The sequence below is a fragment of the Zophobas morio genome, unplaced genomic scaffold (genome assembly GCF_036711695.1).
Source record: "Zophobas morio isolate AGI-343-1 ecotype UQ-CSIRO unplaced genomic scaffold, CSIRO_AGI_Zmor_V1 ptg000031l, whole genome shotgun sequence".
NCBI classification, from domain to species: domain Eukaryota; kingdom Metazoa; phylum Arthropoda; class Insecta; order Coleoptera; family Tenebrionidae; genus Zophobas; species Zophobas morio.
This window is the reverse complement of record NW_026972136.1, coordinates 2,537,635-2,646,572: the sequence shown is the minus strand read 5'-3', so window position 1 is coordinate 2,646,572 and position 108,938 is coordinate 2,537,635. Positions and strand designations below refer to the sequence as shown.

The 108,938-nt window shown below is 30.9% G+C and overlaps 3 protein-coding genes and 1 long non-coding RNA gene across 7 annotated transcripts; 1 reads left to right on the top strand and 3 right to left on the bottom strand.

Annotated features, from left to right (window-relative positions):
• Positions 1-6,970: 6,970 nt before the first annotated feature.
• LOC135139513 (uncharacterized) lies at positions 6,971-7,816 on the bottom strand. The gene is made up of 2 exons (XM_064069773.1): positions 7,564-7,816; positions 6,971-7,517 (listed from the first exon to the last, which is right to left on the bottom strand). The coding sequence occupies exons 1-2, from the start codon at positions 7,718-7,720 to the stop codon at positions 7,027-7,029; spliced, it is 648 nt and encodes a 215-aa protein (XP_063925843.1). The 5' UTR covers positions 7,721-7,816; the 3' UTR covers positions 6,971-7,026.
• Positions 7,817-13,511: 5,695 nt separating this feature from the next.
• LOC135139562 (uncharacterized) lies at positions 13,512-15,889 on the top strand. The gene is made up of 3 exons (XR_010282177.1): positions 13,512-13,753; positions 15,101-15,325; positions 15,383-15,889. It is a non-coding gene; the product is annotated as an uncharacterized LOC135139562 (long non-coding RNA).
• LOC135139561 (uncharacterized) lies at positions 13,896-15,114 on the bottom strand. The gene is made up of 2 exons (XM_064069854.1): positions 14,958-15,114; positions 13,896-14,899 (listed from the first exon to the last, which is right to left on the bottom strand). Exons 1-2 carry the CDS (start codon positions 15,112-15,114, stop codon positions 14,328-14,330), a joined length of 729 nt encoding a protein of 242 aa, XP_063925924.1. The 3' UTR covers positions 13,896-14,327.
• On the bottom strand, positions 15,444-94,841 carry LOC135139559 (uncharacterized). 4 transcript variants are annotated; one of them, XM_064069850.1, is made up of 8 exons: positions 45,963-46,071; positions 38,481-38,969; positions 22,747-23,830; positions 22,468-22,698; positions 22,260-22,421; positions 22,138-22,212; positions 16,247-16,444; positions 15,444-16,199 (listed from the first exon to the last, which is right to left on the bottom strand). In XM_064069850.1, the coding sequence occupies exons 2-8, from the start codon at positions 38,864-38,866 to the stop codon at positions 16,158-16,160; spliced, it is 2,178 nt and encodes a 725-aa protein (XP_063925920.1). In that variant the 5' UTR covers positions 38,867-38,969; positions 45,963-46,071; the 3' UTR covers positions 15,444-16,157. The 4 variants fall into 4 exon arrangements, with proteins under 4 accessions (XP_063925920.1, XP_063925919.1, XP_063925921.1 ...); XM_064069849.1 differs by lacking the exons at positions 38,481-38,969; positions 45,963-46,071 and adding an exon at positions 93,889-94,841; XM_064069851.1 differs by lacking the exon at positions 45,963-46,071 and having other exon boundaries at positions 38,481-40,970.
• Positions 94,842-108,938: the final 14,097 nt, after the last annotated feature.

The following is a 108,938-nucleotide window of genomic DNA, read 5'->3' as shown; positions in this document are numbered from 1 at the left end:
CAATGTTATAATAATTATTTAATTTTTTCAATGTTCTATTAGATTTTCCAATTTTTTAGTTTTTTATTTTCTCGATTCTTAATTTTTGAATTTTTCACTACTACAATTTTTCGTTTTTTCAATTTTCCTAGTTTTCAATTTTCCTAGTTTTCAATTTTTATTCTCCTTTTCTCAATTTCTCCATTCTTAATTTCCAATTTCCGATATTTCAATGCCTGAATTAAAAATTTCTCAGTTTTCCGATGTTTCAATATTTCTTTTTCGTTTTTTAATTTTTCGATTTCCCAATTTTTTCAATGTCTCGATTCTTAAGTATTTTATGTTCGATGTTTCAGTCAAACAATTTTTCATTTTTTTTTTAATTTTTAATTCTCTTCTTTACGACTGTTTCTATTTTTTACTGATTCTTTTTTTTTTCTATTTTAGATTTATAATTACTCGATCTTCGATTTCACGACAAATTCTTAAATTTTTGAATTATCAATTTCTGAAACTTTCGATTTTTCATTCTTATAATTTTGCATATTCCTATTTCTTAATTTTTGGATTTTTTACCTTTTTGCCTGGAAATGCAAATTTTCATTTTTTTTTATTTACTCCTATAATTCTTCAGTTTTTCGATCGTACAATTTTTGGGATTTTCAATTTACCAACTTTCCAATTTTTAGATCCTTTTATTGTTCGAATTTTCAATTTTTAACTTTTGAATTTCTCGATTTTTTATTTATCGGTTTCTTGTGTTCCAATATCACAAATTTTCGATTTTACAATTTTTCGGTTTTTCAATGTTTTGATTTCTCTGTTTTTTATTTTTCAATTTTTTTCAGTGTTTCGATATTTCAGTCGTAGAAATTTATGGCTTTTCAATTTAGGTTTTTCAATTATTGAATTTTTCTGTTTTTCTGTTTCAATTTTTCAGTGTTTCATTTTTCCAACTTTCAATTTTTGGATTTTACAATTTGACATGTTTTCCATTTTTCGCCAGATTTTTAAATTTTTGATTTTTCAAAATTTCAATATTTCGAATTTTTTATTTTACAATTTTACGGTGTTACTATTTAACAATTTTACAACTTTTTTTTTACATTTCCGGATTTTTTTTTTATTTTAAATTTTTGGTTTGTCAATTTCTCAATTTTTATTTTCAATTTCCCGATCTGGAATTTTTTAATTTCTCGATTTTGAACCATATTTTCTCCATTCATAATTTTTCAATCTTGGATGATTTAACGTTACAGTCTTTCGATTTCATAATGTTTAAATTTTAGATTTTTCAATTTTAGTATTATTTTTTTTTATTTTTCAATTCCTATCTTAGATTATTAATTTTTCATTGTCAGGATTCGATACTTAATATTTCAGTGTTTCCGTTTTTCAGTGCTTCATTTTTAAATTTTTGATTTTTAATTATTCGTTTTTTCGATTATTCAATTTTACAATTCTGCCAAATTTCGATCTGTCATCAACTTTTTTAATTTTTGATTTTTCAAATTCTCAAACTTTCGATTTTTCAGTCTTAAAATTTTGTAATTTTTCAATTTTTCAATTTCTTTTTATTTTTTGATATTTCAGAATTAAATTTTTCGGTTCTTCGAGATTCCAATTTTGTTTTTCCAATTTTTCAAGTTTTGGTGTTTCCATTGTTCAATGTTATAATAATTATTTAATTTTTTCAATTGTCTATTTTTAGATTTTAGATTTTCAAATTTTTTGATTTTTTAATGTCTTGATTTTTAGTCTTCAATTTTCCGATTTTTTCATTTTTAAATGCTTTAATTTTTCAATTTTTCAGTTTCTCATTTGATAATTTTCCAAAGTCTCGATTTTTAAGTACTTTGTTTCGATGTTAGAGTCGAGCAATTTTTCAATTTTTTTTTAATTTTTTAATTCTCTTCTTTTCCTGTGTTACGATTTTTCATTATTTCATATTTTTTTTTATTTTAGATTCATAATTATTTAATCTTCCGATTTTTCAGTTTTGTAATTTTGCAAATTTTCGATTACAAGTCAAATTATTAATTTTTTTAATTGTCGATATCTCATTCTTATTGTTTTGCATTTGTCTATTTATTAATTTCTTGAATTTTTACTAATTCAGTGCCTCCAGTAGCAATTTTTCAATTTTTTTTTTATTCATAATTTTCTAGTTTTTCGATTTTACAATTTTTTGTATTTTCAGTTTTCCGATTTTTCAATTTTTAGGTACTTTTATTTTTCGATTTCTGATATTTCAATATCACAATTTTTCGTTTTTCCAATTTTTCGATTTTTAATTTTTCAATTTTTTCAGTGTTTCGCTGTTTCAGTTGTATAAATTTATACTTTTTCAGTTATTTAATTTTTCTGTTTTTGGGTTTCGATTTTACAATGTTTAATTTTACATCTTCTAATTTTTAATGACTCCATTTTTCAATTTTTGAATTTTACAACTTTGTTTACGATTTTTTTTTTAAGTTTTGATTTTTCAAATTCTCAATCTTTGGATTTTTCAGTTTTACAATTTTGTAATTTTCCATTTTTACAATAATTTGATTTTATGCTTGATTTTCAATTTTTCAACTTTTTTTATTTTGATTTTCCAATTTTTCATTTTTCATTTCTTCGATGTTGCAATGTCTGCTTTTTCAAATTTTCCTATTTTGGTTGTTCCATTGTTCAATGTTATAATAATTATTTAATTTTTTCAATTTTCGATTTTTAGATTTTCGGATTTTTTGACTTTCCAATTTCTTGATTTTCAATCTTAAATTTTCCGATTTTTTCATTCTTAAATGCTTTAATTTTTCAGTTTCTCATTTGATAATTTTCAATTCCTCGATTTTTCGACGTTTCAGTCCTACAATGTTTCGTTTTTTCGATTTTCCCAGTTTTCAATTTTTATTTCCTTTTTTTCAATTTTTCATTTTGTCGATTTTTAATTATTCAATTTCCCGATTCTTATTTTTTCAATGTTCGATGTTTCAGTGCCCCAATCTTTCGTTTTTTCTATTTTCTGATATTTCAATTTTTCTTTTTCATTTTCCAACATTTTTTCGATTTCCCGATTTTTAGTTTTTCAATGTCTCAATTCTCAAGCACTTTATGTTTCCATGCTTCAATGGCACAATTTTTTCAATTATTCACTTTCAGAGTTTCAATTTTTCAGTTTCACAATTTTACAAATTTTCGATTTCACGTCAAATTCTTAAACTTTTGATTTCCAAATTTTCAAATTTTTATCAATTCTTATCATTTTGCACTTTTCAGTTTCATAATTTTTGGAATTTTTACCAATTCAGTTGCAATTCCTCAGTTTTTTTATTTATAATTTTCAAGTTTGTCGATTCTACAATTTTTCGTGTTTTCAGTTCTTCGATTTTCCAAATTTCAGAAACTTTTATTTTTCGAATATTCAATTTCTCAGTTTTTAACTTTCCAATTTCCCGATTTTTAATGTTTCAAACTTTTTCAGTTTCGATGTTTCAGCTGTACAAATTTTTGCTCTTTACAAATTTAAGTTTCTCAATTTTTGAATTTTTCTGTTTTTGTGTTTAATTTTTAATTTTTAAGTTTTTGATACAAATCTTATGAAAAATCGAAACTACGCAAATTTGTAAACCTCAAAAATCGAAAGATGAAGTTTCAAATTCTCAATGATTTGAATTTTTAATTTTACAATTTTACAATTTTTAGATTTCTCAGTCATTCGATTTTGCAACTTTTTCAACTATTATTTTTTTTTTTATTTTCAATTTAATATTTCAATTTTTCAATGTTTCAATCTGACAATTTTTTGATTTTTAACATTCCGAAAATTTAAGTTTTCGATTTTTCAATTTCTAATTTTTTTAATTTTTCAGTTTCTTCATTCATAATCCTGCAATGTTTCGATGTTTCCTTTTTTTAATTTTCGTTTTTTCAATTTTTCACTTTCTTCTTCTTAATTTATCAATGTTACGATATTACTGTCTTCCAATTTCCCAGTTTTTTAAATTTTTGGAAGTTTCGATTGCAAATTTTTCAGCTTTTCGATTTTTGATTTTTCAAAAAATTTCAGTTTGAAGAAATTAGATCTTTCTATTGATAAATAGAAAAACTTAAAAATTCAAAATCGAACAGTGGCATAATTTCAGTTTCGATTTTTCAATTTCTGATTGTTTTCAATTAATCCATTTTAAATTTTTCGATTCTCCATTCATCCATTTTTCACTTTCTTGAATCTTAATTTTTCAATGTTACGATGTTTCATTCTTCCAATTTTTCCATTTTCCGATATTCCAGTTTTTTCAATTTTTAAGTTTCCTCTGTTCCGATTTTTAAGTGTTCCATTTTTTCAATTTTTACTTCCCGAGCGTAAGCAAAGGAAGTATTGTAATCGAGTCCGTCGGCCGACTCTCTACTTTTACGTTTTCTCGATCTTTCATGACCCCTAGAAGACGAAGAAATAGGTCTCCCATTTCCGTCTGTCTGTCCGTCTGTCCGTCTGTCCGTCCGTCTGTCCGTCTGTCCGTCTGTCCGTCCGTCTGTCCGTCTGTCCGTCTGTCCGTCCGTCTGTCCGTCTGTCCGTCCGTCTGTCCGTCTGTTGTCCCGGATTTTTATTAGACAGATAATCTCCGAAAGTACTCGACCGATTGTTGTGAAATTTTGTACTTATATTAAGAATATCATGTAGATGGTAAAACGCTAACCAAAATTTGTCTAATCATCCCCACCACTAATGCGATGACGTCACTTCAAAATTGTACATAGTAAATGGGTTTTCAATTGTATAAAATAACATAGTCCTACACATGTAGTTTACAACTCCGAATCGACTTTTCACCCGAAACGTCCAGATTTTTGGAAAAAAAATCAAAATTATAAAACAACATTTTGAAATTTAATTTTTAATCTGCTAACCAGAATGCTTTGAAATGTTGCAGATGTTTTAAGGCTATAAAGAGCATCATAAATCTTTAGTCAAAAAATATTTGCTTACCCCCTCCAAAAACTTGATGACGTCAGCTCAAAAGTTTGTGGAATAAATCATATCTAAAATGTACAAAATATGATGAGTCTGTACTTGTGATCTATCACTCCATTCATATTTTTTGGATTTGCATATACAGGGTGACTCAAAAAAATTAATGAATGCGTAAATATATTTTATTGATTTAATCAGGAACTACAAAACCGAATGCTCTGAAATCTTGCAGATGTTTTAAGGTCATAAAGAGCATAATAAATGTTTAGTCAAAATATATTTGCTTATCCCCTCCAAACACTTGATGACGTCAGCTCGAAAGTTTGCCGAATAAATCTTATCTAAACTGTACAAAATATGATGAGTCTGTACTTGTAATTTATCACTCCATTCATATTTTTTGGATTTGCATATACAGGGTGACTCAAAAAAATTAATGAATGCGTAAATTTATTTTTTCGATTTAATCATGAACTGCAAAACCGAATGCTTTGAAATCTTGCAGATGTTTTAAGGTTATAAAGAGCATAATAAATGTTTAGTCAAAATACATTTGCTTATCCCCTCCAAAAAATTGATGACGTCAGCTCGAAAGTTTGCCGAATAAATCATATCTAAAATGTACAAAATATGATGAGTCTGTACTTGTGATCTATCACTCCATTCATATTTTTTGGATTTGCATATACAGGGTGACTCAAAAAAATTAATGAATGCGTAAATTTATTTTACTGATTTACTCAGAAACAACAAAACCGAATTCTTTGAAATCCACTGCGAAAAAAAAAACATAATAGGCATGCAGTCGTCACGTTTCCGACAGCGAGGGAAGTACTGTCGAAACTCTTTAGACCAATTTTTGATTTTGAATTAGTTTTGTTTCTTCAATTTTACAATTTTATTTTGCAAATTTTCGATTTCTCATCAATTTTTCGATTTTTCGATTGTGAACTTTTCAATTTTTCGATACTTAGGAATTTAGAAGATATTAGTTCTCAGTATTTACAGATCAATTGAAAACATTCAAAATCGAAACATTAGAAAATTGAAAAAACAAAAAATTCAAAATTCAAAAGTTAAAAATATCAAAAAATTAGAAAAATTAAAATAGAGAACTCTGAAAATTACAAATCAAAAAATTACAAATCGAAAACCTCAAATATCGAAAAACTGAATAACTCAATTTTAACTTTCACAATTCAAAAATCCCACAAATTTTTTTAGTAAAAATTCAGTGACCGATGTTTCAATTTAACAATTTTGTAATTACTCAATTTTTCGAAATGCGATTGTAAATTTTTCAATTTTTCGTTGTCTGATTTTTCAAAAAATTCGGTATGAAGAAATTAGTTCTTTTTATTGATAAACTGAAAAACTTAAACATAGGAAAATTGAAAAAACAAAAAAATTTAAAAATTCAAAGGTTAAAAAAATCCAAAAATCAAAAAGTTTAAAATAGAAAACTCGAAAAAATACAAATCAAAAAATTGATTTTATTTACCTCTGTCTATCTCGAAGAAACAACAAATTCTTAGTAAAAATGCAGTGACAGATTTTTCAAAACCAACTTGATGGTGATCGAAATGTCAAAAATTTCGTAAGGGGAGAGTATCGAAAATTTCGTAAGGGGAGAGTATCAAAAATTGGAGCTTTAAAAAAGTTATCTAAAAAGCCACAAAATATTATGGGATATTAATGTCGACATGTTTATGATCCTAGAGCAAGATTTTCCAAATATTCAATTTAAAAATCAAATTTTTGAAAAATCCAAAAATTGCAATTTTTCATATCAATTACAGAAAAATGGTACGAAATTTCTAGGACATAAAATCGAAAATTATATTATATTAAAAAAAATCATATTTATTGGTGTTACTCTCAAAGATGTTAATTTTGTGAGTAATAAATATAAAAATAAAACACAAGAATTTTTAATAGCATAAGTACCTCCACAATAAATCTTTGATTCTTTCGTGTTTTCTGGAGGTTATTAGGACGAGAATTACCCAACACACAAACACCCATCGCCTTAATCTACCAATTCCCCCATTTTCTTTATTATCTATACAGGTACAAAAATAAATTCAATTCTTCGCCGACAAATACTGAATCTCCGCAGTGCTAACGCACCGAAAAACTTCAGCTTTGACTTCCGCCTGCACCAAAAGCGGAAAACTCTTCACAGTCTCCGCCATACTCAAAAAAAATTGAGTAACTGTATCTTTTTCCACCCCACCACTCGCAAGTCTTCCACCATCCCCCTGCAAACACTTGACCAAATCCGCCACCGGGACAGAATCGCAAGAACTCGCCTTATCATCCTCCTGAACACCCTCCTCGAAATTCCCCTCCTCCGGCTCTATCTTCACATCGAAACCATCCTCATCTTCAGACAAATTACACTCAGTACTTTGCCTCTGCTCCTGCTGCCTCCTCCTCCTACTCTGTATACAATCCTGAAGAAAACTCATATTATCCTCAAAGCGCCATTTCTTCCGGACGTAGGCCCTCCGGGTGCGCAGAGCTTTTCTGTACCCGGAACGCAGGATCGTCCATTTCGCCCGACACAAGTCCGCTTAAAGTTGGCTTTAGTTGAAAGTGCTAAAATAGTTTTTTTTTACCTGATAGGTTGAGTTCTTTGCCTATTTGCTCCCAGATGAGGTCTCTTTTGTATTGATCAGCGTATTCCATGTTGTTGGAGTCGTATAATGCTGGGTGTTTGCTTACTAGGGTTATTAGTTCTTCTATTTGTGCTGTGTTTATGTTGATGGTCTTCATTGTAAGGGATTTATTCAAAGCACGAGTTACCGCACAAGCAGGTGGGAAGTATTTGGTTGTAGGAAGACGTGACAACCATGCGCGAGTTGTAGATAGGCCGCGAGAAATAAGGATAGATAAATTGCGTACGCGAAAGGTCGTCTCGACGATCGATACGTTTGGAGTTGGTAGTGGTTAAATGATGACAAAACCGGTGATACAGGAAAATTGTAATATTCCAAGCTGTTTTTTTAGAGGTGTCTGTTTAGATTTATGCTCAAATCAACAAATATGTGGCAACGCTGGAAGAATATATGTACCTATACATTTTTTTGATAAATCAAGTCTATTTCTCTATAAATCTGAGTCAAAAATACATCACTCCTAAGTCAAAGTGAAAAATTTGGGGACAAAATTTTTATGAGATAAAAATTTACGATGTCCTTTCTTCTAACAGCGTTCAACGTTTAAAGATTAGTTTAAATGCCATAAATTAACTATTTTCAACCTTGACTGAGAACTTATGAAGTCAAAGTTAATTTAAAACAAGTCGAGCCTGAATAAATGAATTTCTTCCACGTGTTTTTATATAAATATTTTCCATTGTTGTTGTAAAAATTGCATTAGAAACATGAATAGTTCAAAATCTTAAGGTAAATTGTGAATTTGCAAACAATAAAAAAAATTACACGTGTTGACGAATTCATGGGGGGGGGGACTGTGACGTCAAATGCAGTTCATTTTTATTTGAACAATCGCCTTTTGATTTGTGACTGATTTCTTATTTTTAATATTTAAAAGGCGGTTTTTCCAGTTGCTATTTTACAATTTTACATTTTTCGGATTCTTAGTTTTTCATTTACGGATTTTTCAATTGTCTCTCTAATTTCTTCTCCTCAATTTTTTAATTTTTCAATTTTACAGTTGTGCAATTTTTCGATTTTTCTATTATTCGATTTTTTTTAGTGTCTGTGTTATATTTTTTCGAATTTCCAATTTTTCAATGTTTAGATTTATTGATTTTTCAATTTCTGATTTTTCGGTTGTTGAATTTTCCAAGTTTTCCGATTTTTCAGTTATTCCGTTTTTGTTTATTCAATTTTTAGGATTTTGCAACTTTTCACTTTTTCGATTTTTCAATTGTAAACTTTTGTTGTTTTTAGTTTTTCAATTTTTGTTTTTCAATTATCCAATTTTTCAATTTCCCGATATTTTCAGTTTCTGTTATCGATTGTCAATTTTTCAATTTCACAATTTCTTCATTTTTCCATATTTCATGTTTGTGTTTTATTTTTTAATGTTTCAATTTCTCCGTTTTTCAGTTTATGTTTAATAATTTTTCATTTTTTCGATTTTTCAGTTTGTCGAATATTCTTTCAATTTCCCAGTTTCTCAGTTTTTGGCTCCTTCAAATGAATCATTGCTCAATTTTTTCCATTTTACTATTTAAATTGTTTTTTTTTACAATTTTCTTTGCAATTTTACTATTTTTGAAAACGTCAGTTTTTAAACTTTCTCGATTTTTTAATTATCCCATTTTTCGATTTTTCAATTTTTGATTTTTCGATTTGTCAATTTCTCAATTTTCCAATTACTCAATTTTTCCATTTGTCGTTTTGCAATTTTTAAGTTCATCAAATATTCGGTTGGTTTTTAATTTCTCGATTTTTTTTTATTTTTCGATTTTTTTAATTTTACAATTTCTCAAGTTTTTAATTTTTCTAATTTTTAATTTTTGCCCGTTGCAAGCGAATTCAATTCATTTTTATTTTTAAATAATTGCCTTTTGATTTGTGATTGATTTCTTATTTTTAATTTTTCAAACGCGCTTTTTTGAGTTTCTGTTTTTGATTTGTCGATTTCTGAATTTCCCGGATTTTTCCATTTTTCAGTTGTTTCAGTTTCTATTTCACAATTCCGCACTTTTTCAATTGTTCCGTTTTTGATTTTTCAATTTTATGATTTTGCAATTTTAGACTTTTCCCCTTTTGATTTCTGCGATTTTTAATTTTACAATTTTGTAGCTTTTAGTTTTACAATTTCCCGATATTTTGAGTTTCTGTTTAACAATGTTGCATTTTTTCGATTTTTCGGTTTTTGATTTTCCGATTTGTCGATTTTTCAATTTCCTAAATTTCGATTTTTCAATATGTAAATTTCTCATTTATTTTCGACTTTTCAAACTTGTCCGATTTTTCCAATTTTCTGTTGTTTCAGTTTCTGTTTTTCAATTTTCCACTTTTTCGATTTGTCGATTTTTTAATTGATAATTTCTCCTTACAATAATTGTCGAATTTTTCAATTATTCCACTTTTTAAGTTTCTGATTTGCAATTTTTCGAATTTTCAATTTTTCAATGTTTAGATTTATTGATTTCTCATTTTTTGATTTTTTAATTTTCGATTTTTCAATTTAGTTTTTATTGTTTTTGAGTTTGTTTTTTATAATTTTTTGGTTTATCGATTTATGAATTTTCAATTAATTAATATTAATATTTCAATTTTTCGATTTTTCAGTTTCTGTTTATCTTAATAATTTAGCATTTTTCCATTTTTCGATTTGGCGATTCTTCTTTCAATTTTCCAGTTTCTGAGTTTTTCGCTCCTTCAAATGTTTGAACGTTCAATTTTATCGATTTTTCAGTTTTATAATTTCAAATTTTGTTTGTTTATGTTGCAATTTTCCGATTTTTAAATACAATTTCCATTGCTAATATTTTAACTTTACCGGTTTTTTAATTATTCCACTTTTCTATTAACCGATTATGTTATTTAATTTTACCCAATTTTTCAATTTTTAATTTTTCAATTTTTAATTTTTCGATTTTCCAATTTTGCAATTTTTTCAGTTTCTCGATATTTTTATTGTTCAATTTATCAATTTCCTGATTTTAAGTTTCTACTTTTTTTTCAGTTTTAAGCAAATTAGTAGGTAAGTTTTTGATTTTTTGATTTTTTCCGATGCTTCGATTTTTCCTTTTTTAAGTTATTCAAATTGCCAAAAAAAATTAACAAACTTCAAAAAATTTAAAAATGAGAAATCGAACAACTGAAAACTGAAAATTTAAAAATTTTAAAAAACTAAAAATTCCAAACTTTGCAAAATTGTAAAATTCGCTAATCGAAACAATGAAAAAGAGGAAAATTAAAAATTAAAAAACTGAGAAAATGAAAAGTCGAGAATATGAAAAATTGAAAAAACGAAAAATTGAAACATTAAAACAAGGAAAAACTGGAAATTAAGAATGGAGAAATTGAAAAATTCAAAGTCGAAAAATTGAAAAATTAAAAATTAACAAATGGTAACATAAAAAAAATCGAAAAACCGAAAGATTGTAACATCGGGAAACTGAAAAGTTAAAAAGTGAGAAATTGAAAAGTTATAGCATTAAATTAAACAATAGATTTATTGATGCAATTTCTATTCCAATTTTTCCATTTTTCAAATATTCGATTTTTTTACTTTTATTGTTTCCATTTTTAGACTTAAAATTTTCAGTTTATCAAGTTTTATATTTATTTAATTTTCCAATTTTTCAATTTATGATTTTTCGATTTTTCAATTTATCAGTTTTAAAATTTCTTAATTTTTCAATTTTTAATTTTTCGATTTTCCAATTTTGCGATTTTTTTTAATTTCTCGATTTTTTTTATTTTTGGATTCGTCAATTTCCAATTTTTTTTCAGTTTTACGATTTTTCAAGTTTTCGAGTTTCTTATTTTTAATTTATCAATTTTCCAATTCTCAGATTTTTCATTTTTTAAATTTTTTAATTTGTCAGTAAAATGAACAATTTTATTCAAACTGAAATTCTGAAAAAATAAAAAATCGAACAACTGAAAAATTAAAAATTTTAAAAAGTAAAGAATCTAAAAACTCGAAAATTGTAAAATTGATTAACCGGAACATCGAAAAAGAAGAAAATCAAGAATTAAAATAAATTAGAAAACGAAAAATTGTAACATTGAAACAACGAAAAAACTTAAAAATTATTATGAATGGAGAAATTGCAAAATTCAAAATCGGGAAATTGAAAAATGAAAAATTAACAAATGCAAAAACCAAGAAAATCGAAAAATTGTAAGATAGGAACTTCGAAAAATTGTAACGTCGAGAAATAGTAAAAAAATCGATTAATTGAAAAGTTAAAAAATGATAAATAAAGGTATTTAAACATTGAAAAATGGGAAAACTGAAAAATAAAAATTGTAAAATTTCAAAATTGTAGCACTGAATTAAACAATCGATTTATTGATGCGATTTCCATTCCAATTTTTCCATTTTTCAAATATTCGATTTTTTTCACTTTTGCGAATTTTAATTATTTCATTTTTGGATTTTTTAATTTTTAAGTTCATCAAGTTTTAAATTTTTCTATTCACCGATTATTTAATTTTTCGATTTTTCAATTTTTCATTTTACGATTTGTCCATTTCTGAAATTTCCAATTTCTCGATTTTCCAATTTTTAATTTTTCGATTTTTCAGTTTTAAATTTTTTCAATTTCTCGATTTTTTTATTTTACGATTTGCCAATTTCCCGATTTTTTTCAGTTTTAGGAATTTTCAAGTTTTCGATTTTTATATTTTCAATTTTTCAATTTTCCAATGTTTTGATTTTTCGTTTTTAATTGTATCAATTTATCAACAACAAATTTATTCAAATTGAAATTCTAAATCTCAAAATTTTAACATTAAATTAACCAAAAACTGAAAATACGAAACAGTGAGAAACCGAAATATAGAAAAATTCAAAAATTAAAAAACTTGAGAAATTGAAAAATCTAAAAATTGTATGACTGAAAAGTGGAAACAAAAATTAAAGAATCGAGAAATTTGCAAAATTAAAAATGGGGTGATAAAAATTCAAAATGAAAAATTTAAAAACGAGAAACTGAAATACTTAAAATTGAGAAACTGAAACTAAAACTAGTAAAATTGAAAAATAGTTACATTATAACAACGAAAAATTGAAAATTTTAAAATCGAAAAATTGGAAAATCGAAAAATCTGAAAACTGAAAAAAACAAAAATTGTAAAATCGAAAAATCGTAACATTGAACCGCCGAAAAAATTTATAACATCTGTAAATCGAAAAGTAAAAAATCTAGAAATCAAAAAGTTAAAAATTGAGAAATTGAAAATTCGCAAAATTTTCAAAATCAGGAATTGAAAAACCAAAAAATCGGTGAATCTAAACGTGAATTTTCCGATTTTTCAATTTTACAATTGTGCAGTTTGTGGCGTTTTCAATTTTTCGTTTCTCCAATGTGTAAATTTTCCGACTTTTTCCATTTTTCAATTTTTCGAAATTTAGATTATCAATTTTTAATTTTTTTGTTTTTTCGACTTTTAGACTTTTTCAGTATTTTTTTGTCGTTTCGAAATTCAAATGTTAACTCAGTACACTATTAAATGGCCTTTATGCCAGTGATGACTGCCAAAATTTATTACAAACTTAGTATTTTCAAAAAATTAGTGTGTGATTGAATGATATATCAAAAATGCATTACATGAATTAAAAAGAGGTTACATGATAATAGAGCTATCTTTCAGATAGTAAACGAAAAAACAAAAAAAGTTTCAAAAAAATCGCAGCATGTACCTTTTTTCTTTTACTAACGGCTTACTGAATTTTTCTGAAGAAAAATGGTACTCTTGGTAAATTATAGTGTCAATATCAACTCATAAAAATTATATTATAACTATAAGAAAAAAAATCTGCTTTTCTGAGAAGTAGACAACCAACATTACACTCCTGTACAAAGAAAACCATAAATGTGTTTCTTTTCGTAACTTTCGTATCGTAGACCGTCACATGTAGTACCTACTAACGCCAACAATTTATATAAAACGAGTGGAGTACTCCAAGGCTCCATAAGTCGTCCAATTTAATAGAAGAAAATCGTTAGTGATTAAGAGTGTACCAACATTTAATGCTGTAATGAAGTCTTTTAATGCAGTCTCCTGAGTGTTCTAAGGTTAAGTACACAAAACTTGACAACACAATCAAGAAGTCCAATTCCTGATCTGACCCTCCAATATAATATAATAGGTAAGGTATACACCTTAAAACTTAAATGATGTCATCAATTTTTGATGGACACTCCAAGTAGAACACTTTTGGAGATTTTATTCTCTAACTCCTACTCTTATTTTTTGAAATAGTTGTGTAGGTAAAGGGTTATTTTCCAATATAAACACCAAGTTCTTTCAAAATAAACACTTTATTTCCAATAATAAGCCATCATTTTTGTGTATAAAAAAACCATAACACTTCGTGCAATTGTCATAAATAACACACTCTATTAACGTTCTTAAAATAGCTCTTGACCCAAAAAGTCTCCTTTCCGTTTCCTAAATACTCTTTTCAGTGCTACTTATAGGTATGTCCACACGTATTTATTTGAATTTATCTTCAAATAACATGTTTTGAAACTTTCTAACATTGATATGTACATTCCACAGTAGTAGAATAACTAGAATAGTAGAAAGTCATCTAAAGGGTCTGTTTTTAACGACAGGATGGATATATCTTCAAAATAGTACCTACATAGACCCTTAATAAATTTTACCCTCTAAAGTCTAAAAGTAACCCTAAAGCACTCCCAAACCCAAAACTCAAACTTTTAACTGTAAGTATGGTCTATATTCTTATCCCCTTTACACCTGCAACAACCCTTTTCCTGCAAATACTGCACCTCGGCCGCATTCACCGCCTTAAACACCTCCCCTTTAACCCGAGCCTGCATGATCAAGGGCAAACTCTTCACAGTCTCCGCCATGGAAAGAAAAAACTGGGTAACACAATCCACCTCCTTCACCACCTCCCTTACTCTTTCCACCCCAGAAACCCCCTGATTAGCCACCTTAAACCCGTCCCCTGTTTGCTCAGCCTCCCCAGCAACCCCCGTGCTGACCCACTCCTCATCAGGAATGTTATCACTCGAACCATCATACAAATTCTCCATTGGTTCCTCCTTAACAATCGTGATGAACTCCTCCTCGTTGTCCAGAGCGGCCCCTTCGGGATCCTCGGTGCCACGAGTGGTGTGGCGCCGCCTTTCCATGACGCAGTCCTTCAGGAAACTCATGTCGTCCTCGAAGCGCCACTTGCGGCCCCCGAAGGAGGTTTCCTTGTTGCGCAGGACCCGGCGGTAGCCTCCACGGAGGATGTTCCACTTGGCCTTGCATAGCTGGACTGTTGACAAAGTACCCAGAAATTTTTTTTCGTAGGACTTAATCCAGGGATACTTTACCGTTAACATTTAACTCCTTTGCTATTCGCTGCCAAGTGTTCTCCCTCCTATGCATGTCGCCATTGTCCTTGTGTCTGGTGTCGTACAATTCCGGGTATTTACTGACTAACTTTATCAATTTTTCTGTGTTTATGTGACTTAAGTGAGGATTCATCATTCTCTGGGACTAAGTAAAAGGGAAAACAATGTTTGGTTATGTGCACTATGGCGAAGACGCGTTCGATTCGATTGAACTGGTTTCGGGCGAACGACACCGAACGAACGATGACGAACACTGCACGAAGTTTGTTGACGGTCGTGTGATCGTGTTCGAAGGGGAACTAGCACAGGACCGGACCCAGGAAAGTCAGACCATTACCGCTGTTACGGTTTGTTGATTTTGCTACTGTTCGTCATCCGAACACTGTCTATTAATCCCTTTGTAGCAGTCTCATTCAGGTCTATTACTTATAGAGGATGAAGTGGCCAAGAAAAAACACGAATCTGTTTATGAAAGATACCGGCTTTAATTTAAATTAAGTATCGTTGATCCAATAGTGGATATCACAGTGTTGTATCTTACAGAAACCTAACCTAACGTAATGATAGAAACATAAAAAATTACACAACCCTTACATAAATGGCACTTACACAACACATAAAACGAACATTGCAAAACTCATTTGGGTAACTACAACTTAACTGACTAGTACAAATTCATAAATAGGAAGATAATCTACATTTATAGGTAACATAAATAGATTTCTGCACTGGCTATTGATTGTTTCTTACTCACAAACTAATCGACTCCCATAAAAATAACTCAGTTTGGATCATCAAAATTTTGGCATTTCTTGTAAATACGTATATAATTCTCTTGTACAAAATAACAACTTTTCAAATACGGCGTTTCCATTTGATTTAAATGCTGTTTGAATTTGGATCATAGCCTACTCGTAGCAAAAATGCATCAGAAATGAACTCGAAGCTTTGGATATCTTTGGTTCTACTATCAAACGAACTTAAGCCACATTGATGCAGTGACGATAATCATAGCTACAGCACTACAAAGTCAAGGCAAGAATTTCTCTCTCAAAGGAATGCTATAATCTCATTGCATCAATTTTAGTACAGGTACCAAATTTGTTTGGTGCAAATTTTAATTCTTAAAGAACGCATAACTTTGTTACCATGCAAGTATAAAAATAACGGATTTGAATTTTAACCAGAGCAAACTTCAGAGTGTTCGTCCCATGCGGACACCTGCAAAGAGAAGAGTTAGCGGAGGAACGAACGAGCGAGTCGCTTACTTGGCAATCCCGACTGCAGTACCACTGGTTGCCGCAACCCGCGCACACGAAGAGAGCTGACTTCTGGTTGCACCCCTGGCACTGGGGGACCTCGTCGCCGGCGTCGGAACTGTTGTCGCCGCGTCCTCTGCCGTCCAGGACCTCGCTGCTTTCGTCGATCACCAGCCGGTCGGCGCTGTCTTCGGCCTCGTCTTCCTCCTGAGCAGACACACTAAGTTGAGTTTTGGAGGTTCAACGGTTGCCCATTTGGGAATTTAGGGACCAGAAAATCGGCAACTCTTTAAAACTGGGACAGTCTAAGCTTGAAATTATAACTGTGGTGTGGAAGCCTTCCTTCCACCGAGTTTTCGACAGTTTCCATTTCGGAAATTTAGGGACCAGAATGAAAAGGTCAGGAATGACGATGTGAATCTCCCAGAAGACCCAGAAAGTGGGCAAAACTCTCTAAAACTGGCATGGTTCAAGACCAGAAAAGGTCTTTCTGTTATAATTCTGGCATGGAAGCCTTTCTTCCACCGGGTTTGGCAAAACACCCAGTTTTGGACAATTTCAACGATTTGTCCCTTCCGAAAATTTTGAGACCAAAACGAAAAGGTCAGGAATGAAGGTAAATATCTTCCAGAAGACCCAAAAAGTGGGCAAAATTCTCTAAGACCGGAAAAGGTCTTTCTGGCATGGAAGCTTTTCTTCCACCAGGTTTGGGGAACAACCAGTTTTGGACAGTTTCAACGGTTTGTGCACTTCGGGAATTTAGGGACCTGAACGAAAACGTCAGGGATGAACGTGAATCGCTCCCAGAAGAACCAGAAAGTGGGCAAAACTTTCTAAAACTGGCATGCTCCAAACCCGGAAAGGGTCTATCTGCTATAACGATCTGCGATATTGTTAATGGGATTACAAATATTTATTTTTTCGATTTTTTCAATTTCCCAATTTTGCAATGTGTCAATATTTGAAATTTCGTTTTTCATTTTTCAGCTTCATTTTTGAATTTTTAGATTTTTCAGATTTTAAATGTTCGATGGTCAACTTTTCCAATTTTTCATTTTTTTTCGGTGTTCCAATTTTTCGATTTTTTCAGTTTGTTTTTTTTAATTTATGAATTTTCAATTGGTTGCTACAATTTCAATTTCCCAATTTTTCGATTTTGCAAACGAGCAGTTTTTCAACTTTTCCTATTTTCTAATGATTCCATTTCTAGATTTTTCAATTTTTCAGTCTATCAATTTCTAAATTGTTTTAGAAGACGATTTTTTAATATTCCCATTTTTCAATTTTTGATTTTTTGGTCTGTCATTTTCTCAATTCTCCAGTTTTTCAATTTTTCGATTTTTCAGTTTTCATTTGTTGAGTTTTACTATTTTATTAATCGATCGATTTTTAAGATTTCGATTTGTATTTTTTTTCGTTTTTATAAAATCAAAAAAAAAAATTGAAAACTCTTTAAGTTTATAATTTTTTGATTTTACAATTTTCGATTTTTCGATTGGTTGATACTTCCCTGTTTTTCGATTTTGCAAACGTCCGATTTTTCACTTCTAGATGTTTCGTTTTTTGAGTTTAGAAATTGTATATTTTTTCATTAACCGATTCTCCAAGTTTTCGATGTTTTAATTTGACGATTTTTCAGTTTTTCGATTTTTAATTTCTTAATTTTACGATTTTGCAATTTTTCAATGTTTCAATAATTTCGTTTTTCAATTTTTGGATTTATCGATTGTTCGGTTTTTCAATTTCTTGTTTGATTTTTTTATTTTTCAATTTCCCGATTTTTTTCAATTGCTCAAATTTTTAATTCTTCGATTTTTCAGTTCAGCCCCAGTTTTACTATTTTTCAACTGATTTTTCAGATTTTCGTTTTTTTTTTCAATTTCCCAATTTTGCAATTTTGGAATTTTTCAATTTTTCGTTTTTCAATTTCCCGATTTTTTTCAACTTCTCAAAATTTTCAATTTTATGTTTCGCAAGTTTTTGATTTTTTTTGTTTAATTTTTCAAAATCTCAATGTTTCGATTTTTCATTTTCTAAATTTTTCGATTTATTGATAAAATGAAATTGAAAAAATTATAGCACTGAAACAACGAAAAACTGAAAAATTAGAACGGAGAAATTGAAAAATTCAGAATCCTAAATTGAAAAATTAAAAATTAAGAAATTGAAAAACTAAAAAGTCGGAAAACCGAAAAATGGAAAAAACGGAAAATTATAGAATCGAAAAATTGTAAGATCCAGAAATTAAAAACAATAAATCAGGAAATTGGAAATTCGAAAAATGAAAGTATCTAAAAATTGAAAAACCGAAAAGTTTGTGAATCCAAACATCAATTTTTGGGGTTTTCAACTTTTCTATTTTTTGTTTTCCATTTGTCGAGTTTTCAATTTTTCATTTTCTAAATTTTTCGATTTATCGATAAAATGAACAAATTTAAAATCAAAAAACTGTAAAAAAACAAAAACTGAACACTTGAAAAATTAAAATTCGAAAATAGAAATTGGAAAATTACAAAATTGTGAAACACAAGACACTGAAAGAGGAAAATTCAGAAATTGAAAAAACTGAGAAACTGAAAAATTAAAAGTCAAAAAATGGAAAAATTGAAAAATTAAAAAAATCAATAAATCGAAAACTTGCAAACCGTAAAATTGAAAAGTCTAGAAATTGAAAAAATTATAGCACTGAAACAAAGAAAAACTGAAAAATTAGAACGGAGAAATTGAAAAATTCAGAATCCTAAATTGAAAAATTAAAAATTAAGAAATTGAAAAACTAAAAAGTCGGAAAACCGAAAAATCGAAAAAACGGAAAATTATAGAATAGAAAAATTGTAAGAACCAGAAATTGAAAAACAATAAATCGGGAAATTGGAAATTTGAAAAATGAAAGTATCTAAAAATTGAAAAACCGAAAAATTTGTTAATCCAAACATCAATTTTTGGGGTTTTCAACTTCTCTATTTTTTGTTTTCCATTTGTCGAGTTTTCAATTTTTCATTTTCTAAATTTTTCGATTTATCGATAAAATGAACAAATTTATTCAAAGTAAACAGTTTGAAAAGTCAAAAAACTGTAAAAAAACAAAAACTGAACACTTGAAAAATTAAAATTCGAAAATAGAAATTGGAAAATTACAAAATTGTGAAACACAAGACACTGAAGGAGGAAAATTCAAAAATTGAAAAAACTGAGAAACTGAAAAATTAAAAGTCGAGAAATAATAATAATAATAATAATAATAATAATAGATATATATTTGCCAAACAGCATAAGCCACAAGTAGGCAAAAGAAAAAAATACAAAATACATATATAAAAAACAATAAACAAATAAAATGGAGAAATGGAAAAATTGAAAAATAAAAAAATCAATAAACCGAAAATTTGCAAACCCTAAAATCGAAAAGTCTAGAAATTGAAAAAATTGTAGCACTGAAACAACGAAAAACTGAAAAATTAGAACGGCGAAATTGAAAAATTCAGAATCGGAAATTGAAAAATTAAAAGTCAGGAAATTGAAAAACAAAAAAGTCGGAAAACCGAAAAATTGAAAAAACGGAAAATTATAGAATCGAAAAATTGTAAGATCCAGAAATTGAAAAACAATAAATCGGGAAATTCGATATTCGAAAAATCTGTGAAACCAAACATCAATTTTTGGGGTTTTCAATTACTCTATTTTTTGTTTTCGATTTGTCGAGTTGTCAATTTTTCATTTTTTTGATTTTTCAAATGTTCGATTTTTGAGTTTAGAAATTCTAAATTTTTCCATTTACCGATTTTTCAATTTTGATGTTCCGATCTGTCCACTTCTGAATTCTCCAATTTCTCTCTTTCGTTCTTCAATTTTCAGATTTATAAATTTATTAATTGTTCGGTTTTTCAGTTTCTCAACTTTTTGATTTTTCGATTTTTCAATTTCCCAATTTTTTCAATTTCTTACGGTTTGGAAGTGTGTTCAATTTTTTAATTTTTCAATTTTTCACTTCTTAATTTGTCAATTAACCCTAATTTATTCACACTGAAAATTTTGAAAAATCAAAAACTGAACAATTGGAAAATAAAAAATAGAAAATTGAAAAATCCAAAAATTAAAAAATTAGGAAATCGGCTAATCAAAACACTAAAAGAGGAAAGTTCAAAAATTGAAAAAATTGGGGAATTGAAATATTAAAAGTTGAAAAATCGAAAAGTTGAAACAACGAAAAATTGTAGCATTAAAACAACCAAGAACTGAAAAATTAATAAATTGAAAAACCAAAAAGTCGAAAGACCGAAAAATTGATAAAATGAAAAACTATAAAATCGAAAAAAAATAAACGGGAAATTCGAAAAATGAAAAAACATCTAAAAATTGAAAAACCGAAAAATGGATGAATCTAAACATCAACTTTTGGGGTTTTTAATTTGTCGATTATTTTCTTATTTTTCGATTTTTCAATTTCCCGATTTTTCAACTTCTAGAGCTTTTAATTTTATGTTTCGCAGTCGATTTTTTTTTTGTTTAATTTTCCAATTTCTCAATTTTTTGATTTTTCGTTCCTTAATTTGTCAATAAAATGAACAAATTTTGAAAAATAAAAAATTGGCAAATCAAAAATGGAAAAATTATGAAATTGGCTAATCAAAACAATGGAAGAGGAAAATTCAAAAATTGAAAAAAATTGAGAAATTGAAATATTAAATTGTAGCATGGAAACAACGAAGAACTGAAAAATTAAGAAAGGAGAAATAAAAAAACGGAACCGAGAAACTGAAAAATGAAAATTTATAAAATCGAGAAAAAAACGGGAAATTGAAAAAAAAAACATCCAAAAATTGAAAAACCGAAAAATGAATGAATCTAAATTTTCATATTCTCTGGTTTTTTTTTTTCGTTTTGTCGAGTTTTCAATTTCTCATTGTTTCTTTTTTTCAAATGTCCGATGTTTTGATTTTTCAATTTTACAACTATACAATTTTTCGATTTTTCCGTTTTGCAATTTTGTAGTTTCTGGGTTTTTCAATTTTTCTTTTCTTCAATTGCACATCCAATTTTTCTATTTCCGAATTTTTTCAGTTTCTGTTATACAATTTGTCGATTTTTCGATTATTAGAGATCAATTTTTCAGTTTTTATCAATTTTTCCATATTTTTTCGGTTTTCCAATTTTTTGAGTATCTGTTTTACAATTTTGCATTTTTAATTTTTTTTTTAAGCGCGAAATTCAAATTTCAATTTAGAACACCACATCCACAACAACTGAACATTATAAAAATCGCCTTTATGCCAATGATAGCTTCCAAAAATTATTACAAGCCTAAGATTTTCAAAAAATCAATGATATTAAAATTTATTAAAAAAAGATAGGTGATAAGAGAACAAAGAAATCAGAAAGTAAACGACAGAACGAAAAAAAGTTTCCAGAAAATTCGGGAAAGAAGAGCTGAATCTTTTCCAGAAGAACCAGAAGGTGGGCCAAATTCTCTAAAACTACGGTCCAAACCCGGAAAAGGTCTTTCTGTTGTAATTAATTGAGGTCTTTTTAATGGAATTAAAGGTATACAGCAATTGGTTCATGAACTCTTTGATAGACATATTTCCAAAAACAAAATTTAAGAAATTGGGGAAACAAGGATTACGAATCTTCCAAAAATTGTAAAAGATGTCAAAGCTTCTTACAAAATCTATATTGCTGATCTAAACAGTGATACTACAGTACTCTGGTGATCCTCACGGTTCCGCCTTGGATTCATTATTAAATAGGAATACAAATGGCTGCATAATTTTCACGAAAAAGTCGGATCTTTGACCGACCTAACTGTTTCCTAGTTATATTGACTTCTAATAATTGGCCTCAAGTAGGTTGCCAACTTTCAAAAACAATAATACCAATTTGTTCCACCGGCTTTAGCTCACCTGGGTCATCGACTTTCCCTTGTGAGGCGAGTCGTACTGGTTGCTCACTGGAGTTATCGTGATTTCGTTCCTGGCCTAAAACACACTATAGTACCTCGATTAACAAAAAAACCCACTGGTACCTTGCTGGTGGAAAGAATTTCCGAAATGGACATATTCGCGGAGCTGTTTAGATTATTCCCAATGGCTGTGGTTGTTGGAGAGGCGTTCCCTCGTTCTGGAGCTGTCAGAAGCCGGGCTAGCGTCGGACTGAACGAAGTCTTCGTGTTTGCCTTAGATGGACTCTACAACTTTTAGGTTAAAATCTGGACCACCAAGACGAATAAGTACCTTTGTTAAAATACCATGGAGCAAGGAGTTGGTGGGTGCTACGGTGGTGGTGGTGGGCACCGGGTGAACGGTGACTTCCGGGTACGGCGGCGGCGGCTTGATGGCGTTCTGGATGAGCTCGTGGCGCTCGCTTTGTGACAATTTGGCGAACTGCACCAGCATGTCTTTGAACGAGGGTTCGTGCGGGGTGGAAGACTCAGCACTTGAAGGTCTAGACGAGTCGACTCGGTTCTACAACAAACTATGTATTGACTACAAACATCAATATTGTCAACTCACCGAATCCATGGCGTTTAGAAGAATCCCGAGTTCGCTATTAACATCCAACCCTTGTAGATTCTGGTGGACTTGAGCTCCCGAGCCTAGTGCTAAAGACGAGAAGTTGAGAATGTGGTTATTTGAGTTCTTGCTGTCGTTATATGAGCTGCGAATTCTGCGTCCTCTTCGGGGGACGATCTCGGGATGTCTTTGTCTATAGTCGGCTATGATGGACTGCACGTCCAGAACCGGTCTCTTCTGACCCTGCCTGAAGTCCAGAGACCCGTTCAAGTCCTGAGAGTACTGCGGAGGCTTCGGGAGAATATTCCGGTGCCTGCTCTTGTCGAACCCCGCGCTCGGTATCTTCAACGTCTTGTTCGGGTTCGTGAGATTAGCCTTGAGGATGCTTTGGTTCGAAATCTTTAACCGTTCACCTACACTATCTGTCTGAGATTCACCGAACAGAACTTCACCGTTCTCGCCCTTGTCACTACTCAACAACATCACCTGCTTCTTCCGCTGCATCCTCAACAGCAGCTCCTCCTTCATCTTCTTCAAGTGGATTATGTTGTTCCACTCCCGCTCCTTCTCTTTCGCGAGTTCGTTCAGCGTCCGGATCTCCGCCAGGATCTGCTCGGTCTGCACCTGCAGCTGCTCCACGGTCCCGCAGTCCGCCATCTCGATGAACTCGTTCAAGATCTTATCCCTGGAGATGAAGTTCTCCTGGATGTCCATCCGCAGCCGCTTGTTCGCCGAGTCCTGGCTCTCCGTCGATTTCCGCTTCTGGGGCGCCTCCTCCGAGCTGGTGTTGCTCGAGCTCTCCTCGTTCACGTTGTTGGCTTCGAGCGCGTTGTCGGGTTTGGTGGAGTCGCCGTTCTCGGGCTCGCACTTGTCTTCCTTGGGTTCCGAGCCCTCGGGCTCTTTCTTTGGTATGTCGTCGATGTGGTTGTTCATGGAGGTGTCCTCTTCGAAGCCGTTCTCCTCGGGGTCTGCGGTCGCTTTGCTGGTTTCGTCATTGTTTAAGCGTTCTTCGGCGTGGCCGGGCGAGGAAGGCTGGACGCTGCAACCTTCGCGGACGTCCTCCATTATTTGCATTTTGGTCAGGCTGGAAAGAGGCATGAATGAGTGGTGACGTTAACGAGGTTGGGAAAGTGACGGAATTGATTGCATGCGATAGTGTTTGTTTACTGGAGATAAAGGTGAGTGTGTTTACCGGGTACGCGGGAGGCGAGAGCAGCGGTGGCGTAAACATTTTTTACGGGTGTCTGAACTTTCCAAAAAAGTTTGAAACAATGAAAATGTTTCAAACTCTCACAGCTACTATTACACAAGTTTTAAAAACTCAAAAGTGTAAATCTAATAGTTATTTGTGTATCAAGGCCATAAAGAAGAACTTTTTCGGCCGATCTTTTTTTCATCAAATTATGACAACAAAATTTTAGAAAAACAACACCAATTAACATTTGTTTGAAGAAAGAGTTATTCAAAAAAAAAATTTAATCTTTTATTTTTTCGTTGTCTCAAGAGCAGCCATCAGATTTCCTAAAATACTTGCACGACAGTAACGTCATGATTAATGTTAGGTTATGTATATCAAAGATAAGATATATATCCCCACCCCTAATTCTTTTTGAAACTTCAAGGTATTATTCTTTTCGTAGAAATAACGGCTTCCGAAAATAGAATCACGCACCCATTCTTGTGTGATATTTCGCTTAGATCAGGTCAAGTCAGATCAAATCAAGTCAACTCAGGTCAAGTCAGGACAAGTCAGCTTAGGCCAATTCAGGTCTGGTCAGGTCAGGCCAATTAAGGTCATATCCAACTTAGGTCAGGTCAGGTCAAACAAGATGCAAATTCAGATCAATTCCAGATCAAGTCAAATCAGGTATAGATCAAATATAGGTCAGGTCCAGGCCAAGTTCACGTCAAGTCAGGTTAGATCAGATTAGGTCAGGTCAGTTTAGAAATCTTGTACCCACAATTTGTTGGACACTTTTCAAATCATTTTCAGTTTTTTTTTTCAATTGGTCAATTTTTCCAATTTCTCAATTTTGCAATTTTTCAATTTTTAGATTCGTCACTTGTTCGGTTTTTCAATTTGTCGATTATTTTCTTATTATTCGATTTTTCAATTTCTAGATTTTTCAATTTTATGAACAAATTTACTCAAATTTTGAAAAGTCAGGAAACTGAAACATCAAAAATTGTACCATTGAAAAATAAAAAATCTAAAATTGAAACACGAAAAAATGTAAAATTGGCTAACAAAAACACCGAAAAACGGAAAATTCAAAATTTGGAAGAACTGAGAATCTGAAAAATTTAAAAAACGAAAAATTGTAGCATTGAAACAATGAAAAACTGAAAAATTATAAATTACGGAACCATTCGAAATATAGAAAAATTGATAAATCGAAAAGTTGACAAATTGAAAAATCGATTAATTGTAAAATAGAAACTGAAAAATCGGGAAACAGAAAAATTAGATACGTAATTGGAAAACAACGATTGAAAAACCAAACTACGAAAATTGAAAAATATAAAAAAATGAAAAACTGAAAACTCGACAATTCCAAAAATGAACAAAGTTTTTCGGTTTTTCAGATTTTAGATATTTTATTTTTCGAATTTTCAATTTTGCCTTTTTTGTTTTTCAGTTTTTCGAAGGTACAATTTTTCGACGTTTCAGTGTTATAATTTTTCATTTTATCATTTTTCAGTTTTTCGATTTTTAGATTTATTAGTTGTTGGGTTTTCCATTTCTCGTTTTTTTATGTTTCGATTTTTCAATTTCCCCATTTTTTCTATTTCTAGATTTTTCAAGTTTAGGAATTTGCAATATTTTTTTTAATTTTGATTTTGCGATTTTACAATCGTTCGATGTTTCAACTGTTCCTATTTTTTAATTGCATTTTTAGATTTTCCAGTTTTTCAGTTCATCAATTTTTAAATTTTTCTATTATACTGATTTTTCAATTTTCGAATTTTCAGTTCTTCAGCTGTTCAGTTTTACCATTTTTTCCATTGATTGATTTTTTCAATTTTTTAATTTTACAATTTTGCAATTTTGCAAGGTTTCAATTGTCCGGTTTTTCAATTTTCCAGACTTCACTATTACGATTTTGCAAATTTTCAATTTTTTGATTTTTTAATCTTTCAATGCTTCGATTTTTCATTTAAGTTTTCAATTTATCAACAAAAGAACAAATTTATTCAAACTGAAAATTTTGAAAAATCAAAAATTGACCAATTGAAAAATAAAATATCGCAAATTGAGAAATCAAAAATTGCATATTTGTAAAATTGGTTTCTCAAAACCCTGAGAGGAAAATTCAAAAATTGAAAAAAATTGAACAGTTGAAAAAACGAAGAATTGTAGCACTGAAAACGAAAAACTAAAAAATTGAAAATAGAGAAATGAAATATTAAAAATTAAGAAATTGAAAAACGAAAGCTCGAAAAACCGAAAAATCTATCAAATTAAAATTATGAAATCTAATTGAAAAACAAAAAGAAGTGGGAAATTGAAAATTCGAAAAATGAAAGTATCTAAAAATTGACAAACAGAAAAATTGATGGATTTAACCATCAATTTTTGGGGTTTTCTATTTCTCGATTTTTATTTTTTGATTAGTGGAGTTTCTAGAATTTTATATCTTGCTATTTTTCAATTTTGCAATTTTCCAGTGTATAGGTTTTTCAATTTTTCTTTTTTTTTACTTACATATCCAATTTTTCTCTATTTATCGATTTTTTCAGACTCTGTTTTATGATGTCAATTTTTCGATTTCTCAATTTCTCCATATTTAAAAATTCCGATTTTTTAACTTTTCCGATTTTCCATTTTTTTTTAATTTTTCGATTTTTTAATTTTTCAATTTTTCAGTTTTTCAGCTGTTCAATTTTAGCATTTGTTCAATTGATCGATTTTTCAGTTTTTCGATTTTTCAATTTTACAATTTTTCAAGATTTCAATTCTTCGATTCTTCTATTACCCGATTTTTTTGAATTTCTAGACTTCTTGTTACGATTTTTCATTTTTTAAGTTTTCAATTTATCAATAAAATGAACAAATTTATTCAAACTGAAAACTTTGAAAATCAAAAAATTGAAAAATAAAAAATCATTTTATTTTGAAAAATTGAAAAACTGCAAAATTGAAAAATTGACTAATTAAAACAGTGAAAGAGAAAAATTCAAAAATTAAAAAAATTGAGAAACTCAAAAATGCAAAATCGAGCAAATAAAATATTAAAATTGAAAAACAAAAACGTCAAAAACCGAAAACAATTAAAAAAAAAATAAAAATTATAAAATCGAAAAATTGTAACATAGAAGCGGGAAATTGAAAATTCGAAAAATGAATGAATGAATATAAACATCAATTTTTTAGGTTTTAAATTTCTCGATTTTTATTTTTCGATTGGTCGAGTTTTTACAATTGCGCTATTTTTTTATTTTCCAATTTTTTTCCATTTTTCCATTTGCTTTTTAGAATTTTTCGATTTTTAGATTTACCGATTTTTAATTTTTGATTTTTCGATATGTGATACAATTTCAATTATCCTATTAGTTTTTCGTTTTTCCATTTCTAGGTTTTTAAATTTTTTAGTTATCAATTTCTAAATTTTTCTGTTAACTAATGTTTTAGTTTTCCAATTTTTCAATTTTTGATTTTTTAATCTGTCAATTTCTCAATTTTTGATTTTCGATCTGTCAATTTCTCAATTTTTTCAATTGCTCGATTTTTCCAATTTCTCAATTTGGCAATTTTTCGATGTTTCAATTTTGCGTTTTCAATTTTTAGATTCATCAGTTGTTCGATTTTTCAATTTTTCGTTTTTTTTTTTCTTATTTATCGCTTTTTCAATTTCCCGAGTTTTCATTTTTTTGAACAAATTTACTCAAACTGAGAATTTTGAAAAATCAAAAATTCAACAATTGAAAAATAAAAAATTAAAAATTGAAATAGAGGAATAGTCAAAGTTTGAAAAAATTGAGAAATTGAAAAAACGACAAATTGTAGCATTCAACCACTGAAAAACTCAAAATGGAGAAACTGAAATATTCAGGATCGAGAAACTGAAAAATTAAAAATTAGGAAAATACAACACAAAAAAATCGAAAAACTGAAAAATTCAAAAACAAAAAAAGGGAAAATTTTGAAATTCCAAAAATTAAAGTAACTAAATATTGAAAAACCGAAAAATTGATGAATCTAAACATGATTTTTCAATTTTACACTTGGCAATTTTTCGATTTTTTAATTTTTAATTTTTCATTTTTTCGATGTTTCGATTGTTGGTTTTTAAGTTTTCAATTTATCAATAGAATGAACAAATTTATTCAAACTGAAAATTTAAAAAAATTAAAAAACTGAATAATCGAAAATTGAAAAATTGAAAAATAAGAGATCCAAAAACTGAAAAATCGAAAAATTGCAAAATTGTAAAATTGAAATGAGAAACTGAAAAATTCAAAATCGAGCAAATAAAATATTAAAATTGAAAAACAAAAACTCCAAAAATCGAAAAATTGAAAAAAAAAAAATAAAATCTAAAAATTGTAACATAGAAGCGGGAAATTGAAAATTCGAAAAATAAATGAATATAAACATGAATTTTTTAGGCTTTAAATTTCTCAATTTTGCTATTTTTCGATTTTCCACTTTTTTTCCATTTTTCCATTTGCTTTTTAGAATTTTTGGATTTTTAGATTAGTTGATATACAATTTCAATTATCCTAGTAGTTTTTCGTTATTCCATTTCTAGGTTTTTAAATTTTTTAGTGTATCAATTTCTAAATTTTTCTGTTAACTAATTTTTATTTTTCCGATTTTTCAATTTTTTATTTTCGATCTATCAATTTCTCAATTTTTCCTTATTCGTTTTTTTTTCCTTATTTATCGATTTTTCAATTTTTTTAACAAGTTTACTCAAACTGAAAATTTTGAAAAATCAAAAATTGAACAACTGAAAAATAAAAAAATTAAAAGTTGAAAACAAAAAAATGATAGATGGTAAAATTGGCTAATCAAAACAGTGAAAAAGAAGAATAGTCAAAATTTGAAAAAATTGACAAATTAAAAAATTGAAAAAACGACAAATTGCAACATTCAAGCACTGAAAAACTCAAAATGGAGAAACTGAAACATTCAGAATCGAGAAATTGAAAAATTAAAAATTAAGAAAATTAAAAACAAAAAAAAAATCGAAAAACCGAAAAATTGTAACATCGAAAAATTCAAAATCATCGATTTTTCAGTTTTTAAGTTTTCAATTTATCAATAGAATGAACAAATTTATTCCAACTGAAAATTTGTAAAAGTCAAAAAACTGAATAATCAAAAATTGAAAAACTGAAAAATAAAAAATCGATAAATTGCAAAATTGTAAAATTGACAAATTAAAACACTGAAAGAGAAAAATTCAAAAACTGAAAAAATTGGGAAACTGAAAGATTCAAAATCCCGCAAATAAAATTTTAAAAATTAAGAAATTGAAAAACAAAAAAACGGGAAATTGAAAATTCGAAAAATTAAAGTAGGTAGGTCATTTTTCAATTTCACGATTTTGAAATTCTATCGATTTTTTAATTTTTCAATTTTTAATGTTTCGAAAAAAAAAACTTTTGTTAAAACAAAATTAGTTAAATGATGTTTGTTATTCCTTTACAAAAATGGTAAGTCGTAAACATTACATGTATTTCGAGAAAAATTTTAATAAGAAAGTTTTATTATGTTTGTATCGTTTACCACATCAAAATTCACACAAAAAATAAGATTATAAAGCGGCGTGTATCGATCTTGCTGTGGTCTGCTTCATTTTAAAACTATCAAAAATGTTTAAAATGTTGATTTGGGTGTTAAAAAATTAACATAAAACCGCCTTTGCCTAAAGAACGTGTCAATTGTCAAAATATCAATGTATACGGTTTTTTTTTGACAAAAGAGCTTTTAAAACATCGAAAATAGTTTTACAGGTTCTCCAGAAGGGAAGTCATCTTGAAGTAATCGAGTATGAAAAAGTTTTAGAGTTTGGCGATGGTCCGAAAACTCGGGGTTAATAACCACCTCGGAGACCGATCGATGCCCGTTTCCTCGTTTACTCGTTTTGTTTTCCATCTTGTATCAAAAAAATCTCTGTCTCGACTGACATTTAAAAGTCAGTTTAAAACGTTTCTAAAAATATATTACAAGAACATAACACTAATAATAATAATAATAATAATAATAATAGCGCAGTTTGTTCATATCCCGACAGTCTGACAACCAGCACAGACGCAAAAACAAGACCAAAGTGAATATAGTGCTGACCATCTTTTTGTTTTAATTTTGCCGATACATGACAACCGAACTTAAGCCAACTTAAATCCTGCGGTGTTGCCACGTTTCTTTCGATATTCAAAACGTGATTGTACACCTAGCACGGTTCCACTAACGTCAAAATTTACCTATAATAAGTCACAACGGATTTCAAAAACTGTCAAACTGTCATCAAGTTGTCACCACTGTTCAAACCCCACTAGCAATGTTCAGCACACCGCGGTGGCATCACGTCACAACTAACACAACATAACCTTCCAGACTTTGTCACGACAATCCGGTACCTTCACGTGACCCCCCACTAACCTTCTCCAAAAGCGCACTGTCTACGCCACTGCTCGCAAAGCTCGCGCCTCTCCCGTCACTTGCAGCACTCGCTCTCGCCTCCCGCCCGAAATCGGCATTGGGGGCCTTCGGATTGTTTGTGTTGGTTGTGCAACACGTGCATCAGCGCGGTCTGTTTGGATAGCAGCCGGAGACCCACACAAAGACGGTTCGGAGCACCGCGAGCATATCAGCGCACTGAGAAGTAGGTCGGTACCGCGCGGTCACGGACCCTCGGGCAAACGAACTATAGCCCGAGCACGTAGAGGGGGACTTAGAAAGCGGTCGCTGCTTCGAATTCAGCTTGCGAAACTCCTACGCCGATGTAAATAAATGCGAAGACCCACGGAGCGAAATTAGATAATTGTCCGCCGGCGCGGCGCAGGAAGCGGGCTCGAGGGCCGAGAAAAGTGAGTCAGGGTGAGGAGTTTTCGCAGAACGATGGGTCCGGGGAGAGATGCGTCACGGATGGACGGCAGGAAAGCTCCACGGAGTGACGCAGCTACATCTAGGAGGGCGTGTGTTGTTGTTGTTGTTGTAACTGATATTGCAACGCTATTGTTGATATTGTGGCTATTATTAGGCCATTGTTGCTATGGAGGCAATTAGTGGTTATTTCAAGAAGTCCGGGGAAAGCGGGCGGTGGGTGGAGGCCGGAAAGTGGGCATCCCAGGGCCACGACGCTGCCAAGAACTGCGACTTTCCGGAAAAACATTGTTGGCGTTTTTGAAATTCCCCAGTGCTAATACAGTGTTTACCGACGTCAAAAAATGGATTTGTTCCAGACAAGCGCAAATATTCAATTGTCAATACGTCTGGTGTTTATTCAGTTAACCCAAAGCGGCTAATTTTCGTGCTCTTGTTTTACAAGACTGATGTGACCTTTTTGACAGAAATTTCTCCCAAAACTGGCTGCATATTACACACTGGTTCGTTTATGTTCAACTTGTTGATCGTTTTGACAGGCGGATGTTGATTTGGAAAGTGAGAGCGGATTTACGTTTGAACAAAGGTTCAAAATGGTCGAATTTTAGTGCGCTTTGACGAACTGAAAACACAAATTTCTCTTGGGAGTGGAAAAATAGCGTTTGGTACACGGAAAAGTCTTTAGGTCGAGAGAAAGCGGTTTGTAAACGAAACACAATTGTTCGTTTAGCTGGTCCTTGGGGCGTACATTTAAAAAACCTGTGATTCTGAGCTCGTTACCGGTCTTTCTTCCTTTAAATAGTAGAGAGTTCTTCAAAATTGACATTCAGTCCATCTGGCGAACGGCTACTTTTATGTTCTCTGGCGTTTCATCATTCCGAGTGCATGAAAAAGATAGTGTCCACTTTTTTAAACGGAGACTATTGGACTGGTTGTCGTTAAATTTTACATTTTAAGAATATCGTATAGATGGTAAAACGCATACCAAAATTTGTTCGATCATCCCCACCAAGAACTTGATGACGTCACTTGAACATTTAGCATAGTACATCCTATTTAAATTTTACAAAATAACATACTCCTAAATTTATGGTCTATGAATCCGCCTCGATTTAGTAATTTGTGCGAGTTACTATTACAAATTTTATAACTTATAATAATAAAGCAGAATCTGTATTTTTTCTAGTATTTAAAATTTTTTTGAACAAATTCAGAGGATATTTTTTATACCTAATTCACGTCGTTTCGACTGAAACCCAGTTTGGCCGAGTGATTTAGGAAAACGAGCGAAGGTTCGAATCCTGCACCTGGCACTGTAAACCAAATTAGAGTTCTTCCGGCCAAAGAAATACATGTTGAGTCATCACAGGCTGCGCAGAAAAGTAGGTGCGGAGAGCCGCCAGTGGCGCAGATATATTTTTTTGTCGAAGGATCTTGGTATACGCCACAAAGAAAAAATCCCGAGCGTAAGCTAAGGAAGTACGAAAAAAATAGTTTTCTGTTTCCGTCTGTCTATTGTCTAGTGTCTGTATCCATTTTTATTAAACACACAATCTCTCAAACTGCTGGACTGATTGCTGTCAAATTTTGTATGTCTATTAGAAATATCATGTAGATTTTGCTACTCATTCCTACCAACAATTTGATGATTTGAAAGAATTCCATGTTTATTTGATTCAACTACTATACAACAATATAGTTCTATAAGTGTATTGTACCAATCCGTTTTGAGTTTTACCCTAAACGTCAAAATTTTTGCACGGTATAATAACAGTTTACCATTAGCGCAAGGCATCCCGGTCGTTGTCCAGTGGTTACGAGTCAAGAATGTGGACCGGACGTCGCGCGTTCGATGCCAAACTTGGCTTTTCGTTTTTTTTTTTTCTTTTTTTTCCTCTTTTTCTCTCGCATTGTGTATTATCTATAATTATGACGTCATAACAAATTTTTTTATTGATTAAATTACCCCACTTTCTCGAAAAGTGTAAAACCTTCTCGGGGGCGCCACATGTCTTTTTTAAAAATGTAAAACCTTCTCGAGCGCCCCAAATGTATTTTTTTAAGAACGTGAAACCTTCATTGGGTCCCAATTGTCTTTTTAAAAAATGTAAAACCCTCTCGTGAGTGCCAAATGTTTTTTTAGAATGTGAAACCTTCTCAGGGGTCCCAATTGTCTTTTCCTTGAATGTAAAACCTTCTCGCGGGTCCCAAATGTATTTTTTTAAGAATGTGAAACCTTCTCGGTCCCAATTCTCTTTTTTAAAAATGTAAAACCTTCTCGGAGGCGCCAAATGTTTTTTTTTTAATGTGAAACCTTCTCGCAGGTCCCAACTGTCTTTTCCTTTAATGTAAAACCTTCTCGCGGGTCCAAAATGTATTTTTTTAAGAATGTGAAACCTTCTCTGGGGTCCCAATTCTCTTTTTTAAAAATGTAAAATCTTCTCGGAGGCGCCAAATGTCTTTTTTTCTAATGTGAAACCTTCTCACAGATCCCAACTGTCTTTTCCTTTAATGTAAAACCTTCTCGGGGGTCCCAAATGTATTCGTTTAAGAAAATGAAACCTTCTCGGTCTCAATTGTCATTATTAAAAATGTAAAACCTTCTCGGGAGCGCCAAAAGGTTTCTTTATACATAATTGGAAACCTTCTCGGGAGCCCCAAATGTATTATTTTAAGAATGTGAAACCTTCTCGGTCTCAATTATTGTCATTTTTAAAAATTTAAAACCTTCTCGGGAGCGCCAAAAGGTTTTTTTTATAACTGGAAACCTTCTCGGGTGCCCCAATGTATTATTTTAAGAATGTGAAACCTTCTCGGCCCCAATTCTCTATTTTAAAAATGTAGAACCTTCTCAGAGGCGCCAATTTTTTTTTTAATGTGAAACCATCTCGCAGGTCCCAATTGTCTTTTCCTTTAATGTAAAACCTTCTCGCGGGTCCAAAATGTATTCTTTTCAGAATGTGAAACCTTCTCGCAGGTCCCAAGTGTCTTTTTTAAAAATGTAAAACCTTCTCGGAGGCGCCAAATGTCTTTTTTTTTTTAATGGGAAACCTTCTCACAGGTCTCAACTGTCTTTTCCTTTAATGTAAAACCTTCTCGCGGGTCCCAAATGTATTCGTTTAAGAACGTGAAACCTTCTCGGTCTCAATTGTCATTTTTAAAAATGTAAAACCTTCTCGGGAGCGCCAAAAGGTTTTTTTTTTAATTGGAAACCTTCTCGGGATCCCCACATGTATTATTTTAAGAATGTGAAACCTTCTCGGTCCCAATTGTCTTTTTAAAAATGTAAAACCTTCTCGGGAGCGCCAGAGAATTTTAGATTTATTAATTAATTAATAGACCAAAAGTGTTGAAACATAATATTTTGTATTTGAAAAAACGGCCTAAAAATCCACCAAAAATTCTGGGAAACATGGACCTCAAGATTTTCGAAATAGTCTGTTTCAAATAAACTTTTTAAAATATCTTTACAGCCGAAAATAATGTCTACAAGTAGAAATCATCAAAAAAAAATCCCAGAGTAATTTTCGAAGCTGCCTGGAATAAACTGCAGTATTTCATATTGAAAAATCTATATTTGCTTTCAAAAAAAAATACCAATATGATAAAGTTTTAAGTCTTTGGTTGTGAAAATAAAACTATGTAGAGTAGGAAAAACACGCCAAAATGCAAGCCCCACCCACCCACCCTATCTCAACTGTGATGATTTTTTTCTGGATGGGGGTTATTTTTGTCTTTTTTTTAAGTCTACGTAATTTTCTTTTCATGACAAGAAACTGAAAACAGGTTTAAAATGGTAAAATTTTGTAGGGAAATACGAACTTTGCAATTCAGCCACGCCCTCTGGCTCACGAAGAATAAAAAAAATCATCACAATTAAGGTGGGGTGGGTGGGCGGGGCTTATATTTTGATTTTCGTTTCTTTCTTAAAATTCTTACTTTCTACAACAAGAAACTTACAACATAGTCAAAATCGTAAATTTTCGTAGAGAAATATATTTTATATTTTAAAAGCGGCAAAATATAAGCCCGCCCACCCGCCCTCATCTCAATTCCGATTAATTTTTCATTCCCTGGCAGACCGAGGGGCGGAGCGTAATTGCAAATTCCATATTTGCTTAAAAAATCTACCAATTTGATAGTTTTAAGTCTTTGGTTGTGAAAAGAAAACTACGTTCAGTAAGAAAAACACGACAAAATGCAAGAATTCCCACCCACCCTATTTCAACTGTGATGATTTTGTTCTGCATGGGGGGGCTTATATTTTGCATTTTTTTAGTACAAGTAGTTTTCTTTTCATAACAAGAAACTGAAAACAAGTTTAAAATGGTAAAATTTTGTGGGGAAATATGGATTTTGCAGTTAAGCTACGCCCTCTGACCCACGACGAATAAAAAAAATCATCACAATTGCGGTGGGTGGGTGGGCGGGGCTTATTTTTTGATTTTTGTTTCTCTCTTAATATTCGTAATCTTCTTTCTACAACAAGAAACTAAAACATAGTCGAAATGTTAAATTTTCGTAGAGAAATATATTTTTAAAGAGGCAAAATATAATACCGCCCACCCGCCCTCATCTCAATTCTGATTAATTTTTCATTGCTTGTCAGACCAAGGGGCGGAGCGTAACTGCAAAATCCATATTTGCTTAAAAAATTTTACCAATTTGATAGTTTGTACAGTACGAAAAACAGGAGAAACGCAAGTTCCGCCCACCCACACTATCTTAACTGTGAGTATTTTTTTATGCACGGGCGGGGCTTATATTTTGCCTTTTTTAATATAGGTAGTTTTCTTTTCATAACAAGAAACTGAAAACAAGTTTAAGTTGGTAAAATTTTGTGGAAAAATACGAATTTGGCAATTAAACTCCGCCCTCTGGCTCAGGACGAATAAAAAAAATCATCACAATTGCGGTGGGGTGGGTGGGCGGGGCTTATTTTTTGATTTTTGTTTCTCTCTTAATATTCGTAATCTTCTTTCTACAACAAGAAACTTAAAACATAGTCGAAATGTTAAATTTTCGTAGAAAAATATATTTTAAAAGAGGCAAAATATAAGCCCCGCCCACCCGCTCTCATCTCAATTCCGATTAATTTTTCATTCCTTGTCAGACCGAGGGGCGGAGCGTAATTGCAAAATCCATATTTGCTTAAAAAAATTACCAATTTGATAGTTTGTACAGTGCGAAAAACAGGAGAAACCCAAGTTCCACCCACCCACACTATCTTAACTGTGAGTATTTTTTTATGCATGGGCGGGGCTTATATTTTGCCTTTTTTTAATATAGGTAGTTTTCTTTTCATAACAAGAAACTGAAAACAAGTTTAAGTTGGTAAAATTTTGTGGGGAAATACGGATTTGGCAATTAAACTCCGCCCTCTGGCTCACGACGAATAAAAAAATCATCACAATTGAGGTGGGGTGGGTGGGCGGGGCTTATCTTTTGATTTTTGTTTCTCTCTTAATATTCGTATTCTTCTTTCTACAACAAGAAACTTAAAACATAATCAAAATCGTAAATTTTCGTAAAGAAATATATTTTAAAAGAGGCAAAATATAAGCCCGCCCCCCACCCCCCCTCATCTCAATTCAGATTAATTTTTCATTCCTTGTCAGACCGGGAGGCGGAGCGTCATTGCAAAATCCGTATTTACTTAAAAATTTTTACCAATTTGATATTTTGTACAGTACGAAAAACAGGAAAAACGCAAGCCCCGCCCACCCACCCTATCTCAACTGTGATGATTTTTTTCTGGATGAGGGGGCTTATATTTTGTCTTTTTTTAAGTATACGTAAATTTCTTTTCATAACAAGAATCTGAAAACAAGTTTAAAATGGTAAACTTTTGTGAGGAAATACGGATTTTGCAATTAAGCTCAGCCCTCTGGCTCACGACGAATAAAAAAAATCATCACAATTGAGGTGGGGTGGGTGGGCGGGGCTTATCTTTTGATTTTTGTTTCTGTCTTAATATTCGTAATCTTCTTTCTATAACAAGAAACCTAAAACATAGTCAAAATCGTAAATTTTCGTAGAGAAATATATTTTTAAAGAGGCAAAATATAAGCCCCGCCCACCCGCCCTCATCACAATTCCGATTAATTTTTCATTCCTTGTCAGACCGAGGGGCGGAGCCTAATTGCAAAATCCATATTTGCTTAAAAATTTTTACCAATTTGATAAAATTGCAATACAGATCTTAAAAATAACATGATTGCGATTTTTTTTTCTGAACCCTGCTTGCTAAAAAAAATCAAAAAAATTGCAATAACGTGGCAACGTCGCGTCAGATTTCCAAAATAAACTACGGTTATAAAGCCTTGCAAGAAGTTAATGGGAACACAAAAATATATGTAATAGAAGTTGATTAGTGTTTTTTTTTTGTTACGAAGAATTTCATGACATAGATAGTTTTCTAATTTTCAGTATTTAATAACCTATTACTTTAAGAACCGCGTTAAAAGATTAACTAGTCATTCTATTCAAATAAACCGAAAACTAAACCATCCGTGTCATTATTTTCAGTAGCCGCACCGAGCATTATTCGGCTTTCACGTGTATGTTGGCGTTCCGCTCCATATTGATAACGGACAGTGAGTAGAGTTCAAGCCGCAAGCTCAATAACCATAAAAAATTATTTGTAAACACACAAGTTTGTAAATAAATCGAACACATTTTAAACGCCGCTCAAGATCTCGGCACTGGTTTAAGGAAACACAAACTTTTTTCGAATATGATTTTTACAACTACTCATTACACACGTAGACGCTAAAAATTATCACAGAAATAAGTATCAATTCGGAGCGAAATTAAACATTAAACACAAAAGAACTTCGTTTGCGCTATTTATGGCCCCTTCTACCCGTTTTTGACTTGGTGCGCCTCCAGTAATAGTCTGATCCTTTGTAATTATCGTAAAAAGTAATGCCTTTGCTATTTCCGTACACGCAACTCCGCTTTTTTTGGAAGCAAAGAATCGTTGTTTCTCTGTGACCTTTAACACCTAAACAATGCTTAAAAATAGCGCCAAAATTTGCTTAGCACTGTGACATTGATGTTTCATTGTGACGTATGAGAGAATATGCCCACTTGATCTATAATTAATTGCGGTTTTAATTTCAGTTTGCGACTGGCATTTTTCCAACAGTGAAAAACAATCTGCGTTGAAATGGTACAAATTCGTCCGACACGGAATTTTAAAGTTCTTTTTTCGAAAAATCTGAGGTCATGAAACGTCAAGAAAACATGAAAGCTGCAGGTTTGTGAAAATTTTGTTTGTTCAACTTTATTCCTACCATTCTTGGTACATCCTTTTGATAGGAAGACTGGAACTTCATTGTAGATAGACTTTGATCACCTGATAAAATATGTGACTCAGCTGATAAGCCGAAAACTTTCTTATGGTACTAATGGAGTTTATGTATATCTGAACAAATAGTCCTAATCGAGTAATAATTAAGGAACATGTTCGCATAGTCGGTGAAGACAAAGAAAGAAGCAGTGAAAATTTGAGGTTATGTTGCCGATTTACCTGTTTCATTCACGAGTACCAGCATTATTTTATAATATGCAGGAAATAAATAAAGTCGTTCTTCGTAACCAAAAAAGCTTGACAGTTTCGTCTTCAAAAAATCTACTGACCGGGTACTCCTGTAGTCTCCCTCCCCACACTTACTCTTGGGGTAGCCCTCCAGAGATCTGCCTCGGCACCTTCGCCGCAGGCACGAGCCCCACCGCCAGCAGAATCGCGATGGCGCTATCCGGCAGCGTCTCCTCCTTCAGGAAGTCCCCCGGGAGGTTCCTGTCCGGCGTAGCCCCCTTCTTCAGACGGCACCTCGTCGGCAGCCCCAACAACTCGTGCTGCACATCCCTCTCGTAGCTCTCGTCCGTGAAATGCAACGAACAAATCCTCGCCGTGGAGCAGTTCTGGACGAACTTGCCGCACGCCTGCACCCAGCGGGCCCTCGTGGCCGAGTCCCCCGGGAACCGGTGGTACCTGATCGAGCCCCCTTTGGTCTTCCTGTGGGAACTGTTGCAACCCACCACCGCACACTGTGGCATTGCAGTGCCTCACATCAAGTTCAGAGTTCACTGCGTGTCGAAACCGAGGTTCTCTGGGTTTACAACCGGATGGAATGACGTACCAGCAACCTTCCGCTCGCACCTAATGGGATCGTGTCGGGTTAAATAAAGAGTAAACGTGATAAGGAACTGGGTCGGCTGGCCCAATTTACGCGCCGTTACGTCACTGGTGTAATCTTGATAAGTGGCGCGGTGCTAATATGGGAAGGTGATGTTTGCTTTGGTTGCGCAGTGGTACCGAGAAATGTGCCAGGACGTCGCGGGATCAAGGAACTTTTGAGGCGCGGAGAGGGAAATTGCCCAAGTGGGGCACGAATTTCCCAACGAGCACGATTTTATCAATTAGCTGGTGCGCTTGGTAAACAGTCGCTGTTTACGAGAGGTACTCGCAAAAAACGAGTTGAAGTGGAAAAGTACCAACATAACTACATTAAGTTCAAAAGAGATTAATATAATAAGTTGGTCCTCGTATAGTTCACCAACAAGAACAGCGATTGGAAAAATCAAAACTATAAAACCACTGTTTTCGTTGGTGCACTATACTCATCCAACATTTCACCACATCCCGCATCCTTTATTTTTCATTTTTACCGCGACGCACAAACTCAACACCATTAAACGTACTAAATTACGTCCAGAACCGTCACGTGGCAGAATATTTTAAAACTGGGGTGAATTCCCAGGGTGACACGAATGGTTCGGCGTTTTTACGGTTCACACAGCCTCATGAATATGCATTTTCGCGTTTTAAATTTTATCAGGCCGGTGATTAAGTTGGTTCGTTAGATTTTGGTAAACATCTGTGTATTTGAGTTACGTGTATGAATCATGGCTACAGGAAATTTCGCGGTTTTTAAACGCTACATCACGAAAAAACGAAACTCTTTTTATAAAATCATATATGTATAACACTTATAATGCTATTACCAGCGAGCGGCAAAAAAAGAATGTCGTACCTGCCGTCCGTTAATTTAAGCTCAGAGTGTTGTGACAAGTGTGGAATAGAATTTCCGGTTGTGCTATAATCGAGGCCAACTCTAATTCCCTTTTTTATCGCATAAAAAAAGAAAGTTGCAGAATGTAGCCTGCAAGATTGGATGTTGTTACACGTAATGAGAATGTCGATGTAATTGTTCACGAAAGTTTGAGTCTACTTTCGGATTACATCGACGGGAATTATGTGATTTCTTATTTATCGATCGTGTGATTTGTTAAAGCGACCCCTTACAAATTCAGCCGAAACCGTAGCTAATATTGCCGCCAACCACGTGCGCAACGGTCGAACAGCGTAGGGTCCAGGGCGAAATCTGCGTCGATTTCAGGGTTGTATTCAGAAAAATAATCGTTCGTCATAATAAAACTAAAAAACTACATAAATAGTGATGCAAGTAATACAATAATTATTTTTAAGTAGTGTTGAAGGGATACGGTCCTGTTCAGCCGTAGGCTACTGCCAGTCTTGCGCCGAAGGTTCTAATTTATGGGTTTACAATTCAGGGGCTGGAGCTGTTTAACTTTTAGATTGTAAACTTTTATTAGTAGGCAAATAAAGTATGTGGGTAAACGAACTTGAAGGATATTGTCGAGAGGGATACAACAATGGGCTCTTTCATTCCAAATTTATGGCGACCTGAAAATTCATCGGGTTGAAAAATTGGATATCTTAGGAAATTACTCTGAAAAATTAGAAGGGAATTTTTGTAATTCAAATAATTATTTTAGGAAAAAAAAAGTGTTAAATTAGGTCGGTTTCCTTTTTCCACACACTTTTTATAAACATCCAGAGAAATGTAACCCTGTAAAATTGGTTTTAAAAAAGCATGTGTAGTTGTTTACTTTACACTTTTGGAAGATCTGGTGTCAAAAATTCACTTTTTAGTGTACGCTCCCAAAAATGCAATTAATTCCGTAAAACGACAATTTTCACACTCAATCCAGAAAATAGTCAATTTTCGGATTAGTGCCTAAAACGCTGTTTTTTCCTACTAGACTTTGCTGTTTTTGAACAATGTAAAATTGGTCTAAGGTTATTTAGACAGAACTTCCCTCACCCCAACGTCCGCAAATCTCGCTTCTTTAAAATTATTATATTTTTTTTTGTGATAACTTCTATTTATATTAAAAAAATATATGTAGATAATAAGAGTCACGGTTTAAGCAAAAAAAAAAAAAGAATGTATGTATATATAAAATTTGGATTTTTTTGCGAAAATCTGGATGCCTAGGGTAAAAAATCAATGCGGATTCATAAACCACAAGTATAGGAGTATGTTATTTTATAAGATTGAAATGAAGGTTTTCTAAAACAAAATTATGGGGGCACTTATCATTTGTTTGAGGGGATGATTATCCAAATTTTGGTTAGCGTTTTACCATATACTCTAAAATTATTTGTAGCTATACAGAGTGTTATGTTTTTAAGGCACGACACGAAGGTTAGTTTTTTAAATGAATCAGCCTATACCGGGTGTCTGGAAAATGGCGGATTAACTCTCCGCTACGCTCTTAACAATCAACTGGTGAGTCTGGAAAAAATAGTAAAAAAAAAAGTCCCCACGTTTAGAATATTTGCAGTTAATTTTAGGTCCCCTGGTGTTTTATTTTGGGACAAATTTAAAGGAATCTGATGTTTTGTTGCTGGATGAACTTGAAAAAATCTCGAGAGCTTTTAGTGTTTTACTTTTTAACGAATTTGAAAAAGTCTTGAGTGTCGCAGTGTTTTTTTCTAATTGGAGAGGCTTTTGGGAGCTCATGGAGGCTTTTTTTGTAGATTATTTACAACAATTTTGGGAGTCTTTGGTGTTCTATTTTTGGACAATTCTGACCTGACCTGTTTTTGAGTCAATTTTGGGACCCCGTTTTTTTTTTTTTTGAAAAATAATTTGAAACAATCTTGAGGTTCAAGGTATTTTGAAAGTGCTTTAGAACCTAACAATTTAATTAAATTTCTTAGAGGATACGTCATTTGTCAGTCTTATCTTAACAAGTACTAACGCCACCCACCCGCCCTTTCTTAGAGGGTATGTCCTTTACCCAAATCGGTCTTATCTTAGCAGGTACTAGCTCCGCCCACCCACCCTCTCTTTACTTAGAGGGTATGTCATTTGACAAAATCAGTCTTATCCTAGCTAGTAGCTGCCAAGATGAAAATGATTTTGGCAAATGACATATCCTCTAAGAAACGAGAGGGTGGGTGGGCGGGGCTAGTACTTGCTAGGATAAGACTGATTTTGGCAAATGGGATACCTTCTAAGAAAATAGAGGGCGGGTGGGCGGGGTTAATACTCGCTAAAATAACATCGATTTTGACATATGACATGACTTTGGGACCTAGGTTTTTTTTTTAATTTAAAACAATCTTGAGGTTATAGGTATTCCCGTTTGGAAAGAATTTGAAAGTGCTTTGGAACCTAATAATTTAATTAAATTTCTTAAAGGATACATCATTTGCTAAAATCAATCTTACTAGGTACTAGTCCCACCCACCCACCCTCTCTTTGCTTAGAGGCTATGTCATTTGACAAAATCACTCTTATCCTAGACAGTAGGTGCTAAGATAAAGATGATTTTGGCAAACGATATATCCTCTAAGAAACGAAAGGGTGGGTGGGCAGGGCTAGTAACTACTAAGATAAGATTGATTTAGGCTAATGAGATACCTTCTAAGAAAAGAGAGGATGGGTGGGCGGGGCTAGTACTCGCTAGGATAAAACTGATTTTGGCAAATGAAATCGCTCTAAGAAATTGAGGGCGGGTGGGCGGGGTTAGTACCTGCTAAAATAAGATCGATATTGGCAGATGACATACCTTCTAAGAAAACAGAGGGCGGGTGGGCGGGGTTAGTACCTGCTAAAATAAGATCGATATTGGCAGATGACATACCTTCTAAGAAAACAGAGGGCGGGTGGGCGGGGTTAGTACCTGCTAAAATAAGATCGATATTGGCAGATGACATACCTTCTAAGAAAACAGAGGGTGGGTGGGCGGGGCAGGAGTTGCTAAGATAAGACTGATTTTGGCTAATGAGATACCTTCTAAGAAAATAGAGGGTGGGTGGGCGGGATTAGTACTTGGTAAAGTAACATCGATTTTGTCAAATAACAAAAAAATAAAAGGTGGATTTCAGCCACAATCGCTACTATAAGAAATCAGAAAGTAAGCCATAAAGAATTTTTTTATTATTTTTCTGGGACTCCCGAAACCCCTGTACATAACGCACTGAAGAGTTAATCCGTCATTTTCCAGACACCCTGTATACTTTTAGGAATTTTCATTAGCCTCTTCCTAGGCTTCATAACTACAGGATTCACAGAAAAAAATCGCAATATGATTATTTTTAAAATACGTCTTACAATATTTTCTGCAAGGATAAAGAAAGGTATGCGCTTTACTGTTGTATCAATTAAGTCAACTTTTAATATACAGAGCGTTTATAAAAAAGTTTCAAACAATGGCATTTCGGGGTTTTCAAATAGGACACTCTGTATTTTATTAGTGTATCTTGCTCTATTTTTGTTTTGTTTTCATTCTTCTTATATATCGATGTGTTTCCTCAAAAAGTAAAATAGGATGCAGTACTAATAAAAAATGGATATTTATAAACACTCTGTATAGGAAAATTCAATTTTATTTATACCACAACAGAACGTACATCTGTATTCATTGCTCCATAAAATATTGTAATACAGATTTTCTTTTAAATCCACTGGAATTTTTTGTGAACCTTTCCATTGCCAAAAAATTTCAAGAAAATTGGAATAATGTGGCAACGTCGCATTGGAATTTAAAAAAATAAACTGTAGTTATAGAGCTTAAGAGGAGGTCGTCAAGGTTGAAAATCCTATATTATATACAGGGCATGCTTTCTGAGGATCGTCAACTTGGAAAAACATAAAACTAGTCGAACTGGGACCAAAAACTCGGCAAATTTCTGAGGAAAAAATATATTTTGAATTATTTTGTAACCAAAAAAATGCTATAAACATTATTCGTTTTTTATCCAAAATATAGAAAAAATTGCGGCAATGTTGTCTCCCTTATCATCACCTACCAAGAGCCCTTAAAAATGATCAAAAAACAAACAACGTAAAAATCATTTATGAAACAACATCGATAATTTAAAATTTAAAAACATTTTTTGACTGTATCATCAGCGTTTTTTTTTATGGAATAATCTACAATTGCTTGTCCAGTTACCCCTAGATTTAATAATCTTATCTCCAGAAAGTTTTTAGAAAGTCAAGAAAATTGTGGACTTACGAAATCGAAACTCTCCACAAAAAAGTAGTGTTTTAAAAAATCTTCGACTCAATAGGTTTTGGAAATTTTAAACAAATATATATTTCAAAGGGTAGAAAAAAATTTTTTGGACTTTGATATTCTTAAATTGTTTTTATTTAGCACTTAAAGGGTGCCTAATACAGATCCACCCAGACGACAGACAGAGAGGCAGACAGACGGAAACGGAGGACCGCGTTTTTCGTACTCTTGGGGTCATGAAACGTAGAGAAAACATGACAATAGCAAATCGCCCAATGGACTCGACTACAGTACTTCCTTCGCTTAGCTCGGAAAGTAAAAATAATATGTCAAAATTAGTTTTTTAACAAAGCCAGTCTTAATTGAACGAAATTTAGACATAAATAATAATTGAGCCTTAGTCGGTCTTTTGTATTATCTTTCGAGCAAAGAGAACAGTGCAAATCTTAACACAAAAAAATCTAAAACATTTCTCAAAAAAATTATGGAAAAAATAAAAAAATTGGACGTAGTTTATCTAAAAAAAAAGAAAGAAAAAGTGAAAAAAAAACTTCTAGACAGAATAAATTACAATAATTTCGATTTTTTTTATATGAAAAGAATTTACTAAATAAAAAATGATATTCTACATCATATACAGGGCATGCTTTTTGAAGATCGTCAACTTTAAAAGAACATGGTCCATGAAGAACCTCAATGTTTTTAAATCTGGTAATAATAAGACCATGTTTATTTGCTTGTTTATTTGAAAACAAAAGTTAGACTAAACTCATTTAAAAATTTTCGACTGCAAGTCCTTGAACTTGGAAGATTCGAAATTTGTAAAACGTTTTCATTCTGTTAGTTTCAAAAGTCGCAATATTTTTTTGCAAAACGCAAAATTGCCCATAAAAACCCGCCGTTTACACAATCTAGCGCACAACAACCAATTTGTTTAGAGCGTAAAGCTAATTAAGATTACTTTTATTCGTAAACACTTAAGCCATAAATTCGAAAGTACAAAGACACCACTGTTTTATCTTATTTTGAACGCCACCTGGCGATCTGTGCATTCCGAGCAAATTAGCCAATTAATAAGACTAAACCCAACTATCAATAAACAAACAAGCGCAAACCTTGAAACCGCACGATAAACAAATATTTTTCATGAATCACAACCCCTCATTCCGCGAAGTGTGAATCTCCCGGACCCGACTTTTCCCACATTTTCCGCCACCGACGTAATTCCTAATCCTAAGTACTGTGATAATAAAGTCACCAAGGTTGGAGTTTTTTCCAGCGACAAATAAAACTAAACCCAGGCCCCCGCTGGGAGCGGTCTCCGCGCCGCCAACAGCTGCAACTTTTCCACTAATGCATCTTCCATTAAAAGCGCGCCAGGGAGAAAATCCGGCGTGGTCCTTTTTGCGCGGAGTGTACATTCCATTGACCGAACCTTTATTAGACATTTGCAGTGATAAGACGTGCAGCACGTCACCAGTGTGAGGCAAACGTGACGTCAGCCGCGGATGATCACACCTTGAACTAAATCGGTCCTCGCCAAGAAAAATAAATACCGCGCTCCCCTTGGTGGATGGGTTGAGTCGGGTCTGGTGGGGCCGCTGGGTCGACCCTCGCGCCATGGTTCAGCGGCTAAAAATATCCCTACCAGCGCGACCCATGGGCCTAGTTACGTCTTGGCACGGCCGCCTTGGCACATTTAAACAAATTACAACAAAAGCGGATTCCTAGAGCGCCTCTGGTTCCTTGACCCAGCATCCGGCAGGGCGCGCCACCGCTTGGGCGGAAATTGTTGCAACTTCCGCCCGACACCCACACTGCAAACCCGGAGAACCGACCACCACGTGGTGCCCTTTTCACGCACTGCGTACACACTTTTTTCGAAGATTTCGCCTGGAGTGGCTTGGTGCGGCCGACTCGAAGGACCGCAGATACGCACTGGTTCAGCTCAAGCTTGGACCAAGCGCCGCGCCCCACCAAGTGAGCACCGGTGACGTCACGAGCGTCTATCCGCCACCGCCTAGATGATCGATTTTGTGCAATTAGATCGGAGATGGCCCGGATCCAGACTCACCCCAGCGCTGGATGTGTCACAGTGGCGGCACTCCGTCATGGGTTAAGTAGAAGGTCGCCGGCATGGGTTATTATCGCAGCGTGGCCTCGAGAGTTCGCAGACACTCTCAATGGCGATTTGCGGACGGGGGATCGATTGCCGGATGGGCGGAAGGATTTCGAGCATGTTCGAAGGGAGATTGGGAAGATCGGGATGTGCGACCTTTCGAACGGTCCGAACTGATGGGATGGCGGTTGGGATGATCGCACAACACATTTTTTTTATTTCATTCAATTTAAAATTTGAATTCAGCCGAAACTCTAACCGTACTACAACAAACAAAAATATATTCTATACGCAGTTCCAAAAAAAGTTTTTAGTAAATACCATTGCAACAGAGGGGAATCGCCACACACGTATGGTGGTAAACAATATATTGCAGACTATACTAGCATCTGCCGCATCCACTGTAACCAATCAACCAATGTCAAACAACGTTGGGCGATCTTTTGAACTTCTTTTACCCCTTTAGTATTCGACAACGCGACTTTGTCGAGTTTAAATTTAATAACCGTATCTACAATACCTCCATTAAAACCGCCGAACCTGGTTACAACGATTTTAAGCTTCTTAACGCAGCTTTCCTCATTTAGAGGGAAAGTGAGGAGTTTATCGATCAGAAAATTGCGACTTGTCATTTTCTGTTGAACAATGACGGAGTTGGCACTAATCTAGCGCATTTGCTCCGAATACAGCGATTTCGAAGCTTTTATTATTTTATATTTATAATTGCAAATGTGTCTAGAAACAATGGGTTTTATTGTTTTTATTGTGAGTTCGTTTGGTTATTATGAATTTAATAGTGTTACTCATTGATTCAAATATGCGGAAGTTCTTGAATAATATCTTTAGTTTAGCGAAAATGGGGAAAGCGTCGTCCAGGTACCTGGAAACCACAAACTTCCAAAATGCTCAATGTTTTCGTTTTAAGTTCTATTGGAAATTGGAAAAACCCGAAATTGAAAAACTCTCAAAATTAAAATGTTGAAAAATTGAAAAATCAAAAACTTGAAAAATCGAGAAAACTAAAAATCGAAAAGTTGAAAAAATTTTAAAATCGAAAAAACAAGATATCAAGACATCGGATAAAAAAATGGAACCATTGAAAAACCGAAAATTATAAAATTTAAATAATCAAAAAATTGGGAAACGAAAAAACTGAAAAATTACAATATCAAAGAACTAAAAAAAATATCAAATTTAAAAAATCGAAAAATTAAAATACCAAAAAATTGAAAAATCAGAAAATTGAAAAATCGGGAAGCCGAAAAACCGAGAAATCGAAAAATCAAAGCATGGAAAAATTGAAAACTGAAACATCGAGAAATTGAAACATCAAAGGATCGGGAAATCGAAAGTAGATAGTCTAAAAATGGAAAAATGGGAAATCAAAGTATGTAAGCCAAAATCGACAAAATTGGTGAGTTAAAAATTGAGAGATCGAGAAACGTATAATTGGAAAAAAATAAATCAAAAAATCGGGAAATCGCAACAAGTGAAAAATCGCAAAAATTGAAAAATCGAAAAATTGAAAAACCGAAAAATTTAAAACAAAAAGTTGAAAAATCGGAAAATTCACAAATAGAAATGAGGAAGAACTGAAAAATTGGAAAATCGAATAATCTAAAATTTTTCAAATTGAAAAATCGAAAATTTAAAAAAATTGAAAAAAACTCAAAAATCGAAAGATTGAAGATTCGTGGAACTGAAAAATCGAGAAATTGAAAAGTTCCACTACTAAAATGACGAAAAATTAGGAAATCGAAAAATTGAAAAATCGGAACATCAGAAAATCAGTAAGCCAAAAAGTCGAAAAACCGAAACAGAAAAATTGAAAACTGAAACATCGAGAAATCGAAACATCAAAAGATCGAGAAATTAAAAAGTAGAGAAGTCTAAAAATAAAGTAGCCCAAAATAGAAGAAATTGGAGAGTTAAAAACTGAAAGATCGAAAAACGTATAAGTAATTAGAAAAAAATAAATCAAAAAATCGAGAAATCGGAAAAAGTGAAAAATCGCAAAAATTGAAAAATCGAAAAATTGAAAAAACGAAAAATTTTAAACCCCAGAAGTCGAAAAATCGCAACATAAAAAACTGAAAAATCAGGAAATTTACAAATAGAAATGAGGAAGAGCAGAAAAATCGTATAACTGAATAATCTAAAATTTTTCAAATTGAAAAATGAAAATATCAAAAAATTGAATAATCGAAAAATGAAAACATTACAAAATAGAAAAACTGAAAAATCGAGAAATCCAAACATTAAAAAAACGAAAAATGAAAAATTGAAAAATCTAAAATTTAAAAATGAAAAAGTTGAAAATCCGAAATACATTCTAAAAATTTCCAAATCTGAAACATCGAAAAATTGAGAAATTGAAAAATTGCAAACTTGAAAATTCGAAAAATCAAAGTCAAAAAATCGAAAATTTTAGATGAAAAATCGAAAAATCGAAGAATTGAAAAAGTGAACAATAGAAAAATCGAAACATTGAAAGGTCGAGAAATCGAAAAATGGGATAATCGAATCCGACCTAGTCTAATCTAATAATAAAAAAATCAAAGCGTCGAAAAATCAAGAAATCGAAAATTTGAAGAATCAAAAAATCGATTAATCGAGAATTTGAAAAATCGAAAATTTAAAAACGTCAAAAATTGAAAAACTGAATAATCGAAAAATTGAAGAACCGTAAAACTGAAAAATCGAGTAATTGTAAAGTTCCACTACTGAAATGACGAAAAATTAGTAAATATAACGAAAAATTGAAAAATCGGAACATCGGAAAATCGGGAAGCCGAAAAGTTAAAAAATCAAAAAACCGAAACATGGAAAAATTAAAAACTGAGACATCGAGAAATCGAAACATCAAAAGATCGGGAAATCAAAAAGTAGAGAAGTCTAAAAATGGAAAATTGGGAAATTGAAGTAGCTCAAAACCGAAAAAATCGAACAGTAAAAAATTGAAAGATTAAAAAAAAATACTGAAAAATCGAGAAATCCAAACATCAAAAAAACGAAAAATTGAAAAACTTAAAATTTAAAAATGGAAAAACTGAAGAATCGCAAATTCCAAAACTAAAACATCAAAAAATTTAAAAATTGAGAAATCGAAAAAACTAAAAAATTTAAAATTTTAGATGAAAATCGAAAAATTGAAGAATTGAAAAATCGAGAAATCAAACATTGCAAAGTCGAGAAATCGAGAAATGGGAAAATCAAAAAATCAATCGATAAATTGAAACATTGAAAATTTAGAAACGTCAAAAATTGAAAAAATGAAAACTCGTAAAACAGAAATATCGCAAGATTGAGAAATGGAAAATTTGAAGAACGGGAACTCGCAGAATCAAAAAATCGAAAGATCCCAACAGCGAAATATCGAAAAATTGGGTAATCGAAAAACTGAAAAACGAAAAATTGAAAAACTGAAAAACCGAGAAATAAAAAAAAATTAAAAAAAAAAAACAAAAATTGAAAATTCTAAAATTAAAAAATGGAAAAACTGAAGAATCGAAATACATATTGAAAATTTCGAAAACTGAAACATCGAAAAGTTGCGAAATCGAAAACTGAAAAATTGGGAAATCGAAAAACCGAAAAAGCCAAAGTCAAGAAATCGAAAATTTTAGATGAAAAATCCGAAAATTGAAGAATTTAAAAAGTGAAAAATCGAGAAATCGGAACAGTGAAAAATGGAGAAATTGAGAAATGAGAAAATCAAAAATTTGAAAAGTTGAAAAATTGAAAAATCCACAAGTTAAAAAATTCCCAAATTTGAAATGTTGAAAAACTGGGAACTCGAAAATTTGGAAAATCTTGAAATCGAAGAATCGAAAAATGTTTTGAATTGGAAAACCGAGAAGTCGAGATATCAAAAATTCGAAAAATCGTAAAATCCAAAAATTGGAAAATCGAAGAATATAAAATTTTAAGAGCTGAGAAATCAAAAATCAAAAATTTTAAAACTCGAAAAATTGAAAAATTCCAAAATCAATTGTCAAAAAATTAAAATATCGAAACAAAGAAAATTGGAAAATCCAGAAATCGAAAAGCTGAAAATTCGAAAAATCGCAAAATAAAAATGGAAACATCGAAAAATTTAAACACTGAGAAATCCAAACTTGAAATCTCGATAAATGGAGAAATCGAAAAGTCGAAAAATCAAACAATCAATTAATGGAGAAATTGAAAACTCGTAAAACTTAAACATCGGAGAATTGAAAACTCGAAAAATTGAAGAACAGGAAATTGCAGAACTGAAAAACTGAAAATCAAGAAATTGAAACACTGAAAAATAGAGAAATCCAAACATCAAAAAAAAACTGAAAAATCTAAAATTTAAAAATGGAAAACTTGAGGATTCGAAATACATACTGAAAAATTCCAAAACTGAAACATCGAAAAATTGAGAAATCGGAAAACTGAAAAACTGAGAAATCAGAAAATTGAAAAATCAAAGTCAAAAAAGCGAAACTTTTGGATGAAAAATCGAAAAATTGAAAAAGTGAAGAATTTAAAAGGTGAAAAATCGAGAAATCGAAACAATGAAAAATGAAGAGAGAAATTGAGAAATGAGAAAATCAAAAATCCGAAAAGTAGAAAAATCGAAACATCAAAAAATCGAAAAATTGACAAATCCACCAGTTAAAAAATTCCCAAATTTGAAATGTTGAAAAATTGGGAACTCGAAAATTTGAAAAATCGTGAAATCGAAGAATAAAAATATTTTTTTAATTTTCTAACCGAGAAGTCGAGATATCAAAAATTCGAAAAATCGTAAAATCCAAAAATTGGAAAATCGAAGAATATAAAATTTTAAAAACTGAGAAATCAAAAAAGCGAAAATTTTAAAAATCGAAAAATTGAAAAATTCCAAAACTCAATGTCAAAAAATTAAAACATCGAAACAAAAAAATTGGAAAATCCAGAAATCGAAAAGCTGAAAATTCCAAAAATTGCAAAACAAAAATTTAAACATTGAGAAATCCAAACTTGACGAAATCTCGATAAATCCAGAAATCGAAAAGTCGAAAAATCAATTAATCGAGAAATTGAGAAACTGAAAAATGGAAAATTTAGAAAGGTCACAAATTCAAAAATCGAAAAATTGAAAACTAGTAAAACAGAAACATTGGAGAATTGAGAAATCGAAAATTTGAAGAAGGGGAAATTGAAGAACCGAAACATTGAAAATCGAAAAATTGAAAAACTGAAAAATCGGGAAATCCAAAAATAAAAAAGCGAAAAATTGAAAAATTTAAAAATCTAAAATTTAAAAATGGAGAAATTGAAGAATCTAAATAAATACATATTGACAAATTTCAAAACTGAAAAACCGAAAAATAGAGAAATCGAAAAAAAATGGGAAAATTGAGAAATTGAGAAACGTCAAAAATTGCAGAATCGAATAATTGAAAATCGAGAAATTAAAAAACTGAAAAATCGAGAAATCCAAACATCAAACAAACGAAAAATTGAAAAATGTATAATTTAAAAATGGAAAACTTGAGGAATCGAAAAACTGAAAAACTGAGAGATCAGAAAGTTGAAAACTCAAACAATCGATTAATCGAAAAATTGAGAAACTGAAAAATCGAAAATTTAGGTTAAACGTCAAAAACTGAAAAACTGAAAAGTAAAAAACAACCAAGAAACATCGTAAAATTGAGAATTCAACACAGATTCATTCAGGACTATCCATATTGTGGGTAAGCGGAGAAAAATGTTGTTACCTCGGTGGGAATCGAACCCGCGCCTCTCACTTTCCGGGCAAGCATCCAGACCACTAGACCACGAGGCGACTTATCTTTCGCCGCTTACCAACGTGTTATTGTGCCGCCACAACGTTGTCTTTTAACATTTAAACGAGACAAAATTGTAAAATGACGTCATCACTTTTCTGGAACGGCATACACGACCAAATTTTGATTAACGATTTACAATGCTTACGATAACCTTAAAACAAGCAAGATTTCAGAGCATTCGCTTTTGCAGTTTCAAAGTTAAATAGAAAAATCTTGTTATACTAAAATACATGTTCATGTTTCATATTTTATAAAATTCAAACAATATTTATTAATGTAAAATTAAATTTAAGATTCTACTGATTTTGGCAGATCTTTTATTGACAATTGACATACTTTCTAAAAAAATAGTGGTGTTCCACCTGAAAAATTATGTGTTACTGGTTCTGGAGTAAAACTTTAGAAATATTTGGTTTTGTAGTAAATTTTTTTCAATAATTTTAATAATTACTCCTAATTTATTCGGAGTTTTTGAACAAATTGTGTGTAAGTTTTTGAAGAAATGGGTGAGGTCTAAACCAACTTCTCGAGTTCGAAATCTAAAAGAAAAAAAAGCTTTTTAGGTAAATTTTGGATGTGGTCCAAAAAAAGTAAAAGTTTCATATATCCCAAATTTTTTTCTGTCTCTTTGTTTTTCTTCTGAAATAAGAAATTAATCTTATAGCAAATATATAGTACAACAAAAAAGGTTACGATTAGAACTTTTTTTTTTACTTTTTTTACAACCTAGGTTCTTTTAATCCCCATTTCAACTATGCAGAAGAAAAAATAATTAACCCCGCCCACCCACCCGCCTCTATTTTAGTGATTAATTTTATCTGCTCTAAATGAAAGGTGAAACTTATACTGAACCGGCATAAAACTTATCCTTAGAATAAGAAGAGGGCGGGTGGGTGGGGTTAGTACTTGCTAAGATTCTACTGATTTTGGCAGATCTTTTTATTGAGAAATGACATACTCTGTAAGAAAATAGAGGTGTTCCACTTGAAAACACCTTATATACAGGGCTTTTATAAATGATTCCAAGGGCATAGCTGGCCACGGATTTCAAAAATCCCGCCTCGTTGACATGACAGTTCTCACTTGTCATAATGTCATTTATAATTTGTCAGTTAAAGTCATCGCTTTTAAAATAAATCAAAACAAAAATAGTGTGTTAATGGTCCAGGAGTAAAAGTCTAGTAGTTTCTGAACAGACAGACAGACGGAAAAGGAAGACCGCTTTTTCGCACTTTTAGCTTACACACAGGAAAAAAATGTTTGTCGAGGTTTTTTTCGCGTCAAAGGGGAAAGCTGCTTTCAATTCAGGGAACAAAGCATAGTCCAATAAAATAATTAAAAAAATATATGAAGGGTGTGTCGTAGAACATATTTTCATTTGATGTGAAATACACCCACATTATGTCATGACAGAGATCTCGTTACCAACACACAACACCCAGGGGACCACAAACATGAAGGTCTGTGGAAGTTTAGCCATGCCAAATTTTACCTCATCCTGAATAGCTCGTAAACAATCCATCAAGATAGAATCGTGTGACATTTGTTAAATATTTCCATGGCCTACCGCATGAAAATGATTACAAACTTCCGCTATCGAATTTATACTCTTGCGGTCAAACGATAAAATAAATAGTATATGATATGGATGGACAAAGGAAGTGGCTAAAAATAAAACAACGACGACACATTTTTTGATCGGAAAGCTCGACTCGGCCACGCCACGACTGTGTAAGCTTGCCTTTAGCCACACTCCTTTCACTCCCTTGTGCCACATTACGGCAATCGACGTCACCACGTCCGTAAACAGCTCCAACACGAACCAAAGCACTCCATACACAAACAACTTAAAAAGACGCAACAGGCAAATCCAGCAAATCGCTCAAACTTCGCCCCCTGATAACGAGTACAACGAAAAATGCTTCACCCCCCACAGCACGAAAACCTGAAACCCGGCAGATCTCGTGCGCACGGTTTTTTCAAGCCAGGGGTGAACAAACCCAGATCTGCAAAGATGCCTGCATGGCATGGACTGCAATTAGGGTCTGCTGAGTCACGCGGGAGCTGTTGCAGTCTGGGGCTACATCTCGATCAATACATCCACAACCCTCAACCTCACACCCCACGTGTGCTCCTCCGCCCTACCGGAATCGGCAAAGGTTAACGTCAACGCCACCACCGGGACTGATGCAGAAGTGGCTATTAATCATCTTTCGCCTGGCATGCTCAAAAATCATTCGGACCGAAGAATGTGGAAGAGGTGATGATAAATTTCGCTTTCGCGAGGACGAGCTGGGCAGGTGCGGAAGTGGATGCAGGTCGAGGAGGGAGGTCGGAGAAAGTGGATGGAGAGGGGTAATTAGGTCAAAACTACTGCCTGTTTAAGAAACGAATTATTGTATCTATAGTTTTACAAAAACAATTTTGTACTGAAATATAAAACAAATATTTAAATTTATTTAAAGGCCAGTTATTAGTAAAACTTAATGTACTTAGATAACTAAGGAGCTGATTCTTCGACCTATCTTAATTTTTTCAGGGTCACATTTAATGTTTCCGCTACTATATAATGTAGAGAAAAATCATCCAACTCGAGTAATAGTTGCTAAGATAAGACTTGATTTTGGCAAATGATGTGATTTCTAAGAAAATAGAGGGTGAGTGGGGGGGGGCTAATAGTTGCTATGACAAGATAACAAAATTGGAAATTCTAGACAAAAGATCGAAAAATTGAAGAATTCAAACATGAAAAATCGAACATTCGAGAAGTTCGAGGAATCCATAAATCGAAATAAGTGGAGAAATCGAGAAATGAGAAAATCAAAAAAATCGAAAAGTCGCAACGCATAAAAATAGAGAAATCGAAAAATCAAAAAATCAAAAAATTAGATATTGGAAAAATTGAAAACTCATAAAACTGTAACATCGGAAAACTGAGAAATCGAAAATTTGAAGAACGGGAAATTACAGAATCGAAAAATTGAAAAATTCCAACGCTGAAATATTGAAAAATTGCATAATCTAAAAATTCAGTAATCGAAAAACTGAAAACCGGGAAAAGTAGAAAAATCGAAAAATAGAAACATTGAAAAATGGAGTAATCGATAAATAGGAAAATCAAAAAATCGATTAATCGAGAAATTGAGAAACTGAAACGTAAAAAATTTAGAAAAATCAAAAAATTCAAAAATCGCAACCTTAAAAACTTGTAAAACTGAAACATCTGAGAACTGAGAAGTCGAAAATTTGAAGAACAGGAAATTGCAGAACCGAAAAATTTAAAATCGGAAAATTAAAAAGGTAAAAATTGTTTATCATCTAGTATTTTGTGCGATTTTTAAAAATTCCCAAAGCCAAATCGTCTTTAAAGGGCAAATTAAGGGAATGGACGAAAAACAAGGACGTTTTTCACATAGAAAACGGCGAATTGTTTTGCAAAGCCTGTGGGAAAATTGTAAGTATAAATTATATATGTTTTTTTATATTTATATTTGCTAAGACAAGATTAATTTGGCAAATGACATAATCTCTAAGGGTGGGTTTTTCCAAATTGTAGTTAACCTCTGGTTTCGTAAGTTTTAGTTAACTTTAACTCCAAGTTAACTAGCAGTTAATTTTGAATGCGTTTTTCCAACAAATTTGTAAATTTGGTTAGAAAACTAACAGTTAACTATGATTTATATTTGGTATCTATGGCAACGTTTCATAAATCTGTTGTTTATTGTGATAAATGTCATTCAAATTCTTCTGGTGTGATTATTTTGTACAAAAATGAGAAACACAGAGAAAACAAAGCGGTGTTCTAACTTTACGAAAGAAGAGGAAAGGATTTTGAGCCAATTGGTTCATAAAAATAGAAATATAATTGAATGCAAAAAAGTGGCCAGGTAACATGGGAGCAGAAGGCAAATACCTGTCGTACCATTGCAGATGAATTCAATTCCAGTGTTGGGGGGTAATTTAAGGGGGTCCAAATTTTAAAATGCAAATACGCCAATTTAAAAAAAAAGTTGCAAACGTTTATCTCTGTAAGAATTCTTTTCTATCCCATTTTTCAAAATGGTTTATACGTTCCCTTAAAACTCTTTGTTTTCGTACAGGCACCTCCTCATCGTCGCTGTAAACGTTAATATCGACGAAATCCATCATTTTACTGATGACAGTTTTACAAAATCAAACGTCAAAATATGAAACTACTAGTTAACTGATACTTTGAGTTCTGGTTAAATGAAATTAGAAGTTAACTTTAAACCGTTAGTTAACGAAAATGGAAAAACACTGCAGGCCTAGTTAACTGTGAGTTAGGTTAAACCGTAAGTTAACTAGAGATGGAAAAACCCACCCTAAGAAAATAGAGGGCGGGTGGGCGGAGCTAATGGTTGCTAAGATAAGATTGGTTTTGGCAAATGATATAATTTCTAAGAAAATAGAGGGTGGGTGGGAGGGGCTAATATGACAAGATAACATCGAGAAATTAATAAATCGAAAATACGAAAAATCAAAGACAAAAAAATCGGAAATTCTAGACGCAAAATCGAAAAATTAATGAAACCAAACATGAAAAATCGGGCATTCGAGAAATTCGAGGAATCCATAAATCGAAACATTGATAAGTGGAGAAATCGAGAAATGAGAAAATCAAAAAATTGAAAAGTCAAAACGCCTAAAAATCGAGAAATCGAAAAATTAAAAAATCAAAAAATTAAAAGTTGGAAAAGTTGAAAACTCGTAAAACTGTAACATCGGAAAACTGAGAAATCGAAAATTTGTAGAACGGGAAATTGCAAAATCGAAAAATTTAAAGGTTCCAACACTGAAATATTGAAAAGTTGAATAATCGAAAAATGTAGTATTCGAAAAATTGAAAACCGAGAAATTGAAAAGCTGAAAAATTGAAAAATCCAAACATCAGAAAAACGCAAAATTGAAAAATTTTAGAATTGAAAAAATTGAAGAATCGAAATACATATTGAAAAATTCCAAAACTAGGATTTCGAGAAATTGAGAAATCGAAAAACTGAAAAATTGAGAAATCGAAAAGTAGAAAAATCGAAAAATAGAAATATTGAAAAATGGACAAATCGAGAGATTGAGAAACTGAAAAATTGAAAATTTAGAAAAACCGAAAAATTCAAAAATCGCAACATTAAAAACTTGTAAAACTGAAAATTCGAGGAATCCATAAATCGAAAGGTAAGTGAGGAAATCGAGAAATGAGACAATAAAAAAAAATCGAAAAATCGAAACGTTCTTAGTAAAACTTAATGTACTTAGATAATTAAAGAGCTGATTCTTCGACCTATCTTACTATTTTCAGGGTCACATTTAATGTTTCCGGTACTATAAAGAAAAGTCATCCAACTCGAGTAATAGTTGCTAAGATAAAATTAATTTTGGCAAATGATATAATCTCTAAGAAAATTGAGGGTGGGTGGGCGGGGCTAATACTTGCTATGACAAGATGACATCCAGAAACTAAAAAAATCGGAAATTCTAGACGAAAGATCGAAAAATTGAATAATTCAAACATGAAAAATCGAACATTCGAGAACTTCGAGGAATCCATATATCGAAACATTGATAAGTGGAGAAATCGAGAAATTAGAAAATCAAAAAAAAAATCGAAAAGTCGCAACGCCTAAAAATCGGAAAATCGAAAAATGGAAAAATAGATTTATTGAGAATTTGAGAAACAGAAAATTTAGAAACGACAAAAATTGAAAAATTGAAAAATCAAAAAATTAAAAGTTGGAAAAATTGAAAATTCGTAAAACTGTAACATCGGAAAACTGAGAAATCGAAAATTTGAAGAACGGGAAATTGCAGAATCGAAAAATTGAAAGATTCCAACACTGAAATATTGAAAAATTAAATAATCCAAAAACTGAACACCGAGAAATTGAAAAGCTGAAAAATCAAGAAGTCCAAACATCAAAAAGCGAAAAATTTAAAATTTAGAGATGGAAAAATTGAAGAATCGAAATACAAAAAAAAATCCAAAATTAGGATCTCGAGAAACAGAAATCGAAAAACTGAAAAATTGAGAAATCGAAAAGTAGAAAAAGCAAAGTAAAAAAGAAAAAATTTAGATGAAAACTCGAAAAATTGAAGATTTCAAAAAGTGAAAAATCGAAAAAACACTAACATTGGAAAATCGAGAAATCGAGAAACTGGAAAATCGAAAAATCGATTAATCGAGAAATTGAGGAACTGAAAAATTGAAAATTTAGAAACGTCAATAATTGAAAATTTGAAAATTCTGAGAATTCAGAAATCGCAACATTAAAACGTTTTCCATATAGAAAACGGCGCATTGATCTGTAAAGCTTGTGGGAAAACTCTAAGTATAAACTATACATATTTTTTTTTATATTAATATTTGCTAAGACCAGATTGATTTTGGCAAATGACATAATCTCTAAGAAAATAGAGGGCGGGTGGGCGGGGCTAATAGTTGCTAAGATAAGATTGATTTTGGCAAATGATATAATCTCCAAGAAAGTAGAGGGTGGGTGGGCGGGGCTAGTAGTTGCTAAGATAAGATTAATTTTGGCAAATGATATAATTTCCAAGAAAATAGAGGGTGGATGGGCGGGGCTAATAGTTTCTATCCCAATGTAACATCGAGAAATTAAGAAATCGAAAATTCCAAGGATTAAGGTAAAAAAATCAGAAATTCTAGACGAAAGATCGAAAAATTGAAGAATTCAAACATGAAAAATCGAGATTTATTGAGAATTTGAGAAACAAAAAATTTAGAAATGTCAAAAATTGAAAAATTAAAAAATCATAAAATTAAAAGTTGGAAAAATTGAAAACTCGTAAAACTGTAACATCGGAAAACTGAGAAACCGAAAAATTGCAGAATCGAAAACATTGAAAGATTCCAACACTGAAATATTGAAAAATTGAATAATCGGAAAATTTAGTAATCTAAAAATTGAAAATTTAGAAATGGAAAAATTGAAGAATCGAAATACATATTGTAAAATTGCAAAACTAGGATCTCAAGAAATTGAGAAATCGAAAAACTGAAAAATTGAGAAATTGAAAAGTAGAAAAATCAAAGTAAAAAACAAAAAAAAAAATAGATGAAAAATTCAAAAATGGAACAATTGAAAAAGTGAAAAATTGAAAAATAGGAACATTGGAAAATCGGGCAATCGAGAAATAGGAAAATCAAAAAATCGATTAATCGAGGAATTTAGAAACTGAAAAATTGAAAATTTAGAGGCGTCAAAAATTGAAAAATTGAAAAATTCAAAAATCGCAAAATTAAAAACTTGTAAAACTGAAACATCTGAGAATTGAGAAGTCGAAAATTTGAAGAACAGGAAATTGCAGAATTTTTCATGTATAAAACGGCGAATTATTCTGTAAAGCCTGTGGAAAAATTGTAAGTATAAATTATATATCTTTTTTGTATTAATATTTGCTAAGACCAGATCGATTTTGGCAAATGACATAATATCTAAGAAAATAGAGGGTGGGTGGGCGGGGCTAATAGTTGCTATGATAAGATAGCATCGAGAAATTAAGAAATCGAAAATTCGAAAAATCAAGGTCCAAAAATCGAAAATTCTACACGAAACATTGATAAGTGGAGAAATCGAGAAATGAGAAAATAAAAAAAATCAAAAAATCGAAACGCCTAAAAATCGAGAAATCGAAAAATCAAAAAATCGATTTATTGAGAATTCGAGAAATAGAAAATTTCGAAACGTCAAAAATTAAAAAATTAAAGGTTGGAAAAATAGAAAACTCGTAAAACTGTAACATCGGAAAACTGAGAAATCGAAAATTTGAATAACGGCAAATTGCAGAATCGAAAAATTGAAAGGTTCCAACACTGAAATATCGAAAAATTTAGTAATCGAAAAATTGAAAACCGAGAAATTAAAAAGCTGAAAAATCGAGAAATCCGAAAATAAAAAAAAAACAAAAATTTAAAAATTTTATTGAGGTTCGAATGATTAATCGAGAAATTGAGAAACTGAAAATTTAGAAACGTCAACAATTGAAAAATTGAAAAATAAAATATTCAAAAATCGCTACATTAAAAACTTCTAAAACGGAAACATCTGAGAATTGAGATGTCGAAAATTTGAAGAACAGGAAATAGCAGAATCAGAAAATTGGAAATCGAAAAATTAAAAAGCTAAACATTGTTTATCATCTAGTATTTTGAGCGATTTTTAAAAATTGTAAGTATAAATTATATATTTTTTTATATTAATATTTGCGAAGACCAGATTGATTTTCTAATAAAATAGGGGGCGGGTGGGCGGGACTAATAATTGCTACTATATGACTGATTTTGGCAAATGATATAACCTCTAAGAAAGTAGAGGGTGGGTGGGCGGGGCAAATAGTTGCTAAGACAAGATTGACTTTGGCAAATGACATAATCTCTAAGAAAATAGAGGGCGGGTGGGCGGGGCTAATATTTCCTAAGATAAGATTGTTTTGGCAAATGATATAGTCTCTAAAAAACTGGAGGGTGGGTGGGCGGGGCTAATATTTGCCATGACAAGATTGATATCTACTTTGTTATGCAAATTTTAAGGAATTTATTTTTTTAACCGCTCTTTATGACAATAAATGCCCACTTGTAATGGTATATATTACATCGTTGTTGTAGTAGAGCATGTAAAGGCGACACATAAACACTAACGTGTCATAAACAACACAGTATAACGCAAGTACATATTTTGAATATATATTAGATTTATGATTCTGACATAAAATCAATGAAGCTTAGTCTATCCACAAGGGTAAAATATGGAAAATGGTAATAATATTGAAAGTATTTACCTATCGTGTCTATCACGAAAAAAAAACCTTCATTTCTACATATGTATTTTTTTACTTCGCGTTATTATAATAATAATAATAAAACCTAAAAGCTTTACCCATTCAAGCTTTTAATTACTTTTAGTACCGCATTAAATATTTAAGTACATTAATGTATTCTGATGCAAGATTGATCTACCACTATCGACCACGGGAACCACATTTTCAGGTAAAAAATTCCGCTAATCCGAAATTTGTGACTGCTCGTTCTTTGGAAATGCGGCTGCAACGTTCAAACAGTCATCTTTATGACGCATCGATTGAAGGCCACTTGGCAGGGCTTTTGTTTTCTCGGTAATCAGAGCGAGAGATATCGTCTTGGAATTGGAAATTTTAAAGGTCGCACAAATTGTGTTCCGTTTTTACGGCGAGTTCAGCACTTTGCAAACTTTGTCGGAATCCTGTTGCAAAGGTCATAGACTTTTTAGTTCTCAAGGAAAAGAGGTCAGTCAATTGTGGCACTGGTTTATTTGTGACGCGTAAGCACAAACGTGGAGGAAATTTGTGTTGGAAGTGAGGGATTGCCCGGGCCTGGTGACTTCACCAATGTTTTTATTAAGTTATTATAAACTCAAATATTGCTGCTAAATTTTGAGAACGATGACATTGTGGAAAAATTTGGGAAAGTAAATTATGTAAGTATCATTCTGAAGGGTTCTAGGAACAGCTAGGGGAATATGTAATATTTGCTACTTGTTGCTTTCTTACTATTATCTTCTACAATAAATCATTCTTCTATCGAATTACATGTTACGCCGCAATAAATACAAAGTCACGCAAGATATTTCTATTAATTAGTATTAAAACCTGTAGTTCTCACTACTTCTTTCACCAACAGGCAAAGTCTTGGTTTCATTTTTCTTTTAAGAAAAGCTGCAACGTAACTTTTCAAAAAATACCAACTGTCTTAATTTTTAAATATACACCTCTGCACATCATATTCTTCATTATCGTAGAAATTAGATGAAAAAACTGCGAATGAAATGGCCAAACCCCAAAGACAGTAACTAATTTTGAAGAATTTTCACAATACTTCCTAATTTGGACCTATTAAAAATTAATCCGAGTTCAAAATTGATCCACGGAGCTTCCCGAATTTTGGAAAAATTACATTATCCGCTCTGCCAATCTTTGAGGTTAAAAAACAACAGACTTCTTCAGTCCAAACAGCCATGTGTTTCGAAGTGAAATCTCCAAGGAAACGAATGGTACGAACCCGAAGTCCAACTCTTGAACCGTCTTGAAATGGTGAGATCGTAAACTCAAAAAGTACTTTTTGAGATCCGTTATGAAATTCAATTTCGATTGAAATCGAATGAGTGTTCAACAGTGCAGAAATGGATTCTACGATGCAAAATTATGGTCTGGAATCTCAGTTTCAGCCAAATCGGAATAGAAGGTCTTTATTTTTTATGAAATATTTCGCCTGAAATATCTGTACCTAACAAAAATTTCGCAGTACAATGTGTCAACTTCCTTATTCGATAACGAAGATTTTTAAATTTGCTGTGCTTACTAATTTAGTCCTTCTGAAAACGAATCCGAATTCAGAATTGATACACAGAACTTCCTGATTTTTTTTTTTATTTTTTAAATAATACTACCTATAGAAAAATGAGATCGTCCGATTTATCGATGTATGAGATTCAAACAGCAAACTCATCAGGCCTAAAATGTCATTCGTTTTGACGAAAAAACTCCAAGGAATCTAATGGTATAAACTATACACTTTTGAACCATCTTGAAATGGTGAACCCGTAAACTCGAAAAAGATTTTTTGAGATGTTGAATGAAATGCGATTTCGGTTGAAATCGAGTTGAAATACAATCAATTGTTGGAGAATTGGAATCTACGGTGCAAAATTAAAGTCTAGAGTCTCAGTCTCAGCCCAATCAGAAAACCCTATTTTTTTAATTTCTCGCTTGAAATATTTGAGTCAAAATTCCAAGTTTGGATACATCGAATTATCTTCCTTATTCGATTACGAAAATTTCAGAAATCTACTGTATTTACTAATTTGTATCTCTTAAATACGCATCCGAGCTCAAAATTGACTTAGGGAACTTCCTGATTTTTTTATATTTTTTTATTCATAATATCTATAGAAAAATTACACCGTCGGATTTATCGGTGTCTGAGGTTCAAATGATTAACTTATGACGCCCAAAAGGACATTTCCGAGACCACAGAACTCCAAGGAATCGAACGGTATAAACTAGAAGTCCCACTTTTGAACCATTTTGAAATGGTTAATCCGTGAACTCGAAAAATATTTTTTGAGAGATTGAATGAAATGCGATTTCGGTTGAAATCGAATTGAAATACAATCAATTGTTGCAGAATTGGAATCTAAGGTGCATAACTAAAGTCTAGAATCTCAGTTTTAGCCCAAACTGAAAACCCCATTATTTTGACATTTCCGAGACCAGAGAACTCCAAGGAATCGAACGGTATAAACTAGAAGTCCCACTTTTGAACCATTTTGAAATGGTTAATCCGTGAACTCGAAAAATATTTCTTGAGACATTGAATGAAATGCGATTTCGGTTGAAATCGAATTGAAATACAATCAATTGTTGCAGAATTGGAATCTAAGGTGCATAATTAAAGTCTAGAATCTCAGTTTTAGCCCAATCTGAAAACCCTATTATTTTTTTTAATTTCTCGCTTGAAATATTTGAGTCAAAATTCGAAGTTTGGATACGTCGAATTATCTTCCTTATTCGATTACGAAAATTCCTGATATCTACTGCATTTACTAACTTGTATCTCTTAAATACGCATCCGAGCTCAAAATTGACTTAGGAAACTTCCTGATTTTTTTTATAGTTTTTTTTAATTTCTCGCTTGAAATATTTGAGTCAAAACTTGAAGTTTGGGTACGTCCAATTATCTTCCTTATTCCATTACGAAAATTCCTGAAATCTACTGTATTTACTAATTTGTATCTCTTAAATACGCATCCGAGCTTAAAATTGACTTAGGAAACTTCCTGATTTTTTTTATAGTTTTTAATTCATAATATCCATAGAAAAATTACATCGTCGGATTTGTCGGTGTCTGAGGTTCAAATGACTAACTTATGACACCCAAAAAGACATTCTTTGAGACCAGAAAACTCCAAGGAATCGAATGGTATAAACTAGAAGCCACAATTTTGAACCATCGTGAAATGGTGAACCCGTAAACTCGAAAAATATTTTTTGAGATATTGAATGAAATGCGATTTCGGTTGAAATCGAATTGAAATAAAATCAATTGTTGGAAAATTGGAATCTAAGGTGCATAATTAAAGTCTAGAATCTCAGTTTCAGCCCAATCAGAAAACCCCATTTTTTTTTTTTAATTTCTCGCTTGAAATATTTGAGCCAAAATTCCAAGTTTGGATACGTCGAATTATCTTCCTTATTCGATTACGAAAATTTCTGAAATCTACTGTATTTACTAATTTGTATCTGTTAAGTACGCATCCGGGCTCAAAATTGACTTAGGGAACTTCCTGATTTTTTATATTTTTTAATTCATAATACCTATAGAAAAATTATATCGTCGTATTTGTAGGTGTCTCAGGTTCAAATGACTAACTTATGACACCCAAAAGGACATTCTTTGAGACCAGAAAATTCCAAGAAATCGAATGGTACAAACTAGAAGTTACTCTTTTTAACCATCTTGAAATGGCGAACCCGTAAACTCGAAAAATATTTTTTGAGATATTGAATAAAATGCGGTTTCGGTTGAAATCGAATTGAAATACAATCAGTTGTTGCAGAATTGGAATCTAAGGTGCATTATTAAAGTCTAGAATCTCAATTTCAGCCCAATCAGAAAACCCCATTTATTTTTTTAATTTCTCGCTTGAAATATTTGAGTCAAAATTCCAAGTTTGGATACGTCGAATTATCTTCCTTATTCGATTACGAAAATTTCTGAAATCTACTGTATTTACTAATTTGTATCTCTTAAATACGCATCCGAGCTCAAAATTGACTTAGGGAACTTTCTGATTTTTTTATATTTTTTTATTCATAATATCTATAGAAAAATTACATCGTCGGATTTATCGGTGTCTGAGGTTCAAATGATTAACTTATGACGCCCAAAAGGACATTTCCGAGACCACAGAACTCCAAGGAATCGAACGGTATAAACTAGAAGTCCCACTTTTGAACCATTTTGAAATGGCGAACCCGTAAACTCGAAAAATATTTTTTGAGATATTGAATAAAATGCGGTTTCGGTTGAAATCGAATTGAAATACAATCAGTTGTTGCAGAATTGGAATCTAAGGTGCATTATTAAAGTCTAGAATCTCAATTTCAGCCCAATCAGAAAACCCCATTTATTTTTTTAATTTCTCGCTTGAAATATTTGAGTCAAAATTCCAAGTTTGGATACGTCGAATTATCTTCCTTATTCGATTACGAAAATTTCAGAAATCTACTGTATTTACTAATTTGTATCTCTTAAATACGCATCCGAGCTCAAAATTGACTTAGGGAACTTCCTGATTTTTTTATATTTTTTTATTCATAATATCTATAGAAAAATTACACCGTCGGATTTATCGGTGTCTGAGGTTCAAATGATTAACTTATGACGCCCAAAAGGACATTTCCGAGACCACAGAACTCCAAGGAATCGAACGGTATAAACTAGAAGTCCCACTTTTGAACCATTTTGAAATGGTTAATCCGTGAACTCGAAAAATATTTTTTGAGAGATTGAATGAAATGCGATTTCGGTTGAAATCGAATTGAAATACAATCAATTGTTGCAGAATTGGAATCTAAGGTGCATAACTAAAGTCTAGAATCTCAGTTTTAGCCCAAACTGAAAACCCCATTATTTTGACATTTCCGAGACCAGAGAACTCCAAGGAATCGAACGGTATAAACTAGAAGTCCCACTTTTGAACCATTTTGAAATGGTTAATCCGTGAACTCGAAAAATATTTCTTGAGACATTGAATGAAATGCGATTTCGGTTGAAATCGAATTGAAATACAATCAATTGTTGCAGAATTGGAATCTAAGGTGCATAATTAAAGTCTAGAATCTCAGTTTTAGCCCAATCTGAAAACCCTATTATTTTTTTTAATTTCTCGCTTGAAATATTTGAGTCAAAATTCGAAGTTTGGATACGTCGAATTATCTTCCTTATTCGATTACGAAAATTCCTGATATCTACTGCATTTACTAACTTGTATCTCTTAAATACGCATCCGAGCTCAAAATTGACTTAGGAAACTTCCTGATTTTTTTTATAGTTTTTTTTAATTTCTCGCTTGAAATATTTGAGTCAAAACTTGAAGTTTGGGTACGTCCAATTATCTTCCTTATTCCATTACGAAAATTCCTGAAATCTACTGTATTTACTAATTTGTATCTCTTAAATACGCATCCGAGCTTAAAATTGACTTAGGAAACTTCCTGATTTTTTTTATAGTTTTTAATTCATAATATCCATAGAAAAATTACATCGTCGGATTTGTCGGTGTCTGAGGTTCAAATGACTAACTTATGACACCCAAAAAGACATTCTTTGAGACCAGAAAACTCCAAGGAATCGAATGGTATAAACTAGAAGCCACAATTTTGAACCATCGTGAAATGGTGAACCCGTAAACTCGAAAAATATTTTTTGAGATATTGAATGAAATGCGATTTCGGTTGAAATCGAATTGAAATAAAATCAATTGTTGGAAAATTGGAATCTAAGGTGCATAATTAAAGTCTAGAATCTCAGTTTCAGCCCAATCAGAAAACCCCATTTTTTTTTTTTAATTTCTCGCTTGAAATATTTGAGCCAAAATTCCAAGTTTGGATACGTCGAATTATCTTCCTTATTCGATTACGAAAATTTCTGAAATCTACTGTATTTACTAATTTGTATCTGTTAAGTACGCATCCGGGCTCAAAATTGACTTAGGGAACTTCCTGATTTTTTATATTTTTTAATTCATAATACCTATAGAAAAATTATATCGTCGTATTTGTAGGTGTCTCAGGTTCAAATGACTAACTTATGACACCCAAAAGGACATTCTTTGAGACCAGAAAATTCCAAGAAATCGAATGGTACAAACTAGAAGTTACTCTTTTTAACCATCTTGAAATGGCGAACCCGTAAACTCGAAAAATATTTTTTGAGATATTGAATAAAATGCGGTTTCGGTTGAAATCGAATTGAAATACAATCAGTTGTTGCAGAATTGGAATCTAAGGTGCATTATTAAAGTCTAGAATCTCAATTTCAGCCCAATCAGAAAACCCCATTTATTTTTTTAATTTCTCGCTTGAAATATTTGAGTCAAAATTCCAAGTTTGGATACGTCGAATTATCTTCCTTATTCGATTACGAAAATTTCTGAAATCTACTGTATTTACTAATTTGTATCTCTTAAATACGCATCCGAGCTCAAAATTGACTTAGGGAACTTTCTGATTTTTTTATATTTTTTTATTCATAATATCTATAGAAAAATTACATCGTCGGATTTATCGGTGTCTGAGGTTCAAATGATTAACTTATGACGCCCAAAAGGACATTTCCGAGACCACAGAACTCCAAGGAATCGAACGGTATAAACTAGAAGTCCCACTTTTGAACCATTTTGAAATGGCGAACCCGTAAACTCGAAAAATATTTTTTGAGATATTGAATGAAATGCGATTTCGGTTGAAATCGAATTGAAATACAATCAATTGTTGCAGAATTGGAATCTAAGGTGCATAACTAAAGTCTAGAATCTCAGTTTTAGCCCAAACTGAAAACCCCATTATTTTGACATTTCCGAGACCAGAGAACTCCAAGGAATCGAACGGTATAAAGTAGAAGTCCCACTTTTGAACCATTTTGAAATGGTTAATCCGTGAACTCGAAAAATATTTCTTGAGACATTGAATGAAATGCGATTTCGGTTGAAATCGAATTGAAATACAATCAATTGTTGCAGAATTGGAATCTAAGGTGCATAATTAAAGTCTAGAATCTCAGTTTTAGCCCAATCTGAAAACCCTATTATTTTTTTTAATTTCTCGCTTGAAATATTTGAGTCAAAATTCGAAGTTTGGATACGTCGAATTATCTTCCTTATTCGATTACGAAAATTCCTGATATCTACTGCATTTACTAACTTGTATCTCTTAAATACGCATCCGAGCTCAAAATTGACTTAGGGAACTTAATGATTTTTTTATATTTTTTAATTCATAATAATACCTATAGAAAAATTACATCGTCGGATTTATCGGTGTCTGAGGTTCAAATGACTAACTTATGACGCCCAAAAGGACATTCTTTGAGACCAGAAAACTCCAAGGAATCGAATGGTATAAACTAGAAGTCGCATTTTTGAACCGTTTTGGAATGGTTAATCCGTAAACTCGAAAAATATTTTTTGAGATATTGAATGAAAAGCGATTTCGGTTGAAATCGAATTAAAATACAATCAGTTGTTGCAGAATTGGAGTCTAAGGTGCACAATTAAAGTCTAGAGTCTCAGTTTCAGCCCAATCAGAAAACCCTTTTTTTTTTAATTTCTCGCTTGAAATATTTGAGTCAAAATTTCAAGTTTGGATACGTCGAATTATCTTCCTTATTCGATCACGAAAATTCCTGAAATCTACTTTATTTATTAATTTGTATCTTTTAAGTACGCATCCGAGCTCAAAATTGACTTTGGGAACTTCCTGTTTTTTTTTTATTTTTTAATTGATACTACCTATAGAAAAATTACATCATCGGTTTTATCAATCTCTGAAGTTCGAATGATCAACTTATGAAGATCAAAAGGACATGCCTTGTGATTAAAAAATTCCAAGGAATCTAGTGGTATAAACTAGAAGATGCACTTTTGAACCGTCTTGAAATGGTGAGCTATTAAACTCGAAAAATATTTTTTGAGATATGGAATAAAACGCGATTTGGGTTGAGATCGAATTAATAGAGAACCAATTGTGGCAAAAATAGAATCTATGGTGCAAGATTATAGTCTAGAATTTCAAATTCAGCCCAATCAGAAAACCCCTATTTTATCTTTATATCTCGCCTGAAATATTTGAGTCAAACCTGGAGGTCTTCCTTATTCGATTGCGAAAATTGCTGAAATCTGCTTTCTTTATGGATTTGTATTTCCTAAATACGTATCCGAGCTCAAAATTGACCTAGGAAGCTTCCTGATTTTTTTAAATTTTTTCTGTGATGCTACCTTTAGAACAATTAGATCGTCGGCTTTACCGGTGTGTGAGTTTCGAATGACCAACTTATGATGACCAAAAGAACATTCTTTCAGACTAGAAAATTCTAAGGAATCGAATGGTATAAAATAAAAATCGAACTTTGAACCCGTCTTGAAATTGTGAACCCCTAAACTTGAACAATATTTATTGAGATATGGAATAAAAGACGATTTCAGTTGAAATCGAATTAATATACAACCAATTGTGGCAAAGATGGAATCTATGGTGCAAGATTATAGTCTAGAATTTCAACTTCAGCCCAATCAGAAAACCCCTATTTTTTCTTTATACCTCGCCTGAAATATTTGAGTCAAACCTGGAGGTCTTCCTTATTCGATTGCGAAAATTGCTGAAATCCGCTTTCTTTATGGACTTGTACTTCCTAAATACGTATCCGAGCTCAAAATTGACCTAGGAAGCTTCCTGATTTTTTTAAATTTTTTTCTGTGATGCTACATTTAGAACAATTACATCGTCGGCTTTACCGCTGTGTGAGTTTCGAATGACCAACTTATGATGACCAAGATAACATTCTTTCAGACTAGAAAATTCCAAGGAATCGAATGGTATAAACTAAAGATCGAACTTTGAACCCGTCTTGAAATTGTGAACCCCTAAACTTGAACAATATTTATTGAGATCTGAAATAAAAGACGATTTCAGTTGAAATCGAATTAATATACCTACAACCAATTGTGGCAAAGATGGAATCTATGGTGCAAGATTATAGTCTAGAATTTTAACTTCAGCCCAATCAGAAAACCCATATTTTTTGTTTATATCTCGCCTGAAATATTTGAGTCAAACCTGGAGGTCTTCCTTATTCGATTGCAAAAATTGCTGAAATCTGCTTTCTTTATGGACTTGTACTTCCTAAATACGTATCCGAGCTCAAAATTGACCTAGGAAGCTTCTTGATTTTTTTTTATTTTTTTTTCTGTGATGCTACCTTTAGAACAATTACATCGTCGGCTTTATCGGTGTGTGAGTTTCGAATGACCGACTTATGATGAACAAGATAACATTCTTTCAGACTAAAAAATTCCAAGGAATCGAATGGTATAAACTAAAGAACGAACTTTGAACCCGTCTTGAAATTGTGAACCCCTAAACTTGAACAATATTTATTGAGATATGGAATAAAAGAAGATTTCAGTTGAAATCGAATTAATATACAACCAATTGTAGCAAAAATGGAGCCTATGGTGCAAGATTATAGTCTAGAATTTCAACTTCAGCCCAATCAGAAAATCCCTATTTTTTCTTTATATCTCGCCTGAAATATTTGAGTCAAACCTGGAGGTCTTCCTTATTCGATTGCGAAAATTGCTGAAATCTGCTTTCTTTATGGACTTGTACTTGCTAAATACGTATCCGAGCTCAAAATTGACCTAGAAAACTTCCTGATTTTTTTAATTTTTTCTGTGATGCTACCTTTAGAACAATTACATCGTCGGCTTTACCGCTGTGTGAGTTTCGAATGACCAACTTATGATGACCAAGAGAACATTCTTTCAGACTAAAAAATTCCAAGGAATCGATTGGTATAAACTAAAGAACGAACTTTGAACCCGTCTTGAAATTGTGAACCCCTAAACTTGAACACTATTTATTGAGATATGGAATAAAAGACGATTTCAGTTGAAATCGAATTAATATACAACCAATTGTGGCAAAAATGGAATCTATGGTGAAAGATTATAGTCTAGAATTTTAACTTCAGCCCAATCAGAAAACCCCTATTTTTTCTTTATATCTCGCCTGAAGTATTTGAGTCAAACCTGGAGGTCTTCCTTATTCGATTGCGAAAATTGCTGAAATCTGCTTTCTTTATGGACATGGTACTTCCTAAATACGTATCCGAGCTCAAAATTGACCTAGGAAGCTTCCTGATTTTTTTTAATTTTTTTCTGTGATGCTACCTTTAGAACAATTACATCGTCGGCTTTACTGGTGTGTAAGTTTCGAATGACCAACTTATGATGACCAAGATAACATTCTTTCAGACTAGAAAATTCTAAGGAATCGAATGGTATAAACTAAAGATCGAACTTTGAACCCGTCTTGAAATTGTGAACCCGTAAACTTGAACAATATTTATTGAGATATGGAATAAAAGACGATTTCAGTTGAAATCGAATTAATATACAACCAATTGTGGCAAAAATGGGATCTATGGTGCAAGATTATAGTCTAGAATTTCAACTTCAGCCCAATCAGAAAACCCTTTTTTTTTTTTTCTTTATACCTCGCCTGAAAAATATGAGTCAAACCTGGAGGTCTTCCTTATTCGATTACGAAAATTGCTGAAATCTGCTTTCTTTATGGACTTGTACTTCCTAAATACGTATCCGAGCTCAAAATTGACCTAGGAAGCTTCCTGATTTTTTTAAAATTTTTTCTGTGATGCTACATTTAGAACAATTACATCGTCGGCTTTACCGGTGTGTGAGTTTCGAATGACAAACTTATGATGTCCGAGATAATATTCTTTCAGACCAGAAAATATTAAGGAATCGAGTAGTATAAACTAAAGATCGAAATTTGAACCCGTCTTGAAATTGTGAGCTCCTAAACTTGAACAATATTTATTGAGATATGGAATAAAAGACGATTTCAGTTGAAATCGAATTAATATACAACCAATTGTGGCAAAAATGGAATCTATGGTGCAAGATTATAGTCTATAATTTCAATTTCAGCCCAATCAGAAAACCCCTATATTTTCTTTATATCTCGCCTGAAATATTTGAGTCAAATTTCAAGGTAAGTTGTACTATTTTCCTTATTCGATTATGAAAATTCCTGAAATCTACTGTATTTATTAATTTGTCCGTCCTAAATACGTCTCAGAGCTCAAAATTGACCTGGGGACCTACCAGAATTTTTTTTTTTAATTTTCATATGATGCTACATACAGAAAAATTGCATGAGGTTCGAATAACGAACGTATGAGGACTAACAGGACTGAAAGCTCCAAGGAATCGAACGGTTTAACCCGGAAGGCGCACCCTTGAACCGTCTTGAAATGGTAAGCTCGTAAACTCGAAAAAAAGTTTTTGATATCCGGAATTTTGGTTGAAATCGACTCAATATTCAACAAATTGTGGCACGATGCACTATTATAGACCGGAAATTCAATTTCAGCCAAATTGGAAAACCTAAATTTTTTTGGTGAATTATTACTAATATTATTATTATTGATTCGAAACAAAGCTTGTTGGGCTCTCTCGTAGGATAACAATACCAGCAGATGGAATTGACTAGCTAGTCCTATTAAGGATACTAACCATTTAAATTACGTCCAATAAATAGATAATAGATAATAGATAATTTGAAATTACCTGACCTGACGTGATAATGTACCATAATGTACTTCACCAAAATAATTGAAGTTAATAAAAAAATCCGTTTCTTCAAAACCAGTAATGAATAATTATTAAAATTACTTCCTCTGGCCAATCACGTCAAAATTGCAACTAAGAATACACAGAACATCGTTTCAGAAGGATCAGAGTTACGTGGCATTGGAAATTCGGCGAATCCATGACGTGTTCGAACTCCTGGTGCGTAATTTCTCGAGTAATTTAAGATTCGATTTAATTCCCAAACTACACCAGCATACTTCGTGAAATCCGCGTACCGAGAAGCCAACAATACGCATTACCCCCCCGAATGCAAACACTTTTCTCTCTACACGCGTAATTACCCATCCGGGCAGGGCCGGCTCTAAGGGACCAGGCGCCCCGATGCAACTTACTGTTCAACGCCCTCTAAAAAATGTTTGTAAAAAAAAAAATTAAATTTTGTAATCACATATTTTTGTGGAGAGACACTTTTTATTAACAAACATACATAAAATTATGATGAATCAATCTTAATATATCAAAGTGTTTGTCCTGATTGACAGACTGACTGATTCATCAACGCAAAGCCTAAACTACTGAAGCTACAAATATGAAATTTGGACAGTAGATTCCTTTTGTATCATAAGCACCCATTAAGAAAGGATTTTTGGAAATTCCGTCCTTACGGGGACAAAATAGGGGATGAAAATTTATGTAGGAATCTCCTGAGTTTTTAAGTTAGACGGGTTTACTGGGGAGGGGGGAGCGAAAGACATGAAAAATTTTTCAATTTTTAATATCGTAAAATTGATACGATTTCAAAGTTACATAAATTATTTAATTTACACTTACATGAATATTAATCGAAATTTAAATTTAAAATTAATGATGACAAAGAGCCAAAGAACCAAATTCGGCTACAAACACGACCAGTGAAAAATATAACAAAACTGTTGAACAACCACCACAACCAACCCACTAAACTTGGAAATTAAATTTTTTAAGTATGTGTCAACATGGAGTTTTATGGTAAAAACAAACGTGACAATGTTAGGAAAAACATCTGGTTTTGGTCATACCACTGTCTCGTCAAATTGTTACCCAGATAATGCAATCATAAATCTGGTTATTTTTTGTCGGTATTGATCTAAAGGTCCAATTACCCAATCTTAAGGCGTACTCTTTTTCAATTAGTAAAGTCAGAAAGTGCCAGGAATCGACTTCTTAGGACCTGTTTTGGTGAAACACTCCTCATAGTGGAATGTTAAAATATAGCTTTTCCTGAAAAGTTTTCGATGGCCGCCTTGGTCTGTTCCTGTTATAATATTTTGTACGTCCTGATTCAATGCAAATCTAATATTAATTTATTTCTGTAAAGTTGATATAAAAACAAAGGCGGCTCTTGCCGCCCGGCGCCCCTTGTCACGGGCGCCCCGATGCGGTGCATCTTTCGCTTACCGTGTTGAGCCGGCCCTGCATCCGGGGAATAGTACACCGCACAGGTAAATCTATTTGTCATTTCGTTTCATTACCAGCTCCCCGCTCAATGATTGATTAAACCCATCCGTCAGCACACAACACACCCTCATTATACTTTCATAGGCCGTCTAATGGCACCCCGTAACCGTAGCTCGCAATTCATCACAGCCATTACCTTGGCGCAGCGCACCTTCTCCCCTTTGACCACACACCATACAATTTTCGCGTGGGTATTGTGCTGTTAACAACGGTTATTGTTCACGTCAGTATGCAAATGACCTAACTGCATGGTATGGTAAGCTGCAACAAACAACCAGACGCGAAATATTTTTGCCAAGGTCGCAGCGCCAGGACACGACATCCTGCAGAAACCTTGAACCCGGCTTCATCGAACTAAAGTGGCACGAGGCCAATTCTGGGACAAATCGCAACTGCATTTGTAGCTTTGACCTCCAAACGTCATTTCGATACTGGTGACCGACGTGACCCAACTACGTGGCTATTTGGGAAAGCTCCGGGACGGGTCGGACGGGAGCTTTAAAAAGCGCGCTGGCAAAATTTTCCACACGGACCGGTTTTTTGGTCCGCGAGTGTCAATTTTTTTTTTTTTGAGGGAAAAATACAACATGTTACGTCACTGGCCAATTTTAATTGCTGTCACGCAACGGTGATCTTTTTTACCTCATTTAAAACGTCTACAGTTGATTTATTTTTTAAAGTGATGTTTGTCAATGTTCAAATCCTGGTACAAAAATTCGGTTTTACGTTTCCAAAAACAAGCAGCTAATGTTACCTTGGTGAAGGGTACTAACGGCTTAAAATGAGTCTATTAGATGAAAATTGACCGGTTAGTAGGCAATTAATTATAATGGGGGACGGCACGTGTCCGAATACCCTCTTCCGTGGGTGCGCCACTGGACAAGTCAATTTATACAGTACAGGGTGGTGCAAAAGAATGGTCATACTTTATACTTATTTTATAAAAAATTGCATAGCCACTGAAATGCCTTTATTTTTCAAACGAAACGTTCGTTAATGAACTCTGAGGTAAGAAAGTCATTTGAAAAGTGAAATAAAAAAATTCGTTTAATTTTTAATTAAAAAATTAAATTTTTATGGGCTTTTAGTTGCTGTCGGATGTTAAAAGTTTACTACTTCCTCCAATAAAAACATGAATATTTTAAAAAATTTCTCTTGAGTGGTGTACACACACGCCACGACGAATCATTTTTTAATCCGTCTGTCTGTATTTATTTATTTATCCTAAAAAAGTGTTGACAACACCTCGAAAAAAAATTACTAAAAAACATAGACCTTGAAATATTGTATGGGTTTGTTTAACGTAGAGTCCGCCAAATCGTGAGCATCGACGTTTTGTGTCTGAAAGGGCTTATTGAAGGCCTGTCATAAACTTCTAATAGCTCCGGAATAATAGTGACGATATCGATTTCTCTGTGTTCATTCATGTATGTCTAATTCATAGACTCTAAAATATTTATTGTCGTTGTAAAGTTCTATTTAAATTTTATAAAATAACATATTTTTTACAAGCTATCGAAGTATTGTAACCGAGTGCATCGGGCGACTGGCTACTTTCATGTTTAACCCCTAGAGTACGAAAAATAGGTATTCCCTGTAACGATTTTTATATAAGATAATATCCGAAATTGTGGACTGATTGTTGTCAAATTTTGTATGTATGTCAGGAATATCATGTAGATGGTAAAACGTTAACCAACATTTGCTTGATCATCACCACCTACAATAAAATGACGTCATTTTTAAATTTTACAATGATGATTTTCGATTTCTCAGCTTTTGATTCTTCAATTTTTCAAATTTTCAATTTTTCTCAGTTTTTTGATTCTTCAATTTCTCGATTTTTCAATTTTTTAGTAATTAACCTTTTCAATTTTTAGCTTTTCTAAATTTTCGATTTTTCGAGTAATAGATTTTTCGACGTTTCGATTTCTCAATTCTAACCTTTCGATTTTTTTATTTTCGCATTTCTCAATTGGTTTTATCATTTTTTCAGGTTTTTGCTTTTTCAATTTCTCAATTTTTTAAATTTTCGATTTTTCGGTTTTTCGAACTTCAGATTTCTTGATTACGATATTCCAATTTTGAAGTCTTTCATTATTTCGATTTTTTAATTTTTGGGGTTTCTAAGTGTTCGTTTTCTCAATTTTTTGATTTCTCGATTTTTGGATTTTTCAATTTTTCAATCATTTTTCGATTTTTTAATTTTTCAGGTTTTCGTTTTTAGAATTTTTAGTTTTTTGAATTTTCGATTTTTCATTTTTTTTTATTTACGATTCCTGAATTTTTCAACTTTTCAGTTTAAACGATTTACCCATCAATTTTTCGATATTTCAATTTGGGGTTTTTCACTCATTCGATCCTTCAATTTTTTGACTTTTCGATTCCTGTATTTCTCGATTTTGTTACTTTTCAATATTCAGATTTTTTTAATTTTTGAGTTTTCGATTCCTTTTTTCAGTTCTTCGATTGTTCAATTTTTTAATGTTTCGATTTCTCGATCTTTAGATTTTTACAACCACTGAGCTTTAGATTTTTCGGGTTTTCGATTCATCTGGTTGGTTCTCTAAAAATTTTTCATTTTCTGATTTTTCAATATTTTGATTTATCGATTTAGGGCTACTTCGATTTCTCGATTTTTCAACTTCTGAATCTGCTCATGTTTCGATTTCTCGATGTTTAAATTTTTCGATTTTCGATTTCTCGGTTTATCGATTTTTCGAATTTTCAATTCGATTTCTGGATTTTCCAATTTTTCTGTTGTGATTTTTTAATTTTTTGACATTTGAGTTTTGGAATTTAACAATTATTGATTCTTCGATTTCTCGCCTTTTTGATATTTCATCTCTTCGATTTTTAAAATTTGACATTTTTCGAAATTTCAATTTTTGGATTTTACGATCTTTGGAATGTTTGATATCTCGGCATCCCAGTTTTTTAATTTAAAACATTTTTCGATTTCACGATTTTTCAAATTTCGAGTTCCTAATATTTCAACATTTCAAATTTGGGATTTTTTTAACTTCTCGGATTTTTCAGTTTTTCGATTTTTCGGTTTTTCAGTTTTTACAATTTTTGATTATTCGAATTGTCAAGTTTTCGGTTTCTCATTATTTTTTTTTCAATTTTGAGAATTTTTCAATTTTTGGATCTTTCGATTTTTCGACTGCTCGGATTTCAATGTTTCGATTTTTTAAGTTTTAAAATTTTTCGATTTCCGATTTCTCGACATCCCGATGTTTCAATTATTTCGATTTTTTAAAATTTGAATTTTTATTAAATTTTACGATCTTTTGACGTTTGGATTTCCCGATTTTTTTATTTTTTAATATATTCGTATATTTTTCGAATTTTCAATTTTACGAGATTTCAATTTTGAGAATGTTTCAATTTTTTTATGATTGATTTTTCGACTTTTCGTAGTTTGACTTTTCGTTTTTTCAATTTTTCAATTTTTAATATGTATGATTTTTCGGTCTCCCAATTTTTTAAACATTTCAATTTTGTGAATTTTTCGGTTTCCGGATTTTTTAATGTTTCGATTTACAGATTTTTTAATTTTTTAATTTTTTAATATCTTTATATATTTTTCTGATTCTCGACATCTCGGTTTTCCGATTTAAAAAAATTTTGATTTCTCAATTTTTCAATATTTCAATTTTTGGAATTTTTCAATTTCTGGATTTTTCGATGTTTTAATGTTTCAATTTTTTGATGTTTCAACATTTTTTGGAATTTTTCAATCTACCGATTCTAAATTTTTCGATTTTTTTTATTGTAAATATTTACATTTTTTTTTACTTTTCAATGTTTCAATTTTTCAATTTTACATTTTTTCCATTTTTCAATATCTAGATGCTACCATTTTTTAATGCTTTTTTTTTATATTTCAATTTTTTGAATTTTTGAACTCTCGACTGTTTTCCGATTTTTAAAAATTTTTCAATTTCTTAAGTTTTCGAATTCCCAATGTTTCAACATTTCAAATTTGACATTTTTTTAATTTCTGGATTTTCAAATTTTCGACTTTTCGAATTTCAATTTTTCCATTTTTGAATTTTACATTTCAGTTTTTGAAATTTTGGATTTTACGATTTTTTGAAGTTTCGATTTCCCGATTTTTTAATTTTTATTAGTTTGATAAATTTTTCGAATTTTCAATTTCTCGAGATGTCGGTTTCCCAATTAAATATTTTTTGGATTTCCCAATTTTTCAACATTTCAATTTTGGGACTTTTTTAATCTCTGGATTTTTCAATTTTTAATAGTGATTTTTCGATTTTCAAATTTAAGACTTTTTCAATTTCTGGATTTTTCTGTTTCAATGTTTCGATTTTTCGAGGTTTCGATATTTTTTGGAATTATTCCCCCTAGCTGATGACTTCTCGTTTTTTTATTTGTATTTTTCGATTTTTCGACTTTCAGATTTTAGGATTCTTCAAATTTCGAGTTTCCAATTTTTCAACATCTCAAATGTAGGATTTTTTTAATTCCTCGGATTTTTCAATTTTTCGACTTTTCGGATTTCGATTTTTCAGTTTTTCAGTTTTCACAATTTTTGATTTTTGGAATTGTCAAGTTTTCGGTTTCTCATTTTTTTTTATTTTAATTTTGAGAATTTTTCAATTTTTGGATCTTTCGATTTTTCGACTGCTCGGATTTCAATGTTTCGATTTTTTAATTTTTAAAATTTTTCGATTTCCGATTTCTCGACATCCCGATATTTCAATGTTTGGATTTCCCGATTTTTTTATTTTTTAATTTTGTAGTATATTTTTCGAATTTTCAATTTCACGAGATTTCAATTTTGGGAATATTTCAATTTTGAACTGATTTTTCGACTTTCCGTAGTTCGATTTTTCGATCTCCCAATTTTTTAAACATTTCAATTTTGTGAATTTTTCGATTTCCGGATTTTTTGATGTTCCAACATGTTTTTGCAATTTTTATTCTTTTACGATTTTTTGACGTTTTGATTTTCAAATTTTCTTATTTTTTGATTTTTCAGATTTCCATTTTCTAAATTTTAGATTTTTCGAATTTTCAAATCTTGGATTTAACGATTTTTGACGTTTTTTAATATTTTAATATATTTTTCGGATTCTCGACATGACGGTTTTCCGATTAAAAAAAAATCCACCGATTCTTAAATTTTTCGATTTTTTATATTGTAAATTTTTCCATTTCTCTTTTTTTTTACTTCTCAATGTTTACATTTTTCAATTTTGCATTTTTCCATTTTTCAACATTTAGATATTACGACTTTAACGTTTTCTTGATTTTTGAATTTTTGAACTCCCGAGTGTCTTCCGATTTTTAAAAAAAATTTTCGATTTCATAAGTTTTCGAATTCCCAATTTTTCAACATTTCAAATTTGGGATTTTTTTAATTTCTGGATTTTTCAAATTTTCGACTTTTCGGATTTCAATTTTTCGTTTTTCGAATTTTTCAATTCTTTTTGTTTACTTTCCATTTTTGAATTTTACATTTTTCATTTTCATTAGTTTAATAAATTTTTCGAATTTTCAATTTCTCGAAATGTCTGTTTTCCAATTAAAAAATGTTTGGCTTTTCCCAATTTTGGGACTTTTTCAATCTCTGGATTTTTCAATTTTTTGATGTTTTGATTGCTCGATTTTTGGGCTCTTCGTAGTTCGATTTTTCGCTTTCTTACATTTTCAATGATTAAAATATTGATGATTTTTCGATTTTCAATTTTTTGAACATTCCAATTTTGAGAATTTTTCAATTTCTGGATTTTTCTATTTCAATGTTTCGATTTTTTGAGGTTTCGATATTTTTTTGGAATTATTGCATTTCGACTTCTCGTTTTTTTATTTCGTATTTTTCGATTTTTCGACTTTTAGATTTAGGATTTTATGATATTTCAGTTTGTCAAATTTTCGATTTCTCGACTTTTTAACATTTCCATTTTGGGAATTTTTCAATTTTTCGAATGCTTGGTTTTTAGATTTTTCGGATTTGAAAATTTTTAATTTTCCGATTTTTAAAAACTTTTTAATTTCTTGTTTCATTAAATATTTATATGTTTTTGACACAGCAAACAATGACATTTTATATATATATCTACATCAACTTTTACAAAATTTTATACTGAATATATTGCCCGTGACCTTAACTAGACGAAAATAAAACTTCTAATTTGTAATACCTACCTACAACAATTTACCTTGTTGTTGTTTGTACGCATTAAAATTTTAGCAATGACAACAGCATGAAAAATCGGAAACAATTTAGTCCATGTTCATTATTTCAAAACCGAAGCTATACACGATATGTATTATTTTAGTGTTAGGTAGAAAAAACAATATTGTTAGTTTTCGAGGCGAAATTACAGCGTTGTATAAAAAAGCATTTTACCACACGGCGATATCTCCACTTAGACGCGAAATAAAGCTCGTCAAAAAAATCTTCGCTATAAAATTTCCCTCTTACGCATTACGGAAAAAAACGTAAACATGAAACCAAATCAATATACTCAACTTTCCCTCGATTACTAGGTATCAGAAGTACGTGCCATCTGAAAATTGATTCGACTTTCCCTCACCCCTACCTTGAACCAGCAGCAGCGCACTGAATCTCCTCAATCCTATCCAAAGACAACCCCAAATCATACTTGGGCAACGCCACGTTCTCCTTCCGCTCGAACTTCAACAACAACTTCGCCATAAACTTCACCTTATCCGAAAAACAGTCCGAACCCCTGCAGTCTTTCATATTCCTACACGACTCGATCGACTTCTTCTTGGCGATGCGAAAGCTCGACCTCATCGGCAGCTTGCTCGACCTCCCCTTGTTGTCATTGTTGTCGCTCTTGGTCGTCAGCACGTTCACCGGCACCTTCCCCGGCAAGTTCTGGTCCGGCACCGCGTCCGCCTTCAGCTTCCGCCGCAGCGGCAGCCCCAGCAGCTCGTGCTGCAAGTCCCTCTGGTAGCACTTCACCGAGAAGTGCTGGCTGCACACGCGGGCGTAGGCGTTAGCCGCGGTTTTCGTGTTAGTGCACACTTCCACCCACCTCGCCTGCAGCTCGGGCTTGGACGGCAGCATGTGGTAAATGACTTTTTCGCCACCGCGGGTTTTGCCGTAATAATTACCGCACATTTTCACGAGACACTGTGGCATGTCTTTTTCGTTGTGCATTCGATCAAACTGGTCCGGTGCATCGGAGTTGCACTGTTTTCGCCCCTGGTAATTGCGGATGGGGCGATTTCGCCTCTAGGAGGAGGGAGATTGGGGTGGGTTTGGCTTGTGCTGTTTGGGCAGATGCTTACAAAGAACACCCTCTCTCTTTCACCCTTGGGTTATTGTTAGTGCTACCGCGGTGACGTCAGCGAAGTTCGGGGTGTTTGAGTCGAGCGAAATGTGAAAGTCTGTTAATAATCGCATTTGTCTTTAACGCTGCAGTGAGAGGCTGGAGATTATCGAGGAGATGGTTTCGTTTTGTTGCTTTATTAGAATAATAATCACGGGGATTTGCATCATCATGCATGCAGACGCCAGACGTAGTCATTCACTTCTGAAGTATTTAACGTGAACAACAACAGTATTTGTCCGAGTCGTGGAACCTATTTACAACTTAAGATTAATTACTTTCATGCTTGAAACTGGATTAGTCGATGGAAAATCCAATACGGAAATAATTAAAAGAGTTTTTCGCTCTAATGACTTCACTTACATGTAAACGTAAACAAGTCTAGGGGGCTAAATAAATTATAAAAACGGATTCATCAAATATTAATTTATTATATGTAAAACAAAAAATAATAGTGTTCCCAGAATTTTTGGAAAATCAGATAAACCAATTTTGACTTCACCAATAAAATCAACCGATTTGTTAATTAAGCAAAAATGTTTAAAACAAAAGGGCTACATAAGTTAATTTTAATCGCGCTTTTGGAATCACCAACTAAATGCCAAAATTTCAAAAATCTGTAATTCCAATTTTATTTATTATAAGCCGTGTGTAATTAAAAGTCCATGATATACGGTGTGATACGGTCCTGATATTTTTGAAACAGTTCGGTAGTCAATTTTGGTTGGTTTGATTTATCGATTTATGTCAATTTTTCGGGTTTTCAATTTTTTAGTTTCTAAAATTTTTGATTTTTCGATTTACTTATTTATACTTCAAATGTTCAATTTCCCAACTTTTCGGTTACTCGGCTTTGATGACTTTCTTGATATTTTCATGTTTCGATTTCCCAATGTCTAAAATTCTAAATTTTTCGATGTTTCAAATTTTCAGGTCTTCAATTTCTCGATTTTTTAAAAATCGAGTTCTTCGATTTCTGAATTTTTCAATTTTTTTATTTTTAAAATTTTATATTTTTCGATTTTTCAGTTTTAGGTTTTTGCAAATTTTTGGGCTTTTCCAATTTTTCTAAATTTTACATTTACAATTTTTTCGATGTTTGGATTTACCGACTTTTTAATTTTTTGATATTTTACTTTTTTGAATTTTCGATTTTTTGACATCTCGGTTTTACGATTTTTTTAATTTTTGGACTTTTCGGTGCTTTGAATTTTCGATTTTTCAAGTTTTCGATGTTTCGATGTTCCAATTTTTCGATATTTTTTGGAATTTTTCAATTTTTCGATTTTTTTTAATTTCAGATTTTTCTATTTTTTCAACTTTTGGATTTTACGATTGTTTGGTGTTTCAATTTCTCAATTTTTCAACATTTCAAATTTGGGAACTTTTCAATGTCTGGATTTTCCAATTTTTCCATTTTTTGATGTTTCGATTGTTGGATCTTTCGACTTTTCGATTTATGGATTTTCCAATTTTTCGACTTTTTTTGAATTTTTCAATTTTCCGATTCTTCAATTTTTCGGTTGGACATTTCGGTTTTAGAAATTTTCAATTTTTAACCTTTCGATTTTTTGGAAAATTTGAATTTTCGATTTCCTGATTTTTTAATTTTGTAAATTTTACATTTTTCAATAAATTTTTTTGAATTTTTTTTGATTTGATTTATCGATTTTTTTAGGATTGTTTGTTTCGATTTAACAATTTTAAAACTGTTTGATATTTCAATTTTCGAAATTTTTGATTTTCCAAGTTTTCGATTTCTCGGTTTGTTACAAATCAAATTTGGGAATTTTTCAATCTATAGATTTTTCTATTTTTTTATAGATCTCTCGACATCTCAATTTCCCGTTTTACAGTTTTTAGAAAAATTTTTCAATTTCTCGATTTTTCAAATTTTAAATTTTTCTATTTTTGATGTTTGGATTGTTCGATCTTTCGAATTTTCGGCTTTGCGATTTTTGGATTTTCCAATTTTTTTATTCCATTTTTCAATTTTTGATATTTTTTGGAATTTCCTAATTTTTCGATTATTCAGTTGCCCGATTTTTTTAATTTTACATTTTTCGATATTTCAACTTTTAAATTTTGAGGTTGTTTGAGATTCCGATTTATTAACCGATTTTTAAATTTTTTATATTTCATTTTTTCGAATTTTCGATCTCTGGACATCTCGATTTTCGGATTTTTACAATTTTTGGACTTTTCTATTTCTCAGTTTTTCAATATTCCAAGTTTGGGAATTTTTCTATCTCAGGATTTTCCAGTTTTACGGTTTTTCGTTTTTTTGATTCCCCAATTTTTCGATTTTTCAGTTTTTTGAGGTTCCATTTTTCCGAATTTTCAATCTCTCGGCACTCGGTTTTTTGATTTTTGCAAATTTTGGACTTTTCAATTTTTCGATTTTTCGATGTTTCGAATTTTTGGCTTTTCAATTTTTAATTTTCCAATTTTTCGATATTTCGATTTTTCAATTTTTTTTCATTTTTTGTGGATTTTTCAATTTTCCGATTCTTCAGTTTTTCGATTTTGTTAAATTTACCTACATTTTTCGATTTTTCAACTTTTGGCTTGTTTGATTTTTCGATTTACCAAATTTTAAATTTTTTGATATTCCCATTTTTCGAATTTTCTATTTTTCAACATTTCAAATTTGGAAAATTTTCAATCTCTGGATTTTTTGATGATTCGTGTGTTCTATTTTACGGTTTTTCGACTTTTCGGATTACGATTTTTCGGTTCTTCAAACTTTTCAATTTTTAATATTTATGATTTTTCGATTTTCAATCCTGAAAATTTTGCAATTTCTATATTTTCCAATGTTTTAATTTTTCGATTTTTCTAAGTTTTGATTTTTCACTTTCTCGACATTTTTTTGGAATTTTTCAATTTTCTGATTCAATTTTTCGATTTTTTAATTTTTTAATATCTCAATTTTTTCAATTTCAATTTGTCGATATCTTGGTTTTTTGATTTTTACAAATTTTGGACTTTTCAATTTATCGATTTTCCAATTTTTCGATTTTTCAATTTTTTTTCATTTTTTGTGGATTTTTCAATTTTCCGATTCTTCAGTTTTTCGATTTTGTCAAATTTACCTACATTTTTCGATTTTTCAACTTTTGGAATTTGGGCTTGTTTGATTTTTCGATTTACCAAATTTTAAATTTTTTGATATTCCCATTTTTCGAATTTTCAATTTTTCAACATTGCAAATTTGGAAATTTTTCAATCTCTGGATTTTCCAATTTCGAGATTTTTTGATGTTTCGTGTGTTCGATTTAACGGTTTTTCAACTTTTCGTATTACGATTTTTCCGTTCTTCAAACTTTTCAATTTTTAATATTAATGATTTTTCGATTTTCAATCCTGAGAATTTTGCAATTTCTGCATTTTCCAATGTTTTAATTTTTCGATTTTTCTAAGTTTTGATTTTTCACTTTCTCGACATTTTTTTGGAATTTTTCAATTTTCCGATTATTCAGTTTTTCGATTTTGTTAAATTCACCTACATTTTTCGATTTTTCAGCTTTTGGACTTTGGGCTTGTTTGATTTTTCGATTAACCAAATTTTAAATTTTTTGATATTCCCATTTTTCGAATTTTCAATTTTTCAACATTTCAAATTTGGAAATTTTTCAATCTCTGGATTTTCCAATTTCTGGATTTTTTGATGTTTCGTGTGTTCTATTTTAGGGTTTGTCGACTTTTGGTATTTCGATTTTTCGGTTCTTCAAACTTTTCAATTTTTATTATTTGATTTTTCGATTTTCAATCTTGAGAATTTTTCACTTTCTCGACATTTTTTTTTTGGAATTTTTCAATTTTCTGATTCAATTTTTCGATTTTTTAATTTTTCAATTTCAATTTGTCGATATCTTGGTTTTCCGATTTTTACAATTTTTGGACTTTTCCATTTTCGATTTCTCGAGTTTTCAATTTTTCAATATTTCAGTTTTGGAAAATTTTCATTCTTGCTAGATTTTTCAGTATTCCGATTTCTTGATGGTTCGAGTGCTTGATCGATCTTACGATTTTTCGACTTTTCGTATTACGATTTTCGGTTTCTCAATTTTTCAATTTTTAGTATTTATGACTTCGATTTCCAATTTTGGGAATTTTTCAATTTCGATGTTTCAATTTTTCGATCTTTTGATGTTTAAATTTTTGACTTTTTCGACAATTTTCAATGCTTTGATTGTTCGATTTTTCGATTTTTTAAATCTAAAATTTTCGATTTTTCAATTTTTGTTTCTTTTTTTCGGTTCTTCACTTTTTCAGGGGATTATTCATTAGATTATTTCCAGATTTTTTTTAATACAATAAGGAAAATCCTGATATTTTTGAAAAGATTAATTGGTAGTAATTTTCAGCACTTTTATAGTTTCGATCTTTATGCATTGTTTTTGTTTCGAAACAGTTTTATCGCCCTGTATTTTTGAAACAAAACGTCTCTCAGAAAATCATCCACGAACAAAAATCTTAAAATAACCCAAGGAATAATTTTCTAGATTTTTGCGGCACATTTAGTAAACACCTGTATATCATAATGTTTGTGACGAAAATGATAATAAATCACTACCCAAACATTTCTCTTATATCCCACTAACGAGAAACATCCATATTTGAAAATTGTAAAAATTTATTTTTTTTAAAACACGCTGTATATTCAGCTAGACTTCAACATGGTTGTAATAAATGACTTTTTTTTATTTTGACGTTTCCATCTGACAAGATCAGCACTTTTCTGTAGGATTGAAAATTATTACATTTTTATTTTTGAGAAGTTTTGACCAACGCAATAAACTGTGTTTTTCAAAAATTTTGACCTTTAATTTAATTTCGACTTCAACCTAATTCTATATAGCTATCTTTTTGATATTTTTCTTACGATTTTGTCGTTTCCATTTTTCAAAAATGATGAGTTCTTGAGTTATATTAAAATCGTAAAATTATTTTTGAGAAATTTTGACCTAAGCACGGTTTAGATTTTGACTGAAAAAATAAAAAATTTAGCACGACATTGTACAAACAGCTGGTATTAGACTCACTTTCCGCTAATCAATACTGCTTGAACTGGTGTCGTCACGATTTCATTAATAACTTCCAGTCGTACGAATTAAAGGATGAGTTTCCTTTTTCATTAATCGACAAAGCGGAAACTCTAGTTAATATTTCCACTCCAATATTGGAATTTTTCACGTATCTAATAATAAATAAATTGTCACTTCCACTTCCGCCGAAAGAGAGACTGAATGGTAGCTAGTTACCACATAAAAAAAATCATGACACAAAAACAACCTAGAAACTTAAATTTAAATTTGACTTTTATATCTTGTTCATAACAAGGATGAAACAGTGTCGGTTGTGGTGGAAAATACTGAAATTCGAAAACAAGTAATTAATGTAAAAAAATTGTTTCACTTTTCATGACATCACGACAAAAGGTCAACTGTACGCTACTGACTATCCGACATTGAACTTTACGACTATAAACAACAAATGCATGTTCGGTCACATAATAATACGATAAAAAAATCATTCAATGTTAGTTATTATAAACAAACATCTATCTCACAAGGTTTACTTACACGAAGTGATTATAAATTAACAACTCAGACACAAAAAAAGAAAAAAAACAAATAAATTTACGAAAAGTAGTAAACTCGCGTAATAAATTAGAAGCTTCATTTGCTATAATTTTTTTAATTAAAATAATTCGCAACAACTAAAACTTCAAACTTCGGCAGTCTTGAACCCGGCCATTGAAAAAAGCGCCCTTTTCTTACCCTCCTGAAAAAACTGCTTCCTATCCGACCTAAAATAAATTATCCTGAAGTAAACGATCCAAAAGAGAAAACAGTAATGTTCGATAATCGACGTAGTCTTTAGTTCTCGAGCACGAATGGCTTTTTGCTCTTGGTTTTTAGGATAAAAATGATCAAATTCGCTGAGGATGTAGTTCGCATCAGCATAAGTACGCCATTAAAGTCACTGCCATGCAAATTATCGACTCCTTCGGCTCTTCCAGGCCATAATTTTAATAAAGCGATCTCCATAGCCTCCACATCAATTTAAAAAAAAATGCATTTATTTATAACCAATACAATCGCATTGTTGCAAGTAGCACACGTGCCCGAATCGGTACTTATCTACGAAAAGCACACTCTAAAAGAGTCGTTAAAATCACACACAAACCCTGTTTACGATCTAATTTACGTCCAGGTGACACATTAAATGAGTGTTAAGTTTGTTATCGGGGCTGCCACAAAGACCAGCGGTCAACAGAAGTCACTCTCGAACGAATGATGATTTTATAACCTCATTCTAGTCGAAATTTGATTCTGGATTGGTGGTACTTTGGTCTAAATAAATCATTTGTGGTATTTTTATAATTAGCTCGTAGACTATGAATATGCTGGTACGTGGGAAGCTCATGAGCAAGTTTGTAGGAGTCATGCTGTGTACGGTTGAGAGGGTTCTGGATATGGAAGTGCTCGAGAAACGGTACATTTGTAATACAAGTAATATTTAAATGAATAATGTCTATTTGTTTCTCAATCGGTAAATTTATTTTCAGTGATCATGGAAAAAACGAACTGCTGCTTTATTTTACATTTTTTGAATTTTTGGAACGACTGGCTACTTTTATGTTTAGTCGACAAAAAAATGGGTCTCCGTTTCCATCCGTCTGTCTGTCTATCTGCCGTCTGTCCGGATTTTTATTAGATAGATAATCTCCGAAGGTATTAGACCATAATTTTTCGATTTTATAATTATCCAAATTGTCAATTTTGTTATTTTACAAATTTTCGATTTTTTGATTTCTAAATGTTCAAATTTCAATTTTAAACTTCAGATTTTTTATTTTTCACTTTAATTATTTTACAATTTTTCGCTTTTAAAGGTATCCAGTTTTCCATTTTTCATAATTTTGCAGTTTTATATTTGTACAGTACAACAGTTTTTCAATTTCTCAATTGTCAGTTTAATAATTTTACAAGCTTTTAATTTTTCGGTTTCATTACTTTAGAATTTTTCGTTTTTCAATTTTCTAATTTTTCTATTTTACTATTGCCTGATTTTTCAATTTTAAAATTCATTCTAGTGACTACTACTGTTGATATTGTTCAGTCTCTTATCTTTTCGACTACTAGCCCCGCCCACCCGTCCTTTATTTTCTTAAAGCGTATGTCATTTGCCAAAATCAGTTTTATCTTAGCAAGTATTAGCCCCGCCCACCCACCCCTTAGTTTCTCAGGGGGTATATTATTTGCCAAAATCAGTCTTATCTTGACTAGTACTACTTCAATTTTGTAATTTTGCAATTTTTCGATTTCTCAATTGCCCAACTTTTTGATGAATCAGTTTTTAAATGTATCCGACTTTTGATTTTTCAATCTTACATATTTACAATTTTTGGATGTCTCAATTATTATTTGGATTTTATTTAATCAATTTCTCCATTTCCAATTTTATAATTTTTCGTTTTTTCAATTTCCAAATTTTTTATTTTTCAATTATCCGAATTTCATTGTTTCGATTTTCTAATTTTTGATTTTTAGTAAGTATTTCAAAATTTCGATTTCAAATTTTCAATTTTGTAATTTTTCTATTTTACTATTGTCTTTCACTTTTTGATTTTGAATTGTTCGATTTTTCATTTTTGAATTGTTCGACTTTTCATTTTAATAATTTTGCAATTTTTCATTTTTTTTATTTTTAAATTGTGTAAAATTTTCAATTTTCATTTTTCAAGTTTTTGATTTTTCGGCTTAATTAATTTTACAATTTTTCGTTTTTCCAATTTTTGAATTTTTCGATTTTACACTATTTTGATTTTTCAATTTTACATACATATTTACAATTTTTTGATGTGTTTCAATTATTATTTCGGTTTTAATTAAGCAATTTCTCCAATTCTGTTTTTCAACTTTTTCTTTTTTTCAATTTTCAATTTTTGATTTTGCAATTATCCGAATTTCATTGTTTCGATTTTCTTATTTTTGAATTTTAGTATTTCAAAATTTCGATGTCCAATTTTCCAAGTTTTGATTATTCAATTTCTTAATATTGCTATTTTTCGATTTTTCAATTTTGTAATTTCCTTATTTAACTATTTTCTGATTTTTCAATTTTACATATTTACAATTTTTTGATGTGTTTCAATTACTATTTGGTTTTTAATTAATCAATTTCTCCATTTCCAATTCTGTTTTTAAACTTTTTCGTCTTTTCAATTTTCAATTTTTGATTTTTCACTTTCATAATTTTACAATTTTTTGTTTTTTTCTGTTTTATATTTGTACAATTTTTCGATTTCTCAATTGTCCAACTTTTTAATGAATTAGTTTTTCAGTTTTTGATTTTTAAATAACCAGATTTCTCAATTTCTTGATTTTTCAAGTTTTCGTGATTTTACTTTAGTAATTTTGCAATTTTCAATTTTTTTTATTTTTAATTGTAAAAAATTTCAATATTAATATTTTATGTTTTTGATTATTCGGTTTAATTATGTTACATTTTTTCGTTTTTCAAGGTGTCCGATTTTTGAATTTTTCGATTTTACACTGTTTTGATTTTTCAGTTTTACATAAGTATTTGCAATATTTTGATATGCCTCAATTATTATTTGGGTTTTAATTAATCAATTTCTCAATTATCAATTTTATACATTTAGTTCTTCGTCTTTAAGTTTTTTTAATTTTTGTTTTTTCAATTATCTGATTTCATTGTTTTGATTTTCTAATTTTTGATTTTTAGTATTTCAAAATTTCGATTTCCAAATTTCCAAGTTTTTCATTTTTCAACTTCATAATGTAGCAACTTTTTTTATTTTTCAATTTTGTAATTTTCCTATTTTACCATTGTCTGATTTTTCAATGTTAAAATTATATATAACTTTTTTATCTTTCAGTCTTTTACAGTACAGTTTTTGAATTTCTCGATTGTCCAACTTTTAATCAATCATTTTTTTTCAATTTTCGATTTTTCAATAACTTTCTTAATTCTTCAATTTTTTGAATTTTCATTTTTGAATTATTCGTTTTTTCACTTTAATAATTTTGGAATTATTCAGTTTTTCCTTTTTAAAAATATCCGATTTTTAAATTTTTCTATTTTAAACTTTTTTGATTTTTCAATTATCTGAATATTATTATTTCGATTTTTACTACATATTTCAAAATTTCGATTTCCAAATTTCGAAGTTTTTGATTTATCAATTTCACAATTTTCGATTTTTCATTTTTGTAATTTTTCTACGGTATTTTACTGTTGTCTGTTTTTTCAATTTTAAAATTATGCGATATTTCAGTTTTGTGATTTTTCAGTTTTTTTGACTTTTCAGTTTTATATTTGTACAGTTTTTCGATTTCTCAATTGTCCAATTTTTTAATGAATCAGTTTTTGAATTTTTGATTTTTCAATTTTGAATTGTTCGATTTTTCAATTTTAAATTGTTTGATTTTTCACTTTAGTAATTTTGCAATTTTTCAATTTTTTTTATTTTTAATTGTGAAAAATTTCAATTTTAATTTTTCAAGTTTCTGATTTTTCCGTTTAATTATTTTACAATTTTTCGTCTTTCAAGGTATCAGATTTCTGAATTTTTCAACTTTACAATTTTTGGAGTTGTCAATTTTACATTTTTACAATTTTTGGATGTTTCAATTATTATTTGGGTTTTAATTAATCAATTTCTGAATTTTCAATTTTATAGTTCTTCGTTTTAAAACTTTTTCGTTTCTTCAATTATTCAATTTTTGATTTTTTACTTATCCGAACTTCATTATATCGATTTTGTCATTTTTGATTTTAAATGTTGCAAAATTTCGATTTCCAAATTTCCAAGTTTTTGATTTTCCAATTTCATAATTTTGCAATTTTTAGATTTTGTAATTTTTCAATTTTTTTATTTTTAATTGTGAAAAATTTCAATTTCAGTTTTTCAAGTTTTTGATTTCTCTGTTTAATTATTTTACAATTTTTCGTTTTTCGAGGTACCAGATTTCTCAATTTTTCGTTTTTCATGGTATCCGATTTCTGAATTTTTCAACTTTACAATTTTTTGAGTTTTCAATTTTACATTCTTACAAGTTTTGGATATTTCAATTATTATTTGGGTTTTAATTAATCAATTTCTGAATTTCTAATTTTATAGTTTTTAAATTTTTTCTTTCTTTCAATTATTCAATTTTTCATTTTTCAATTATGTATCCGAATTTAGTTGTTTCGATTTTTTAATTTTTAATATTTCAAAATTTTGATTTTACATACTTACATATTCACAATCTTTGGATGTGTCTCAATTATTTTTTGTGTTTTAATTGATCAATTTCCCAATTTCCAATTTTATAGTTCATCGTTTTTAAACTTTTTCGTTTTTTCGATTATTCTATTTTTTGGATTTTTCAATTATCCGAATTTTATTGTATCAATTTTCTAATTTTAGATTTTAGTACATATTTGTGCAGTTTTTCGATTTCTCGATTGTCCAACTTTTTAATGAATCAGTTTTCCAATTTTCAATAAGATTTTTCAATTTCTTGATTTTTCAATTTTGAATTGTTCGATTTTTCACTTTAATAATTTTGCAATTTTTCAATTATTTTGATTTTCAATTGTGAAAAATTTCAATTTTAATTTTTTAAGTTTTTTATTTTTCGGGTTAATTATTTTACAATTTTTCGTTTTTCAAGGTATCCGACTTTTCAATTTTTCAACTTTACACTTTTTTGGGTTTTCAATTTTACATTTTTACAATTTTTGATGTTTTAATTATTATTTGGGTTTTAATTAATCAATTTCTCCATTTCCAATTTTATAATTAATTGTTTTTAAACTTTTTCGATTTTTCAGTTATTCAGTTTTTGATTGATTTCATTGTTTAGATTTTCTAATTTTTTGAATTTTAATGTTTCAAAATTTGGTTTTACAATTTTCCCAGTTTTTGATTTTTCGATTCCATAATTTTCCAACTTTGTAATTTTTCTGTTTTTCTATTGCCTGATTTTTCAACTTTAAAATTATACGATTTTTCGGTTTTGTTATTTTGAATTTTTTTTATTTTGCAGTTTTATATTTATACAGTTAACAAAATTGTAAAATGATGTTTTACTTATTTTTTTTTAATTGTTAAAAATTTCGATTTTACTTTTCAAGTTTTCGATTTAATTATTTTACAATTTTTCCTTCTTCAAGGTATCCGATTTCTCAATTTTTCAACTTACGCTTTTTTTATTTTGGTTTAGGTTTTAATTAATCAATTTTTCAATTTCTCAATTTCCAATTTTATAATTCTTCGTCTTTAAACTTTTTCATTTTTTCCATTATTCAATTTTCAAATTTTTTCATTTTTCTATTTTCCAATTTTATGTTTATGCAATTTTTCAGTTTTATAGATATTTTTTTTTTTTGGATTTCTCAATTATCCAGTTTTTAATTAATCAATTTTCACTTTTTTTATTCTTCAATTCAATATATAGGGTGTCAAACTCATTTATAAGCTGCCATTTAATTTCTTAGACTGTCACTGGTATTGTCTATATTTGCTTCAATGTATAGACGTTATCATAAATAAACGTCAAAAGCGAGGATAAACTGACCAAAATATTTGTCTAAAATTGACACTAAATAAAAAAATTCTGGTATTACACAGACTTTATTTAACTGTTCTTTCGACATGATTAAACAACACTTACGAAATAATGTAAACTAGCGCAGCAACCGCCTTAATTTTTCAAAGTTTTTCCTTATTTGTGGGATGCAGTATCACATTCCATGAAGGCGGAGAAATTAACTATTAGATTTAATTACAGGGTTAGTCGACTGACGTCTGGATAAACACCCAGCTGTCTGTAATTTGTCTCTATTAGGTTTTATAATACCTTACAACAAACAACACAGACGACAGACAAACAGACGGAAACGGAAGACCTATTTTTTCAATTCCTAGGAGTCAAACAATTTTTCCCTAGAATGGAATCAACTTGTAAATATTCATGCAACAACGAAAACTAGTTGCTTGTATTAACACACCAAACACAAACTAGCATTGCAACACGAAAAACAAACACCCTTATTTTCTGTGTACATACTCGGCGAGGCCAAATCCACCCATGTAAGATAATAAATCCCTAGTCATACAAGTACCTAATTAACCAAGTGGCCGAAGGTCATATTTCGATTAAAGTTAGAAGGCCGCAACAACCCATTTCAGTACTCGATAACATTGTTTGATGGTAATGATATTATTTAAAAATAGAACCCCCCCAGATTACCAAACAAGGCACGAAAAGCATCCAAACCCGGCAAATAAAGTACTAGTGCATGTACAACGCAGAATGTTGGTTCATGGCCATTAGCAAGGAAATGTTCATCCGGCCTTCGCAACTGATTGTCTCCACTACGAACTATTAAAGAAATTGCCAGATGGCACCGAGTGCAGTCGGATGCTTCGTAAGTTCGTCATTTCGTCCGCGCTGCATGCACATATTTTTCGCATGCCGTCACTTTCGGCATCACTCACCTTTCGGAGTTTTCCGTCTCCTCCATGGAGTTTCCCGGCGACATGTCCAGCTTGTCGTCGTCGTCCTCCTCCACCCCTTCGAAGAACTCGTTCTTCTCCAGGTCGGGGCAGTCCATGATGACATTGTCGCTCTTGAAGTCGATTCCCTCGTTCTCCGTCTCGATGTTCTCCAGCAGCAGGTCGTCGCTGAAGTCGTTTTTGCTTTCTCCCGCTAAAAATTTTTCGACAGCGTCCTCTTGCGTTGCTCCGATCATCCCCGTTGGTTCGTCTTCCGGCTTACTTGTATTTGTTGCTATCTCTGTTATGTCATTATTGGTATTTTTTTCGTCGGCTTCGCTCCCAACCTCGACACAGTTGCTATTAATAGCCTCACAATTATTTTGAAACGTCAGCATTACGGACTTTTCCGCCATTTTCATGCTTATTTAAATGAACCATTTAAATTGCGAGAGCTCACTTCCACGCCGAGGACTTCACTAAAACGAGCACTGGAACCGGGTTCGATCACTGCGACTATCACTACGTTGCGATTTGGTTAACTAGCGAGCGTAAACGCATTTCGACACTTTATTTATACCTCGAAAATATTTGCTGACCCCAATGTATTGATTGCGTTATGGTAGCGCTACAGGAAACTACTTTCGATTCATTTGAACTTTGGCGCTTCGAACGGTCGGCCGAGCGCAGATATTCTTTACGCAGACGCCATCTATGAACGCGCCGCCGCACTACCTCCTGTCACAAAAAATAGTTCAAGGAGACGCTGCATCTAAATTGGAATTGATTTTATATTACGTGTTATCAAACATAAACACAGAAAACTCGCACTTTCGAGACGCCACACACTAGAGTCACAAATTCCAGTGACGGCTCAATTACAACTTAACAATAATTACGCGCTTAATTATTTTATTAAGTAGGGGAGACGGAGGAAATGAAGTGCAGGAAGTGCGTTGACGCTCAAATGGGAAAAATAAATTTTATTGAGCGGGACGAGGGGGGGCTGTCCCTCTTGACCTTCGGACGTGACGCCTCTGATAAGACACACCCATAATTAAGAACCATCAGGCGCATCCAATTGCATTTTAATGCGCATGATACGACTTTATTAAAAATTGGGGCTGGAAGGTGGATTTAAGTGGAATTAATGTTGCCTTGAAAATGAAAAGAAAATTGCAACGTTTTTGTGGCTGATTTTACGACCGAGCTTTGTTTCCTTGTTAATAAAACTGTTATTTTATGGCCGCCATTTGCATAATTGTTGTACCGATGTTAAACGGTAATAACGAATTAAAGTAATGGCGTTTAATTACTGAAAAATGAATTCATGACGACGTACGTCTAATAAATTGCCAACTCTGGCTAAATTAATGACTAATTTTTATTTTTCGTACTAAATGTTTACCATGTCAGTGTGTATTATTAGATTAGAAAAAACCAGACACGGTGTTGTTATCTTTCATAAAAGTTGTAGTAAATATAATTGTTATTATCAGGAGCAAACAAAGGTCGCTCGTGCTGTTGTCACACTTGCAGTGTTAAATTTTGACATATTTAATTCTTGTAAATTTGTTATTAAATGTTGTATGCAAAAATCCATTTCGCTATTGCAGAATCAGGTAAACATATTTTACATTCTTCTGAACAATAGCTTGCGTCATCAGTCCAACCCTGGAAACCAACACCTGGGAAAAGTCAAAAAATCTGGAAATATATTGATATTAGTTAGCAATTTCTTATGCATAATTATATCTTTTGTTCCGTTCTTAACTTGTTACGTGTAGATCAAAAGTTCACCATGACATACATATAAGTTCAGCTTTATTGTAGAAACCAACCATGTGAAATAAGTACTTTTGGTTTAAATGTGATTTGAAATAAAATCATTGAAATAAAAATTTAGTACCAGTTTATTTGTGTCGAAATTAATTAAGATAATAAAATTATGAACATGAGGTAATCTCCTAACTATCGAACTAATAATAACCAAAGGGCGGATTTATATGCGCAAATATAGGTAAGGTATGTCTCGCCTATTTGGCCTGAAATATTCGAAATATTGGTTTGAAATTGTTTTAATCAACTCGTCGTCGCCGAAACAAATTGATAATTCGCTTTAATAAACGCTAATTCGTGCAGGGAAAATTTACAAAGTGGAGCCTTATTTTCTTTATTCTTTCGATTATCCAACTTTTCAATGTTTCAGTTTTGTTACCTAATTTTTAAATTTTGATTTTTCAGTTTTACGTGTCTTGAATTTTTGGCGATTTTTCATTTTTTCATTTCTTCAAATTTTCGATTTACAGTTGTTTAATTTACAATTTTTATTTTTTTTTTGTTTCTTCGCAACTAGAGTTTTGATTTTAATTTTTTTTATTTCCTTAATTTTTTCAGTTTTTCTGTTTTTCAGTAATCTGGTATCATTTTTCTTTGTTCAATGTGAAATTTTTCTTAATTTTTCGTTTCTTCAATTTTTAATTTACAATTGTTCTAATTTTCATTTTAAATACACGTAATATTAAACTAAAGGGCGGGTGGGTGGGGCTAGTACTTGCTATGGTAAGCCTGATTTTGGCGAATAATACACCCTCTCAAAAATAGAGGGAGGGTGGGCGGGCCTTGTACTTGTTAAAATAAAACTGATTTTGTTTTTCAATTGTTTTTAAAGGCATCCGAGTTTTGATCTTTCAGTTTTACGTATTTACAATTTTTGGACGTGTCTCAATTAATATTTGGGTTTTAATTAATCAATTTCTCCATTTCCAATTTTATTATTCTTCGTATTTAAACTTTTTCATTTTCTCAATTTTCAAATTTATTCTTTTTCAATTATCCGAATTTCATTGTTTTCTAATTTTTGATTTTTATGAAGTATTGCAAAATTTCGATTTCCAATTTTCCAATTTTTTGCTTTTTCAATTTTATGAATTTGCAATTTTTAGATTTTTCAATTTGGTAATTTTTCTATTTTAGTATTGTCGGATTTTTCAATTTTAAAATTATAAGAGATTTTAGTTTCTTGGTTTTACAATTTTTTAATGTTTCAATTTTATGTTTGCAAATTCTGAATTCTCCGACTTTTTAATAATCAGTTTTTTCACTTTTTGATTTTCAATTGTTCGACTTTTCATTTTTAAATTGTTCGATTTTTCACTTTAATAATTTTGCAATGTTATTATTTTTGTTTTTAATTTTTAAATTGTTAAAAATTTCAATTTAAATTTTTCAAGTTGTTAATATTTCGGTTTAATTATTTTAAAATTTTCCGTTTTTAAAGGTATCCGATTTTTGAATTTTTCGATTTTACACAATTTTCATTTTTCAATTTTACATATATTTACAATTTTTGGATGTGTTTCAATTTTTCCACTTTGAATTTTATAGTTCTATGTTTTTAAACTTTTTCGTTTTTTCAATTTTCAATTTTTCATTGTTTCGGTTTTCTAATTTTTTATTTTTAGTATTTAAAAATTCCGATTTCGAAGTTTCCAACTTTTTCGATTTTTCATTAATGTAACTCTTCTATTTTACTATTGTCTGATTTTTCAATTTTAAAATTACACGAGATTTTAGTTTTGTGATTTTGCAATTTTTTGATTTTTCAGTTTTATTGTAAGTAGTTTTTCGAGGGCGGATGGGCGGGGCTACTACCTGAAAATAAGACCGATTTTGACAAATAACATGACCGCTAATTTTGTAATTTTGCAATTTTTCGATTTCTCAATTGAATTTTTTAAGACTCAGTTTTTCAATTGTTTTTAAAGGTATCCGACTTTTTGATTTTTCAGTTTTACATATTTACAATTTTTGGATGTGTTTCAATTAATATTTGGGTTTTAATTAATCAATTTCTCCATTTCCAATTTTATTATTCTTCCTATTTAAATATTTTCATTTTTACTATTTTCAAATTTTTTGTTTTTCAATTATCCGAATTTCATTGTTTCGATTTTCTAATTTTTGATTTTTAGTAAGTATTTCAAAATTTCGATTTCCAGTTTTCCAGATTTTACTTTTTCAATTTCATGATTTTGCAATCTTTACATTTTTCAATTTTCTAATGTTTCTATTTCTACATTTTTCAATTGTGTAATTTTTCTATTTTACTATTGTCTGATTTTCGAATTTTAAAATTATAAGAGAATTCAGTTTTGTGATTTTACAATTTTTTAATATTTCAATTTTATGTTTGCACAGTTTTTCAAATTCCCAATTCTCCAACTTTATTAATGAATCAGTTTTTCACTTTTTGATTGTCAATTGTTCGACTTTTCATTTTTTATTTTTTTGACTTTTCACTTTAATAATTTTGCAATGTTATTATTTTTGTTTTAATTTTTAAATTGTGAAAAATTTCAATTTTAATTTTTCAAGTTGTTAAGTTTTCGGTTTAATTAAATATTTTACAATTTTTCGTTTTTAAAGATATCCGATTTTTGAATTTTTCGATTTTACATAATTTTTCAATTTTACATACATTCACAGTTTTTGGATGTGTTTCAATTTTTCCACTTTGAATTTTATAATCCTATGTTTTTAAACTTTTTCGTTTTTTCAATTTTCAATTTTTGATTTTTCAATTATCCGAATTTCATTCTTTCGATTTTCTAATTTTTGATTTTTAGTATTTAAAAATTCCGATTTCGAAATTTCCAACTTTTTCGATTTTTCATTAATGTAACTTTTCTATTTTACTATTGTCTGATTTTTCAATTTTAAAATTATACCAGATTTTAGTTTTGTCATTTTGCAATTTTTTGATTTTTCGGTTTTATTGTAGTTTTTCGAGGGCGGATGGGCGGGGCTAGTACCTGCTAAAATAAGACCGATTTTGGCAAATAACATGCCCTCTAATTTTGTAACTTTGCAATTTTTCAATTTCTCAGTTGAATTTTTAAAGACTCAGTTTTTCAATTGTTTTTAAAGGTATCCGAATTTTGATTTTTCAGTTTTACATATTTACAATTTTTGGATGTGTCTCAATTAATATTTGGGTTTTAATTAATCAATTTCTCCATTTCCAATTTTATTATTCTTCGTATTTAAACTTTTTCATTTTTTCAATTTCCAAATTTTTTCTTTTTCAATTATCCGAATTTCATTGCTTCGATTTTCTAATTTTTGATTTTAATCAAGTATTTCAAAATTTCGATTTCCGATTTTCCAGTTTTTTGCTTTTTCAATTTTATGATTTTGCAATTTTTAGATTTCTCAATTTTGTAATTCTTCTATTTTACTATTGCCTGATTTTTCAATTTTAAAATTTTAAGAGATTTTAGTTTTGTGATTTTACAATTTTTTAACTTTTCAATTTTATGTTTGCACAGTTTTTCAAATTCTCAATTCTCCAACTTTTTCATGACTCAATTTTTCAGTTTTTGATTTTCAATTGTTCGACTTTTCATTTTTGAATTGTTCGACTTTAATAATTTTGCAATTTTATAAGTTCTTTTTTTTATTTTGATTTTTCAATTTAATTAAACAATTTCTCCATTTCCAATTTTATTGTTCTTCGTATTTAAACTTTTTCATTTATTCAGTTTTCATTTTTTTCTCTTTTTCAATTATCCGAATTTCATTGTTTCGATTTTCTAATTTTTGATTTTTACCAAGTATTTCAAAATTTCGATTTCCAGTTTTCCAGTTTTTTGCTTTTTCAATTTCATGATTTTGCAATTTTTAGATTTTTCAATTTTGTAGTTTTTCTATTTTACTATTGTCTGATTTTTCAGTTTTAAAATTTTAAGGGATTTCAGTTTTGTGATTTTACAATTTTTTAATTTTTCAATTTTATGTTTGCACAGTTTTTCAAATTCTCAGTTCTCCAACTTTTTAATGAATCAATTTTTCACTTTTTGATTTCCAATTGTTCGACTTTTCATTTTTGAATTGTTCGACTTTAATAATTTTGCAATTTTATTAATTCTTTTTTTTATTTTGATTTTTCAATTTAATTAAACAATTTCTCCATTTCCAATTTTACTGTTATTCGTATTTAAACTTTTTCATTTATTCAGTTTTCAACTTTTTTTCTTTTTCAATTATCCGAATTTCATTATTTCGATTTTCTAAATTTTGATTTTTATCAAGTATTTCAAAATTTCGATTTCCAATTTTCCAGTTTTTTGCTTTTTCAATTTCGTGATTTTGCAATTTTTAGATTTTTTAATGTTGTAATTTTTCTATTATACTGTTGTCTGATTTTTCAGCTTTAAAATTATAAGAGATTTCAATTTTGTGATTTTACAATTTTTTAAATTTTCAATTTTATGTTGGCACATTTTTTCAAATTCTCAATTCTCCAACTTTTTCTTGAATCAATTTTTCACTTTTTGATTTTCAATTGTTCGACTTTTCATTTTTGAATTGTTCGACTTTAATAATTTTGCAATTTTATTAGTTCTTTTTTTTATTTTGATTTTTCAGTTTACTTAAACAATTTCTCCAATTCCAATGTTATTATTCTTCGTATTTAAACTTTTTCATTTTTTCAATTTTCAAATTTATTCTTTTTCAATTATCCGAATTTCATTGTTTCGATTATCTAATTTTTAATTTTTATCAAGTACATATTTCAAAATTTCGATTTCCAATTTTCCAGTTTTTTGCTTTTTCAATTTCATGATTTTGCAATTTTTACATTTTTAAATTTTGTAATTTTTCTATTTTACTATTGTCTGATTTCCCAGTTTTAAAATTATAAGAGATTTCAATTTTGTGATTTTACAATTTTTTAATTTTTCAATTTTATGTTTGCACAGTTTTTCAAATTCTCAATTCTCCAACTTTTTAATGAATCAGTTTTTCACTTTTTGATTTTCAGTTGTTCGACTTTAATAATAATTTTGCAATTTTATTATTTTTTTTTTTTTTAAACTAACATAATATAATTCATGATGTTTAAATATGATAACTATTAATATGTGATAATTAAACCGAAAATCATTTTGTTAGGAACACGAGGTTAGCAAAATAAAAGTAGTTTGTTTAAGCATTGTTAAATTGACCCCGAAAATGCACAATTTCTGAGCTAAAATATGAAAAATTATTTTTGCAATCTCATCGTGACGTACGATGACGTCACTGTCACGTGAGCTACCTGTTAAAAGGTCACATTTTTCGGTCCTCTGTGTTTAGTTTTGATTTCGGTTTGGTGGCAGCAACATCAGAGCTAAAATATTCCATCCAGTAAATTTCTGAATTTAAATTAAGGAAATCTCCAACTATTCCATATTTGTTTTATTGCATCGAATCAACTGCGATCAATAAAAAATTGTCCTCACCTTGCTCCAACAAAACAAAACGACTATGAAAAGAAAGGATGTGTAACAATGAGAATTGTTCTGTTCTTGAAACTAACCAATTAGAAACATTCACTGCAATTCGTCATCTTAACAGCCGCTTTATTTCTCACTTCACTGTTATTTCCATGACATACAGGGTGTTTTCGAAAGGTATAAAAAAAATCTGGTAAATTTGATCATCTGGGAAAGGAAATATTGCTTCTGTTTCCCATCATTTTTTTTTTCTAAATTCTTCGTTACAGTTTCGTTCCTTATAGCTGATTTTCGGTTGCTGGTTTTAATTCTTCCATTTTCTTTTCCGTACTTTTTTTTAAATTCAACTTTCAAGAATAATTTTCGCAATGTTCAATTTCTTTTTCATTCCGTACCTAAATCTTCTTTTTGTCTGCTTCATTACTTCTATACCTCAGTTTTACTTCTAATGGCATGTGGTTGGAGTCAATTCTTTCTCTTATTACTTACTTCCCGAGTGTAAGCTAAGGAAGTATAGTCTGTATAGTAATCGAGTCCATCGGCCGAATTGGCACTTTCATATTTTCTCGACGTGTCATGACCTCTAGAGTACAAAAAAAGTGGTCTCCCGTTTCCGTCTGTCTGTTTGTCTGTCTGTCTGGTGTCTGTATCGATTTTTGTTAGACAAGTAATCTCCGAAACTACTGGACCGATTGTTGTCACATTTTTTTGTATATTTTGTATATAGTTTCATAATTCTTCGTTTTTGCAACTTTAATATCCGGTTTTTGGAAAGCGAATTAAAAGTTAATAACGATTAATTTTAATTGAGATCCGTTTCTATGCAACGTGCATGTTTCAACCATTCACGAGCTCATATTCTACATTTTAATCCTATGTTTAATTAATCCAGGCTTCAATATTTAATTCGCTTTCCATCAACCGACCCTAATTTTTTCAATTTTTCAATTGCACGCTTGCAGATTTTTCAGTTTATCGTTCTTGAATTTTTCGTTTTGAAATTTTCCAATTTTCCAATTTTATTCGCTATTATAGTGTTTGATTTTTCGCGTTCTCAGTTTCTCAATTTTGATTTTTTCGACTTTTCAATTTTTTGTTTCCTCAATTTTCAAGTTCTTTATTTTTATTTTTCATTTTCCCGATTTTTTAATTTTCATTTTCTTGATTTTATTCACAATTTTTTGCTTCATTTCCTTCCTTTTTTTGATGTTTCTTCCAATTTTACAATTTTTGCGTCGTTTATTTCATTCTTCAAATTTTTCATGTTTCAATTCCTCGATTTACCAATTTTAAAATTTTTCAATTTTGCAATCTTTGGATTTCTGAATTATCCGATTTTTTATTTTCCAGTATTTCGAATTTACATTATCTCGATAAAGGACAAAATATATGAAGAATGTAAAAATTTAAAATTCAAAACTCGTGAAATTTCAAATCTAAAAGCTGCTAAAATCTAAAAATTCAAACGTTCGAAAGTTGGAAAATCGGAAAACTGGAAAATTCGAAATGAAAACTCGAAGAGATCGCAGAATTGTAGAAAATAAAAACAAAACATTGAAAAATTGCAAATGAAAAAATTGACGAAACGAAAAATTGAAAAAAGTGAAGTTCAAAAAACCAAAAAATTATAAAATTGGAACATTGAAAAGTTGAAAAATTCTAAAAATAAAGGAAATAAAAAACTGAAACGAAAAATTGCAAATGGAAAAATTAAAAATCGAAAACTCGAGAAACCCAATTGAAAAATTCAAAAGTTGAAAGCTCGAAAAATTTGAAATCGAAAAAATGAAACAAAAAAATGAAAGATTGAAGAACTGAAAAACTCAAGTCAAAAAGGATGTTCAAAGTCACCCAAAATCTAAAAATTTCCACAAGTGAGCAAAAATGTTACAAAAAACTGCAAAATTTAAAAATTCAAACATCCGAAAGCTGGAAAATCGGAAAGCTGGAAAATTCAAAAAGAAAACTCAAAGAGATCCCAGAATTGTAGAAAATAAAAACAAAAAATTGAAACATTGACGAAACGAAAAATTTAATAAAAATGTAGTTGAAAAAACAAAAAATTATAAAACCGGAACATCGAAAAATTGAAAATTTTTCTAAAAAACGTTAAAAAAGAGGAAAAAAGCACGTACTTTGTAGAATTCTTCGTAGATTAATAATTTGAGGTCATTTTGATTCCGTTAGTTACAACAACTAGAAGTGTCATAATATTTTTCAAAATTTTCCAAAGTAATTTCCAACAATTGTTAAAACGGCAGCTATGAAAAAACCAAAAAATTATGATTCATGGAGTTTTTCATGGATTAATAAACCTAGGTCATTTTTGTTCTACTCCTTGAAATAACGTAGAAAATGTTGAAAGCATTTTCCAAAAATTTTCAAAAAAAAAGGTTAAATTGCCTACTCAAAAGGGAAAAACAATGGGCCACTAGAACATTTGTCTGCAAATGACCGAGAAAAGTAGAACAATAATTTCCAAAAGACATCCAAAAAACGTTAAAATCGTCTTCATTCAAAGGAAAAATGGCTAAATTATAGATAATCTCTGTAGATTAAAAATTTGTCGTCATTTTGACTCTGCCCATTCCAAAATCCAAGGGAAGCGAAAAAATACGATTTCAAAATTATTTAAAAAATTTACAAAAATTGGCAAAACGGAAAGGAAAAATATTAATTTATAGGGTGTTCTTCGTAGATTTACTATCAGATGTCATTTTTGTTCTACTCATTGAAATAATTAAAAAATGGTGAAAATATTTTCCAAATTCGGAAAAAAAGTTTAAATTATCTATTCAAATGACAAAGACCGAGAAAATTAGAAGAATGACATCCAAAAATTTTCCAAAAAAAAGTTAAAAAAGTCTAAAAAAGGACTTAGTTTAGAGAATTTTTTGTAGATTAATAATTTGGGGTCATTTTGATTCTGTTAATTACAACAACTAGAAGTGTCATAATATTTTTCAAAATTTTCTTAAATAATTTTCAACAAATGTTAAAATGTCAGCTATAAAAAAAAAACAAAAAATACTGATTTATCGAAAGCTTTTCCTGGACTAATATTCCGATCTCATTTTTGTTCTACTCCTTGAAACAACGTAGAAAATGGTGAGAATATTTAACCAAAATTTTCAAAAAAAAAGTTTCAAATTATTACCAATTCAAAAGAAAAAAACAATGTGCTACTAGAACATTTAGGGTTTTTCTTTCAACAACAGGATAGTTAACATGTTTTCAGTGTTTTGTTGGGAAAAAAGACTTCGTATATTAAGAAAAACTGGACAAAATGTAAGCCGCGCCCCTCTCCCCCCCCCCTTGTGGGCTTAATCTTTTTTTTCTTTATATAGATAGTTTTCTTTCAACAATTTTTTTGCACAAAGAACAAGATATATTATAATAAAAAACATAGTGTGAATATATATTAATCAATAATTTTGGACTGTACTTCTAACGCAAGCCATGTAGAATAACAGAACTTGTAACTACTTTTTCGTTTTTCTAAACTCGTGAAATTTCAAATCGAAGATCTGCCAAATCTAAAAATTGAAACGTTCGAAAGTTGGAAAATCGGAAAACTGGAAAATTGAAACATTGACGAAACGAAAAATTTAATAAAAATGTAGTTGAAAAAACAAAAAATTATAAAATCGGAACATCGAAAAATTGAAAATTTTTCTAAAAAACGTTAAAAAAGAGGAAAAAAGCACGTACTTTGTAGAATTCTTCGTAGATTAATAATTTGAGGTCATTTTGATTCCGTTAATTACAACAACTAGAAGTGTTATAATATTTTTCAAAATTTTCCAAAGTAATTTCCAACAATTGTTAAAACGGCAGCTATGAAAAAACCAAAAAATTATGATTCATGGAGTTTTTCATGGATTAATAAACCTAGGTCATTTTTGTTCTACTCCTTGAAATAACGTAGAAAATGTTGAAAGCATTTTCCAAAAATTTTCAAAAAAAAAGGTTAAATTGCCTACTCAAAAGGGAAAAACAATGGGCCACTAGAACATTTGTCTGCAAATGACCGAGAAAAGTAGAACAATAATTTCCAAAAGACATCCAAAAAACGTTAAAATCGTCTTCATTCAAAGGAAAAATGGCTAAATTATAGAGAAATCTCTGTAGATTAAAAATTTGTCGTCATTTTGACTCTGTCCATTCCAAAATCCAAGGGAAGCGAAAAAATACGATTTCAAAATTATTTAAAAAATTTACAAAAATTGGCAAAACGGAAAGGAAAAATATTAATTTATAGGGTGTTCTTCGTAGATTTACTATCAGATGTCATTTTTGTTCTACTCATTGAAATAATTAAAAAATGGTGAAAATATTTTCCAAATTGGGAAAAAAAGTTTAAATTATCTATTCAAATGACAAAGACCGAGAAAATTAGAAGAATGACATCCAAAAATTCTCCAAAAAAAAGTTAAAAAAGTCTAAAAAAGGACTTAGTTTAGAGAATTTTTTGTAGATTAATAATTTGGGGTCATTTTGATTCTGTTAATTACAACAACTAGAAGTGTCATAATATTTTTCAAAATTTTCTTAAATAATTTCCAACAAATGTTAAAATGTCAGCTATGAAAAAAAAAACAAAAAATACTGATTTATAGAAAGTTTTTCCTGGATTAATAAACCGAGGTCATTTTTGTTCTACTCCTTGAAATAACGTAGAAAATGTTGAAAGTATTTTCCAAAAATTTTCAAAAAAAAAGGTTAACTTGCCTACTCAAAAGGGAAAAACAATGAGCCACTAGAACATTTTTTCAAAGTAATTAATCTGAAGTAAAATTCAAATTGTCTGCAAATGACCGAGAAAAGTAGAACAATAATTTCCAGAAGCAATCCAAAAAACGTTAAAATCGTCTTCATTCGAAGGAAAAATGGCTAAATTATAGAGAAATCTCTGTAGATTAAAAATTTGTCGTCATTTTGATTTTGCCCATTCCAAAAACCAAGGGAAGCGATAAAATACGATTTCAAAATTAGTCAAAAAATTTACAAACATTGGTAAAACGGTAAGGACAAATATTAATTTATAGGGTGTTCTTCGTAGATTTACTATCAGATGTCATTTTTGTTCTACTCATTGAAATAATTAAAAAATGGTGAAAATATTTTCCAAATTAGGAAAAAAAGTTTAAATTATCTATTCAAATGACAAAGACCGAGAAAATTAGAAGAATGATATCCAAAAATTTTCCAAAAAAACGTTAAAAAAGTCTAAAAAAGGACTTAGTTTAGAGAATTTTTTGTAGATTAATAATTTGGGGTCATTTTGATTCTGTTAATTACAACAACTAGAAGTGTCATAATATTTTTCAAAATTTTCTTAAATAATTTCCAACAAATGTTAAAATGTCAGCTATGAAAAAAAAAACAAAAAATACTGATTTATAGAAAGTTTTTCCTGGATTGATAAACCGAGGTCATTTTTGTTCTACTCCTTGAAATAACGTAGAAAATGTTGAAAGTATTTTCCAAAAATTTTCAAAAAAAAAGGTTAAGTTGCCTACTCAAAAGGGAAAAACAATGAGCCACTAGAACATTTTTTCAAAGTAATTAATCTGAAGTAAAATTCAAATTGTGTGCAAATGACCGAGAAAAGTAGAACAATAATTTCCAAAAGAAATCCAAAAAACGTTAAAATCGTCTTCATTCGAAGGAAAAATGGCTAAATGATAGAGAAATCTCTGTACATTAAAAATTTGTCGTCATTTTGATTTTGCCCATTCCAAAAACCAAGGGAAGCGACAAAATACGATTTCAAAATTAGTCAAAAAATTTACAAACATTGGTAAAACGGTAAGGAAAAAATATTAATTTATAGAATGTGCTTCGTATATTTACAATCTGCTGTCATTTTTTGTTCTACTCATTGGAATAATTAAAAAATGGTGAAAATATTTTCCAAACTTGTGAAAAAAGTTTAAATCATCTATTCAAATGACAAAGACCGAGAAAATTAGAAGAATGATATCCAAAAATTTTCCAAAAAAACGTTAAAAAAGGCTAAAAAAGGACTTAGTTTAGAGAATTTTTTATAGATTAATAATTTGGGGTCATTTTGATTCTGTTAATTACAACAACTAGAAGTGACATAATATTTTTCAAAATTTTCTAAAATAATTTCCAACAAATGTTAAAATGTCAGGTATGAAAGAAAAAACAAAAAATACTGATTTATAGAAAGTTTTTCCTGGATTAATAAACCGATGTTATTTTTGTTCTACTCCTTGAAACAACGTAGAAAATTGTGAGAATAATTAGCACACATTTTCAAAAAAAAAAGGTTTAAATTGCCAATTCAAAAGAAAAAAAACAATAGGCTACTAGAACATTTTTAATGCGATGGTTAACATGTTTTCAGTTTCTTGTTGGGAAAGAAGGTTTCGTATATTAAGAAGAAAAAATACAAAATACAAGCCCCGCCCACCCACCCCATCTCAATGGTGATGAATTCTTTATTCTCTACAAAAAATGACCATATGAAATGTTTTTACAAGGGTAGAATTTTCTAGAGAAATTTTGCTGTAACAATTAAAATTGAAAAATTGACGAAACGAAAAATTTAAAAAAAGTGAAATTGAAAATACAAAAAACTATAAAATCGGAACATTGAAAAATTGAAATTTTTTCTAAAAAACGTTAAAAAAGGGAAAAAAGGACGTATTTTAGAGAATTCTTTGTAGATAAATAACTTGAGTTCATTTTAATTCTGTTAATTACAACAACTAGAAGTGTCATAATATTTTTCAAAATTTTCCAAAGTAATTTCCAACAATTGCTAAAATAGCAGCTATGAAAAAAACAAAAAACCCTGATTCATGGAGTTTTTCATGGATTAATAAACCGAGGTCGTTTCTGTTCTACTCATTGCAATAACGTAGAAAATATTGAAATTATTTTCCAAAAATTTTCAAAAAAAAAGAACATTTATTCATGCCATAGTTAGCATGTTTTCAGTTTGTTGTCGGGAAAAAAAACTTCGTATATTAAGAAGAAATGGACAAAATATAAGCCCCGCCCACCCACCCCTTCTCAACTGTGATGAATTCTTTATTCATCGTGAGCTGAAGGGTGGAGTTTAGTTACAAAATCCTCATTTCGCTACAAAAAATGACCATATGAAATGTTTTTACAAGGGTAGAATTTTCTAGAGAAATTTTGATGTTACAATTAAACTCCGCCCTTCGGTCTGATTAGAAACTAAAAACTTATCACAATTGAGATCGGGTCGGATGGGTGGGGCTTAATCTTTTTTCTTTCTTTTTGTACATAGTGTTCTTTCAATAATTTTTTCACACACAGAACAAGAGATATTATAATAAAAAACATAGTGTCAATATATTATTCAATAATTTTGGGCTGTACTTCTAATCTAAGCCACGTAGAATAACTTGTACCTACTTTCTAGTTTTTTTCGAAAAACTGAAAAATGAAAAACTGAAAAATGTAAAAATTCAAAATTCAAAACTCGTGAAATTTCATATCGAAAAACTGCAAAATCTAAAAATTCAAACTTCCGAAACTTGGAAAATCGGAAAACTGGAAAATTCAAAATGAGAACTCGAATAAATCGCAAAATTGTAGAAACGAAAAGCAAAAAAATGAAAGATTGCAAACGGAAAAATTGACGAAATGAAAAATTTAAAAAAAGTGAAGTTGAAAAAAAAAATAAAATCGGAACACTGAAAAATTAAAAAATTGTAAAAACAAAGAAAATAATAATCTGAAGCGAAAAATTGCAAATGGAAAAATTAAAAA

Excerpts from the sequence above, each read along its gene's own strand:
- LOC135139561 (XM_064069854.1), bottom strand. The coding sequence starts at position 15,114 with ATGATGAATCCTCACTTAAGTCACATAAACACAGAAAAATTGATAAAG. Across the intron at positions 14,900-14,957 it reads AAAGGAGTTAAATGTTAACG|TCCAGCTATGCAAGGCCAAG; the intron begins GTAAAGTATCCC and ends CTTTGTCAACAG.
- LOC135139559 (XM_064069849.1), bottom strand. The coding sequence starts at position 94,307 with ATGAAAATGGCGGAAAAGTCCGTAATGCTGACGTTTCAAAATAATTGT. Across the intron at positions 22,699-22,746 it reads TTCTAAACGCCATGGATTCG|AACCGAGTCGACTCGTCTAG; the intron begins GTGAGTTGACAA and ends AGTTTGTTGTAG. Across the intron at positions 22,422-22,467 it reads TCCATGGTATTTTAACAAAG|AGTCCATCTAAGGCAAACAC; the intron begins GTACTTATTCGT and ends TAAAAGTTGTAG.
- LOC135139513 (XM_064069773.1), bottom strand. The coding sequence starts at position 7,720 with ATGAAGACCATCAACATAAACACAGCACAAATAGAAGAACTAATAACC. Across the intron at positions 7,518-7,563 it reads CAAAGAACTCAACCTATCAG|CGGACTTGTGTCGGGCGAAA; the intron begins GTAAAAAAAAAC and ends GCCAACTTTAAG.